General features: G+C 36.3%; 1 protein-coding gene across 1 annotated transcript; it reads right to left on the bottom strand.

Annotated features, from left to right (window-relative positions):
- Positions 1-54,002: 54,002 nt before the first annotated feature.
- Positions 54,003-114,008, bottom strand: LOC129873647 (mediator of RNA polymerase II transcription subunit 23). Its single transcript, XM_055948776.1, has 21 exons — positions 113,696-114,008; positions 113,574-113,617; positions 113,055-113,154; positions 111,980-112,960; positions 105,883-106,117; positions 105,073-105,290; positions 104,377-104,584; positions 96,915-97,195; positions 96,553-96,636; positions 91,305-91,399; positions 90,865-91,027; positions 90,533-90,778; positions 88,545-88,715; positions 88,288-88,401; positions 88,049-88,174; positions 84,934-85,082; positions 72,119-72,359; positions 71,250-72,024; positions 63,289-63,470; positions 54,583-54,686; positions 54,003-54,502 (listed from the first exon to the last, which is right to left on the bottom strand). The coding sequence occupies exons 1-21, from the start codon at positions 113,858-113,860 to the stop codon at positions 54,325-54,327; spliced, it is 4,860 nt and encodes a 1,619-aa protein (XP_055804751.1). The 5' UTR covers positions 113,861-114,008; the 3' UTR covers positions 54,003-54,324.
- Between the last annotated feature and the right edge of the window lie 30,171 nt (positions 114,009-144,179).

Genomic DNA, 144,179 nt, shown 5'->3' with positions numbered 1-144,179 from the left:
GGACTTTATCACAGGTTTGCTGAGGTCCCGAAAGCAACATGATTCCATTTGGGTGATTATGGATAAAATGACGAAATCAGCTCACTTCTTGGCAGTTAAGACTACTAACACCACAGAAGGCTATGCAAAGTTATACATCCAGGAGATTGTCAGGTTGCATGGGGTTCCCTTTTCTATCATTTCAGATAGAGGAGCTCAATTCACCTCCCAACTCTGGAGATCTTTTCATAAGGGACTGGGTTCAAATGTGAATCTTAGCACGACCTTTTATCCCTAGATGGATGGTCAAGCGGAGCGCACCATCCATACGTTGGAACATATGTTGAGAGATTGTATGCTTGACTTCAAAGGAAATTGGGATGATCACTTACCTCTCATAGAGTTTGCATACAATAATAGCGATCATGCAAGTATTCAAATGGCTCCTTATGAAGCTTTGTATGGGAGGAGGTGTAGATCACCCATTGGGTGGTTTGAAGTTGGTGAAGTTGAGTTTATTGGGCCTAATTTTGTTCACCAAGCCATGGAGAAGGTGAGAGTTATTCAAGACAGGCTAAAGATAGCCCAAAGCCGCCAAAAATCTTACACCGATGTGAGGAGGAGAGACTTAGAGTTTGAGGTGGATGATTGGGTGTATTTGAAAGTATCACCCATGAAGGGTGTCATGAGGTTTGGAAGGAAGGGGAAGCTTAGTCCTCGACATATTGGTCCTTACTAGATTACAAGGCGGATTAGGAGTGTCGCCTATGAGTTGGAGTTACCCTCGGAGCTAGCCTCTATTCACCTGGTATTTCACGTTTCGATGTTGAAGAAGTACTTAGGCGATCCCTCGTTGGTAATCCCCATTGATAGTATTGGACTTAAGGATAGCTTATCCTATGAAGAGGTTCCGGTAAAAAATCTTGATCGTCAAATTCGCAAATTGAGGAACAAAGAGATCGCCTCAGTCAAAGTCCTGTGTAGAAATTAGTTTGTTGAGGAAGCCACGTGGGAAGCGGAGGAATATATGAAATCTAAATATCCCCATCTATTCGTGCCTACCGATGAGAATATTGAAGGTAATGCCTACTTTCTTGACTTGAATTCATTTGTGCATTTAGAGTTTGGATAGTAAGTTAATTGAGAATTGATTGGTTGATTGACTGAATTCTGATTGTGATTTGTACCCTGATTTCCATTCTTGGTTTACTCGTCATTCGAGGACGAATGATCCCAAGGGAGAGATATTATAACACCCCCCAAAATTTTTTCCTAAGATTCGGACCTTTCTTGTATTCGGGTAGGATCAAACTCTATTATTGTGAAATATATGCTTGAGTTAAGATGAGTCCTTGAGTAATTGAAGAGTGTTGGAGGTGATGTGGGTTCACAAAGGACCCCTAGGACCAAGCTAAGTCCAAAAGGTTCGTCGTGGCTAAGTTTTAGGATGTGTTTGTTTAAGGAATTGACTTCTAACGACCCTTTATTGAAAAATACGACAATCTGGGTGGCCCACGACCTACCAAATTAACATTCATCGAGTCTTCTTTCCAACACCACCAAGAATGTAATTTTTGGAGTTCGGAGTCAAAAGATACGACGATCCTAAGATGAACTAGCATGGCAGGAATTTCAGGCCTGGGGTGCAACTGCTGGAAATCAGGGCTTGGCACTGCAGTAGCGCGACGCGCTACTATTACGCCAGGAACAAGCCTCAGTAGTTTGGCCCCTGGCGCGGTGCGCCACTACGAGGTGTGCAGGGTTTTCAAGCCTATTTTCCCAGAACCCAGAAAACTTGGGCTTGGCGCTGTAAGGGCGCGACGCGCCACTATCGCGTCAGGAACAAACCTCAGTAGTTTGGTCCTTGGCGCGACGCGTAACTAAAAGATATGCAGGTTTTTAGCCTATTCGACTTGGTGCCGCAGTGGCGCGATGCGCCACTATCGCGCCAAGGGTGTTTTTGGCCTATTTTCCAGATTTTTTAAGAAAGGGCAATTCAGGAATTTTCCCAAATTATATATGTATCAGCCTTAGCATATTTTGGGACCATTTTTCAGTCCCTCTCTCTCTCTCTAAAAGACCTAGAAAATTTCCCTCTCTTCTTCTTCTTCTCCAAATCCTTCTCCAACAAGAAGTGCCTCCAAGAGCTTCAAGATTCAAGCTTTCCATTGAAGACCCAACATCAAGGTTTTCTTCATGTCTTCTCTAAGGTATGTAAGGCTGCTCAAAACATGGGTTGAGTCCACCCATGTGCCCTACACTTTCTTTGAGGTTAAATGTTCATAAGAATGGAGTTTCTTGATAAGCGTATGTCAAAAGGAGTCTTGTCATCCATTAATGTGATTCTTGTTGTGTTGATGTTGTTGAGCTAAGAAATTTATAAAATCTTCTTGTTAGCATGAGTCGATGAAGATGAGTTGTTAAACATGCTTCATTGATTTTTCTTAACTATGTGAATTATGACAAAAATGCTAATTTTCTTAAATATGTTGTTTATCTTGAATTATTGATTTAAAACCTTGGAGTTGTGGTGAGTCCCAAAAGATTGGTTAAATGAATGGAGGAACGATTGGATAGATTTGTATGTTGTTATAAATGCATATTTAATCTACTCTTGAAAAATATGATTGGGATTGATCGGATTGTATGATTGGGAGAGGTTTGATTGTGATAGAGTTGATGAGTTGACAAGGTTGTAATGAGACTTGTCGATATGATTTGATTGAGTTGATTGGATAGAGTTTTATGAGCATTGAGTCTTGGGAGGAGTATGGAGCACCGAATTGGGAAAGAGTATAGTCCATACTCGAACCCAATAACTACATCACCAAATGTAGGAGGGGATTGAACCGTTAAAGTGGGATGCTTCACCAAAATTATTGTCCTGTCATTATAGGACTTGGTTGGATTGGATCCATGATTGGTTGATTCATTCATACCCTGACAAAGTATGAACGGACGCGGCAATAACGTCGGTTTGTTGTACTTTCACTGGCTCATAAGTGATGGTTTTTGGATAAGTGAAACTCCCACATAGGTCTTGGTAGTACTCTGAGTCGGATGGAGTTGAGTCGTATGTAATTTGGTCCCGTCTAAACTATATTTTGCTTAGACTTAGGACGCTTGTTGAGTTGTACTTCTTTCTGAGTTGAGCTTCCCGAGTTGATTTGGTTCTTTCTGATGTTGTTTTATTCGGCCATTTTATATACTCGTACATTCCATGTACTGACGCCATTTGGCCTGCATCATTTCATGATGCAAAGACAAGTACTAGAGATCATCAACTGGCGTACCGTTGAAGATCCACACACTCCTAGTTAGTTGGTGAGTCCTCCTAGTTTCCGGAGGATATTGAGTTTCTTGTATAGTTTTGTGTTGTTTCCTTTATTTTGATTGTTGGTAGCAATGGTCTTGTCATTTGCACCTCCCAGATTGTTGATAGAGGCTTCATAGATCAGAGTGTAGAAATGTTGGATTGTTCTTTTGAGTAGTTCTTCTATAACTATTTGTTGATTTGATAGTTATTTGGCCTTTGGCCCTAAATTATGAATCGTAGAAATGGGCATGGTTAACTGAATTGGCCGAGCTGTAATTTTCGACCTACCTATACCTCTGGAGTAGGAGCCATTAAAATTACCTGCATTCTTGGGCTTCTTAGCTAGAGCCTTAGTCTGCACATCCCATTGTATTGCTTCTACTTTCTTCATAAAGTCTTTTACTTCCCTGCAGAGGTCATATGGATAAGAAATAACTGTAACTCAAAACTCAACCCCTTGACGAACAAATGGATCCTCTCCTCCTCAATAATCACCAACTCTATATCATATCTGGACAATGCATGGAACTTGGCCTCATAAGAAACTACGGTCATGCCACCCTACTCAAGAGCCATAAACTCATCCTTTTTGCAATCTCTTAGATTTTGGGGTACATACTTCTCCAAAAATAAGGCATAGAGCTGAACCCTAGTGCATGGAGGAAAAACTGTGATCGACATTCTGTAAAGGCTCTCCATTACTGCTTAGCCTCACCTTAAAGCTAAAAAGTGACAAACTTAACTCCATGCTAGTATATAATGCCCAACTTGTGAAGTCTATCACAATAGTCCAGGATGATTCATAAGCATCCTCACTTTTAGAATGATGAAACACTTGAGGCTTCAACTTTAAAAACTTGGTCAGAATCTCATGCTCATTTCCAGATATCATAGGGTCCAAAAGTGGATGGAAGAACATATTAGTACCCAGTGCTCCATCCATCTTAGGGACTGTAGCTGCAACAAGGTAAGTAACTGGAACTTGAGCAATGGGAACCATGAGATGTCTCTAAAGCCGACCAATCCACTCAGAAAAGTCAAAATCTATTAAGCTATCATGGAATCCAAAGGGGGAAGTCTTGCAATCTCAAGTTCTGCATCCTCCTCTGGTTCAGCATCCTGATCAACCTCAATCTCTACATTCTCTTCCACCTTGTCCTGGGGAATGGTAGGGGTCTCTTCTCTAAGATCATACTTAGCTTGACCTTCATCCCTAGCGGGTGCTGCCCTTCCCCATCCTCTTCCTTAACCCTTGCCTCAACCAGTTTTCTCACTATTGGCTCCTCTGCTAGCTTATTGATTAGAGCTACTACATGACGCTGTTGTACTGCGTGTTAACCATCTGCTGATAAGAGAGTGAAATAGGTTAGATACTAATTTATATTGACTTATACCAATTGGAATCAAGTTATAACATGAAGGGAGAAGAAGATGGAGAGATTTTTTAAAGTCCTATAGCCTCTCGAAGAAATTACAAACGTCATTGCACCATTTTGTAAGACTCTACTAGACTCATTTTGGTACAACGAGATCAATGAAACTAGGGCACTAATACTACCTTTGTCACAACCTAAACTGGACCATGAGTGACACCTACACTAACCCTCTGGTGGGGGAACCTTTACTACAACCTAACTATATAATATTAATAAAAGATGGGAATTTAAATATATGGTGCCACGACCTAACCTAAGGCCTAGTCGTAACATGGTGATCGAAATCCCAAAGGGGTCCAACCAATCCTGTTAACATATCTAAGCATATAAAAGGTAAAGTAAATATGGAATTAACATAGGAAGAGTCTAAATCATTAATCATAGAAAAGATGTAAGGTTGACTACATAGACTCTACAACATAGGTCCAACAAAGCCTTTACTACTCAAGACGGACGGGGGCTAAGAAATGTTCCTAGATCACCCTCAATCATGAATGAAATAAAAGTTTTTGAAAGAATAAACAACTCATAACTAGTCCTTGATAGATGAGGATTCACCAAAACTCTACCGATATGGAAGCTCAACTAGTCACTTGTGGGAATGATCCTCAACCCTTAAATTATGAGACAATTTAGGCAATAGTATGCGTTAGTACATTTGAATGTACCAAGTATGAGGGCATGGCATGAAACATAAATCACAGAATACAATGATCAATTGACGTACATGATAAAAGAGAATGGGTAAAGTCATGAGAAAACTATAATGATCAAAGCATTTAAAAGACATATAGAGATTATAAGATAACATAAGAAAAGTTTACATATATGAGCGGGATAGAACCATAACCGACAATAAGACCATCCGAGCTATAACATAGAATCCTGATGCCTCCCCATACAATGGAAGAAAGGGGAATCTACTTGTCAAGGCAGACTCTATCCTGCTAGGCGGGTCATGTATATACGTTATCTATGGATCCACTAGCCTACCATAAGGCAAATCCTATGGTGGCGTATAGTTATGAGACAAGAGACTTTATATAAAGACCCAGTAAGTCGAGCCCACATATCAATTCATCTTTGGTGCTAAGTCCAATTCCATGGAATACATAATATAGTAATCATACTTAGCATATATCATAAACTTGTTCATAAACTTCATAATTCATAGATTAGCTCATTTTCATGTCATACTTGCAATGTGAGTATAAGCCTTTCAACATCACAATATCATACTTGCATAACTCATGCCAATAGGTTTCTAGGTCACTAATTACGGATCCTATGTCACCTTTCTTAATAACTTGCATGGAATTCATAACTTGCACATACTTGTAATCCATGATCATAATTCAAACTTGAATTTAAAGTAAAACTTGTATGCATAGTCAACAAAAACAACAACCCAGTGAAATCCCATAATGTGGGGTCTGGAAAGGGTAGAGTGTATGCAGACCTTACTCCTACCAAGGTAGGATGGCTGTTTCTGGGAGATCCTTGGCTTAATAAAAGCATAAAAATTGGTCAGATATGATTAAGAAATTCAAAGCTCTATGGAATAACAAATAACGAAGAGTCACAGATAAAATAGAGTAATTAAAGTATAGAAAATATTATATAATAACGAAATAACAGAAATCTGAGCACAAGAAATTATAATGCACTACTACGCCTACGAATAGGGAAGAATAACGAGACTATGTACTAGCCTTCTACCCTGATGTGGCTCCTCCACCCCCTCCTATCTAAGGTCACGTCCTCTGTAAGCTGTAACTGCGCCATGTCCTATCTAATCACCTCTTCCCAATACTTCTTGGGCCTACCTCTACCTCTTCTGTAACCATACATGGACAACCTCTCACACCTCCACACTGGGGCACCTGTGTATCTCTTCTGCACATACCTAAACCATCTCAGTTGCATTTCCCGCATCTTATCTTCTACCGAGGCCACTCCCACCTTATCCCAAATAGCCTTATTTCTAATACTGTCGCTCCTGGTGTGCCCACACATCCATCTCAATATTCTCATCTCGACAACTTTCATCTTTTGAACGTGAGAGGCCTTAACTGGCCAACACTCCGCCCCATACAACATAGCCGGTATAATCACCACTTTGTAGAACTTGCCTTTAAGTTGTGGTGGAACCCACTTTTTACATAGCACTCTGCAAGTAAGCCTCCATTTCATCCATCCTACCCTAATACGATGTGTGATATCATTGTTAATCTCCCCGTTGTATTGTATGATAGACCTAAGATACTTGAAACTATTTCTCTTTTGGATGGCCTGGGCATCAAGCCTATCTTCCACGCCAACCTCTTGGGGTATCCCACTGAACTTGCACTCTAAGTACTCTATCTTGGTCCTACTCAGCTTAAACCCTTTAGACTCCAAGGTATGTCTCCAATCCTCCAGCTTAGCATTAACACCACTACGAGTCTCATCGATCAGGACTATGTCATCTGTGAAAAAGCATACTATGGCACCTCACCTTGAATATCCCGTGTCAATCCATCCATCACTAAGGCAAATAAAAATAGACTAAGAGCTGATCCTTGATGCAACCCCATCATAATTAGAAAGTGCTTTGAGTCCCCTCCTACTGTCCTTACCCTAGTTTTGTCACCCTTATACATGTCTTTGATCACCTTAATATATGCCACAAGTACACCTTTAGCCTCCAAACATCTCCATAGTATCTCTCATGGAACTTTATTATAAGCTTTTTCTAGGTTGATGAATACCATATATAAGTCCCTCTTCCTCTCCCTATACTGCTCCACTAATCTCCTCATAAGATGGATGGCTTTTGTCATTGAGCATCCCAGCATAAATTCAAACTGGTTTTCTGAAAGAGACACGCCTCTCCTCACCCTCCTCTCCACCACTCTTTCCCATACTTTCATAGTATGGCTTAGAAGCTTGATACTTCTATAGTTGTTGCAACTCTGGATATCTCTCTTGTTTTTGTATATAGGGATCATTACGCTCAACCTCCATTCTTCAGGCATTACTACCTTCTAAAAGATGACACTAGATAACCTAGTCAGTCACTCCAAACCTACCGAGCTCGTGCTCTTCCAAAATTCCCCAAGGATCTCGTCAGGCCTTGTCGCTCTTCCATAGCGCATCCTATGCACCGCACCCTTAACCTCTTCGACCATAATACCCCTGCAATACCCAAAACCGTGATGCCTCTCTGTATGTTCCAAATCTCCCAACACAAACTCTCTGTCCCCTTCTTCATTCAAGAGTTTATGGAAGTATGACTGCCATCTCTGTTTAATGAGGGTCTCATCTACCAATACTTTTCCATGCTCATCCTTAATGCACTTCACTTGGTCCACATCACATTCCCTCCTCTCCCGCACCCTGGCTAGCCTGAACAATTTCCTGTCCCCACCTTTTTCTTCTAGTTAAGCGTAAAGGCATTCAAAAGCTGCCATTTTTGCCGTCGAAACCGCCGACTTCGCCTCCTTTCTTGCTATCTTATAAAGTTCATTATTCATCCAATTCTCCACCTCATCGGTGATTTCTATCAACTTTGCGTATGCTATTTTCTTTGCTTCCACCTTCTCTTGCACTTCTCTATTCCACCACCAGGCCCCTCTGTGCCGGCTACGACTACCTATTGAGACTCCCAACACTTCACTTGCTACGACCCTAATACAACTAGCCGTCCTATCCCACATACTGGTCGCATCCCCACTACTATCCCAGGCCCCATGTCCTTTAATTTCTCTCCCATTTCCAGGGCACTAGCCATGGTCAAACTCCCCCATCTGATCCTAGGTCGATCATCCCCGACCCTCTTCTTCCTCGTCATCCTGATCTCTAAATCCATCACCAAGAGCTTATGTCGGGCTGTAAGTTTGTCTATCGGAATGACCTTACAATCTTTGCATAGACTTTTATCATCCTTCTTAAGGAGTAAAAAATCTATCTGAGTCTTAGCCACCGACTACGGAAGGTTACCAAATGATCCTCCTTCTTTGGGAAACTCAACTTGGCTATCACCAACCCAAAAGCTCTTGCGAATTCTAAAAGTGAAACTCTTCCTCCATTTCTGTCCCCGTAGTCAAAGCCTCCATGCACATCATCATACCCTCCCGAAATTGACCTAATGTGCCTATTAAAATACCCTCCCACAAAACACTTCTCAGTAAGCGGTATACCACCCACTAACTCATCTAAATCCTCCCAAAAATGCCTCTTATCCTCCTCGCTTAAGCTCGCTTGTGGCGCATAAGCACTAATAATGTTCAACTTCTCCCTTCCACGACCACCTTAATCGACATCATCCTATCATTGACTCTCCTAACCTCCACTACCTGATCCCTTAAATCACTGTCTACTAAAATGCCTACCCCATTCCTATATTTTGATCTACCAGAGAACCAAAGCTTATACCCGTCTACCTCCTTAGCTTTAGAACCTACCCATTTGGTCTTTTGGACACAAGCTATACTAATCTTTCTCTTCTTTAGAATCTTAACTAGATCTATGGATTTTCCTGTTAATGTTCCAATGTTCCAAGAACCTACTCTCAGTCTAGACGCTTCTTTAACTCACTTACCCCTCCTTACCCTCATCCCCGATCCCGATCCTGAATGAGAACATGAACCTAGTCTATCATCACTATCCAAATCCACAAAAACACATATGAACTAATAAATTATTCAAAAATCTAAAGTTAGCAAAATGCAACGATAAGTGTATCAACAAAAATATATGGAAACCGGAGGTACCAACTCCAGTCGAAATAAATCTGGTTCAAGCCGAAAAACACTGTTCACGCCAGAAAACACTATTCATGTTGGAAAACACTGTTCATGCCAAAAAATAATAGATCTAGGCCAGATCTGAGAAAGATGCATAATTTGTATCTTTGATTTGTGATGGTAGAATTTTTGGAATAGATTTGGCAGCAAAGTTCTTCGGGGTTTCGGCGGAGTTGAGTTGTAGCAGCTGTGTGGATTTTTGGCTCCTTCTAGGTCACTAATTTTTAGAACCTCGCCGGAGTTGAGTTGCAGTAGCTGTTTGTCACCAGAAATGCAGATCTGTACACCTGTAAAACAAAGAAAAAATAAAAAAGGAGGGAAAATGGGAGGGGTGGAGGTTAGCCAAATCACTTGTTAGTAGCATCAGTACATGTTTTCTCACTAATTAGATATAATTAATAGTATGATTATCAACACTTTTTTGAAAAAAGTTTGAGGGTAGAGTGTACGCAGATCTTACTCCTACCAAGATAGGAGAACTATTTCTGGGAGATCCTCGACTCAATAAAAGCATAAAAATTGGTTAGATATGGTTAAGAAATTCAAAGCTCTATGGAATAACAAATAACGAAGCGTCACAGATAAACTAGAGTAATCAAAGTATAGAAAGTATTATATAATAACAGAAACAACAGAAATATGAGCACAAGAAATTGTAATGCACTACTACGCCTATGAATAGGGAAGAAGAACAAGACTATGTACTAGACTTTTACCCTGAATGAGAACATGACCCAACTCTACCATCACTATCCAAAGCCACGAAAACATGTATGAACTAATAAATTATTCAAAAAAAAATTATTCAAAAATCTAAAGTTAGCAAAATGCAACGATAAGTGTATGAACAAAAATATATGGAAATCGGAGGTACCAACTCCAGTCAAAATGAACCTAATTCAAGCCAAAAAACACTGTTCACGCCATAAAACACTATTCACATTGGAAAACACTATTTACCCTAGAAAACACTATTCACGCCGGAAAATAATAGATCTAGGCCAGATCTGAGAAAGATGCACGATTTGTATCTTTGATTTGCGATGGTAGAATTTTTGGAATAGATTTGGCAGCAGAGTTCGTCAAAGTTTGCGGGTTTCGACAAAGTTGAGTTGCAACAGCTGTGTGGATTTTTGGCTCCTTCTAGGTCACTGATTTTCAGAACCTCGCCGGAGTTGAGTTGCAATAGCTGTTTGTTGAGAGAAAACCATGAGAATACTTTGAAATCATTGAACTTCATAATCACACTTCTTGTATATCATCATTAAAAAGAGCTTCATGCATGGGAATTCATAATTCAACTTGAAATCATGCAATTAATTTATAAACATACTTATAATGATTAGAAATATAATTGAAACAACCCAATGCAATTTATCAAACTAGGGTTATAAACTCAATTGAAATTAATGATATTTTGAGTAAAAACCTTGGGACTCTATGGGTGAAAGGAACTCATGGATCAATTCTCATATACCTTGAATGAATTTGAACTTGGAATTGAGAAAGGAGACTTGTTCTTTAAGAAACCCTAGACAAAACTTGATGAAGAAGATGAACCCTCGAATGGTCCTTGGAGAAAGGTCTTACAGTTTTTTGGGAGTTAATAAGGGAAAAGAATAGACTTAGGACAATTACATAATGAATCTAGTCCCAAAATCATCCATATACATTAATGAAAGAGTAGGGAATGACTGAAATACCTTTTATTTAACTAAAAATTGGGACCTATCACGAGCCTTCACCACGGACCATCAAAAGCACCATGGTCTATAGTAAGTGATTAAGATATTTGAAGAGAATATTTTGGAGGCTGCCCACCACGAGAGCCACCATAGTCTGTGGAGGGAACCACGGTTCGTAGTGGTCTTCCATGAGGATAGACTTGGACTTGAAATCTCAGGGTTTGCAGGGGAAGTTTCAGTAGTTCCTCTATGGAGACCTTTACGGTTCATGGAGTTCATAACAGTAAGTGAAATTGAGGCATGGTGTAGGACCTGTATGAGGGTGTGAAGGAAAGATCACCATGGATCCACCACGGATCCACGGTGGTGGCCAAGCATGGTCCCTTCCTTTAGAAATATTTTGAGGGCCTTAGGGGAAGGGTCACCACAGAGGGCACTATGGTTCGTGGTGCTCACCACGACCTGTGGTCCTTTCCCTATAGGACTGAGATTCATAACCACCACCACGGTGGATCACCATGAGTTGTGGTGCTTACCATGACTCGTGATGGTCTTCGTGGTCATCACCTGGTGCCAAGATCTAAATTTTTCTGGGATTTCATCTTTTGATCCCCATTTTCCAACTTCCGTGGTCTTACATATGGAAACAGGTTTTAAATAATAGTTTTAAACTGAGTTTCCATAAACTCAGGAAATTAACTAACAAATATAAACATGCAGAAGTTAATCCTTAGAACCCGAAAGTTATTGTACCGAAACTCTTAACTAAAGGTCTAAGCTAAGAGGATGCAACCCCAAAATACTGAACATTAAACAGTTTGAAAGAAATAGTCTAAGTCTGAAACAAAATGACTAAAACTTAGAAGAATCCATAGTAGGCTGAAAGAACTGGCTTACCCTTGAACTCTGCAAATCAATGATCTCCTAACTAAGGTCTGTCAATAGCCGCCTAAAGATGCCCTATACTCAATAAAGAAAGAGCAAGTGTAGCATTAGTATACTCAACAATAGTGTACTGGTAAAATCACACGACCATTCTAATAAGTGAATATATACAAGTTACCACAACATCATAAAAACATGCATATACAGAAACACATTACCAAATCACCATTTCATGAGAAATAATTAGTTTTACAGTATCAATATAAAATACAACAGTCAAAATGGTCCTCTCATTGAACCTATGCCAAACTGTTAGTGTGCCGGTGTGACACCCATTCCAATATTTAGTGTGTTAGTGTGACACCCGATCTAATATTCACTGGCTTGGTACTCGATCCAATATAACCCAATATGGCACCAGATCTAATATGTACTTGCATGGTACCCGATTCAATATATATTAGCGTGGTGCCCGATCCAATATGTACCGATGTAGTACCCAATCAAAAACCCACAATCACAATCACAATCAATAATGAATAGTTCACACACTTGCACAATCAAGTATTAGGTTCATTGCATGTAATTGATCACGAATAGTCAGTTCATTAGGTTCATTCCCACTTTCCCTAGTCACATACATGCATGCAATATTAATAAGGTAGTTCATTCCCTCTTTCCCTATTCACATACATGCATACAATACTAATAATGTAGTTAACAGACATACATAACACATATGGGAAACTAAACCATCACATACCTCAAAACCAAGCCTGAATGCGCTTAAAGAACCTGAGCTTTCCCCTTCCAGAATTTCTTAGTTGTTCTTTGTCTAAATTAAATAATTAATACAAATAATCAATTAAAATAGCCCAATTTACTAGATTAAACACAAGTACTAACCCTTGGCCAGGCTCATGATCCTAACACCCAACTAGGGCTTTTTTCACTATTAATTTTGGGCTAAAACCTTTCCCCAAGTTAATTACCATGGATTCTAGGTTCTAAGAATAAAAATACAAGTTAATGGAGTATGTAACTTATCTTTAGCTCATGAATGGGTGGAAACTTGAAAGGAATATCCCTAGGTCATCCTTTTGTTCTCCAAAAATGATATTGCAACAAAAATAATGTTCTTGGGACGACTATTCCCTGATCTTGTTTGCGCCAGACATTCTATAGAGGGCCCAGCCCACCATAGTAGCTTGCCATAGAAGGAATAATCCCTCCGTGGAATTTTGCATGAAAACATAGACTCAAAATTTGAGTTCCATACCCCTATTTCATGACACACCCTCAAATCAAGACAATCTAAAACCACCGTTTCACGCCAAGATCAATTTTGGGAGTTTATCTTGCCCGAACTAGATTATGTAAAAATGTACAGGATCCCTAATGTCTTATCTATCAATCCAAATGATCAAACTCATAATTTAATCATCCATCCATTACCACATTACCCAGACTCACCTGACTTAGACTTCATCCAAGTCTGACCTAGGCTCAAAATTTTTAAGTTATTACTTTGAAATTTTCAAGCCCAAACTCCTCCCCCATTGACTTATCAATAATAATAGGGACATGTTGTTACAATAAGATATCATATAAATACTCAAAACTCAATTTAATGGGATTGAACTTAAACTCAAACTCATACATGAGTGAATGAAGATGTTCGATACGAGAAAAAGCTCAGTCCAATGTTGTGATTATCCTTACATACCTAAAATGACGATTATAGAAGAAAAACTTAAAGAACTTTGTTGAAACACTTGAACCCTAACTTTTCCTTCTCCAATCCTTGCTCTCAAAATATTTTAAGTGATAATAAGAGAAAATCATTGATGGGTACTGATATTTTAGTCCCAAAACATCAGGGTTTTGCTTTGGAAAAAGTGGAAAAAGACCAAACTACCGCTCACTTAAAACTAACTTTGGGTCGCTATGGGTCGTTCTACGGACCATAGACCTTTCTACGGGCCATAGAAGACTGGTTGTAGGGTTTGAGGTCCAAACTCTGGATTTTTTTGGTATCGGGAACATTGGATCTATGAACCCTTTCTACAGGTCTTAAACCCTTTGATGACTCATAGAGTTCCCTATAGAATTGATAGGGGTCTAAAGGGGGTTGGGGTCAATGGACCCCTCTATGGGTCATAGAAACCTTTATGGGTCGTAAAACCCTAAAGTGGAATTAGGTGCACATTCCAGTAGCTACTGGAATGTGACTTGAGTCTATGAGGGGACTCCACGGTCCGTAGACTTTTTGAAGGCTTGTAGGGTGGGATCGTATGAAAGGGTCTAACACATGGAATTTTACCAACTCCAATGGTGACCTATGAATGACCACCTACGACTCATAGGTATTCCTAAAAATCGTAGGTGCCACTCATGACCACTAGACAGTGGTCACTTCATCACCTTCTCATGTTTTTTCGGGTTTGATCCAAGTTAGAATGGTACATGGTGTCACAATATCTCCCCCTTTTGGGATCATTCTTCCTCGAATAATGACCAAGCTAAGAATTTACTCAATGCATGAATGAATTACAAGAATCTCAGAATTCAAACTCATGAATAACTATTCAATTACAAAAGAAAGTACTAACTTTGAGATGGGGAATAGGAATATTGCCTTCAACATCGACACTAGGAGGAACAAATAGATGCGGGTATTTAGCTTTCATATCTTTCTCAGCTTCTCATGCAGCCTCCTCAAAAAATTGAGTTCTCCATAAGACTTTGATTGAAACGACCTCTTTGGTCCTCCATTCGCGAATTTGACGATCAAAAATTTAGCCAGGAATATCCTCATAATACAGCTATCTTTAACATCAATGTTTTTGATAGGAACAATGAGTGAAGGATCTCCCAAGTAGGGTTGGGCGTTTGGTTTGCAAATTTTGGTTCGGTTTTTCAATTTTCTATTTTTTGAAAATGTTAATCCATAACAAATTAAAATAAATTCAATTCGGTTTGGGTTTCACAATTTTGGTTCAGTTTATTTCGATTTAATTTTTAGTTTGTGAGATTAGTAGAACAAATTCACCTCCTTCAGTCCTTCATATGATTTTTTTGAAAAATATACCGCTGCTAGTATGTTTTAATCAAAATATAAAAATGTAACATGCACACATGAACAACTAATATTCACACAAGGAAAAAGAGTAAAATAGACAAAAGCAAAAAAAATTGTTCAATATATATATAAAGAGATCTAGTGAATTGCAATGAGAATATATATATAAAGAGATCCAGTGCACACGCAACCCTCCTATAGGCTACAACCTGTGGAGTTAGGCAACCTGATTCAGGCCTCTACTGTGGAGAGTATATAAATAAATCTTGGTTTTTCGATTAACCAAATTAAAATAGCTAATAACCAAAAACCGAACCGAATAACTGAATTTGTAGAATTTAAAACCGAATCAAATCGAATAAACCAAAACCAAAATAATTTTTTTTTGATTTGGTCGGTTTTTTTGGTTTGAACTAAATTATGCCAAACCCTACTCCCAAGTACTTCATAAGTATGGAAATATGAAACACTGAGTGAACGACTGCTAACTCTGATGGAAGCTCTAACTCACAAGCGATATTACCAACTCTCTTAATAATCTGGTAAGGACCAATGTATCAGAGACTAAGCTTCCAATTATTCCCAAACCTCATAACACCCTTTATAGGTGAAACTTTCAAATAAACTCAATCATTTACCTCGAACTCTAAGTCCCTTCTCATAACATCAGTGTAGGACTTTTGAAAACTTTGTGTAGTTTTCAACCTCTCTTGAATGATCTTCACCTTTTACATAGATTGATGAACCAAGTCTGGTCCTATCAACTCAGCTTCACCAACTTCGAACCAACCAATTGACAATCTACATCTATTTCATAAAGATCCTCATAAGGAGTCATTTGGATACTTGAGTGAAAACTATTATTGTAAGAAAACTCAATAAGAGTTAAGTGATCATACCAATTACACTTAAAGTCAATGACGCAAGCTCTCAACATATCCTCAAGAGTCTAAATCGTACTCTCTACCTGATCATCTGTCTGAGGATTGAAAACGGTACTAAGATTTACCTTAGAACCCAAACCTCTCTAAAATAAATTCTAAAACTGAGTAGTGAATTGAGCACCTTTGTCTGAAATGATGGACAAGGGAACTCCATATAGTCTTACTATCACGCGAATGTATAATCTGGCATAATTCTCAACTAAACTAGAAGAGGGTCTAGATCTTGCTTTTCCTTCCCTTCCACAACTAGTGAAGACTCATGCAAGTCTATTACCCATTATGAACTATGACACAACCCTCATCTTAGTCCATAACGCGAACTCCCAAACATGCAAGTCTATGCACTTCCTTAGCCAATTCTTTCTTTTCCTCCCCAACATGAGCAGTACTCTGCACGGATAACCTACTAAGAGCATCAACAACAATATTAGCTTTACCTAAGTAGTAGAGAATGCTTATGTCATAGTCCTTCAGTAACTCAAGCCATTTTATCTGCCTCAGGTTCATCTCTTTCTGACTAAACACATATTGTTGGCTCTTGAAATTAATGAACATATCCACATGCATACCATAAAGATAGTGACGCCATATCTTCAAAGAAAATACTACTGCTTTGAACTCGAGATCATGAGTTGAATAGTTTCTCTTATGAATGTTAAGCTATTTAGATGCATCAGCTATGACCTTACCTCTCTAATTCAATACACAACCTAGTCCAACTCGAAATGCATCATAATAGATAAAAAAACCATCAGTTCCCTTTGCCAGGGACAAAATTAGAGCAGTAGTCAATCTAGTTTTTAACTCTTGAAAACTATTCTCACAAGCATCTGACCATTAGAACTTAGTCTTCTTCTAAGTCAAAAATTAGTCAATGGAGATGATATGGATGAGAATCCCTCTACAAACCTTCTATAATAACCAACCAAACCCAAGAAAGCTCTTATATCAGTCAGGAATATAGGTCTAGGCCAATTTTTTACTGCCTCTATTTTCTATGAATCCACTCGAATACTGTCACCAAAAATAATGTGGCCTAGGAATGCCATAGATGCAACCCAAAACTCACACTTAGAAAATTTAGCATACAACTCTCGATCCTTAAGAGTTTGAAGAACAATTTTGAGATAATTGACATAGTCCTCCTATTTATAGAGATGATCAGCATGTCATTGATAAACATGATAACAAACATGTCTAGATATTGCTTGAACAATCTGTTCATGAGGTCCATGAATACTGCATGAGAATTAGTCAAACCAAAAGATATAGCTAGGAACTCATAATGACTATATCTGTTTCTGAAGATTATCTTCGGAATTCAATATCTCTCACTCTTAATAGATGATAGCTTGATCTGAGTTTTATGTTAGAAAAACAACTGACACCCCAAAATTGGTCAAATAGGTCATTGTTTTGGGAGGATATTACTTATTCTTTATGTAACCGTATTCAACTAACATTAGTCATTGCACATTCTCAGGGAACCATTTCTTTTACATGAATAGGACATGAGGACCCCAAGGTGAGACACTTAGCCTAATAAATCCCTTATCTAGAAGTCCCTCAACTGCTCTTTTAACTCCGCAGGAGCCATTCTACATAGCAAAATAAAGATAGACTGAGTATCATGAAGAACATCTATTCCGAATTATATCTCTCTATCAAGAGAAACTCCAGGTAAATCCTCCAGAGACTTCAGAAAAATCATTTACGACTGGAACTGACCGAAAGGATGGTGTCTCTCAAACTCAAATAATATGGTAGATACACCCCTTAGAGACTAGCTTTCTTGCCTTCACTTATGAAATGAATCGACCCTTAGACACTACTGGACTACCCTTCCACTCTATAATTGTCTCATTTGGAAACTGGAATCTGATAACTCGAGTTCTAAATCAACTGAGGCATAATATGCATGAAGCCAATCCATGCCAAGGATAACATCGAAATCAACCATATCTAACTTAACTAAGTCTGTTGAAGTATCTTTATGATAAAAAGAAAGTGTACAATCTCGATAGACTCTCTTGGCTAGAATAGACTCACCAATAGGAGTAGAAACACTAAAGGTCTCTAACAAATATTATAAAAGGATCCCAAACTTAATGGCCACATAAGGAGTTACAAAAGACAAAGTTGTACTTGGATAGAGTAAAGTATAAACATCATGAGAAAGGACTCAATGCATACTAGTAACAACATCTGGTGAGTTCTCTTGGTTGTGAGTGACTAGACATAGCATACAAATGGTTTGAGCCTCCGCCTGCTGCTGAACTAGTACCTCTCTGGTTACCTCTACCTAGTTGTGACGCTAAACAAGATTGGTCCTTATTGCTAATATTACCTTACCTGTCAGATGGGCAATCTCTCATAAAGTGACCCTCATGGACACACTTGTAGCAACCACTTGTCCCATCATGACACTCTCCCAAGTGTAGTCTCCAATAATTACCATAAGGTGGTTTGTGTGAAGAACCTTGAGCCACATTACCTTGAGACTATGAAACTTGGGCTTTGAAATTCTTATTACTCTAAGATCTCTAGTTGTTTTTGTTGTTCACCACCATTGAACTTGTCGATAATGGTGCATACCCAGAAGACCTTCTCTGGCAGAAGGAACGGTTACCATTACCACTCTTCTGATGGTTAGTCTCATTATGTACAAATTTTGCTTTCTTAAGCTTATGGTCCTCCCTATCCTTCTTCTAGTTGTCCTCAACTTGTTAAACATACACCATAAGTCTGGAGGTGTCCATACTTATCTTTTTTCATCTTTTCTCTTACATCAAGAATCATATCTGGAGCATACCTAGACAATGGGATGATCTTAAGGACATATTCCTTAATAGTCAACCCCTCTTGCTTTATGTTCACAAACTCCTCAACTTTTTCTTTCCTCAACTCCTGGAGAAAGAAGTGGTCTAGGAATGCACTCTTGAACTTGTACAAAATAGTAGGCTCAACATCCTCTCCATAACTCTCCTCCTATTGATTGCACAAGATGTTTTCAACATTCTTGAGCTGAGAGGAAACAAGTTCAACTCCCTCGACCCTAGTTGCATGTATAGCTTTTAAAATATTACACATCTTATCTATGAAGTTCTGGGGTCCTCCTCAGCTCTAGATCCAGTAAAGAATGGTGGTTTCATCCTTAAAAATTCCCTAATTATTGTAGTAGTAGATGATTCTTGAGAACTAGAGCTAGGAATTGGAGTACTTTGACGGCTAGAATGGGCAACCATTAATTGGATGAGCCTAGAAATTTCTCCTCTAAACTCGACATCAAAAGTCATGGTAGGTTAAGCAGTCTGTGGAACCTCTTGAGTCTCATCCTCATCCTCTGACTCAGCTACTCGGGCTCAGTTTTGATTTTGCATTCCAAAAGTTTATAGAATCTCATTGCCGGTGATGTTCCTCTGGCTCAAAGTTTATTTTAAAGGCATGATCTGAAAATATGAAACACATGAATTAGAAGGATATTTTATAGAGTTAAACTCTATCATACGAATTGGAGTATGAAAGAAGTAAGACAATTCATAAAGTATTATAGCCTCCCCGTTATAGATATGACGCCCTTCACACCAATAAGGACTCTACTAGATAGACTTCATTGACATCCTAGGATTCTTGAATTATGTGCTCTGATACCAAGTTCTACACGCCCCAAATTTATACCTTAGGCATGCCGGCACTCAGAAACCATTGTTGGTTCCCAAGTAAACCCTTGGCCTAGGTAACCACTCAACGAAAGACTTAACTCACAGAAAACACAACTCAGACGGGCATATATAAGAATATAAGTAATTTCTTCTCAAATAATAGTCTTGAATTCTCAAGTATATTGATAATGAAGAGCTTAAAACATGATCTCAGAAACTAAAAATGACTCCAACTCTATTTATATCTAGTCTATAAAGCCTCTAAATCGAATCAGAATAGGTAAGGCATCATGATAGGCCCACAACTACCTCAAAAAACTAAAAATAAAGACTAATAATAATGATTGAAAGAGCTCATCTGAATGGAAAGAGGTCTCACCAAAAGATGGATGGAAACTGATCTTCAATGATGCGCTTATTGAGGATCTCTATTACCTGTATTTGCATCATAAAATGATGCAGCACCGAATGGAGTTGGTACATTGAATTACTCAAGAACACTCAATGAACTCATTACCAAAATAGCTCAACTCAATAAATCATGAAATATATGAGTAAGAAAATGCTTTAAAAGATATTAATAAGCAAATGCAACTCAGTATAAAAATAATATTTTACCCTTGGAGAACTTCTCTAACCGAAAACCATCATTATGAGCATCATGATGATACAATGAATATGTTTCTGTTTCCACAACCGTCCAATACCTCATCTGGGATTGAAGTGAGGAGTCTCTCAAAACAACGGTATGATCCTATCCTACGCATGCTACATAGTTTATGGGATTCGAGTTGTTCTAAATTCTTACCCAAATTGGTGCTCAATACTACTCCCAAAATATGGTTAATATACTCATGAAATCAAGTGAGTATAATTACTCAAAATGTTATCTCATTAGTCTCATTGGACTTTACTCAATTTAACTCAACCCTTCTCAATTCAGAACTTCTCATAAAAATAGTTTTACTCCTCAACTCAGTGAAAGCATAAAATATAGCTTTAACTTCTAAACTCAGTCTCAAAATAAATATTTAAATGCATTATTACTCAAACTCATTTAGACTCAATAATGATCATACACAAAATTAGTGAATGAAAGTCTCCTCAAACTCAAACTCTTTCTTAATTAAAAGATGAAATATATCATTCTTTTATCATAAATTAATACATAAAATATAAGAAATATGAATATACTCAACTAGGATCCATGTAAATATAGACATGAATGATAATTCAAGAATTCATATAATGGGAATCATCTCAATAGGAATAAATACATAGAGAATTCAATAAGAGATTATATAGATACTCAAAACTCAATTTAACGAGATTGAAACTCAAACTCAAACTCAATACTTGATTGAATAAAGAAATAGGACGTGAGGACGAACTCATTCCAACATTGTGATTAGCCTTACATACCTGGAATAACGATTATCTAAGCAAAACTTAAAGAATGTGGTTGAAATGCTTAAACCCTACCTTTTACTTTTCTCCAATCCTTGCTATCAAAATATTTAAGTGATAATGAGAGAAAATCAAAGTTGGGTTCTGATAAGGGATATAACGTCAGGGTTTTGGTTTGGAAAAGATAGGAAAATATCATACTACCCCTCACTTAAAACTAACTATGGGCCGCTACGGCTCGTTCTATGGACCGTAAAACTTTCTACGAGCTGTAAAAGACTGGTCGTAGAGTCAAGGGTCCAAACCATCAAAAACTGAAAAGAGTTTCTAATACCCTTAGCCACTGGTCTAGAAAGCAATATGGTGATATATTTGCTTCAGTTAAACAATTTGAGGAACAGGTTATACAAGCTGAAGAGAATATCATCAATGACAATTCTGAAGAAAATAGAGCCAAATTGAATCAGATAAATGCCCAGTATATTAGATATTTGAAGATAGAGCAGTCCATCTTGAAACAAAAAACTCAATTGCATTGGTTCAAAGATGGAGATGCCAATACCAATTACTTCCATGCCATCATCAGAGGGAGAAGAAGAAGGTTGTTCATCCATCAAATTAGTGATGAACAAGGAAACTCTATCCAGGGTGATGACAATATTGCAAGTGCAGCCTGTGCACACTTTGAGAAACTTTTTACTGCTGAGGAGAAACAAATCAATGAAGATGTGATTAAATGCATCCCAAGGATAGTTACTGATCAGCAGAATGAATTATTACATTCCATACCTACAAAGAAGGAGCTAAAGGAGGTAGTATTTTCTATGAGTCCTACTTCTGCTGCAGGGCCAGATGGCATGAGTGGTAAGTTCTTTCACTCATGCTGGGATATCATTTGTGATGATCTGCTGAAGCTGGTGCAGCACTTCTTCAATGGTCACTGTATTCCCAAGTACATATCACATGCTTGTTTGGTTCTACTTCCTAAAACTGAACACCCCAACAAACTGTCAGAGTACAGGCCCATCTCCCTCAGCAACTTCACTAGCAAGATCATATCCAAGCTCCTCTGTCTCAGACTTGCTCCCATTCTACCTCAGCTCATTTCTGACAATCAGTCAGGATTTGTTAAAGGTAGGAGCATCTCAGAAAATATAATGCTGGCTTAGGAAATTATTCACAACATTAAGAGGCCCACAGTTGGGGACAATGTAGTGATTAAGCTGGATATGGCTAAGGCATATGACAGGGTCTCTTGGTCCTTCACTTGTATGGTCATGAGAAGGATGGGATTTGGAGAAGTCTTTATTGATATGGTATGGAGGATCATGTCTGACAACTGGTATTCAGTCATCATCAATGGGGTGAGACATGGTTTTTTTCATTCAACAAGAGGTCTCAAGCAAGGAGATCCATTATCACCTGCCTTATTCATTATAGGAGCAGAAGTGTTATCCAGGATGCTGAATAATCTGAACCAACACTACCTATATACTGGATTCCATATGGAAAGAAAGGGTCCACAAGTGAACCACTTGAGCTTTGCAGATGATGTGATCATCTTCACTGCTACAAACAACTTTTCCATGACTCTTATTACCAAGACTTTGAAGGTTTATGAAACAACTTCAGGCCAGCTAATCAACAAGGACAAGAGCCAGTTCATCCTTCCTCTTAATACCAATCCTGATATTATTGATAGGATAGGCAGGATCACAGGCTTCAAGTGCACACATGGTCCCATTACTTACCTGGGCTGTCCACTTTACATTGGACGACAGAGAATCATATACTATACAGGTATGGTGTCCAAAGTTATAAGCAAAATTAAAGGCTGGCAGAATAAAATACTGAGCTTTGGAGGCAGAGCAACTTTGGTGAAATCAGTGCTGCAATCTTTACCAATCCACTTGTTATCTGCGATCAGACATACTGCTACAACTATCAATCAGATTAAAAGCCTCATAGCTAACTTTTTCTGGGGGTGGGACAAAGAGAAGAAGAAATATCATTGGGCATCATGGGAGACTCTCAGCTATCCTGTGGAGGAAGGGGGTATTGGCATGAAAAATATACAAGATGTGTGCTTAGCCTTACAGTACAAACAATGGTGGACTTTCAGATCCAAAAAGACACTATGGGGAGAGTTTCTGAAGGCTAAGTACTGCCAAAGAGCTAATCCTGTTATAAAAAAATGGAACAAAGGTCAGTCTATTATGTGGAAGCACATGATGGCTAATAAAAGTGATATTGAGCCGCATATACACTGGCACATCAACTCTGGTACATGCAGCTTCTGGTGGGATGATTGGCTGGGTATTGGCCCCCTAGCTTATCATAACAACCATCTACCTAGACTCAACAATAGTAGAGTATCTGATTACATGGAGAATGGGGAGTGGAATGTGCAGAAAATCAGAAAATACGCCCCTCCTCAACTGGTGCAGCAGATACTAAGTACTGAGGTAGACCATCATTCTAACACAGCTGATCAAGCTTGCTGGAAGTTGACTTCACATGGTAACTTCACTTCTAAATCAGCTTGGGAAATAGTTAGGAAGAAAAGAGCCAAGACCCTAATTGATAGATGCACTTGGCACGCTAACATTCCCTTCAAAGTATCTTTCTTACTATGGAGAGCTGTGAGACAGAAACTCCCTACTAATGATAAACTTGTCCAGTTTGGAGCAGTACCAGCAGCATGTTCTTGTTGTTACAGACCAGGATTGGACAATGTAGATCACATATTTGCTTCTGGAAATTTTGCCAAGCATATTTGGCAACAATTCTCTAGCTCATGGGGAATAATACAAGGGACCTGCTCACTGAGAAGCATACTGATGAAGTGGTGGACTGCCAAGTCCAGTAATGAGGCTCAGAAGCTCATGTTGCAGGCCACTCCTATCTTTGTATGTTGGCATTTATGGAAGAATAGATGTGCAAGTAAGTATGGAGGAAAGAATTCTAGTACTAAGAGAGTTAAATTCTCAATAGTCAAGGACCTTTACATGCTGATGCACACTGCTTTCCCCTACATTAAGTGGCCACAGAGCTGGAAGGAACTGGTTCCTATGTTAGAACAGTGTCAACAAGACATGAGAGTGACCAAAGTTATGTGGATCAGACCTCCAACTTCCATTGTGAAATTGAATACTGATGGGAGTGCATTAGACAACCCTGGGAAAATTGGAGCAGGGGGGAATATTAAGAGACCACAATGGTAACTTAATATATGCCTTTGCAACTCCACTGGGAATGGGTACTAATAACCAAGCAGAGGTGCAGGCAGCAACTATTGGTCTCACTTGGTGTCTTCAACATGGACATAATAGAGTGATATTGGAAGTTGACTCTGAATTATTAACTAAGTGGCTGAAACAAGACCTTAAGCCACCTTGGAGCATTCATAGATATGTTACAAAGTTACAATTCCAGGTCCAACAATTGGAATTTTTTCAGTGCAAACATATATTCAGAGAAGCAAACCATCCTGCAGATACCTTATCAAAATGCAGCCACATGTTCAATGATACACAACACTTCTACAACCTCCAGCAGCTACCACAGGAAACAAAAGGTTACATCAAGATGGACAAGCTAGGAATGGCAAGTTTCAGAAGGAAAACTCTGAAAAGAATCAAACTATCCTCTTGACTGATCTCATTCCCAATGTGTAATAGATTAATTAACTGTATTTTGTTTTACTTCTTCATATTCCACCTAGTTATTTCTTATTGTAAGGGGAGAGTCTCCCTTGTTTATTGCTTCAGTAGAAATAATACCACAATGCTAGAAGTAAAAGATAGAGTAGGAGTGCCCTCTACACATCTGCACCCTCCAAGAACAAGAACTTCCACCTATCACAACACTCAAGAGCATACAGCAACAACAACCCATACCAGCAACACAACATCACACACATGGATCCACACTCAACAGCCATCAAAAAGGAAGCTTAAGTTCCAATTATGTTTACTGTTGGGTGTCTCATTGTTCAGGTATCATGCAACTTTGAGCCATGTGGTGGTGTTGTAGCAGCTGAGCAACAACACATGGAGCAACTACAGTACATCAACAACAGGTGGAGGCTCATTCAACTCTAGGAGTTCCCTTCTTGTTGGTTTTAATTTTGCAGGAACAATGTTTAAGGACCAATAACCCACCATAGACCTGCATCAACTCAACAACATCAATTGCAAAAGCTCCATTACATCAGCAGAAGTGAATGCCACTAATCATCATCAGCAGCAACCTAACATCAATAACAGAAGTCAGAGGAAACCACCAACACTAAACAAATACATCATGCAACACCAAAAGAACTCTAAATTGGGCAAGATTACAGCAAATACACCTCCTGTAGAGCCCAAGAAGTTTCAACTCAAATGGATAAATAGAGACGTTAGTCGAGCAACCTTGAAAAAGTTGGCCGACTTAAGTCTCATGATGGAGCAAGTCTCAATTTGGAACTTCCAACTTGTGGAAAAGGCCTCCAAAAGTTGCAGGACAACAGAAAATACAGTAATTGCAAAGCCCAAGAAGTTTCAACTCCAACGAACAATCAAAGACATTAGTCGAGCGACCTTGAAAAAGTTAGCCGATTTAAGGTTTGTGCATGTTTGTTTTTGGTCTTGCAGGCTTGGTTCTATGCATTTGCAGATAGCTGGAGGTACACTAAAACATGGAACACTTGGAAACATGTTCACAAGCCACAACACACAACAACTCCAACAACATGCAGCATACAAGGAGAAACTACATGCCTACAATGGACATTCAGAACTACAGCACAGTTTTAGCTGTGCAGAAGTCCTGGAGGTACTTTTCCTCTGGTTGTTTTACTTGTGCAGGTACAATACACAATTGAAATCTCCAAGAACAAGGTCTACAGCAGGGCATGCTAGGACCTCTCTTCAGCCTCCCATTCAAGCCAACTTCTTCCCTGCAACATCTGTAACTAAGCTACAGCAGAGAATAAAGTGCAGGGTGAGTTGCACCATGTGGACCTGTCCAAAGGCCTCCAAACTTTGCAGGATGGCAGAAAATAATGTAGGGATAAGGCCCAAGAAGTTTCAGCACAAACGGACAATTGGAGACGTTAGGCGAGCGACTTTGAAAAAGTCAGCTGCCCTAGGCCTAAAGAGGGTGCCTTTTTTCCAACTTGTGCAAAAAATCACCAAATCTTGCAGAACTAAAGAAAGGACTGTTTGTGCATATCTCAAGAAGTTTCAACTCAATCGGATAATTGGAGACGTTAGTCGAGCGACGTTGAAAATCCTAACAGACTCCAAAGCACTCTTGGAGGTCCTTTCCTTGTTGCTAGCTGGTGCAAGTTCTTTCTTGCCTTTGGTTGTTTGTTGTATTGTTGTAGGTTGCTGGATTGATTCATCAACATGCACTAACAACAACTACATAGAAGACACCACAGATACAACCATCAACTCCAAGACCCCTGTCTGTCTGATGAAAAGCATCAACAGAGAGACAACATCCTTCAAAGATAGGACCTCACCAACACAGCATCCCTACACCCATACACATTCCATCCCTGCAACACCTGTAGCAGCTCCACTGCTTCCAAAAACTCTTGAACCTCCTGGCTCCTTTAATTGTTATGTGCAGGCACATAAGATACCCTCAAAGGAGCTGCTCAATCCTTCTTTGGAGACAACAAGAAGCTGCCTACAGGTTTGCAACAAACCCCAAAACTATCACACTTGGTTGTCTCTTTGTTTGCTTGTTTGTGCAGGTAAACAAAGTCACAGACAAAGGGACATAACAACCACAATTGCAAGGGCCTCACCTACTCCCACCAACTCTCCATGCATACATGTTGTATACCTTCAACACCTGCAGCAGCCTCCTTTCATCCAAGTATTTTGGAACTTCTTGACTACTTTCATTGTTGAGAAGACAAGAAGATGGAGCACCAACAGACACAATGCTGAATATACAACCTCCACTTGGAACTCTTGGCTTGCTTACTTGCTGATGTGCAAACATATCAAACAGCAACAATGGACCCTTCCAAAGTGCAAGGCACCTTCAGACATACATTTAAGCCAGGGATTCACCCTTGGAACTCTTTCTTCGTTTAATTGTAGATGTGCAGGTACATCCCTGATCAGTCGACAACACTGGAACCACACAACCAGCTGTTCAAGTCAGGGCTGCACCACATACAAAATGCATGTTACACATACTCTGTCCCTCAGCTTCCTTAACTACAACCCCAAGAAAGCTGGCTGCTATGGCTCCATTTATTTCCTATCATTTCACCCCCCTTAGCTGCTATTGTTGTTGCTACATAACTCCTTGGACCTACTTGGTACGATATGACTAAAAAGGGCAAAGATGAAAAGAATTTCCTCAACCCATGCGAGATAGAAGGTTCGTATACTTGTTCTTCTCAATGTAGCTATGCCTGAGTCGTAGCATAATTGAATAGGACTAGTGTAAGTTACTTTCTTGTATTCTCATGGAAGGGGAGAGTCTCCCTCATTTATGTTTTCTTAGTCGATTTGTATCAGGAGGAGTCCTCTCATAGGTTTACTACTTTCTAGTTATAGTTAGCCCTTTTTTGTATCGGGGATGAGTTAGCCGACCTTAGTAGGTTAGCCGACTTATGTACCAACATAGGATCGGAGGTAAGGCTTTATGTCCCCCTCCTTGTATTTTTCTGTTTTAATTTTATGTTAAGGCTTGGGGGTGATGCTCAACCCCTGACTGTGCACGAGAGGTGGGAGCCTCGTGTAGGGTCTGTTCCCAAAAAAAAAAAAAAAAAAAGGGTCCAAAATCTGGACTTTCTAGAATTGGGAACATTGGGTCTCCAGACCTTTTCTATGGATCATAGACCCTTTGATGACTTGTGGAGCTCCTCATAGAATTATTGGGGGTCTAAAGGAGGTTGGGGTCTACGGACCCCTCTACGGGTCGTAGGATCCTATTGTGAATTAGGTGCACATTCCAATACATACTAGGATGTGACATCGAGTCTATAAGGGGACCCTATAATCCGTAGACTTTTTGACGACTGGTAGGATTGGCTCGTAGGAATGGGTCTAACACTTACAATCTTACTAAGTCTCGTGTTGACCTACGAATGGCCACCTACAAATCGTAGGTATTCCTATGGATTGTAGGTGCCACTCGTGGACACTAGACTGTGTTCACTATATCACTTTCTTATGTTTTTTTAGGGTTTGACCCAAGTTAGAATGGTAGAGGGTGTTACACATATATTTAGTATATAGTAAAACCCCATGTACACCCATATATTTAGAAGTGAATGTTCACTGATTTGTTTTTTCATTTTAAAGAATAGCATATGATAAAGAAGAATACAGTTCATATAAGCTCAAAACATAAAAATATTTTTACATTCTCGATTTCATCAATTTCTACAATGAAATTGAATTTGATATACATATATATATTCAAAATTTAAAGAAGTCATCCTACTTTTGAATATTTAAGGCTAAGAGAAATATATATGTATTGTTCTTTCTTTGAAGATTTTGTGAAAATAGATTTATTCTTCTACGTGCCTTTGCTAATTTCATTAAAAAAATTTACTTGCATTTATTAATTTTTCAAGTAGAAATTCATCGAAATATTCATATCATTAGAGACTATATTATCTTAACTAGCTTCATATATTTGTTGTTTGATGAAAAATGCAATTGTTGTTGGGTGTTTGTCCTGATTTTCCTATCATAATTGGGTTTTTCTTTCCCTATAAGAAAAATCCAAAGTCTCCATATTTGAATAGTTCTTTTTTTTAGAAAAAGAGTTATGACTCTATAAATAGAGCTACATTCCTTCTAACTTGGTATCATTCACAATGTATTCCTAGGGAGCTATGAGAGTTTTGTGTATGGGGAGAATTTGTGAGACACAAGTGATACGTTATCACTTAAGTGAACCTCTTTTTATTCTGGGTGAATTGTGTGAGATTATTTCTCTCGATATTTTGTACTCTCATATTTATATAGTGAACTTCCCATCTCCTCTTATGGATGAAGGTTGATTGACTGAACCATGTTAAATATTTGTGTCTTTTTTTAATATATTTCTTATTTGTCATCTTACTCACGGTCTTTCGAGGTTTGCTTTGTTAGCTTCTGCATGACACCTGATTTTTTAGTCATAACAAGTAGTATCAGAGCAAGGTCAAAATTAGGTCTCATCTTGGTGGGTTCAGTTCTAGTCGCAACCTTTTATTGACAGTAATAAAGAATATTTTATTTGAGAAATTTTATCAGAGAGGCTCTCTGTATGAGACATAAACTTGATGGAGGATATTTTGAAGATGGAGATGCAACTTGTTGATGATTATGTGAAGAATGTGGAGCAAACTTATTTTGTCAGAAATCCAGACCAAGGGGGAGAATTGTTGAGTGTTTGCCCTGACTTTCCTATCATAATTGGGGTTTTCTTTTCCTATAAGGAAAACCCAAAGTCTCCATATTTGGGTAGTTCTTTTTATTGTAGAAATAAGTTTATGACTCTATAAATAGAGGTCCATTCTTTCTAACTTGGTAGCATTCACAATATAGTCCTAAGAGGCTTTGAGAATTTTGTGTAGGGGCAAATTTGTGAGACACAAATGATACATTCTTTTTTTCGTGAGCCTCTTTTTATTCTGAGTGAATTGTGTGAGGTTATTTCTCTAAAAACTTTGTACTCTCATATTTATATAGTGAATTGCTCATCTTGTATTGTGGATGTAGGTCGATTGATTGATCAAGTTAAATGTTTGTGTCTTTTTTCATATATTTCTTATTTTTCTTCTTACTTATCATCTTTTAAGATTTGCTTAACTAGCTTCTGCATAAACCTAATTATTTTGATCCTAACAATTCTAGATAATAAAATTCACATCGAGAAAACAATAATCAAGACCAAAAAATATTGCAATAGTTGTATCATTTCTTTTAACGACCCTTAAGGGGTCAGGGGCTGAGCAACACTCCAAGCCTTTAAATAAATAGAATAAATAAAAGTACAAGGAGAGGGATATAAACTTGACTTCCGATCCGATGGTGGTACATAAGTCGGCTAACATACTAATGTCGGTTAACTTATCTCCATTATTAGAAATGGAAACCTAGAGTTACTACGCACCTAAGAAGAGGACTCCTCTTCAATACAAAATAAAACTAGGAAAGCATAAATAAGGGAGACTCTCCCTTTACATTAAATTAAAAATAAAACCTACCAAAATGCATCTTTACCATGGCCATACAAGAAAGACATAGCCTAGATGAAGATGATAACCAACAGACAAATGGGTACAAAATAAACATAAATAAGAAGCATCAAACTAAGGTGGTTTCTTAATCCTCTTAAGATTCCTTCTTCTAAAATTTACAATGTTATTCTTGTGCATATTGTAGTGTTCTCTAGCCTCTTTTGGGAGTTGATATTCATAAAAATAGTGTTAAGGTTCTTCATGCTAGTGACTGGTTTTAGCTAACACATCAACTATATAATTTGCCTCTATAAGAGTATATTGATAGTTGAAAGCATTAAATTGATCACAAATGAATATGAGATTATGAATAACATGTTGTAGGTTCCAAGGAGGTACTTCCTGTGGCTTGATCCATTTAACCAACAGTTTAGAATCCACTTCCAAAACCACCTGATCATACCCATTGTTGAGACACCAGGAGATTCCCCAAGTTACTGCCTACACCTCAGCCTGGTTGTTAGTACCAAATCCAAAAGGAGTAGAAAAACCATAGATTATGGTACCCACATCATTCCTTATAATACCACCAACACCTATCCTTCCTGGATTGTTAAGTGTACTACCATCAGAATTGATCTTTACTATATTTGGAGGAGGTTTCGTCCAATAAATTTTGATAACCTTAATGTTATGAGTGCAGTTTTCGACAAAATATACCAAGTCTTTCCAATTGGAAGGTTGTGAACAACAATTGTAGCATTTTATTTCAAATATGAGCATTACAATCTTTATGAATCCTCTAATTCATCTTTCGAATATAAATTCAAGAATTTGTAAACTTGATCTTGAATCTTGTTGAAATTGATGGATTTTATCTTGACTTTTACTTGAATCCAAAGGTTTTTGAGCTTGATTTTGAATCTTGTAGCCTTGATCTTGATTTGGTGGATTTTGATGAACTTGATATGAATTTGACTTGATGAACTTGATCTTGACTTTTACTTGAATTCAAGGGCTTTTGAACTTGTTCTTGAATCTGATGGTCTTGATCTTGAGTTGTTCTTGAACTTGTAGCTTTTAGAGAAATTTGCCGCGTTTGATTCACGAGCTCTCTCTGGCTTCTTGTTAGAATTCTGGTGTGATTTCTAAATTATGAGGACCCCTATTTATAGTTTTAGAATAGAGGAGTTATGATGAGAAAATACTTTCTTTTGGCTAATAAGATTTAGGTGACATGGCAGAGGAGTAGTGATAAGAGTTTGTCCAATCAAATTTAAGAGACATAGCATGATCCTATTGGCTTCTTTGTTTCACTTGAAATGCCACATCCTTTGACACATGGCACCAAATTGGCCATCTAGAATGAGATGATATTGGGCTTAGCAAAGTTGGCTAATCATTTGTAGCCCAAATCAATAGACGTTAGACTCTAATTAAATCCATATTTATTGGACTAAATAATTGATCTAATTAATTAATTCAAAATATTTAATTGGACTAATATATCTTGAATTTAATATAATTTGAATCATTTTATGATATATCCAATAAATTTTAAATAATTATAAATGCCTCTACTTCAAGTCTTGTCGAGGTAATTGATTATCCATGACTAGGCTTGAAGTATCTTAGATACAATATTTCTTGATATGTGCATTTCTTTGAAGAAATTATTTTAAGAATGATATTATTGCAAAATATTTTTGTTTATGTGGAATCTTTACATTTGGCAGGATATACATGCACATAGGAGCTCTTAATGATCATGTAACCAAGAGAGAATTATTTTTCATTATAAATCTACTTGGCAGTAATTCTATTTTTTTCAATCATGAACCAAACTAAAAACATTACTTTAAAAGAAGCTTATACCCACATGGGCCCCATACGCTACCTTTCTGTTTTTGACTTCAATAAGAATTTCTTTTCCCATTATTACTCATATATGTCACTATGTAGCACTCTTTTTGGTTAGATCAGGGATTTATTTTATTTTTTTTATCCTTTTTGAGTTGTGACATTTAAACAATGTCAAATTAGATGTGAGCCATGCTTGTCTATAAATAAGACCTTTTCCCTCATTGTTTTTTACATCAATATGTGGCTCTTTTATGAAATGTCTGGATTCTCGATTCACAAGCATCAGTGACAAGGTATAATTTTCTCCCTTTTTTCTTTCATATCTTGTTTTGTGTATTTTTAATAGATCAATGGAAGCAATATTTGTATTTTGTGGAGGCTACACAATGGAAAGTTTTTATCATAGCATAAAAACTTTATTCTTGAGGTGTGAGGGGATGCATACGCATTCCCACCTTGCAAAGGAATGGATACACGTTTCCGTCCTAAGAAAGGTAGTTTGAAGGTATTCTTCCAGAGTAAAGAGAGGGATACTCATCTGTGATGACCTCCTGGCCATTTTTGTCCTACTTGGTAAATTCCAATATTTGGAGCTTTTCTGTAGCAACCCAAGGCCATTTATGACTTGGTGGCACTGATAGCTCGGTCGCCTGGTCGTTCGTTTGGATTCTATGTAGCTTTCTGTGTTTTGAGGCTCACATAACTTGAAGAGATGACTTCGGTCAAAAATACAGGGAAATGACCTTAGAATAGAATTCTGACAATTTCACCAGCTCCAAAATGGCCAAATTAGGCTAGAAGTATGGTCGGCATGAGCATCGAGACATTCAATGCGAGTTTGGGGCCATTTGGCGCTTTAGCCTTTGAAGTTTGACCTGAGGTAGACTTTGGTCAACATTCTTGCAAAACGTGCTTAAATTGAAATTCCATCAGCGCGGTTAGCTCTAGAATGTCAATTTTAATCTGTAGCGACCTTTCGTGCTTGTCTCAAGGCATCTGGTCTCATTCTGAGCCCTTTTGTGGATTTTGATTTAAATTGGTTCTTAGGTGTGGGACCCACCTTTTGTTGAAATGACTTCTATTAAAATTTTGACTGTGCCGTTGAGTCCAAAATGTTGAAATTTGTGGGTAGGACAGTACGCTTACATGCACGAGATTCTAAACTAATCTCGGGCGCCCCGTCAAAGTATTTTTGCAACTCTAAATTCAGCTGATGCAGCCCTCGCTGGTGCATCGCAAATAGTTCTTTGCATTGGTGAACCTAGTTCTTGCGATCGCAAGGAATAGTCCATCAAACCTTTGCATTCGCAAAGATGGTTCTCAGATCATGAAGAATGATCAGGCTGGCCTTCGCGATCGCGAACCTGGTTCTCGCTTTCACGATAGTCATTTGACTGGTCCTTCTAATTAAGGATCAACCCTTTTTTCCAACCTGACCCCTCCATCTGTTCTTGCAATTTTGGGAGCTAGGAAGCTCCAAATTAGGTGATTCTAAGTCCTGGAGCTTCCTTTTGATTGTGGCTACGCGGTGGAGTCTTCAAAAAGCATGAAAGGCAACAGTTTGAGGTAATTTCCAAACCAAAGGGGCTTCCCTAGCTTAGATTTAAATCTTTAATGGTAAATTTAGTATTGGGCTGATTTCTTCCATTTTGAGCATCAAATTGTACCTTATTTTGGGGTACAATCTCTATAACATGTTTAGAATCTTTTTAGGAAGGTGATTTTAGGATTCCCATCGCGAGTTCCACAATCCCATTTTTTACCCAATTTTGGATCCGTCTTCAAAAAATATAATTTTAGTGTCAAAACGTCTGTATTTATGAGGTGATCAATATTTTGATAGCATAGAGGCAATTGGAGGCAATTTTGGAGCAGCAAGCTACGGAAAAGTGGACTCAGAGCATGCATGTTGAAATTCGAGGTAGGATACAATCTTCATTCCTTTGATTGAGCCTCATGAGGTATTGTTTAGTATAAATTGCTTGTAATTTGGATTGTAAATAGTGGGTTAGGCTCAATTCAAAGTTTCTTTCTTTCTTTTCCCAGTATGAGCCTTAGGCTATGTCGTCTTTATGAACCCTCTATGTATTTGGTAGATTATTGTTTATGCCTTAAGTTTAGCCTTGTTAATACATTTTAGGAAATTTGTTTGATGTTTATGATAGTAGGCTGAATTGGTGCATTAGGTTTGAGTTTGAGTTGGCTTTTGTAGCCGTTTCAGGTGGAATCTCGAAGACTTAGTACCCTTCGCTAGTGTGGAGCCTGTGTTGTGGTTTTGGTGTGGTGGTTTTCACCCGGTTAGAATTATGAGTTAATATTGATCCTATTACAGGAATGAGTGCTAGAACTCTTCTTTGTTCCTTATAGCTATTTGGTGTGGCTAGCTCTGCCTAAATTCTTAAAATCATATTTTCAGTTGGATTTGGAGGTTGTTGATTTATTTACCGCGCAATTTATTTCTCATATCCTCCTCCTTATTATCCAGTTAGGATTGACCTCCCTCTTGGGCTTTGTTGTTGAGTTAGTAGAGTAGATTGGAGCCTTAGGCCTTGGTCAGAGACTGATTGTATGCCAGTTCAGTTTCTGAGCTCTAGAGGGTAATTATAGCGACATTATTGTATGTGATTGTGCGTGTTGCTTGGTTGCTAGTGATGGCATGTATTGCATTGGTTTCTTGATTTTGAATGGTTGTTGTTGACCCTGGTGCATGCATTGGTTTTTGGCATTGATTTGAGAAAGTTGGGTTGTAATCCAAACTGTTCTATACTGATTTTCTAAATAGGGGTCTTACCACCTTTACTACTACTACTTGAGATGGACTAGAGGCATCTGGGTTGCACTTGTTTTATATATATATATATATATATATATATATATAATACCTAAATCAGGACTAGTCAGGTATATAGAGGCATTCTCGAGCCACCCATGAAGATCCTAGAGAGATGTATGGGTCCTACTTCTTGGACGAGACTGAAAGTAGGGGTATATATCTTGGTATGAGGCACTTAGAACTGATGGTACTACTGTCTTTTATTGCATGAAGCTCATTCATATACATTGCCTATCACCAACATAATTGTTTGTTCCTATCGGTAGTATGGGTTGCCGTATGGGTTTGGTTGATTGTGGATGAACCTTCTGGGCATAGAGAGGATCGGTAAGGTATTTTCTAACTATTTTTAAACTTGTGGTAGTATAAAGGGTGGTCTCTTATTTGAAGGTAATCACTGCTCTTGTTCTTCTTTATTTGACTCTTTCTTGCAGTGTTTAGTTTTGCTTGGCCTTCTAGGCCTTTATGTGATATCTATATGTATGTTATTGGTATATCTTTATTCAGTTGTTCTCCTTCGTAGAGTGTCCTCGTGTCTAGGTTCTGGGATGGCGTCTTCAGGTATGGCCTTTGTTTCATCCGTTTATTCCTCTTTTACTCTCGTTATTTATATTAGCCTGTTACTTATTCTGAGCATCCTATTATTGTTTAGTTACTTGTGATATATGTTTTATGCTTAAATGTTCTTTATATTTATTGTATATTTGGAGCTCAATCGGCTAATGCTTGTTGAGTACCACTTGTTGGTACTCATACTACACTTCTGCCCCCTGCAGATCATAGTACAGGTTTTCTTTGCTGATTTGTATATCGTGTAGAGCAGCTCTTAGATTTTTGGAGACTTGTGTCATCTCTTGGCGTTCAGAGTTTCCTATCTCCCTCTGTTTAGGCTTAGACTAGTCTTTAATTTGTATTCGAAGACAGTTCTACTACTATTGTATCTGTATAAATCTTGTACTTCTGTATTTGGTTTCGTAGCTCAACTACCGGCTAATACCAAGTCTTGGGGGTTATCTTGTTGTACTGTTCTCTTGTTTCTTTTGTTATTATTAATATTATTATTATTCATTTCTTTCCTTTAACTTCTGATGGTCCGTTTCCTATGGTTCTAGACTGTGGGGTTAGGCTTATCTATTGGTGGGATGATAGTAGGTGTCATCATGACTTGAGAAATTGGGTTGTGACAAAGTGGTATCAGAGCTTAGGTTCGCTGGTATTATTAGTATAAGAGCAAGTGCCCAGTAGAGTCCTACAGATCGGTGCGGAGACACTCATATCCTATCTTTGGGAGGCTATAGGGCATTTTAGGGAAACTCCATTCTTGATTCCTTATCATGTGAAACTTCCTTGATCAACCTTAAATACTTTCTTAAAATTCATTCCTCCTTAGATGGATAGTATGAGCTTTTTGATGGGCGTGGCCAGAGCATCATCACATACTACCGAGGCTTCGACAGTATCTATGACCACCTCATCTCCTTGGATCCAGTGGTTGAGATTCTGCACCTCATTGAGAATACACCACAGGAAGGAATAGTTTTAGGTGCACCAAATAGTTTATAGTCTAGGGTTGGACTTGAGGGTCCTCAACAAGGTTCTTCGTCGATTTTTGAGTATGTGATTGAGTTTCTTGAGCAGGCTGGGAAGACTCTCACCTTTTTTCTTACAAAATGAGAGTTTATTCAGGGATTTATTGGTGGATTGAGCTTCCCTCTTATTTTAGCGCTGGAGCACTTGATAGTAGTTGGATCTACTTTTGCCTAGGTGGTGAGTTTTGGGAGGTCCATGGAGTATGTGTATATTGATAATTATGGAAGTAGTGGTAAGAGGACCCGTCATCAGTACAGTGGTGATAGCTTCTCTTTGAGGTAGGCATCATCTTAGTGAGGGTCAGCCTCACTCTCAACCTATTGGACCCATGGCAGGAGAACTTATGGTTCTAGGCGGTTCTTTGGCAAGTTATGGTACCCACCATCTACAAAGTTTATGATGCGCATCTCAGGGTTTGCAATCTGAGCATTCAAGTTTTAGGACTCATAATAATTCAGCTAGGTCATCTCAACAGGCTGCATTTGGTATGAAGTGTTATACGTGCAGTGTGTTTGGATATTCAGCTAGGAAGTGTCCTACAGTCATACATTGCAGGCGACAAGCTCGGCAAGATCAAGTTCATATAGCTCAGGGATAGTCAATTAGAGGTGGTACCCAGAGTGTTATAGTTAGTGGTATGGATATTCATCTTGGGGTTAGACACATTTCATCCTATGTTCATATAAGCTAGATGAAGGATGAGATTCCAGGTATCGATCGTATTTGTATGAATTTGTTTCTAGGGTCATCCCCACTTGTAGTGTATGGTTGTTGGGGTCTTCGTACCTATCGGTGATTACTTGACTTGTTAGATTCATCTTTTGATTCTGGTAATTTCTTTACTTGGACTTATGTGAGCATGCTTACTTAGCCTGATTACTTGTCTATTTTTTGCTATGACAACTTTACTTGAAACTATGTATATGCGTTTATGTGTCCTAGGTGATTTCCTTTAGTAGTGGATCATATTGGTTTTACTGTTATGTTGCAGTAGTGGATGCTGAGCTTAGATGATTCCTCTGGTGGGTTTTTGTTTATCTATTCGAGAGTTTTCTAGGTTTAGTCCTCCCCCCTTCCTAGTTTTCCCTCTGGTGTTCTTAGCTTGTGTAAGGTTGTTGCCGAGAGAAGGGTGTGTCAGTAGCTGTGGAACCTTGTGGTCTACTGTAGATCTCGTTCATCGATTCTTTCTTTGTTCAATTTCCTATTCTTAGTTCCTAGGGTGGTGAAGTTAAGGTCTGTCTCTTTTATTTGACTGGGTTATTTCTTCATGGTAATTTAATGGTTAAATTATCATTTGGCTGGGTGTGTGATGCAAATTCAGATGGCTATGTTTAAGTTGGGAAGACTGGGAATGAATTTTTTTCGATTATTCTAAGTATGGTGATGTGTTAGCTTGAAGTGTCATGTAAAAAGGGATCTATTGGGTTCATTGAAATGGTGACTTTCTTATGCTTGTAATTGACCAACAATTAGCGGGAAGGAGTGATTGTGGAGAGAGAGCATTCATAATGATGATTTACGGTTTATCAGATTAGCCTTGGTGTGCTCGTGTGACTTATGGACTTTTAGATAGTTAATCACTATTTTCTGGAAATTCAGTTATAGACTTATTTTGCCTTACAACCAGGACTACCATCATTCTTGGTGATTTCGTGTTATGCCTTAGTTCTACTGGTAAACTACAACGATTGTGTCGATGTTTCAAAAGGGTCAGGCTATTGAGATGGGTCATAAGTTGGGGTGTACATTGACGGGTTCAAACTTTAGCCTTCATGAAAGAAGGGAAATTTCTCTTAGAAGGTTCAGCCTCAGTATGGGACCAAAAGTATTAGTGGGATCCTCTCTTGGTTTCTATTTGAGGCTGCAAGGTTTGCGTGTGTCATTGTGGTTTGGTGGCAGTGTTCTTTGTGGTGTTCCTTGCGGTGGTTTAGCTTCTTTTGGGACACTTTTGATGGGTCGATCTATTTACTCGCTACCTGCCAGCTCAGTTTTTCTTGAGTTTGGGTGGTTAGCTTAGACTTATGCTGGCAGGTTGACTTGTGGTGTATGCTATGGAGGTTCGGTTCCATTGGGTCACTTTTGGCAGGTTTAATATGTTGTTAACTGCTTATTGGGTCATCTTTGCTCCAAGTTTGGAAGGGTTGGGTTAGATTTGCATTACAGGATAATTTGTGATTTCATGGCATAAGCTTCTATCACTTCGGGCCTAAGTCTTCTTATTGGTTCCATTTTTTTAGGGTATCTCTTTCATTTTAGGTAGTTCGCATTTTAGGCTTAGGTTGTTGACTCTAGGTGTTTTGGGATATAGGGCACACGTTGGATATTTCGAACTATGAGTCGAGTAGCAATTAGTGTTTCTGAATAGTTGCTTACTTCTATAATTTTTGTGTGGTGGTGGTTTGACTCAGATGCAGCGGGCATGTTAGTGGGTTGATTCAATTGTGTAGGGATGTTGGATTTGAGTTTAAGGTAAGCACTCCAGATATTAAGGTTGGTTTGCTTGCGCTTGGGGTTCAACATCGATCCAAATTCAGTAGTTTCTGTGGGATTTCAGGTTTCTCAAGTTCTTTTGATAATTTCAACTTCTTTTAATTCGTATGGCTGATAATTGGTGTCAAGGAAAGATTTGGGGAAGTTCCTGAAGTTTTGAGTTAATTTTGGGGTTTTCTCCTTGATCGGAGTCCTATTCTAGCGTTGCTCACTTCGTGAGGGTGACTTGTGTATGGCGAAGATTGTAGGCCCTGCATCCTCACCTTTTCATGTTCTGAGACTACGTCGTCCTTGAATTTCAAGGACAAAAGTCCTTTTAGTAGTGTAATGACCTCCTCATCATTTTTGTCCTACTCAATAAATTCCAGTGTTTAGTGCTTTCATGTAGCAACCCCAGGTCATTTATGACTTTCTAACACTAATAGCTTGGTCGCCTAGTCATTCGTTTGGATTCTGTGTAGCTTTTCGTGTTTTGAGGCTTATATGACTTGAAAAGTTAACTTTAGTCAAAAATACAGGTAAACGAGCTCAAAAAGGAATTTTGACAGTTCCATCAGCTCCAGAATGGACAAATTAGGCTAGTAACTGGACAACATGAATATCGAAGCATTCGGTGCGAATTTGGGGCCATTGGCACTTTAGCCTTCGAAGTTTGACCGAAGGTTGACTTTGGTCAACATTCTTCGAAAACACACTCTGATAGAAATTCCATCAGCGTTATTAGCTCCAGAATGTCGATTTTGGTCTAGAATGACCTTTTGTGCCTGTCCTGAGGCTTTTGATCTCATTCTGTTGGAAATTTGACTGTGCTATTGAGTTTGGAACATCAAATTTAGTGGGGTATCATAGTCCGCTTGTGCGCATAGGATTCCGAACGAATCTGGGTACCCCACTGGAGTATTATTTACAACTCCAAATTTAGTTGATGCAGCCCTTGCTGGTGAATCATAGATGGTTCTTTGCGTTCACGAACCTGGTTCTCGCGGTCATGAGGAATGGTCCAGCAGATCTTTGCATTCGCGAACCTGATTCTCATGATCACGAAGAATGGTCAGCTGGCCTTCATGATCGCAAACCTGATTCTCGCTTTCGCAATAGTCATTTGACTGGTCCTTTGAATTAATGATCAACCCTTTTTTCAGCTTGACCCCTCCATTTGTTCTTACAATTTTGGTAGCTAGGAAGCTCCAAATTGGGCGATTCCAAGTCTTGCAGCTTTTTTTTATTGTGGCTATGCAGTGAAGTGTTTGTGGAAGCGTGAAAGGTGATAGTTTGAGGTAATTTCCACCCCAAAGGGGCTTCCCTAGCTTAGCTTTAAATATTTAATGGTGAATTTATTATTAGGTTGATTTCTTCCTTTTTTGAGCATCAAATTATGCCCCATTTGGGGGTACAATCTCTATAACACATTTAAAACCTTTTTACAGAGTTGATTTTAATCGAGGGTCCCACAATCCCTTTTTTGATCCAATTTTGGGTCTGTCTCTGAAAAATACAATTTTGATGTCAAAACGCCAGTATTGAAGAGGTGATCGATATTTTGATAGTGTGGAAGCAATTGGAGGCAATTTTGGAGTGGTAACCTATCGAGAAGTGGACTTGGAGCATGCGTGTTCTGCTTCGAGGTAGGGTACGATATTCATTCCTTTAATTGAGCTTCATGAGGTATTATTTAGTATAAATTACTTGTGGTTTGGATTGTATGTGGAGGGTTAGGCTCGATTCCTAGTTTCTTACTTTCTTGTCCCGGTATGAGCCTTAGGCTATGTCATTTTTATGAACCCTCCATGTATTTGTAGATTATTGGTTATGCCTTAAGTTTATCCTTGTTAATCCATCTCAAGTGGTTTGTTCAATGTTTATGATAGTAGGGGGAATTAGTGCATTAGGTTTGAGTTTGACTTGGTTCTTAGCGTTTATAGCCATTTCTAGTGGAATCTCTAAGACTTAGTACCCTTCGCAAGTGTGGAGCTTGTGTTGTGGCTTTGGTGTTGGATTTCACCCGGTTGGACTTGTGAGTTAATGTTGATCCTATTCCAAGACTAAGTGATAGAACCCTCTATGTTCCTTATAGCCATTGGATTGGGCTAGTCGTGCCTAAATTATCGAAATCATATCAGTTGGATCTGGAGGTTGTTGATTTATTTATCGATCACTTAATTTCTCATATCATCCTCCTTTTTATCCAGTTAGGATTGACCTCCCGCTTGGGCCTTGTTATTGAGTTAATGGAGTAGATTTGAGCCTAGCTCTTGGTTAGTGACCGATTGTGTGCCAGTTCTGTTTCTGTGTTCTAGAGGGTAGGGTGATTATAGCAACATTATTGTATGAGATTGTTTGTTTTTCTTGGGTGCTGGTGATGGCATGCATTACATTTGATTCTTAATTTTGCATGGTTATGGTTGACCCTGGTGCATGCATTGGTCTTTGGCATTGATTTGAGAAAGTTGGGTTGTAAACCAAACTGTTTTATATTGATTTTCTAAATGAGACTCGTACAACCTTTACTACCACTACTTGAGATGGACTGGAAGCATCTGGGATACGCTCGTTTTATATATATTAGCTCGGCCGTAGAGATTTTTGGCCCTTTCTATATTGTTTTGGAGCGGAGCAAATCCTAGATGATCAAACGTGTGTGTATATATATAAGACCAGGATCAGGACCAGAAAGGTATATAGGGGCATTTTCGATCCACCCATGGCGATCCCCGAAAGGCGCATGGGTCCTACTTCCTGGACGGGACTAAAAGTAGGGGTATATATCTTGGTATGAGGCATTTGACACTGATGGTACAACTGGATTTTATTGCATAACTCTCATTCATATGCATTGCTTATCGCCAGCATAATTGTTTGTTCATGTTAGTAGTATGGGTTGTCATATGGGTTTGGTTGATTGCAGATGAACATTCTGGGCACAGAGGGGCTCGGTAAGGTATTTTATAACTATTTGCGAACTTGTGGAAGTATAAAGGGTGGTTTATTAATTGAAGGTAGTTACTGCCTTGTTCTTCTTTATTTGACTCTTCCTTACAAGGTTTAGTTTTGCTTGGCCTTCTGGGCCTTTATGTGATATCTCTGTGTATGTTATTGGTATATCTCTATTCAGTTATTCTCCTTCATAGAGTGTCCCCGTGTCTAGGTTCTGGGTTGACGCCTCCAAGTATGTCTTTTGTTTCATCTGCTTATTCCTCTTTTACTCTCGTTATTTATATCAGCCTATTACTTATTGTGAGCTTCCTATTATTGTTTAGTTACTTGTGACATATGTTCCATGCTTACATGTTCTTTATACTTACTATATCTTTGGATCTCAATCGGCCGATGCCTACTAAGTACCACTTGTTGGTACTCATACTATACTTCTGCACCCTGCAAATCATTATATCGGTTTTCTTTGCTTATTTGGATATCATGCGAAGCCACTCTTGGATTTTGGACTCTGCTTTGTCTTGGACTAGTATTTATTTTGTATTCAGAGATAGTTGTACTACTTTGGCATCTGCATAAATCTTGTACTTCCTTATTTGGTTTAGTAACTCAACTACCAATTGATACCAAGTATTGGGCGTTATCTTTTTGTATTGTTCACTTTTTTCTTTTCTTATTATTAATATTATTATTATTCATTTCTATCCTTCCGCTTGTGATGGTCCGTTGCCTATGGTTTCGAACTATGGGGTTAGGCTTATCTACTGGTGGGTTGATAGTAGGTGTCATCATGATTTGAGAAATCAGGTTATGACATCATCCCTGCCCTAAAAAGGTAATTCTATGGTATTTTTATGGAGCAAATGGATAGATACTTATTTCCATCCTAAGAAAGGTAATTTGAAGGTATTGTTATGGTGCAAATGGATGTATACCCATCTCTATGCTTAAAAAGGTAATTTGAAGGTATTCTTACCACGCAAAGGAATGGATACTCATTCCCACTCTAACAAAGGTAATTTGAAGGTCAAGGCTTGAAAACTTCAACTTTCAAACTCAACGACTTTAACGAATTTGACTTACAAACATGGTGGATCTAAAACTTCAACTTAAAGAATTTAACTTGCAAACTTTGAGGATTTTAAGATTTCAACTTAAGATTTAGTCGATTTGAGACTTCATCCTACAAACTTGAAGAATTTAGAGACTTTAATTTGCCTACTCGGAGAATTTGAAGACTTTAACATATATACATGGTTAATTTGAGTCTTTGACCCACAAACTTGAAGGATTTTGAAGACTTCAACTTGCATACTTGGTTGGTTTGAGACTCAACATGCAAACTTTGAAGAATTCAAGACTTCAGCTTTCAAATTTGGTTGATTTGAGACTCCCTGTAGACTTGAAGACCTTATCTTAGATAATTGGCTGAATTTAGAGACTTCAACCTCTATACTTGAAGCATTTGCAGACTTTAACTTGCAAACTTAGTTTATTTGAGACTCAAATTTGCATACTTGAAGAATTTGAAGACTTTAACTTGCAAACTTGATTAATTTGAGACTCAATCTTGAAGACTTGAAGACTTTGAAAACTTCAACTTGCATAGTTGATTGATTTGAGACCCCAATTTGCAGGCCTGAAGAATTTGTGGACTTTAACTTATGTTGGAGAAGTTTATATTTCTTATGGGTTTGCCCTCATTGAGTCACCACCATTTCGTGCAAGTCTGAAGTTTGATGAAAGAGTACTCATAGCCTTAACTTTCATGTGACAGATCAAGTGGGAACATGTATTTTTGACACTCATTCAACTAAACTTAAAATATAACTGTAAGTGCCTACGTGCCTCGGTGAAGAGTACCAAGTCACAATGTAGTTTAGGGGGAGTGATTTATTTTGTGTGTCCTAATTTTTGCCTAGGCCGTCTCTTTCCAGATTTTCAACCTAGCGAACATTTTTTAAGGGGGTCGTGTATAGTTTATAATCTTGTGGGCCAGGATAAACATGTAGTTTATCCTCGTGCCTTAAGGAGCATTTAATCTTAAAGATTATGCCCAAATTTGAAGGCTTCACGATTTAAAAATTTAGCTCGTTATTTGGAAATCTTTGTGACATTAAGATTGTTTTAGCTCAAATTTGAAGATCTTCTTATTTTGAAGATTTCACTAAGATTTGAAGATCTTTACAACTTGGATATTTAGCTCAAATTTGAAGAGTTTTGTGACATGCAGTTTAGACTCGTGCATCGAGGAGTATTTTAACTTGAAGATTTAGCTCAAATTTGAAGAGCGTTATGATTTACAATTTAGGCTCGTGTTTTAAGGAGTATTATAACTTGCAGTGTTTTCTCGTGCGGTGAAGAGCCATGTAATTTTTAGTTTAGGTTGATGCGTTAAGTGTAAGACCTCGGAAGTTGAAAACTCAAAACAAAGAAAAATTTCAAGAAAATGGGACTGTCCCATAGTCTACGACTTGACCTACGACTCGTAGACAATCCTATGACCTATAGGAATGAGTCGAAGGATCAGTCTCTAAATTTGCACATTGAAAAATCTCATAAGTGTTTAGAAGAGTCAATAGGATGAATCATATACAAAATGATGAGTCGTAAAGTGGACTCGTAAGAAAGGTCCTAAGACCTGATTTTTGGACCAAATATCAAGGGTGTTTGATGAGTTGGGTCTACGACCAGTAGAAGAGATGACGAATTATAGAAGAGAATCATAGGAGAAGATTAGAGGCACAGGTTTTTAGGATTCTATAGGGTTGCGAGGATGAGTCACTTTTATGACTCATAGAGATAGCTATGACTCGTAAGGTCAAATCATAGGATCCTCAGGCTATAATTAATGAGGGGTAATCCCATTCTTTTTTTCTACATTCAATGAATCTAGACACTTCGGGGGGAAATTTCAGAACCTATAACTACCCCTACCCTTCACATTTCCCCCCTATTCCTATTCATTCTTTAAATTTCTCTAAGGCAAGAAACAAAAGACTCCTAAGAACTTCATCTTCTCCAAACTAGGGTTCAAGGGTTTCATCACTCAAGCTTCATTGCTAGGGATTTGATAGCTAAGATATGCGGAATTTTATTCATGGGTTCCGTTCACCTATGGAGTCCCAAGGTTTTCCTCAAAAATCTTCTCAATTTCAATTGCTTTCTAACCCTAGATTGATTATATTGTATTGGGTGTTTCAATTACGTTTTTACTTGGCTTCAATGATTATTATAAGTATGATTCTATCTTAGTTTCATGATTTCAAGTTGTTTTTGCAAATTTCCATGCATAAAGGTATTTTCAATGATGATTTCCATGAATTATGATCATGATTTTCAATGGTTTTCAAAGAAGGCTTTTATGAAAGATGTTTGAGATTTATGAATGAATAATGAAGATTATAAATGATGTTCAAGAGATTCTTATGGTGTGATAAGGATAATTCTCACACAATCATGATTAAAGGGTGATATGGATAGTTCTCACTAAGTTTATGGATTCTTATGGATCAACTAAGTTAATGAGCTACTCTTATGACTATTTTGATGATTATACTATTGATAATGTATTAATGTTTTAATGAATTCCATTGGGATATTGACTACGCATCGAGAGGACGTTTAGGTGGGGTTCATTCCGGTAACCAAAGGTTTGTTACCCAAGGGAATCCTAGTAGCAACCTAAAGTCCCAAACTATGTTGCCCCTATAGGTTGCCTTTATGGCCTAGCTAGTGGATCCACGTATAGCTTATGATGTTTAAGATGTTCTCACGGAGTCTACCTTGGTAAGTAGACTCTCTCTTCTTGATATGGGAGTTACATCAGATTCCATGTCATAGTTCACATGGTCTTAGATGTCGGTTAAATGTCTTATCCCACAAAAGTTATATGAAATGGAGTTAGTTTTACTATGAAGTTTTATGATGCATTGACCACATGCTTTCACCATGATTTCAAATGCTTTAAGTCTTTTCATTACATTGGCCATGCATCCTATGTCCATATTTCTTATGCGTTATTTCATTGTTCATGCATATCTCACATACTTAGTACCTTCTATGTACTAAAGTATACTTTTGCCTACTTTGTCTTATAATGTAAGGACGGACGATCACGCTAGGCATCTTATTCGTGACTAGAGCTTGCAATTTCTAGAGTTCTTTGGTGAGTCCTCATTCATCGAGGATGAGACTTTATTTCTCATTGTTACTTTTGACTTTTTTATTTTAGGGTGAGCTAGGAGTTGTCCTAAGCCCCCGTCTAGTTACATAGAAGCATGCTTAGACATAGAGTTGATGTAGGCCACTCATGGGCGTATGACTTGAGTTTCCTTCTATTCCTAGACTTCTATGATTGAGATTGTCTTTCCACTTGATTTCATTATATGTTACCTTACCTTATGAATGCAATGTATACTAAGTCTTGATTGGAAGCCTTCGAGTTTCCGATCACCATGTCACTCCTAGGGGCTATCTTGGGGTGTGACACTAAAAAGCTTTTTATTTTGAATGTTTAGCTCAAATTTGAGGGCTTCACAATAAAGATTTAACTCGAATTTGATGAGAATTTACAACATGAAAAGTTGGCTCGTAATTTGAGGAGCTTTGTGACTTTAATATTTAGCTTGAATTGAGGAGCTTCTTGATTGCAAGATTTATCTCGAATTTGAAGAGCTTTGCGATTTAAAATTTTAACTCATACTTTTGGTGAACTTTGTGACTTTAAGATTTAGCTCAAATTTAAAGAGCTTCGTGACATACAATTTAGATTCATGTGTCAAAAAGTATTTTAACATGTAGTTTAGGCTCGTGTGATAAGGAGTATTTTAACTTGCAGTTTAGGCTCATACAACGAGGAGCATTATAACTTGAACTTTCGGCTCATGCGATGAGGAGAATTGTAACATACATGGACTTGTCAATTTCATCTTTAGATGCAAACTTTCCCCCACTTTGGAGTTCTTCTATATCTTTATCTTTGTGAGGCCCACATATAGAAGATCGTTGGTCTCCTCTTATAGTCATGCTTAATTCTATGTCATACACACAAGTGGCCAACTCTTCGAATGTATTGGATTCTAATCCTTGTAAGATGTAGTGAAGAACGTAATTCATGCCTTGGATGCACATTTCAATACTTGAAGTTTCACTAAGGTGATATTTGCAGTTGAGGCTCAAATTTCTCCAGCGATTGATAAAATCAACAACTAGCTCATCTTCATGTTGTCAATCCTTTGTAAGTTCAATCATACTAATGACACGTCTTCTGTTATAGAAATGATTGATGAAATCTTGCTCTAACTGCTCCCAACAATCTATAGAACTAGCTTTGAGTGTCTACCAATCAAAGGCATTTTTTTGAGAGATCGAACGAACTGTTTGACAAGATAATCCCCATACATTCCAGCATCATTACAAGTCTTGATAAAGTGCACTATATGTTATTTGGAATTTCCTTTTCCATCAAATTATTGGAGCTATCACATTTATGTAGTCTGATTCTTGAACTTGTAGCTTGTAGAAAAATCTGCGATATTTGATCCACGAGCTCTCTCTAACTTTTTGTTAGAATTCTTGTGTGATTTCTAAATTATTAGGACCCTATTTATAGTTATAGAATAGAGGAGTGATGATGAGAACATGCTTTCTTTTAGCAATTAGATTTAAGTGACATGGTGGATGAGTAGTGATAAGAATATGTGTCCTTCAGCCAATTAGCTTTAAGTGACATGACATGATCCTATTAACTTCTTTGTTTGACTTGGCATGCCACGTCATTTGAAATGTGGCACCAAACCGAACCTCTAGGATGAGATGATATTGGGCTTAGCAAAGTAGGCTCATTATTTGTAGCCCAAGTCAATGGACATTAGACTTTAATTATATCCATATTTATTGAACTTAAATAATTGATCCAATTATATTAATCCATAATATTTATTTGGACTAATATATCTTGAATTTGATATAATTCGAATCGTTTTATGAATTTTTATCCAATAAATTTTAGATGATTACAACAATGTCCCACTTTTATATTTTTGTTTATTGAATAAAATGTAAATGGTAAAACTAATAATTTTTAATTTCAGAATTTCCTCTTTTATAATTTATTTTTTAAATATAATTTTATTTCTTATAAAAATGATAAGGGACAAACGTGCAACGACCATTCCAAGAAACTAGTCTATATTATTATAAAAATATGAATATAAATATTGATTGACCAAAATATCCATAAAAGTTGATTTACTTATTTATCCTTTTAAGTTAAAATTTCCTCCATCTAAAAAATTACTAATGGGTATAAATGTAATTTTGTATTAGGACCAAACAAAATATATTTATATTAGGACTAAGTTTACAAGATACATATTATCATTTTAATAATGGGAGTTTAATATTAAATCTATTTCAAGTATACTATGAATAGGGACTTTCTACATATTTTATAATATTGGTTGACCAAAATATCCATTAAATATTGAACGACTTTTGTGTCCTTAATGAGTATATATTTAATAGTCATAACTTTAACTAATTGCAAAGTCGTACATATTTGCATAATAATTAAATAACAATCATTCAAAGAAAATAATAAATGACAGTTTTATCTATTATCGAAAAATAATAAATGATAATTTCATCTATTATAGAGTCCTTCAATAAAGAGAAAATGTTCAATCAACAATTTAATGAGATACAACCTCCCTTCATTAACCCTTTTTTCCCCTAAATTTAAGATGATTCAAGACCCTACTTCTGGATCCCAAATCAGATTGGGGTCGGATCTCAATTTGACTGTCGAATCACGAGTCAGAAATCGAGGTAGGATCTCGGGTGGGGTGTTAGGGTTAGGTCCAAAGTTTGGTGTCAGGGTGGGTTTTTGTGTAGGGTGTCAGAGTCGGGGTTTAGATCGAGAGTCGAGATTGGATCCCTGGTCAAGTATCAGAGTGGGTCCTTAATAGATTGTCGGACTCGAGTGTCGGGATTAGATTTTCAAAGAGATTCCGCATCTACTTTCGAGATGAAGACATATCGTCGAATCTCATATTCAGGTCCTGATTCGAAAGTTGGCTCCCAAATTGAGAGTTGGAGTCAAGTCCTAGGTCGAAACTCGAGATAGGGTCCTATATCGGAAGTTGGGATCAGATATCGGGGTCAGATATCGGTTCGCAAGTCAAGTCCAGGGTCTGATGTCAAAATTGGGTTAGAATATGGGTCGGGTCAGGAGTCGAAAGTCAGGGTCAAGTCTCGTGTCATATGTCAGGGTCGGGTGGGGTCGGGTCCAGTTCGAATGTCGGGTGTAGGATCGAATCTTAGGTCAAAAGTTGGGTCCCGATCCGATATTTGGATTAGGTCCTAGGTTGGGAGTTGGTGTCAAGAGTCAATTCCTGAATCAACGTTAGGTGTCAGGCGTTGAGGTCGAAAGTCGAGGTCGAGTTTCGAGTCGGGTACAAAGTCGAATGTCGGGATTGGATCTCGGGTCAAGTCTTGAGATAAGTATTGGATCGAGTCCTGGATCGGGAGTCGAGATCGAGTTTTGATTCAAAAGTTGAGTCTCGATTCAGGTGTCGAGTGTCGAGATCAAATGTCGAGGTCGAGTCTCAAGTCGAGTGTCTGGATGAGATTTTGGATTAGTCATCGGGGTTGTTTTTTGTATGATAATTGATAGGCAGTAACATGCAAAGCACGTTCATAGACACTAGTATTACTTTAAAAGCATTAACTCCTAAAATTAAAAGTCAAATTACTAAAGTGTCCTTCTAAATAATATAAATAATAATTTTTTAAAAGGAAGAAGAAAACTAATGTATTTAATCTTTTTAAGGGATGTGACCCTTCGCATATGCTGCTAATGTTTACTTACGTTACTTGTTGAATTTTATTTAAAATTTATTTAACATTAAATAGTTTAAATGAAAAGGTGTCTTTTACCTAAAAAAATGTGTCTTTTTATTTGGTTATCACATTCTATTTATATTCAAATTATGCCGACTCTAATGTAACTTTATAGAGTAAATAAATAACAATTTTTCAAAGGATGCCAATGTTTCAAATTGTTCAAGTAACCTTATTTCTAATGTCACCGCAACAAATAGAAGGTTGCTCCATCAAAGGGTTGTCATTGTTTAATTTCATCCTCCTTAAAGTCAAAATCCCCATGACATTTTTTCTCAATATTCCATCTTTCTTGTTTCGTTTATCAAATTGCCATCTCTTATCTCAGTAATATTTTTTGCATACATTGGTGTTATTACTATTCTCCTTATCTATTTCTCTTGAATCCCCACGGTATATATCTCGAGCGAAATCCTATTAATTATAATGAAAGGATTCTATAAATCCTAGCATAATTATGGTTGTATGTTAAAACATATTGACTATAGTTGATTTAATGATTGATCATGTTTCATTTATATTTATTATATCATTATAGTTCTGTTCTCCGGATTATTTGAAGCACGAGACTAAAGATAGTACACGTGATTTTTTTTCTTTCGTTCTTTATTGGCTATGAATTATTTCATATGGTTTTTCATTTTATTTTTATATTGAGTATGGAATTATCTAAGTAAATGTATTATAAGTTAATATGTTCATGTGGAAAGAGTTTTATGTGCCATATCACTATTCATCCTTGTTCATTGTGGAAACAATTTTATTTGAAATTTGATTGCATTTTATTTTAGTTGAAAAGTAGAATTTAATGAGGTGGAGTATAACATGACAAATCATGACATACATGTTCACAAAAAGTAGATAAATATAACAAAGTTATTTGTTATCCGTAATATTATATTTTTATCATACTTACTAACATCGTCACCTAATAATTTGATAGGAAAAGAATAAAAATGAATTGCAATATTAAATGTTCTTGATAAGATGTCAATAGTGCTACTAATCCATAGGTATTTGGATGGGTTTTATATTCAATAGGACAATTAACAAAATATATGAAATCTCACATAACGTTAAACCAACACATGATTTTCGAAGGATTTTGACTTTTTTGAGGGGTGGTGACTTTTTTGAAGGGTTGGGAATTTTTTGATAAGGTATAATAAACAACTTTTTTTATTATACTTTGTTGGCTATAAATAAAGGGGTTTTCTCACATTTTTAAACAACAAATTTTCTAAGTTTTCTATTCCTCTTCTTCTGCTTAGAACGCCCAATTTAGTATAGCCGACACATTTTCACATTAAAAGGTTGTGACTTTTCTGAATGGATGGAGGTGTTTTCTCACATTTTAAAAATTAGTTTCATATTTTTTTCTACTTAAAAAAGTGTGATTTGAAGTCATTGAGTGGATTCGAAGTTTAATGAAATTTGAACACCCCTAACTTCAATATTAAATTATTATAATACCCCAACTAAAAACACTCATATAATTGAAGGTGATAAAGAGATGTCACATCAACTTATCTATATCTAACTTTATATTACAATTAGAAACAAATATTTTCGGATATTGATTTCATAACTTTCACTATGCAAACAGTTAGTAATCATAAGAAAGTTTACATCATTTATTCATAGAAACTTATACTTTATTATTTCATTTATAATTGTTTACTTAAATTTTTAATTTTATAATATTGACATTATTTTAAAAAATAGTGTACTGCATAGTTTGGCATTCATGTGCACGCGCTTACATCAAAACTAGTTATATTAAAAGCATGAATTTCCTAACTTAAAAATTAAATTACCAAAATATCCTTCTAAAAAGATAAAAACTTGATAAGAAAAATTAAATAAAAACACTGAAAAGATGTAACTATTCAAATTAATATAACTTTGATGCCCATGTAGTTTCTAACAAACAATTTATATTTTCATTTTTGTTTTCAGCTGTTAGTGTCGTTTCAATTGAACTGAACTTGATAAACACATTTTGTCTCATCTTCCTCTTACCAGATTTCAAGCAATAAAATATTTTTGCCTAACCAAATTAATTTTCTAGTGTGTCCAAGCATTATTTTGCTCCATTAAAGGATGTGTCAATGTCAATCAATGAAAATGCGTATATATTAAAGTATAAAATTCGTTTTGACTATTTTTTCAATGGACTTTTGTTGAACAGTACTTTTGAATAAATATTAAAAGTTTAAAAGGAGAATGTTCCCAGGTCATTTCATTTGTATGGTCCTTTGCAGCATGATCAATTTATATTGTGAAATCTTCCAACTTCACGCCTTTATTGGAGGCCAAAATGGTACAAACAAATTATATCCCTTGACCCTTGTCCTTAAAGAAGAAACTGTCCCATAGTAATGGTTCAAATTAATTTTGCAGTTTGCGGTGATTAAATTTAAGGGGATGAAATATATATGATAATACATTATATTAGAGGTCATGGCCTAACAAGTTCATGAGATTTTCAAAAAATTACTATTTTCATACATATATTTAGAGTTATTACACATTTTTGTATGACTTTTTTTGTAGCTTAATTGTATTTGGAGGGGATGGTGGGGTCTGGAAGGGGGAGTCATGGGGTCGGTTGTGTAAAAATCCAAAAAAAAAATTACTTTTAAAATTTTTTTTAAGAATTTTTTTTGGGTGTGAGGGTGGATAATTACACATACTTCACTATCATCTACTTTTAAAATATTATGTACACATACTTCACTATCATATTTACTATTATTACATATACTTTCAAAATATTATCTATCATACCACTAATTAAGTGTTTCCTACCAAATACAGCGAAATTCGTATGTATCCCAGATACATGTGAATCCGCTTGGATACAATGTACCTAGAATGTATCTGGATGCACAAACATATGGTAAAATCATAATGTTGCAAACTAGAGTGTATCTAAGTAATTAACTCCTAAACTAGTGTGATTTATGTAAATTCCCCTTTATTTTTCCTGTGAAAGGTAACATATTGCTCTTCCAATAACACAATCAAGATTCAAGAGCTTCCAGGTATATAGCCTGAAGGGTAAAGAAAAGTTGAGTAGAAGCATATATGAACAAGAAGGAATGAAACATTATGGGACAATAAACCTCAGACTCTATGACGCCAAATACAGATGGAATGTTGTACATAGCCTACACAGAAAGAAGACGTATAAATATAGAGACAGGAGAAGAGGGGAGCTCTTATTTTTTACTTGTTTTCTGTTAAAAGAATGGCAAGTCCTACATTGATGGTTAATGAGATTGTGAACCCTTTATAAGACTTGGATAATCCTCCTTCCTTTGATCTACCTTTTAGGGTGTGAATTAGGCCTAAAACCTAATTTTACACTTTCTAAAGCTCCATTAGCTCAGTAAATCATCACTTCTAATGTAATAGTATTATAATGTACATCATTGAAACTTTTGGTGCAAAACTTATGATTTTTGTCAACCACTGCCACTTGTCTCAAAAATTATAAATACGGAGATTATTAATACAAATTTGATTGAAATCATATTCGTGACCATTTTGTAAAACATTCATTTCACAACAAATGTGAAAGTAAAAGATGATCCAAAATTAAGTTATTTGTTTCCTTCACCCCAATAATCAAGAAGAGAAAATAGTAAAAGAAAATTATTTACCTCTTCCTGAACAAACGATTGTCAAATATAGGGAAATATGATAATAATTGAATAGAATGCTTAACAAGAGAGATACTACTATCATTACATAAAAATGCGTCACTTTTGAAATATTCATAGCATAAAAAAAAATTTAGACAGCAGAAATGAATTTGTAAACCATCAAAAGGAAATGTTGATATCCAAGTTTAAATGAATATGTAGATACCTTGAATAAAATGTTTAATAGTCAAGTTTAAGTGCATCTAGACATCACCTAAATGAAATGTTGATAATCAAGTTTTTTGGTAAAATCTAAACTATTTTTAATTTCAATTTTGCAGATCGAAGATGATACCAACAATTACAATCAAACACCTGAATCGTCTCAACACTCAATAATCCAATGTCATGAAGGTACAATTTCAAATACACTGTTCAATTTATGATTCTCCTATTCTGTTGTTAATTTAATAATATTAATGTTGTTACAAGTTAATATACCGCATAACTCAACATACACTTGCAACAGAGAAACTAGTTCACCAACAAATATGGGAATAAATGCATTCTGATATGGTATTTTTTATTTGTGAAGCAAATTATAACTATTGTATCTGGATGTAATTTGCATGTCATACTAGATTCAAAATCTAAAGCAACCACTGAACAGTAGCAGCGGATTCTTAAGCATTGTGGACGCTTTTTGCATAAATAGAAGTGTTTGCATCAGTGTTGAGGTGGGAAAGAAGATGTTGAACATCTGGACGCAAATTTTCAGCTGCTCTTCCAAAAAGAGCCAAAATTTCTGGTCGGGGTTTACTAGATGCCCCTCCCTGCCCCTCGTAATGAATAACATGATGCCTGATTGAGGAATTGGAAAATTGTAAACATAAATAAATACATCAAATCAAACAAAGAAGAAGAAGAAAAAGTTTCCTTACAGGAAGTCGATAAGATCAGTGATTTCGGTTGCTTCAATAGGTGCTGACGGCTGTGAGTTCCTCCCAAACACATCCACCAAAATATTCAAAAGCAGCGACACTGTCTGTTTTGCAACATATGAAACAATTGATGAACATCCATACATACACATATTCATACTTCCACTCCATGATAATGTAGAAAATGTATCTTTGATGGAATCAATAATCAAAATCTGTATTAACTGAAATGTTTATAGACGAAAATAATAAAGTTGACAAACTTTTATTTACGTTTAAAGCTACAGTAACTTTAATAGGAAAACAAATCAAATTTGTCCCAAAAAAGAGAATTTCTCAACAATAATCAGATATGGACTTCAATGAAAAACCAACTCATGTGAGCAAACTACAATATCCGCGGAGAAATTCCAACCTCGTGAACTACATGTGTCCTCTGTATATACAAAAAAACCTCACTAAATTAATATAGGTGGACCATGAAATATTATTATTTTGTAGAGGTATTATTTAATCGATAAATTAATATTTATTAATTTTAAAAGTGTTTGAGATTTAAAGGAGGTTAATTTTGATATACAAGACATGGAGACGAAATTGCAATCCATAAGAAAAAACATCATTTTTTTAATGAACTCAATTGTGAAAACATCATTCATGAACTCGAGGTTATGATTAATGATCTCGATTACCGCAATAAACTGGACATTCATAACCTGTTGGATTACCCAGATGAAAATGATACATGTTCAGAGGTCCAGAGCTTTGAAGAAATTGTGGATACCATCGAAAAAAAATAATGTTGATGATAAAGTTGAAGATGATATAATACCTTTGCAACCAGTTACGCGTAAGGAAGCACGTATCGCATCTAGAACTCTTCACAATTTTATGATGTAGTTCGAACAGACAACACCAAAACTTTTGGATGCGAGAAGAAAAGTTAGAGATGAGCTTCAACTAGATTTAAATTTTAACAAAATACAATAGAATCATATTTCACTAAATTGTCTTACATATATTTGTACCTATATGAAATTATTAATTTATAATATTAATGGGACCATATATTTATAAAGGCGTCTTCTGAAAATATATTATCTTATTATCTTATTGAAATGAGTGATTTTTTTCATTGGCCCAAGTCGGAATCGGAGGAAAATATTATCTTAGAGAATTTATTAATTTACCGAGTATTAATTTAGTGAGGTTTTACTATATTTACTTCCAACCAAAAATTCTATGAAAACGAGACAAACTGTACACTGTTTAATCCCATCCATGTGAACTTACTAACATTGTCGGTCTCAAGTGAAGAGTTTTATGGCAGCCAACTTAAAACTAGTCAATTCATGATGAATCCTCACAAAGCAGATATTGTTTGAATGTGCACACCTAAGCACGCATCGCATTGATGCTCTCTCATAACCGTGGGTTTACGCTAGAGATCAACATTGAGTCATTAATTGTTTACTCTAATTATGGATGAGCTAACCAACACAATAGAAAGTACCCAAAGTTTATTATAAGAATAGGAATAGGTATATACAAACCTACTTACAGTAGGAATAGAAATAGTAAATAGTATCCTACTTGGTAAAAGATTATATTGTAGTGTCTATAGATAGGGTCTCTGTGTAATAATGTAGACACACAATTCAATAATATTCTTCTCCTATATTTCTCACATGGTATCAGAGCTTCTACAATTTTGGTAGAAAATCAAAAAAGCTTCCGCTGTCGGCGGGCAACTATGACTCGTATATGCCGCCCGTCTGGCCATTGGTTATGTTTTTATGTTAACAAAAGTAGGGCCAATGATATGTACATGAACCCCATATTCAGGGAAAGAAAACTTAGTCAGACAGGTCACCGTGCGTCAATTTCCGGTGAACTTTTAGGGTTGTTTTGTGTCAATTCCATATCTGTCAATATTTGTGTAGCACTGTGCCATCTTTTCGATGACTATTTTCTTATATCTAATTTTTGTAGCACCCATGGGCGGAGCTACCCTTGCCAGAGGGGTATCAAGCGACACCCCTTCGTCGGAAAATTATATTGTATGTATAGATCAAAATTTGATTTAATAAATATATATATATATATAAGAGTATTGACACCTTTTAACACAAGTTGAAGGTTTAGTGTAGTGATTAAAATATTGCAAAAGTTTCTTGAGGTTGTGTGTTCTATCACTGCTAGAAACATTTATTTTTTTACTTTATATTTTGACACCCTTTAATGAATTTCCTGGCTCTGCCACTAGTAGTACCGTGCATCTTTTCGGTGACTACTTTTTCATATTTAGTTTGTGTAGCACTGTACCATCTTTTTGGTGTCTACTTTCTTATATATAATTTGTTCAACACCATGCATCTTTTCGGTGACAACTTTTTCATATCCAATTTACGTAGCACCGTGCCATCTTTCTGGTGACTACTTTTTTAGCTGTGTGGAGTAGTGCCATCATTCCGACCCTACCCATATAATTTCTCTTTTTCAGTAGGGTCATTCCATCAATCCTACTCATAATTTCTATTTTTCAGTAGGGTCGTACCATCATTCCGACCCTACCCATATAATTCTCTTTATTAGTAGGGTCCTGCCATCAATTTGACCCGACCCATATAATTTTATTTCTTAGATTGTGACCACTTTCAGCCATCAAATCTAATACTCCGACGCATGAGTATGTTCTGACCAATTTTTCTGTGACTTTCTTGTTTAATGTCAACTCGTCTATTGATTTCAAGACAATCCATATATTTTATACCAAATGTTGAGCACTTTTCGACAACTGCTGCACTGTGAAGAAGTCTACATGGAGAAACCACCTAGTTTTGTTGCTCGGGGAGAGTTTGGTAGCCTTGTATGTTTATGGTTTGAAATAGTCTTCTCGAGCTTGGTTTGAGAAGTTCAACACTGCAATTTAGGAATTTATCACTCTGAGTTTTTATCAATATTATGCCCCAAATTCAGTATTTCATGAGAAGACCGCTACATTGAGATTGACTAGCATTAGGGGTGTTCACCGTTTGGGTAACAACTGATCCAAACCGAAAAATCAAACCAAACCGATCAAATTAACTGATTTTTTATTTGGTTTTGTTTTACATTTTTAAAAATCGATACTATTTGATTTGGTTTTGATTTTGTTCAAAACAACTAAAGAAATAACCGAACCGAACCGATAAATTATATACATATTTTTTTATAATTATATATACATAATATGTTATTTTTTATGAACACTTTTTTTATGCAAAAAATACAGCACACTAATTTAAAATAGTAATGTAAGATACATTCTTTATTTGTACAACCATATCATTCGCTTATGCAATATTCAATAAGTTTATGTTGTTTAGTACATTAGATTAGCTAACAATATAAGCAGAAAGTTACGCATAATTAAAATTCTGGTATAAGAATTATAAGATCCAAAATTACACGAAGACAATTTATTTATTTTTGAATGAATTATTGTCTTTTCTTCTCTTTCAAATGAATTATTTCTTTTATTTTTGTGTATGGGTAATAACCGAATAACCGAACCAAACCAAACCGAAATCAAAAATAACCAAACCGATGGATGTATGTTTTAATTCGATTGGTTTGGTTTTAATAATTTTAAAACCAATTAAATTGGTTAGATTTTGATTTTGATTAATAAACGACCCAAACCGACCCGTGAACACCACTAACTGGCATTATGCATCAAATACAACATTTCATGAGAAGACTAAGCACATTCAGATTGACAGTCAATTTTCTGAAGTGGAGTAATCAACTTACAGATATCTCACCAAGCCCCTCATCAATCCTTGCATTAATTATATTTGTAACAAGCTAGGGACATATGACTTGTATGCATTAACTTGAGGGGGAGTGTTAGAATAAGAATAGGTATATACAATCCTACTTAGAGTAGGAATAGAAATAGTAAATAGTATCCTACTTGGCAAAGGATTATATTGTAGTGTCTACAAATAGGATATCTGTATAATAATGTAGACACACAATTCAATAATATTCTTCTCCTATATTTCTCACATTTATATTATTTGTTGAATATTTGATGCTAATAGATGAAACCAATGAGGATGTAAACCAAAAGCTTAAAGTATGGAGAAACACTCTAGAGAATAAGTCCTCTAGATAAAATGCTACAATCGACATATGTTTTTCCTGATGCAGATACAAGCGCTAGCCGACAACGTTAATTCTGTGCAGCAGCAGGGGTTTCCAGAGATAGAGGGTGAGCAGATGCCATCCTAGTTTGACTCATCTTCATAGTATTTTGTATTCGAGACAAGTCTGTACTTATTTTGCTTATTTTGGAACTTGTACTCATTTTTAGTAGCTTTGTACCATCATCCACCGGTTCGTGGAATTTGATCTCGTTCTATTGTTTGTTTATGTCTTTTCTCCTTTCCGTTGTTATTTCTATGTTCTGTTGATTGCTTTTCCGCTATTTTAAGCTTTCTACCCAAAATGCTCGTTACTTGTCGTTTCGAAATATGGATTGGCTTACCTACCGATGGGTTTTGATAGGTGTCATCATGACTCAAGTTTTGCAGGTCGTCACTCTAGAGCAGTAGGAGCCTATTTTGTCTTTTTTTCTGATTCACTCCGCTTCAAAGGAAGCTAACTCCAAAAGATGGATTGCAAGCTGCAAGAAAATTGTTGCCAAGAGGGAGGCACACATTGGTAGGCAATGTCTGCCGATAGCTGAAGCTATTTGTGTCTCTATCAAGATCCTAGAGGGTTTAATTACATGTTAAAACAATGAGAAAAGAAGAGATGTTGAATGAATTTCTTTATTATTCCCACAAGCATGTTGGGGTTTAATAAGTTTATTAAAGTACTATTGAAAAGTAACACGTAATTCTTATCTCTAAGGTTGAACCCATAGGTGACCCTTAAAGTCACCAACTTTCACTTAAACACCTCAACTAGGCTTTGTTTATTTTAGACACCTCATGTCATGCCCCATTGTGTCATTTTAACATTTTTTGTTGAGTTGGCAGATTGCATATGTTGCAGGAATTTTGAGCGCGTGAAAAATATTTTTTTGTGTGAAAAATAAGGTTTTTTCCTTTCTTCTTCTTCCCTATTCCTCCTTCCACCTTCCACCACCACATTAATTTGGAAAACTCTTATAAATATACATGGCAATGCACTGATTTTGAAAACAAAAAAATCATTACACTACACTGCTTTTGAAAAACTTTACAAGAATGTAAAAGAATAAAACACGAGTAAACTTCACCGAAAGATTACTACCAATAAATACCCCTCCAAATCAAATCTACAACTACTATTTAGTTCTTCCTCACTTGAGCTTCTCTAAATTTAAATTTCATTATGACTTAAATGTTTATTCTCAATTCTAAGAAGTCACAACACCCAACTGAAGAAGAAAGATAAAAGTTTTCCGATTTGATGGTAATGCAAGAAAAATTGCCAATCCTTCTTCTATCAAATGCAACTTCACAAACTAATTTTTTTCAAATTTGAGTTAAATATTTCTTTTCAATTACTTATTTTGAAAATCTTTTTCAGATCTCAAAAATACCATCACCACCTTGCCGGAAAAGATGGAGATCCACCACTGTCGTCACTCTCTCTCTCTCTCCCTTCCTCTCTTCAACCAAAACACAGTTCATCTATGATTAAAATTATTAGCACTAAAATAGAAATATGAAAAGTCATTGAAAAAAAATCAGATCTGAGTCTCATATTTTTTTTTCTGGTGAAACTCCACATATTTCGGTAAGGAGGAGTTCCTGTTGATTGAAATGAATTTTCTAGAAAATCATTTTTTTTCTTTTATTATTGAAATTTTTTTTAAAAACAAATTTAAATAGTTTTTCGCGAAATGTTTACCTGTGGCATACATTAGAGCGATTAAAGACATGTATGATGGAGCTAAGACCAGGGTAAGGACGGTAGGGGGGGACCCGGAGCACTTTCCTGTTACGATGGGGTTGCACCAGGGATCGACTCTTAGCCCGTTTCTATTCGCCCTGGTGATGGATCAATTGACTAGACAAATACAAGGTGAGGTGCCTTGGTGTATGTTGTTCGCGGATGACATAGTCCTGATTGACGAGACTCACAACGGAGTTAACGACAAGCTGGAGGGCTGGAGACAGACGTTGGAGTCTAAAGGATTTAAATTGAGTAGGACCAAGACAGAATACTTGGAGTGCAGTTTCAGTGGCCTGCCGCGTGAGGCTGACGGGGAAGTGAGGCTTGGTACCCAGGCCATTCAAAAGAAAAGAAGCTGCAAATACCTTGGGTCTATTATACAGGAAGATGGGGATATCGACGACGATGTTTCACACCGCATCAGTGCAGGGTGGATGAAATGGAGGCTCGCCTCCGGAGTGTTGTGTGACAAGAAAGTGCCACCAAAACTCAAAGGCAAGTTCTACAAAGTGGTGGTTAGACCGACCCTATTGTACGGGGTGGAGTGTTGGCCAATCAAGAAACTCCATGTCCAGAAAATGAGAGTCGCGGAAATGCGAATGCTGCGGTGGATGTGTGGGCACACTAGGATGGATAGAATTAGGAATGAAGATATCCGAGACAAGGTGGGAGTGGCATCGGTGGAGGACAAGATGCGGGAAGCGAGACTGAGATGGTTTGGGCATGTGAAGAGGAGAGACACAGATGCTCCAGTGCGGAGGTGCGAGAGGTTGGCTATGGACGGTTTCAGGAGGGGCAAAGGGAGGCCGAAGAAATATTGGGAAGAGGTCATTAGACATGATATGGCACAGTTGAAGCTCTCCGAGGACATGACCTTAGATAGGAGGCTATGGAGGACTCAGACTAAGGTAGTGGGCTAGGTGGCCGATCGGTTCTCCATAGTAGTCGTAGTCACGCTCATTTGTCTTAACATATGATTTTGCATAGGATTACTGCTTATATTAGTTGGCCCAGTATACTTTGGGTATCCTATTTTATCTATAGTAGTTAATGCTCCTTTATCCCCGATCTTTCCTACCCTGACTTTATCGCTTTATCGCTTTATCGCTCTCATTATTCATATCTTTATATTGTCTGTTATATGCCTGGCTTTACTGACCTATGTCTTGTTTTTCCTTGTTTCTCCTCCCTTGTTCTTCTCTCTTAAGCCGAGGGTCTTTCGGAAACAGCCGCCCTACCTTTTAAGGTGGGGGTTAGGTCTGCGTACACTCTACCCTCCCCAGACCCCACATGGTGGGACCACACTGGGTTCGTTGTTGTTGTTGTTGTTTCTTCTTCTTATAATTAATTTCGTTTTTTGTGAATGAAACTGATGTCCTTTTATTAGTCATCATGCCACGTCACCCGCGAGTGGATTACACATTTTCTAATTTTAACTGACTGTCAAAAATGTGTCATAATGACACGGCGAGGCATGACATGAGGTGTCTAAAATGAACAAAGCCTAGTTAAGGTGTCTAATTGAAAGTTGGTGTCAACTTTAAGGGACCACCGATGGGTTCAACTTATCTTTAATGACACAATGTTAGGACCCATTTGGCCTTAGAATTTTTAATTTTTTTTTGAAAAATTATTTCACTTTATTCCAAAATCAACGTTTGTCCATGAAAATTCCAAATACAATTTCATGTCTTTTTTTGGGAAAGCACATTCAAACAACGAAATATTATTTACAAAAATTATAATCAAACACAGAGCCATTTTCAACTTGAAAACTTTAAAATTCCAAATGAAGTGAAAAATATTTATAATAGTATGTAGTAGCTGATAGCTCGCATATGGATTTAATCTATGACATTATGTAACTATCTATTTTAAGATATTACTCTTTTAGAACAGATTTGAATGTATGTTTTGGGTAAATTAGTCAAGTTGGGTGATTTTGCTAAGTTTTAGAAATTGGGGTTATAAACCACATTTAGAAAAAGTACATGAATTCTAAATATTCTAAGTAAAAAGTATGACCAAACACAACTCCAACTTCAAAATTTCCAAATAAAGTAAAAAAAACTTATTTTCATGGCCAAACGCCCACTTAAGGACTCTAAACCTTTTCCTATATATACAATGTATGGGGTCTTTCCACATTAATAATTTCCGAAGTTTTAACAATTCTCAAAATGCTAACACTATCCATCACTTTCTTTCTTATACCCTAGTGCCTTCTAGAGCCATTTTGGTCGCACCACTCAACAACTTCTTTGCACCCTATTTGAGACTAAAGCAGGCGGGGTGGCAGCTTCATCTTAAGATGAAATATTGGCATGATGCTTAAAATGGGCATATCTCAGTTAGTTTGAGACGTCGGAATGTAAGCTAAGGCTTGTATAACCTTACATATGAGGTGAAAGGGAAGACAAAACACCAGCACCTGCCATCTCTTTTTGTTCGCTTCCAGAGGTGCTTAAGTGGTCATTATCCGGGTGAAGGGATGGACGGGGGTAGGCAAGGGATTGTGGAATTTTATACTGCATACTTGGTAATTAAGTTAGCTCTTTCATGTCTTCTTTTAACATGGAAAAACAAGGACTATTATGTAGGAGAATGGTCAAACGTGAGCATATAATCTCTCAGCCTATAAAATTTAGAAAAGAGAAGAAAATAAGCAAGGTTTCTCTGAATATTGTCAATCAAAATTCAAATCCCCTAGGTTAACCCCTTACTGATCCCACAGTAAGATAAAAATGAACAAAAACCCGAAAGAATTTGTACCTTACTGAAAAGAGTGTGAGCATTGACCAACCTCGGAAGCAAGGGACCCATAATACGAAATGATATTCTTAATACCGCAACCGATGTCACAGGCCTAAGATGCTTAATGATAACATGTGTTCCCTCGAGCCATTCTTGTGGGATGTTACAGAAGAAAGCATGTAGCAGTGCGACAATATTACCTAAAAGACCAATGATCACGTCAGTGGACTAAAATTTCATGAACCAAAAGACAATGTTGAGAAAGGCAAATAGCAGCTAAATATACCTAGAAGAAGAAAAAGAACACTGTTTGAAAGAAAAACACGATACAATAATATAACTACCTCAAATACAGTGTTATCAAACACGATCACTTTTCGCTTAAAGTGAGTGAAGTAAGGTGAGGGTTAATGCTTCAGTATGTCGACATAAGGTAGGTCCAATGATGGGCTCACATTTTGCGCTCAAATGCAGGTCACTTGAGGCGAGAAGCGGAAGTTTTCTTCGAGCATTTCTTCTTTTTCATTGAGAAGATTGTTCAAGGAACAACAAATTGAACAGCCTTTAGGGGTAATATATAATGAAAGATTAGGAAGAGACTAAATTAAAGTCCCCCCTAGAAGGATGCTTAGTACTGGATTGAAGGAGTATCAGTTACTCCACGATTTGGGTGCAAAACAATTAAAACCCATGCTTCTTAGATCTATCAAAATCCTTGCCGTGCCCGTGTCGAAACTACACGATTTGGGTGTGGGTATGGGATCCACACTCGATATGGTTAACCTAACTTGGGTGCTTTGACTACACCTAAGACCTTAGAAATATAGTTTGACTCAGCATTTGGTTTGATTTTGGATTTATATCATATATGTATTCACATAAAATAATAGAGAACCTTGCTATTATACGGATAACTTATGAAAAAATATGAAGTGTTTACAAAGAATTTAATTATACTAGTTTTAATTTAATAAGTTCAATAGCTTGTCAATATATACTCGTATATGTCGTAATATACAATAATTAATTTGTATCTTAACACCCATAACAATAGTTCTATTCGTATCCAGGAATCCTAAGATCTAGGTGATGATGAATCCGACTTCAAGAGATGCACACAGTTAGGTGCCCACACCCATTTCTGAGAAACATAGAATAGAACTCATTTAATAACAAGATAGAGCATTTCAGCAGTATGAAGACATGACCACTACTGCAGTGTTGCTGGCTTTAGTCAGACCTGTCTACTGGAATTCTTCAAGACCATGCTCTTAAGCTAAGATTTGACAACCCTCGTATAATAAAAGGGTTTATTAGGGGGCAACAGATCTTCCTTTCCCTAGCAGTCTATCTGGATCCCAAGAGTGCCTAGAAAATGTGTTTCTTTCATGGATGGCAACAAGAGGAATGATTTTGACTACAGAAAATTTGAGGAAACAGAGGATCAACTATGTGAGTTGGTCCATCATGTGTAGGTGCTTTGGTGAAGACGTGAATCATCTCCTATTGCATTGCAAAGTGGCTATTAAAATGTTGCCGATGGTCCTTAGTTGGTTTGGGGTACAATGGGTGATGTCGGGCACAGTGATGGAAGCTTTGCAAAGTTGGGCTTCCAGGCTGTGAAAAAGGAAGTCAAGGGCTTGGAATGTCACACCACTTGTCATTATGTGGGTTGTATGGAAAGAGAGAAATAAGAGGTCTGTAACACCTCAGAAGTCCCTCAATACATATTATGTTTAGAAAGTTGAGAAAAATAAAGTTTTCAGGTTTTACAGACACAATCTACAAGCCGTAGAAGGAACCATGAGCCGTAGATGGGTCCCATAGTTGATACTTCTGAAATCAGGAAAATTGGGTCAGGAATGCACAAGCAAGGTTTACGGGTCGTAGATGGTTTTATGAGTCATGGAAAGTCTCGACCAAAGTCCTGAAATTTCAAAACTCAGGCAGGCCTCAGACATCTACGAAGCTTGTCTACGAGTCGTAGTCTAGACTACGGTCTGTAGAAGGTGGTCTCGTAGATCAGACCTTAGAGATTGTTCATTTCAGTATATTGAATCCACGACTTATCAGTACGGATCGTATAAAGGACTACGGGTAGTGGTTTGGGCCTCGTAGATCATTTCTTAGAGATTAAGTATTTCAGTTTATACTTTCTACGAATGACCAGGACGGGTCATAGAACATTCTATGGACCGTAGAAGGGTCTCGTGGAATCGGAGTTCAGAAACACAAGATTCTTCTCTGAGTTCTACGAACATGTTTCCTCAGTCCGTAGATGGAACCACAGACCAAAGATGGCCTTCGTAGAGTCCTTTCAGTAGTTTTTAAGTAGGGTTATTTGGGTCTTTTCCCACTCTTTTAATTCTCATACTATGTCGTTTTGACCTTTTCTAAGTGGATTTAAGTGGTTCCTAATGACCCTAACCTCTTATTCACTCCTAACTCTCCCAAAATAAATTTATTCTCTCTCAAGTTTCGTCTCAAGCAAGCTAGGGTTCCAAAGCTTCAAATCTCCATTGAAGGATTCAAGTTAGGGTTCTTCATTCGAGGTATGTGGGAACTTCATCAATGGGTAACCCTTCAGCCATTGAGTCCCAAAGAACCCCCAATTTCTTCAAGTTATGATTTTTCTCAAATCTAGGGTTTCTATGATTTTCATGGATTTTTATTGAAATTCAGTTTCCTCTTCATGATTGATCTTCAATTGCATGATTTTGATTATAATTACATGTTTTCAATGATATTTTCATGAACCCATAGCATGCAACTAGTTTCATGACTGAAATTATGCTATTTCAGATGCGTGTCTCAGATTATCAGATTTTCATGAATTATGATGGTTTCAAATAAAGTATCTCTCAATATATTTTTAGATATAATGATATAGATTCTTCTAGATAAAGCATCTTCAGAATATGTTCAGTTATCATGATTATTGAACTGCTCTCAGTATCTAACAATTATCAGTATGATTCAATATTATTAGATTATTACTGTTTCCATATTATGCATGTGAGTATACTTAGCACCGAGCGAATTTAGGGATGAAGGATTCCGATCAACGTCCGTAGACCTAAAGTAGCAATCTTTAAGTTCCAGAACTACGTGCCACCGTAGGATTTGTCTTTATAGACTTTAGCTAGTGGATCCACCTTAGCTCAGATATCATGTCCCTTACCTTGAAAAGTATTGGACACTCTCTTTTTGGTGTGGGAGCAATACACTGAACTCCATGTAGTAGCTCACATGGTTTAGGTCGGCTTTAGTATCTCCCACAATCAGACTTTCAGATATTGCATGACCTTGAATATATGTATTTCAGATCAATATATCTCAGTTTCATGTTGTTCTACTTGGTCATTGCATCAGCATGTTTTACAGATTCAGTATGTTCAGATATCATGTATATTATGCATATTCCTCATACTCAGTACATTCTAAGTATTGACCGCATACTTTCTACCTATATTTTTTGATAATATAGGTTCTGATGCTCATCATCAGACCCACGGTTAGTACGGATCTACCCAGCTTCGCAGTGTTTTGGTGAGTCCTCATTACCCGAGGACAACACTTCTGCTCTTTCGGTATTTTACTTTCAGTTTCAGACAGTTAGAGTTAGCTCGGGGTTTGTCCTAGCAACTCATATTAGTAGAAGCTTTCAGATAGTAAGTTTAGATTACGCATATGTAAACTCTCAGATATTGTCTATTTCAGTTTCGTTTAAATCAACCTAGTTCAGTATCTTCCGCTTTTCAGTCGTTGAATTATGCAATCTTAGTGGCATGACATGCCATGAAGTTAGCTTAGGATCACTTGTGGCTCTAAGTACTGTGTCGCGTCTAGGGGGTAGTCCGGGGCATGACAAGGTCTTTTGAAGGGGTCGAGTAAGATATTGTAAAACTGCAAAAGTCTTTTGTACTTAGTTTCATTTTGGTGTTACCTAGACGTTCCTGTTTGTCTAGGAGAATGGGCATATTTTGTAGAGAACCATATATTGGAGTGCCTTTCTCTACTTTTCAGTTACCTTCCTTAGTGTGGTGGCTAAAACTCATATAGATTACTTACTCTGATTTCTGTTATTTCTGTTATTATTTATTACTTTCTATGCTTTGATTACTCAATTTTACCTGTGACGCTTTCATTATTTATTTAATCGTTATTTGTTATTAGTCTTTATTTATTTGTATTTATTTGTCATCTATTCGTTATTTGTTTGTTGTTTTTTTTCTCATAAAGCTTTTAATTTTCTATTCTTATCTAACATTTTTTTATGCATTTATGCTTTTACTGAGCCGAGGGTCTCCAGGAAACAGCCGTCCTACCTTGGTAGGAGTAAGGTCTGCGTACATTCTACCCTCCCCAGACCCCATGTTGTGGGATTTCACTGGGTTGTTGTTGTTGTTGTTGTTGTACTCTTGAGGAAAGGCGACAGAGGCCTTTGTAAGGACTGCAAGGTTATTTCGAGTGAGAATCTTACTACCAATATAAGCTTTTGGTAATGGACTTGCAAATTAAGCGAGGGAGGAGGAAGAAGAATCTATATGACCGATCAACGATTAAATGGGGTAGCTTGACCCCTATCCTCTCCTAGAATATGGGGGAGACGTTGATGGCAATAGGGGCTTGGAGGAGTAGTGTAGATGTGGAAAGTATGTGGGATAAGATAGCTAATTGCATTGGGGAAGCAGCTTGAGTACTAAGGGTATCGAGGGGCAACAATGGTAGTCACCAAGGGGATAGGTGGTGGAACCGAGAAGTGCAAGGTAAAGTGGAAGCAAAGAACGCAGCCTGCAAAGTTGGTGGAATGCAAGGATGAGAAGTGGACAAATAGCGTAGATGTGGAAAGCATGTAGGATAAGATAGCTAATTGCATTGAGGAAGCAGCTTGAGTACTAAGGGTATCGAGGGGCAACAATGGTAGTCACCAAGGGGATAGGTGGTGGAACCGAGAAGTGCAAGGTAAAGTGGAAGAAAAGAACGCAGCCTGCAAAGTTGGTGGAATGCAAGGATGAGGAGAAGCAGACGAATAGCGAAATATATAAGGCGGCGAAGACGGAGGCTAAGTTAGCGGTTACAACATCAAAGATGACAACCTTTGAACGGTTGTACACTAAGCTAAGAGACAAAGATAGAGATAAGAAACTATACAAGCCAGCGAAGTTCAGAGAGAGGAAGGCCGGAGACCTGGATCAAGTAAAGTGTATCAAGGACGAGGAAGGCAAGGTTTTGGTGAAAGAGACTCTCATAAAGAAAAGATGGTAAACTTACTTCCATAAACTTTTGAACGAAGAAGGGGACAAAAACATTGTGCTGGGGGATTTGGAGCACTCTAAGACATTTGGAATTTAGGTATTGTAGGAGGATTAAGGTTGAAGACGTTAAGCATGCTATTATCAGGATGAGCAGGGAAAAGTGATCGACCAGATGAGATTCCGATGGAGTTTTGAAAGAGCACAGACAGGGCAAGTATGGAGTGGTTAACAAGTTTGTTTAATGTCATTTTCAAGATGGGTATAATGCCAAAAGCATGGAAGTGGAGTACAATGATTCTGTTGTAAAAGAACAAGAGTGATATCCAAAATTGTACTCCATTTGTCCCAATTTATATGACTTATTTTCTTAGCCCCAAAAAGAATGACACATTTTTATATTTAGTAACAATTTAACTTTTAAATGGTCATTTTATCCTTAATGAAATGATTTATAACCACACAAACATCTCTGACTTAGGTTAGACCACAAGTTTTAGAAGTCTTTCTTTATTTCTTGCTTAAACTTTGTGTCAAGTCAAATTAACTCATAAATTGGGAGAGGTAGTAACAATTACAGGGGCATCAAGTATCTAAGCCATACTATAAAAATTTGGGAGAGAGTAGTGTAGTTGAGAGTGAGGAGGGCACGTCCATTTTCGAGAATCAGATTGGATTCATGCCGAGTCGATCGACTACAGAAGTCATTCATCTTGTGAGGAGATCGGTGGAGAAATATCGGAAAAGGAAGAGGAACCTACATATGGTGTTCATTAACCTTGAAAAGTCCTACGACAAAGTCCTAAGCGAATTCCTCTAGAGAAGCCTGGAGGCTAGAAGGGTACTAGTCCCTTATATTAGGGCGATACATGATATGTATGATGGAGTTAAAACGCAAGTGAGAATAGTACTCGGAGCACTTTCCAGTGGAGATGGGATTGCACCAGGGGTCAGCTCTTAGACCGTTCCTATTTTCCTAGGTGATGAATGAATTGACATAGTCTATTTAGGATGAGGTGCCTTAGTGTATGATATTTGCTAATGACATAATACTGGCAGATGAAACACACAATAGAGTTAATGTTAGGTTGGAGGTGTGGAGACAAACTTTAAAGTATAAAGGGTTCGGTTAAGTAGGACTAAAATAGAGTATCTAGAGTGCAAATTCGGTGATGCAATGCAAGAGCCAAGTGTGGAGCTGAGGCTTGGCACTCGGGCTATCCCCAAGAAAAATAGTTTTAAGTACCTTGAGTCTATATTCCAGAAAAGTAGGACATTGATGATATATCACACATCGTATTGGTGCGGTGTAGATGAAGTGGAGGCTTCATCCAAAGTCTTCTATGATAAAAGGATCCCACCGAAACTTAAAGGTAAGTCTTATAAAGTGGAGGTTAGACCGACTTTGTTGCATGTTGCGGAAATGAGGATGTTGAGGTAGATGTGTGGGCATACAAGGAGCGATAATATTAGAAATTAGGATATTCAGGATAAGGTGGGAGTGGCCTCCGTGGTGGACAAGATGAGGAAGGCGAGATTGAGATGATTCGGACTTGTGAAGGAAGATGTCCAAATGCCCTAGAGAGGAGGTGCGGAGGTTGGTCGTCTCATAAGACTGACCTCTTTCCCTAACTGGAAAATTTACCATGTTCAAGAATCATGGATAATATGCATTTCTGTTATTTGATCACAATATGGTATCTTTACACACTTTAAAAAATATTTATTGTTAAAAAAAATGATATCTTTACACAATATTCATATCATGCAAATATAATAATTCTAACCAAATTATTGTTCTTTTGGGAAAATAACAATCTTTGTGCATGAAATATTTTGTTATTCCAATTTTAGTCCCCATATTATTCAACTAGAACACATTTGACCTTCAATTCAATCAAACATACACTCTTAATCTTTTAGTGGACCAGAAAATGGGAAGGCAGGGTGTCGTGGTCATGTGCTGATTTTTGTACTCCTTATATCCCCATTTCTCTGCCTAAACTCAAATCCTCAGAATGTTTCTACACCCAAGATGACAAGGTTATCTCGAACTTCCTGATATAGTGTTGACACAAGCTTTTTAGAAGTACAGCAACCTAATCTTTTTGCCTCTAAATTTTTCCAACTACACAACAATTCTATTCACTCAACTCTTACAGTGTCATGGGCAATCTTGATAGATAAAACTACTGAAAAATCAGTAACTGGATTAATTTACAAATGGACAAAGGATATGATTATCTTTGATTCCCAGTATTCTACCAGTAAGCGGATGGTTTAGTTTGAATAACTTGAACATGTTTTCTCTGGTGAAAGCAGTAGGAGGATGAAAGGAGATCAGAGAGGATCCGCAAGGGGAAGGTTTGAGGAGGAAGTGGCGTCTCATCAAGTTTTGCTACTCCTTTTCTTTACTTTTTTATTTTTATAATCAAAATTCTGCAAAAAGAAATATTTTGCACTGGTTTCCGATAACTTCAAGTATTAAAAATGTCTGTACTGTTCTATTAAAGGCTACATAGGTGTAATTAGATAATATGGAATTAAAACCGGTATAACACATTACTTCAGAGACCAAAATCATTATTTTTACTTACTTTTTTTCACTTAGAATTTTTGGATTCTCATGATCATCATACCAGTCGATAGAGGTCAATCGATAGAGACAAAGGGAATGAGCAAACAAACAAGTAAAGCTATTCCAGATTGGTTAAGAAAGCATACCAACAGCTGTTGAGGTATTATCCTGTGCAGCCCAGGTCGGGTCTAGTAGAGCATAGCTAACAGCAGATTCTAATTCACCCACTGACCTTTTAGCATCAGTAAGCCACCAACTTTCTTTTATTATGCGTGCAGCTTCAACATATAGCTGCACATGAAATTCTGGAGGAAGTTGTGCCAAAAGAAGACCACATGCTTGGATCAACAAGCAAGACAGCTGCTGGCAAGTATAACCACTACGTGAAACAAAATTAGAAGTATTCATTCCTGAAACTGATGGAGTCGTTCTAGTTGCACCCAAAGAATCAGTACTCCCCCCTGAAGGAGAAGTAGGCAAAACAGAGCCTTGCCCAGAACTACCAGGAGCTCCATGCAGCCCATTGCTGGATTGGACAAGGGTTGGTTGTATGTGAACAACAATTTGAACAAGAGATGAGACAATCTGCGACGGCGAAACAGGAAGAGAAAGTAATTCTATGACAGCTGTTTCAAGAGTAAGCTGGGTGGATGTCCCAGGGTCTTGCATCTGATAATATGGTTTCTGCCCATCAACATAATTAGTTGGCCCAGGTTGTGATGGTGCTTGGTTTTTCCCATGGGGAGCACGGGTAGAATTATTTGCAAAATCTCCCATTGCTGCACATTTGGAGCTATTATTTAAAGCAGGAATAACATGATTCACCAGGCTTAACAAAAGAGTAGCAAAGTAGTCCAATGGTGGGCACATGACTGCATTTGATGAGTTGACATATTGTGGGAATGACTCTGAAAATGGTATCTGCAAAGGAAAAAAGAAAAAGAGAATGATTCAATAATTACAAAATGAGAAGGGAAAACAAACTAGCAAGTTATGGAGCATCAACCATCATCACCTTTTTAATATCTAAGATATTCAGTATACGGAGTATTAGCTTTCCATGAAGATGACCATAGAAATAAGCAAGTATATCACGAACAAACGTAAAGTTCAGAGGATAGCAATGAAGGAAGGTTGAATAAACTTGAAGAACTCTATCAGCCGCATCCATAGCATCATTTTCAATGAGTCTATATATGATAAGGGGGATGATTGGAAGCAGGCGTGCAGCAATATCATCAAAAAATGTTGGATACCTGAAACCACAAGCAAATCAAGTATAAGTTGGAGTTATAACAGGTTTCTTTTACAGTTTGAGCACCAATAAGAATTGTTATTTCTATGTTCCTAGAATAGAAACAGTAACCACTACTGTTGCTGCTTTATTTCACTCATCTCATAATATTGATGGGAAAGATAACCTTCATACTATGCTTACTAGAAAAGGGGGAGTCCATGCTATGCACGGGCCCAATCATCATTAGCTGAATTTTGTAGTGTCCGTTGCAGTATTTTTAATTTTTTAAATGCAGTGATATTTACATTTTTCTTCTCTACTAACTATATTAACGGTCTAACATTAGAAATCAAATGTCATTTATATTAAAAAGAACAAGAAATACTATAATCAAATGAATTAGTACTTAGTTAAAATATGGGAGAATTTTGAACAATAAAACAAAAGGTTTTAATTTAAAGCATCATAGATATCTTCTACTCCCTTTGATTCATCACCACATAAGAAAATCACTTATTCCTAAAAAGGTAAATATGTTTTCACTAAATTACCCTTGATAAATCGTACCTATTTAATATGATTTTTTGATTATGTCAAAAATTACTTATCTAAATAAGGGTATTTTAAAAAAATAAAAATTAATCTCTTCTTGAGACAAATATTTATTTTGAAGTAAATATAAAAGTTAAAAATACCATATAATATGGATCATAGAAAATATATAAATTTAAGTTAAAAACAATAAAATGAATTAAAGTTGATCAGTTAAACCTGAAGAGGAGTTAAACACAATAAAATGAATTAAAGTTAATCAGTTAAACCTGAAGAGGAGCTAAACAAGTTGCTATGTGTAATTAATATAGGTTCATTTGGTAGCTGATTTGGAAGTGAGTTATGCAGGTATCAAGTCTTGCATAACTAATACCATGTTTGGTAACTGGTTATGAGGTAAGTTATTCATGTATAAAATTAAAATGGTGTTTGATTTGCAATTTAGAAACATGCATAAATAATATTCGCATAAGTTATAAGAGAATTTATGTGTTATTTTATGCTAGACAAAAGATAGAATAACAAATACATGAATAAATAATATCTACACAAAATAATACATAAATTACCTTATAACTAATTCATGCATTGCTAATATAGGTATAATTCTAACCAGCCAACAAACGACCTCTAATTATTTTGATGATTTAATTTTGAAAATTTTTGACGATTTTGAATCAGCTCAAAAGTTATGAAGCCAATCATGTGATTTTAGTTTATTTAAAATGACCAGACTGTCCTTAGATGCCAATGCAGGCATGTTCACCTGCTGCCTGCTTTGGAAACAAACTCCTCTTAAAAGATAGAAATAATTTTGAAAATCAGATAGTTCCTTGAGAATATACGTTTAAACCCTTTTATCCTTTTGCCTCCTTCAAAAGTGGACTATAAATACAAAAGACCCAATAAGAGAGAATAAATCACATAACTATTAATGACAAAGAAACTCATGAATCTTCAATCAACCAAGGTTCCTTGAGGACCCACTTTAATCCTGTTTATCCTTCACACTCTTCTAAGATTAGCCTACTAAATACAGAAGACCTTGTAAGTGCATGAAGTTTGAATTCAGAACTATGGTCACTCATAAGACAGTATCATACCAAAACTGTTATTCTATGGATGATTTCAAACTGAGGTATCTTTGAGATAAACTCTTTCCAGTAAGAGATGTGTCCAGTTTTCCCTTGTAAGCAACTAAGCATATCTGAAAAAGTAAGATTCCTAAAGTATGTGATTTTGGTGTGTACAGAAGCTCTAGAGACCAACCTAATTTGCAAAAATCCCAAGGGAGGATAGCTGAAAGTCCTGTACTACAAAAACTAGAAGCTTTATCAGTTGTTCTTCTAATTGAATTAGAATCAGTGGAAGAATGTGTATCCTGAGAAGTAGATTTTCTGAAGAAGTCTTTCAGCATCTTATCAAATGCTCAAAGGGAGACGAATACATAAGATATGGACAGTCGGAGTCCTCATTTGTCCCATATGTGTCCAGTGTATGTGAAATGACATGAATCTATGCACTACTAAAATTTACAATGTTTAATGAATCGAAAAACGGACGGAGAACGTGTAATACCCTGAATCACGAATAAGTTTCAAATGCTATAAAGATCAAGTTCAAGGTTACAAACATGTGTTACAGGATGTTTGGCGGAACCAGGATCTAAGCAAAAGGGGAAGCCGAATGTGCCAAGCTCGAGTTCGGGGAAGACCAAACCACATTAAGTCCATTGTAAACACCCTTACCAAGCATTACTGTGAGAGGAAGTTTCCATGGCTTGAACCCATGACCCTTTGATCACACAACGACAACTTCTACAAAACCAGGATGTCAATGAAAGTAAAACCAAGAAACCAATTTGCTAGTACTAGTGTGGGCCTCCTACGACATGGACATATTAAGCTTCGTTCTTCAGGAAGATAGCGGCAGAAAGTTCATAAAAATATAGTAGTAGAAGGGGCATTTTTCCATGCCGTAGAAGATGCAGAAAAAAGCTGTCAGTGAGCCAAGTGCAGGTAGGTTCTTCTGTATCGCGTACCATGGCAGAGAGGGTTTTGCATACTTCTAATGATGTTCTCATTTAGTTGTAAAAATTGCATTTTCATATTGTCCCATATTTTTGGAAAACAAGCCACACAGTATACAGCTACTTGAGAAGATGAAATTAGGATTCAATGATCTACCAAGAAGATTTTAGCAACATAAAGAAAGAAACAGACATTTTCATGAGTAAACTAGAATTTAGTCTTGAATATAGAAGCTGTAACCTAGGATTTGCAGTTAACTGTGTAAATGATAATGGGCAGCAAAGGGTTTGGGAACCATAGTGTTGAATTCACGTTGTTTATTCTGTTCCTTGCTAGAATATCGATGGAACTATTATTGATGATTAGGAATTGCACTTTGGTGGTAGAAATCAAAGGAAAAGGTGAGCAGGCACCTAACCTTAGACTTGTTCTCCAAGGCATGATATTGTAGAGAAAAACAAAAGAAAATATAGCTGGAAAGACCTTCTACTAGCCCAAGATCGTTAATTATGGTTGGAAGATTCAACTACAGAAGAGGAAGCTATGAAAGGAGAAGGAAGAATTTAGATAAAAGAACTTTGTTATGGAAGAAGACCGTTTGCATTGGCATGAATTGCTTTGAATTGGATTTTTTTGGGTTGATTACAAATGACTAATGCCACCCCTATTTATACTTGTGTAGGGATGCTTCTAGATACATCTACAAGAACAATCTTGATAACTTTATCTTCTAACTATTTAACAAGAATCTACATATTGTTAAGATACGTATCCAAGATACAACAATAGTTCATTCTAGAAGCTTTCTTAAGAATATGATCAAGATGCAAGAAAGTTGTCGGATAGGTCAGAAGCTGCTGGAACTTCTCCGGAAAAAGAAAAGTGATTGGAACTCGGCAGCAAACTGATAGGAAGTGTTTGGAAGAGTAGGGCGACCTTAACGAAATAGGAACAGATCAGAACAATGATGTAACGCCGGGAAAAAAGTATTGTGCAGCCATAAAACACTTTTCCGTCGACTATTTTCCAGAAAACTTTTGTGGGTTGTGGTCGGGAACAATAGGCGACCTCAGCAGAAAAAGAACTGACTTGAAAAATGCCAGAAAATCACCTCAAGTGTGACTTTACTTGCTCGTCGGAATGCTAGCTTCTGGCAGCATGTGAAGGGTCGGCTACCAAAAAGCTAACTGGGCTTTGTTCGCCAACATTGCCACGACCCTGCAGGGTGTGCAGGGTCGTAATATTGTTGGTTTTCCACAGCACTGAAGGAAGATGAAAAAGTCACAAACAGCTTGTACAGTCATCGGGAATTGATGCACGTGACTGTATTTTCTTTTTCTGGATGTTTCTCACCAATGCTTTGATACTATGTGAGAAATGAAGAAGAAAAATATAATTGAATTGTATCATACATTATTACACTGACACTATTTATAGTCACTACGATACAATCTTTTTCCACGTACGATTTAAGATCCTATTCCTATTTCTATTTTGATAGGTGCTGAATCAACTTTATCTTAAAGATTATAATCTAATCAGATTTAAGATAACTTAAGCATAAAGGCTAGTGTCATAATTTAGCAATGGGGAATCCAAATCGGTCCAAAATAGTCCTTGTGAGAAATATTGGAGAAAAACATTATTGAACTGTGTATCTACATTACTACACAAACCCTATTTATAGACACTATAATACAACCAAGTAGGATTCTATATATACTATTCCTTTTCCTATCACTATTTTAAGTAGGATTGTATTTACTATTCTTGTTCTTATTCCTATTCTAACACCCCCTTAAGCTAGAACATACAAGTCATATGTACCTAACTTGTTACAGATGTAATTAATACGAGGATCAGTGAAGGACTTGGCGAAGATATTTGCAAGTTGATCACTTGACTACACAAATTTTGTAACAATATCTCCTTAAATTATCTTTTCTCTGACAAAGTGACAATCAATCTCAATGTGCTTACTCCTCCCATGAAACATTGGCTTTGATGCAATATGAAGGGCCGCTTGATTTTCACACACGTGTTTCATCTAACCGATTTCTCCAAATTTTAGTTCTATAAGCAATTGTTTGATCAAAACTAGCTCATAAGTTGCTAGCGTCATTGCTCGATATTCAGCTTCTGTACTAAATCGAGCAACCACACTTAGTTTCTTACTCTTCCACGATACCAAATTACCTCTTACTAAAACACAATATTCAGATGTAGAACGACCATTCAGAGGGTGATCCTGTCGAATCAGCGTCTCTATATCCAGTGATATACTCAGGGCCTTGATCCTCGAAGAGTAATCCTCTCCCTCGAGCTGATTTTATCTATCGCGGAATACAAACAACTGCATCCCAATGACTATCAAAGGGGGAAGTCATAAACTGATTAACAACATTTACCGGAAAAGAGATGCCAGGTCTAGTCAATGTGAAATAATTCTACTTTTCAATCTGTCGTTTACCTTAAGGATCACTGAATGGCTCCCCCTGTTTTGGAAGGAGTTTGACATTTGGATCTGTTAGAATAGGAATAAGAAAATACAATCCTACTTAGAATAGGAATAGGAATAGGAATAGAAATAGAAATAGTATCCTACTTGGTAAAAGATTATATTGTATTGTCTATAAATAGAGTCTCTGTATAATAATGTAGACACACAATTCAATAATATTTCTCACATGGTATTAGAGCCTCTACGATGTTGGTAGAGAATCAAAGAGCTTTTGCTGCCGGCAGACGATTATTATCCATATATGTCGCATGTCTGGCCAATGATTATGTTAGCAAAAGTCGGGGTCATCGTGTATCTTTACAGTGACTATTTTCTCATATCTAATTTGCGTAGCACTGTGCATCTTTCTGGTGACTATTTTTTCATATTTAATTTGCATAGTACTGTGCGTTTTTTCGGACTAGTTTCTTATAACTGATTTGTGTAGAAGAATCGTGCATCATTTCGGCGACTACTTTTTCATCTTATTTGTGTAGCACCGTGCCATCCTTCCGGTAACTAGTTTCTCATATCCAATTTGTATAGAACCGTGCCATCTTTTCGGTGACTACTTTCTCATATCCGATTAGTGTAGAACTGTGCCATCTTTTCGGTGACTACATTTTCATAACCGATTTGCGTAGCACCGTGCCATTTTTCGGTGACTACTTTCTTATTTGTGTAGGGTTGTGCCATCATTCCGACCCTACCTATATAATTTCTATTCTCCAGTAGGGTTGTGCCATCATTCCAACCCTACCCACATCATTCTCTTTTTCAGTAGGGTCATGCCATCATTCCAAACATACCATATAATTTTTTATTTCTCAGATTATGAACACTTTCAGCCTCATCCGACGCATGAGCATGTTACATTCAGTTTTATGGTGACTTTCTTGTTTAAGATCTCTTGAGTTCGAGAAGATATTTTTCATACCAGATTACAAGCACTTTCCAACGACCACTGCATTGTTTTCGACAAATCTGAGTTTTTCTACAGTGTTTTCTTTCTTTTTCACTACTTTTGCCCAAAAAAGAGAGGATATACTCAGATATTTGGGCTGGATTAGAGTAATGTTTTCTCTCGCATGGCTAAAATAGCAGATGGCCCTTTTTCTAACTATGGTTGTCGTTCTCCATTGGCCTTTTAATCAGTTAGACATTAAGAATGTTTTTCTCCGCGATGATCTCGAAAAAGAAACTCTAGAATTGCTAATGCAAATTGATTTGATGGAAGCACACAAGCTAGAGGAACATAAGGGGGCCAAAATGACATGGGGAAGAAAAGGCTAGTCAAGAACCAACAACTAGACTAGAAAGCAGACATTGTCTGCCTGCAAGAAACAAATTTAGAAGGGGATTGTCAAGACCATATCAATCAGATTAGGGGAGGAAGATGGACAAGATTTGCAACTCTAGAAGCCAATGGCACTAGAGGAGGGATAATTATGATGTGGGACAGCAGAGTGTGGGAGGGTGAAGTACTGCAGATTGGTGCTATTTCTTAAACATGCAAACTAGAAGGAATTCTCATACCATATAACAGGTGTCTATGCACCAAATGGCAAAGTAGAACGGAGACTAGTTTGGGATGAATTAAGGGCTATGAGAGGTTTATTGGAGGGTCCCTGGGCATTTTGTGGTGACTTTAATGTTTATAGATTCCAACCTGAGAAAAGGAATTGCAACAGGAGATCCTCCACAATGCAGGAATTTTCACATTTCATAGAAGATATGGAGTTGATTGACATAACTTGAAGGCGGCTGGTACACATGGTTTAGAGGTGAAAACCAAGAGGCTGCTTCAAGAATAGATAGGATCCTCTTTTCTTCTGAATGGGATGAGAGTTTCAGAGATATCAAACAAATACCCTAGCAGAGGATGATATCTGACCATGTGCCTACTGCACCTCAATGTGGTAGCTGGGAAATAGCAAAATCCTACTTCAAATTCCAAAATTGGTGGTTGACATCTGAAGGTTTTGTGGAGAAGGCTAGAGAATGGTGGAGTTCATTTGAGTACATTGAAAGGCCTGATTTCATCTTAGCCTCTAAACTCAAAACCCTCAAAGGTAAGCTTAAAGAGTGGAGTAGGAGTGAACAATGGAATATGAAACTACAAAAGTCTGGACTGCTTAATGAAATGGCAGTGCCAGACTCCATTCTAGAGACCAGGCCTCTAATGGAAGAGAAGTCATCTAAGAAGGCTGATATTTTTTTGGAGCTTGAAGAAGTTCTGAAAAATGAGAGTGCATGGGAAACAAAAATCAAGGGCCCTGTGGTTAAAGAAGGGTGACAAAAACACCAAGTTTTTTCACCAGGTTGCTAATGCCTACAAGAAATACAATCACATCGACCAATTTGAAGTGCAAGGGGAAACTATAGTTGAGCCAACAAGAATTAAATAGGAGATAATTAAGTTTTACAGAAAACTATACAATGAGGAGGAAGACGGGAGACCAACAGGAACTATCAACAACTGCCCCACTATTACAGAAAGAGAGAAAGCAGCTCTGCAGGAGAAGTTTGATGAGCAGGAAGTTTATAATTGTCTCAAGCTGCGTGCAGCTGACAAAGCCCCAGGCGCCAATGGATACATACTGTGTTTTTACATTAAGTGCTGGAAGGTTTTGAAGCATGACATAATGGAAGCCTTCCACAATCTGCATACTCGGGAAATATTTGAAAAAAGCTTCAATGCCACTTACATAGCCTTGATCCCAAAGAAGAAAGGGGCTAAGGAGCTGAAAGATTTCAGACCAATAACCCTTGTTTGGGAGCTTCTACAAACTGAGTTCAAAGGTACTAACAGAGAGATTGGAAAGAGTGGTGGATTCCGTAGTAGATTCTCAACAAATGGCTTTCGTTAGAGGAAGACAAATAATGGATGCAGTATTGATATCTAATGAGGTTGTAGATACAAGAACCACACAAGGAAAGCCTAAGATACTTTGTAAACTGGACATTGAGAAAGCCTATGATCATGTCAATTAACATATATCAATCTTAAGGAAAATGGGTTGTGGTGAAAAATGGATCAACTGGGTAAAGTTCTGCATATCTACTGTGAAATTCTCCATTCTCCATTCTCATTAATAGAGGGCCTGAAAGTTTCTTCGATGCTCACAGGGGGATCAGACAAGGAGACCCCATGTCCCCATCCCTTTTCATTTTGGCCATGGAAGGACTCAATAGTATGATTAAGGTAGCTAACACCAGTGGGTGGGTAAAGATTTGAAGTGGCCAGAAAAAACAACCTAAGTATGAAAATAACCCACCTTCAATATGCAGATAACACCTTAATTTTTTGTGATGCAGAAGAAGAGCAGCTGAAGTATTTAAGAGTGATTCTAATCCTGTTTGAAGCCATTTCAGGTCTTCACATTAATTGGAGAAATAGTTACATATACCCCATAAACCATGTGCCTAACATGGAGCAGCTAGCCATAATACTGGGAGGTGATCCCACTTATCTACTTGAGTATGCCCCTAGGAGCAAAGTCAAAGTCCAAATGGATATGGACTCAGTACCGAAAAGTGAGAAAAAGTTGACCAGGTGGAGATCTCAGTATTTATCTCTTTGGGAAAGACTCAGTGAATACTCAGTTAATGCAGTTTTGGATGCACCACCAACTTACACGCTATCACTCTTCCCAATTCCTTCCGGTGTTGTTGACTAGACAAGGTCAGGAGGTCCTTCCTATGGCAAGGGAACAAGGAAAAAGAACTTTCCACCTAGTCAAATGGAAGGACATTATTAGGAGTAAAAACAAGGTGGGCTTGGCATTAGGAATCTGAAACACCAGTGCAAAGCCGTGAAGATCAAATGGCTATGGAGATATGCACAAGAGCCTCAGACCCTATGGGGCAGTGTCATAAAAAGTAAGTATGAGGAAGAAGATTGTTGGGTATCAAAGGAGGTCAACACTCCATCTGGGGTCAGTTTGTGGAGATCCATTAGGGCTTTCTGGACTTTTCTTAAAAAACACTCAATGATTACAATGGAGTCAGGACCAGGTTCTGGAAAGACAAATGGATAGGGACAAGGTCACTGCAAGAATTGTTCCCGGATCTTTTTTACCTTGCCCAAGATCAACACAATACAGTAGCTAAGATGTGGACTCAACAAAGATGGGATATGAGATTCAGAAGAGGGATGAATGATTTGGAGATCCCAAGAGTGGTTGAACTACTCAAACAACTAGAGAGCTTTCAAGGGAAGCAGGAAGGTGTAGATTGTTTGTGGTGGAATGGACACCCTAAAGGACTTTACAAAGTAAGCTCAGGGTGTAAGTTGTTGAATCAGATAGAACCAATGAATACTTTTTGGCCTTGGAAACATATCTGGAAGACTAAGCTTCCTTATAAGGTTGCATGTTTTACTTGGCTTCTAGCTAAAGAGTTTGTCCTGACTCATGAGAATTTGATTAAGAGGAAGATATCACTGTGCTCAAGATGTTTCTTATGTGAAAAGGAAGCTGAGGCAGTAAATCACTTGTTCCTATACTGTAGTATCACAGATCAGCTACGGAAGATTTTCATCATCTTAGGGGCATAGCATGGGCAATGCCAAGCAAGATTGCTGATACTCAATTTAGCTGGGTGGAAGCTGGAGCTAGGAACAGAGAGAGATGGAGGATCATCCCTTCACGTATATGGTGGACAATTTGGAAAGGAAGAAATGATGGATGTTTTGAGGAAAGGTGCAATTCAGTACAAAAGACTACGCTAAATTGTATTTTGTTATTTTGCTTTTGGTGTACTAAATTGTACTCTGGGGATACAGAATCAATCCTAGATGTTTTAGATACCATTTAGGTTTGGTTAATTTTTGGCATACCCTGTATCTAATCGCACTCTTGTAAATATGGTTTTTCAGAACTACCTAAGTACTGGCTTGGGTACAAAATGCTACCTGATTCAAAAAAGAAAAAAAAACTCAGAACGATCTTTCATTAAGAAAACTCAAGTGCATCTTGAATAATCATGAATGGAACTAACTAAATAACGAAATCCTAAGGTTGAACTGACTCTACTAGGACCTCAAATATCATAATAAACTAAAGAAAAAATAGACTCAAAACGACCCTCAGTACTACGTGAAAATATAGCATGGGTGTATTTCCCAAGTTGATACGACTCACAATCTAATGTGGATAAACTAGGCAAACTATGCACCATCTTTTGTAGCTTGGATAGACTCGGAGATCCCAAACGTTAGTGAATTTGGTCCGGAGGATCTATAACGGATCTATACAGGGACCAAGCCCATTAATTTTGGGACAAAAGTCCTTTGAACCCAAGTCAAACTATCAAACAAAATTATACCTTTCTTTACTATTTTCATATACATTGTTCATTCAAACTCAACTACAAAAGTTAGCTCAAGAGGTAGAATTGTCCAAGACCATATAAGGAGATCAAGAAATCCAAATCCAATTAATGTGGGAATCAACACACCCACACGCCAAGAACTGGATATCTAAAGCATGGACAATATAAGATAGGGGTCCAACATCGAGTAACCAATGAACTGGAAAGGATCTGTCTCTGATACCATGTTGAAGTGTGTGACCATCTCTCTAAAAGCTTAAGTTGTTAGAAAGACGCTTTATTTACTTATTTATATCTTCAACATGGTTGTTGAAGTGTGTGACCATCTCATCTAAAAGTTTAAGTTGTGCGAGAAGCTACATGGTCAAACGATAGTGAAACTAATATATTTGCCCCAACGTGTATGCCAAACCTCTGAAACTAAGGAGTTTTGAAAGAATTTAGAGGAGTGTGCTACACCCCTCTGCATGTAAAAATGTGTGTGATAAAGTTTTCCAAGGATTCGATAGAAAAGTGATCACATATTTAAGGAAAGTGGTGCCAAATAAGTATGCGAGCATTTTGTGGCATAGATAACAATTCATAGCATGTTAGACAAATTGATAACAAGTTGTGATGCAAATATGCAAGTTGTAAAACAGATTATAATAAAACTAAATAAACAAACACCCCTCAAATGTCAATCTTAAATTAAATCCACTATGATTATTTCCTAGAACCTAATATTCCCAATGGAGTTGCCATGTTGTCGTATCCATCTTAACCCGTGTAAAATAGGGTGCAATAAAGTATATCAGTTTTCTCTTGTCATGAGTTGTACATGTTGACTATCTTGTATGTATACATAGACAGATACGATATGAGTTAAGAAGCTTGATTTATTTTCTACATTTAGCATTTTCCTAAAAGATTAGTTTGTTCTAGTATGATCTAGGATTGGATTACCATTCACTGAATCTGTAGGCTCACCCCTCTCTTATTTTGATTTCAGATACAGGTGTAGATCTTGAGCCAAAGACTAGATACAAGTAAAACACTCGAGACTGCATTTTGAGAGAGCCTTAACATTGTTCTCATTTTATAAACTGCTTTATATGTTTGGTCTTCTAGAATTGTTCTCAACATACTATATATAGATTCTGGTAGCATGCACTGCAACTGTGAATTTAGCAAATTTCTTAAGTATTCCTCTATAGATCTGAATTGAGTTAAAGTATTAAAGAAGCCGTTCACTTAATGGGAGTAAGCTCATCGAGTACTGGTTATGGTTCTATAAATTGAATCAAGACAGAACACTATCGTAAGTTCTGTAACCACCTAAAAATATTAACTCAAGTAAACATAACTAGAGTAAATTTCATGCATTTTCCAATGATCAGAGCTCAAAAGATGTATTTTGCAGCAAATAATGTTTAATTGGATTGATTCTCCAAGATAAATGCCAAATGGGTTTAGTTGTACTAGTCAACCAAGTTAGCCAGAGCCTTGACGCTCAAAATGTCACTATAAATTTTTCAGCACCTTTTACACACAGAAGTAAGAAAGCACCATCTTCATGTCAAATCAGACACGAAAGTAGGTTATTCTCTTGGTTATCTAAATGCAGCTCTATACATCAAACAGATGAAGTCGAATCTCAACACATTTTTAATCCGATCAGGAGAATCATATAAATCTGTCTGATCTAGTATCAGAAATATATTTGAACAAGTAAATGTAAAACTATTATACTGATGATAAAACATTGGATAACTGAATATGAGCTAAAAAGTTCATTTCGATTCAATTGAAGTTATATCAAGTCAAACATGGATGTATTTATTTACTCATTTTTAGATAAAATAAATGTTAGTATAACAATGGTATTAGAAGATATGAATAAACATTGGACATAACCAAAGACATACTTGGTCTGACAGTTAAAATCTAAACATTCAAAAAATTATAAGGAACTTTTTTATTGCACATGATAATGTCCAAGATATTACACAACAACAAACAACATACCCAGAGTAATGCCACAAATGGGGTCTGGGGAGGCTAGAGTTGACACAGACCTTACCCCTACCTTGGGAGGTAGAGAGGTTGTTTCCAATAGACCCTCGGCTGAAGTAAAAGCATTTCAAAAAACAAAACAAAAGAAAACGCTAAAGAACAAAAACTATTCATTTTGTTACCTCTCCTTCCATGACAGATAATTTCCAAGAGCTTTCTGCAATTCTACACGCTTAAAAGGTCCAGACGAAAGCCAATGCTCAGGCGGGCCACGATTTATGAGATAAAGTTTCACTCTTTGTTGGAGCTCCTTACTGTCAAGTAAGTTAATCTGTTTGTATTTTAACAAAATAAGTCACTATTCCAATAAATTGCAAAATAACTACAACACTTACTGGAAAGTGATCACTGTGAGAAGGAAAGAGAAATTGACAGAGAGCAAAGCTTGATTATTCAATCCAAGCCATTGGAGTTCAAATAGGTAAGTGTATGTGTTCTAAGAAGGGAAATAGAATCAAAAACATAATGACAGGAGTAAATCAAGCTATACTACATTTACATGATCTTAGAAAATTCTAGAATCTATGGGATTCTAAGAGCATTCTTAATGTGAATGATAAGCTCTTACTGTTAAAATAGGAATAGGTATATACAATCCTAATTAGAGTAGGAATAGAAATAGTAAATAGTATCTTACTTGGTAAAGGATTGTATTGTAGTGTTTATTTAGGTCTCTGTGTAATAATGTAGATACACAATTCAATAATATTTTTCCCCAAAAATTTCTCATACGGTATCAGAGCTTCTACGATCTTGGTAGAAAATCAAAAAAGCTTCCGCTGCCAGCGGCGGCTATGACCCATATCCATCGGTGTTTGTGTAGCATCGTGTCATCTTTTCGATGACTACTTTCTTATATCCAATTTGTGTAGCAACATGCCATCTTTCCAGTGACTACTTTTTCATGTTTAGTTTGTGTAGCACCATGTCATCTTTCCGGTGACTACTTTCTTATATCTAATTTGTGTAGCACCGTGTCATCTTTCCGGTGACTACTTTCTTATATCTAATTTGTGTAGCACTGTGCCATCTTTCGGGTGACTACTTTTTCATATTCGATTTCCATAGCACAGTGCATCTCTCCGGACTACTTCTCATATTTAATTTGTGTAGTACCGTGAATTTTTCTGAACTACTTTTTCATATCTAAGTTGCATAGCACCGTGTGTCTTTTCGGTGACTCCTCAGATTTTTTTGCATAGTTCCGTGCGTCTTTCCGGTGACTCCTCAAATTTGATTTGCATAGGATTCTGCCATCATTCTGACTCTATCCATATAATTCTCTTTTTCAGTAGGGTTGTGCCATCAGTCCAAACCTATCCATATAATTCTCTTTTTCATTAGGATCGTGTCATCATTCTGACCGTACCCATATATTTTATTTCTCATATTGTGACCACTTTCGGCCATCAAATTTAATAATTCGGCGCATGAGCATGTTTTGGCCAGTTTTATAGTGACTTTCTTCTTTACGATCTACTCATCTCTTGAATTCGAGACGTTTCATACATTTTATACCAGATTTCGAGCACTTTCCATCGAACATTGCATTGTTACCGAGAGATCTAAGTTTTCCTACAGTGTTCTCTTTCAGATTCGAGACGTTTCATACATTTTATACCAGATTTCGAGCACTTTCCATCGAGCATTGCATTGTTGGCGAGAGATCTAAGTTTTCCTACAGTCTTCTCTTTCAGATTTACTTTTGTCAAAAAAAAAAGGTATACTCAAATATTTGGGCTAGATTACAGTGATATTTTCTCTCAAGTGGCTGAAATAGCATATATCTGCCTTTTTCTATCTATAGTTGTCATTCTCAATTGGCCTTTTAATTAGTTGGACAGTAAGAATGTTTTTATCCACGGTGATCTCTAGGAAGAAGTCTATATGGAGCAACCACCTGATTTTGTTGCTCAGGGGGAGTCCGGTAGCCTTATATGTCGATTGTGTAAGTCACTCTATGGTCTGAAACAGTCTTCTCAAACTTGGTTTAGGAAGCTCAACACTGCAATTCAGGAATTTATCACTTTATGTTTTATCGACATTATGCCTCAAATCCAATATTTCATAAGAAGACCAAGCACATTGAGATTGACTGGCATTATGCATCAAATACAGTATTTCATGAGAAGGCTAAGCACATTGAGATTGACTGTCAATTTTGTGAAGTCGAGTGATCAACTTGCAGATATCTCACTAGGCCCATCATCAGTCCTCGTATTAATTACATTTGTAACAAGCTAGGGACATATAACTTATATTCACTAGCTTGAGGGGGAGTGTTAGAATAAGAATAGGTATATACAATCCTACTTAGAGTAGGAATAGAAATAGGAATAGAAATAGTAAATAGTATCCTACTTGGTAAAGGATTGTATTGTAGTGTCTATAAATAGGATCTCTGTTTAATAACGTAGATACTCAATGCAATAATATTTTCCCCTATATTTCTCACACTTACTATCATGGTGAGGTTCATAACTAGAACAATCCGCATGTGCAGGAAGCAAACGAGCACCCTATGGGAAACTGCAAAGAGAAATTTTATGCCAACTGAACATTAATAAACTACTGTTTCTGTTCTTACTATGAGTGCAATCAATGTTCTACATGCTAGCAAAGATAATATCTTCACTCTATAACACTTGTGATTTTTTCCCTTTTCTTTTTTTCATTTTTTTGGGTCACAACTCAAGTGATTTTCTCTCTTTCCTATAATTTATCAGCTCCATAGATCTATGTTGATAGTTGTGATAGCTTTTGTTGCCTTCCTGGGAGCTAATAATCTCTTTGTAATGCTTGCATCTTCTTGATGCTTTTTGTTAATGATATCCTTCTTATTTCATCAAAAAAAGAAAGACATGTTACAGTTTTATCAGCTGGCCTAGATAGTAAGAAATCATAGCCAAAGAGAAGATGATATCTTCTTCAAGCAAGCTAGTATTACCAGTTTGTCTTCATAAATGACAGCTTAAGAATGACAGTATAAATTCTTATTGAAAAGGAATGAAAGCCAACCGAAATCTAGAATGGAAGGCAAAAACATGACATAAAATACCATTTCCCCTGAAGACAAACTTAGAATTGAAGCAGAGAAAAAGTCAAAAGAATAGTATAAACAAATAATGTCAAAACATCAACACAAGAATTGAGGATGATATGCTTAAACCACTGTTCACAAATGACTAAGATGAATAAAGACAAGAAACTAATTGAGGAAGATCATAGAGAACATACTACAATGCGCAAAGCATGTGGATCATCATCACGGTCAATAAGTGCCAGCAGTAGGATATCTGGAGGCAGAAGCTCATGGTTCCAGATGAAAACTGAAAGGTTTCCACAGGCTTTTAGCATAAGATCCTGAGGAATAAAAAGTGTGGGACGATATAAGTCAAAAGCAAGGCAAGGAGAGTCGATTCTCCATGAAAATTTGACAGGTCCAGAGAATGAATAACAAAGGAGTATGACTAAACCTGCAAGGGATGTCCACGCTGTAGTTCCAAGTGAATATGATGAAGCAGGACATCTACCATTGTATAAATATTTGCAGTCACCTCTTCAGGAGAAAACTCTCTCAAGACACGTCCCTGTATCCAATTATTAGCAGGAATGCCATCACGAGAAAGATGTAGTTTTAGTTGGGGATATCTCCATATGAGAAAGAAGTTGATGAGTTGATCAGCACACATAAGCTTCTGATAACTTAAGGGAAAACAAAGTCAAGCCTTACAAGGTTTGTGCAGTTAATATTCTCTGGATGCCCATGCATTAGTATCCACGCACCAGCACAAAGATACTGGCGGTGCTGAGGAAAACTGTGGTTAATATAAGTCACAACGTATGAGGGATCAGCTGAGGGCGAAAGAAGCTGTGTGCATTGATTGATAACAGTTGTTTCTGCCTGCAAATAGAACATCTAGAAGTCAATAGTGAGCTTTCAAAATAATAGCATGAGCAAACATGAACTGGAAACGTCATGTCAAGTATTTGCAAAGCATCTATTCGGGAATATTTTATCTCTCTTTTTTTTGGCTAAATCCAAACTGTTTAATGATGCAAGCCTACATTTAAAATCACTCTTTCCTTTCTTTGTTCTTTTTTACTTCGGAGATCACTCATCAAATTAGATCATACTCGTTTCCTTTTTTTAATCTTTTTTACTTCCGGAGATCACTCATCAAAGATAGCAATTCCACTCCTCACAACGCAGCTGGGAACAGATTCAATCATTAAGATTACAGCTTCGGAGCTGTTTGATAACTGATACTAACATTTCAAGTCCACAGTCTGAAACAAGTGTGACTAAACAATTTAAAGCTTTGAACGTTGAGTGCAGAAAATAGAAGTCATGATTTCTAAAATGTATCACTAAATGCAAATTTGAGCTATTCTCTATGATTAATAAGCAACCAACAACAATAAAAATTTAATAAGTACTTCAAATTCTATAATAAACGATTAAATGGTTGCTCAGAATTTTGCTTTTTAACTCTCTAGTCATGGACAGTTTTGAGACTGGAAAGATTTTAAATGGCACTTAATGTGGTAAGTGATTTCCATTTTACATTGCCACACATCCAAAATCTAATTGCTTAATTTTTTCAGCTTTAAGTCCAGATAAAAATTATCAAACACTCTTCAGGGTATCAAATAAAAATATGTAGCGTTAAAGCAAACAGTTGACATTTAAATTTGGCTCCTGCATGAGATGCACAGGTAATTTCTGATGGAAATAAATTTTGATAAACTTGAGCAAAATAAGTAACAAGCAACTAGCTAATACAAAGAATGAGCTTTATCATTCTATACAACAACAATAACAACATACCCAGTGAAACCCCACAAAGTGGGGTCTGAGGAGGGTAGAGTATACGCAGACCTTACCACTACCTCGTAGAGGTAGAGAGACTGTTTCTGAAAGACCCTCGGCTCAAGTGTATCAAACCCAGGAAAGAGAATAAAACAATGACGGAAGCATAAGAGAGAAAACAACAACAATAAATAATATGATAAACGAAATGCAATAAACAACATATGGCAAGATCTATAAGGTTCACGGCCAGTCCTATGACCTGCACTATACCCCTACTAGCCTTCTATCCTAGTAAGTGACCTCCACTTCTTCCTATCTAGAGTCATGTCCTCGGTAATATGAAGCTACACCAAGTCATGACGAATCATCTCGCCCCAATACTTTTCCAGCCTACCCCTATATCAACTATATCATTCTATATCAACTTTAAAAGACTGAGATTATGTAGCTATGATGAGATATTTCATCTTTTTGGGCCATATTTTCTACTAGTGTTTTTAAGACTATCGAAATGCAGTTTTGCACCCTTCACTTCTTTTTTCTACTTTAATGCAAACTTTCTTGTCTCTGGTCTCAGTGACATGAGGAAACCTTTGAAGATAAAGAAAACTCTTAGGGGCCATTTGGTTCGCGGACAAAATTATCCTAGGACTAATTTATCCCACCTGGGAGGTGGGACAAAATAATACCAAGTTGGATGGGATAAGGTGGGATATCCCAGGAATAAGTTTGGGAGTAGATTTATACTGTGTTTGGTTGATGTGATATCCCACCTTATCCCGCGTACCAAACTTAATCATAGGATATCCTACCTTGAAGCACAGAAAAACATGGACCTAAGAGATAACTTATAAGAAAGTTTACATCTTCAGATAATTTGTATGAAAAGGAGCTATTTCATGTACCTGCTGCCATGCTTGGATTGCCAAGCCCCTTTTATCCATTCGCCCACTCAAGGCATCGCGTAAAATTGAAGGAAAATAGCGCAAAGTTTTCTCAGACCAGGTATGCTGGCTAGTTGCTAAGATTTGTTCCAGCATTGTTTGAAGATACAGTAACTGTTCAAACTCTCCAATTCCACGGGTTTTAATTATGATTGCAAGAGTAACAATTGTTATCCTATTTAAAGTCTCAGTAAACTCAGTTGGACCCTGCATATGGATTTAATAATTAAGAAAAAGTTATAATTTGAGGTACAGTGCATCCACAAAAGTTCAGCTGGAGGAAATATTCCCACCTTCCCTTCCCTCTTCACAAAGAAAAAGTCTCTCAATGACAAAATCAGATTCATACATAAGTTCTCAGCCAATCTGAAAATGCGATGATCTCCACGTTTCCCCTTCAGTGTAGAAATCATTTTGGTGACATCATACATCAATGTCTTGCTCTTGCCTTGGTACCTAGAAAAGAGCAGAAGTTTATAGACCACTTTACTTATTATCAGTTATTTAGACAATCAAGTTACATAATCCGAATAATAAACGAGATTCAGAAAGATGGTAATGATATGAGAACTAAAGACATCAAACAGACCACAGATGTTCTAGCATATAAAAGTAGAAATGTGAATGTACTTTTCTTTAGTAGAGCCAAATTGAACATCATTCAAACGCAAGTAGAGAAGACAGATAATAGAGAAGAAGCTGATAAATTCCCAAGATCAATAACTTCACTTACCTGTAGAGTGAAAGGAAGCGATAGTTAAGAATTTCAAACACCAAGATTGTGTTTCCTGGCTTGCTCAATGTGGTGGGATTCCTCGATGTCAGATGCTGAAATAGAAGTTTGCATCAAAAGCAAAACAAAATGAACTCCGGTAGAAAAGTGTACAAACAAAAACACGAGTTAGACTAGCCAATTTTTCTACCAAGAAAATAGAACTGCATAGACAGAAATTTAGCAGCACTACGTACTGGGAAGCCACAATACATCTGAAATAGCAAGAGACAAGAGGAAATGATCCCTAATATGTTGCACCGACTTACCATAAAAAGTCAACAACCTTCCAATCGACAGAATAAAAAACTTAAGTGCCTGTGCTTCTACAGACACATACAAAACAGAGCAATTGAAGGCCAAACATATCGTAGCCATTCTGCTACGAAAATTGACTAATACACAGTTTGTAGAGCGATAGTGAAGGGAATTCACTGCAGGTAAGTTGCTGCCTGTAGGTAAGTGACAAAGCCCAAGGAAGGTCTATACTACAGTCTGATTCAGAACATCCATTCCTATTTGATGTAAGACTGCATTACGAAGCTACTTAACTATTATACAAAGGAAAAGCACCTCCATTGAGTAAGCTGGTATTGCATGCAAGCTAGGCAATAACACTAGTCACCCATATGTCTATATTTGTGAATCTCCTTTTTCTTCCCATACTTCAAAATTGCCCTCCCTCATCCAGTCCCCAACTTCCTCATACCTCTATCAGTTGATTCCATCCATACAGTCTTTTTGGTTTCTTCTCGTACCTCCCAAAGCCTCGTCCTCTTCTTGATTGGATCAAGCAGTGTTATGACATTATTGTTGCCCTTCAATATGTAAAAGGTTGCCTCCTTCGCCAATGGCATGTTAGTCCGTTCTGTTGAACTGTGAAAAGGTTGAGCAACTACTTCCCTGAACCACCCCCTCATGCTGACCATTGTAGCCATTCTTTATCATCTTCTGTAATACTACAACAATATTGTTTCCCTCTTGATTACTTCCTGATCTTCCTTCAACTCCCCATTCACTTTTAACTTATCAATCATGCCGTACCTTCTATTTGCATTCACGATCTTGTGAAAGAATTTTGTATTTATCACCCATTTTGATCCATTAAAACTTAAACTTTTTCCTCCAAAAGGTTTCTTCAACTTTTGCCACATCCAATTCTCCTAGTTCCTCAATGCATTTACTGCAAACTTTGTTCTTTGTAGGTTAATAAATGAATTACTGCTCCTCTTCTTCAAACTAATTTTTAGCTCTTCAATGTTGGCTAGAAGAAAGATAGGATTACCCCTAACAGAAAATGAACCCCACCATCCCTTTACCCATTCCAAGAGATCATCATCTCCATGCCACGTAACTTCAAACTTGAAATAGGGTTTATTTTCGTTGCCCAAATGCTGCACTTTATTCAACTAGGATTATGGTCTGAACAGGCTTTAGGTAGCACATATTTCTAGTGGTACCTTGATTTTATGAAACTTCGTGTACCGTCAGAAAAACAGCTAGCAGATGTGCTTATAAAAGGCCTCAGCAAAGGGATTTTTTATACTTCAATTTGCATGTTGGACATATGCCACATCTTTGCTCCACCCTGAGGGGAAGTGTTGATTGAGTCATTTAATTAGCATGATTTTGGAGACTTTATTTTTTCAATTCCTAGCGTAATTATAAGAATAGAATATTTCCCTAATTATAATTGATCGTCTTTCCTTAATTAGTTATAGGATTCATACAATGAATCCTATGGCTCATGGGATGTCCACATACAGAAATACAAACGAAGCTTTTTCTTCTTCTCAAATTGTACAGACTTATGCTGGTTCATTAGAGGATCGAAGGTCAAGTTTTGGATATATATATGGTGTAGCCAGATCAAGTGCAGAACTTGAGTTTATATCTATGCAACAAGAGTATGTGAGTTGTTATGATTAAAGTAATCTTCCACGATTTGAAGATAAGATGGAATCGACCTATGAGACTATGTTGTGACAATAAATTAGTAATAAGTATAGCTTATAATCCTAACTTATGGTTTTTGGCTTATTTTTGTTAGAATAGGAATAGGAACAAGAATAGTCCTACTTTGAAAAGGATTAGTATATAGAATCCTACTTGGAAAAGGATTGTAATGTATTGTCCTAGTTGGAAAAGGAGTCTAATGTAGTAACTATATATAGAGTCTCAATGTAATAATGTAGAGATACAATTCAATAATATTATTCTCCAATATTCTCACATGGTATCAGAGCTTCTACGATCCCAGTAGTGAATCAAAGAGTTTCCGCTGCTGGCAGGAGGCCCTGACCCATAGGTCACCCATCTGGCAATGGTTTTATTAACAAAATTAAGGCCAATAATATATGCATGAAACACATATTGAGGGGTCGAAAACTCAGTTAGACAGGTCACCGTGCATTAATTTCCGGCAACTTTCTAGGACTATTTTGTGTCAACACTATATCCGCCAGTGTTTGTGTAGCGTGGTTCATTATCCAGTGACTACTTTCTCATACTCGATTTACGTAGCACCGTGCATCTTGCTAGTGACTACTTTCTCACATCTGACTTGTGTAGCACCGTGCATCATTCCGATGACTCCTTTCTCATATCTGATTTGCATAGCACCGTGCACCTTTTCGGTGACTACTTTCTCATATTTGATTAGTGTACCATCATGCATCATTCTGGTGACTACTTTCTCATATTTGATTTGTGTAGCAACATGCATCTTTTTGGTGACTACTTTCTCATATTTAATTTGTGTAGCACCGAGAATCTTTCTAGTGACTACTTTCTCATATTTTGATTTGTGTTGCACCGTGCATCTTTTTGGACTATTTTATCATAACTGAGTTGTATAGCACTGTGCATCATTTTGATAACTCCTCAGATTTGATTTGCATAGTTCCATGCGTCTTTTCGGTGCATCATTCCTGCAAAATCAGCAGTCACTGGGCAAATTTCGATGATTACTCACAGCTATCTCTATTTCCGTTGGTGTTGTGCACAATCCAACACCACCTTAAGGTCCAGTGACCACATTAGTACCACGCCCCAGTGCGGGGCCCTGTTGTGGCCAATTTTCTAGTGACTTTCCTGTTCAATATCGACACGTCTCTTGATTGTGAGATGAACCATATATTTTATACCAAATTTCGAGCACTATCGGGCCATCACTGCAATCTGAGTCTTCCAGCAGTGTTCTCTCTGTTTCAGATTCACTTTTGCCAAAAAGGGTATACACATATATTTGGACTGAATTATAGTGATACTCTCTCTTATGGCTAAAATAGCATTTGTTTGCTTTTTTCTATCTAAGGTTGTCATTCTCCATTAGCCTTTAAATCTGTTGGATATTAAAAATGTTTCTCTACTGTGATCTCGAGAAAGAAGTCTAAATGGAGCAACCACTTAGTTTTGTTGCTCGGGGGAGTCTAGTCGCCTTGTGAGTTCATTGTGCAAGTCACTCTATGATCTGAAACAGTTTTCTCGAGCTTGATTTGGGAAGTTTAGCACAATCATTCAGGAGTTTGACATGAGTCATAGTGGAGCTGATTATTCTGTGTTTTATCGACATTCTGCATTTCATGGAAGGACTAAGCACATTGAGATTGACTGTCACTTTGTCAAAGAAAAGATACTCTCAGGAGATACAGTTACAAAATTTGTGAAGTCAAGTGATGAACTTGCAAATATCTTCACCAAGCCCCACAACAATCCTCGTATTAATTACATCTATAACAAGCTCGGTACCTATGAATTGTATGCACCAGCTTGTGGAAGAGTGTTAGAATAGGAATAGGAACAAGAATAGTCCTACTTTGAAAAGGATGAGTATATAGAATTCTACTTGGAAAAGGATTGTAATGTCGTATCCTAGCTGGAAAAGGAGTCTTCTGTAGTAGCAGCTATAAATAGGCTGTCAATGTACTAATGTAGAGACACAATTTAATAATATTCTTCCCCAATATTTCTCACAATTTTTACCATTTTAGCTTAAAATCAAGTTCTTATAAGCACTTTTTTAATATACCCAAACACTCCAAAAGTGCTTAATAGTTATTTTGGCTTAAAAGCACTTTAAATAAGTCAATCTAAACGGGCTCTAAGATTATTAAGGTAGATAGACACTTCATAAAGGAGAAATTAAATAGCGGAATCATTTGTATGCAATTTGTATCTACAAAAGATCAGGTGACTGATGTTTTTACAAACGGACAACCAAATAATGTGTTTCAAGATCTAATAAGAGCTAGGAATAGAAGATATCCACTCAGTAGCTTGAGGGGAAGTGTTGGATTATAGAGCATCTAGGAAGATACTCTCCATATGGATCTGATCCTCTTAAGATTTTAGGATAATTGTACTCTAGTATATCATATTTCTGAGTTTTTTTTCTCCTTGTGTACAATTAATATGATTCTGTATAAGCCCAGATGTTATGGGATTTAGGTGGTTCTATTATTCAATTTCTGTATATAAAGCCAAGTACATGAAACTGAAACATATGAAAGAATATGTTTAAAACCTGCTTATAACCTTTCTAGAATATCTTTCAATTTTCATTCTCAATTTCCCGTGAAATAGAGGTCAATCAGTTGGTTTTAGTTTCTCATTATCATGCTAACAGCTTCCAGATCAGAGTTCCACATAAAAGACTTCCAAAACTATTAAAAACACGTTAGGTTTCGGGATTGATCCCTCGACCTCACACAGAGGTTAGGCGACCTTTACCATTGAACCAACCGATACTTGTTGTCAAGCAATGTGTATGACATTGACTTTATCCCTTTATTTTGTTATTTGTAAATTACTAATACATATAATATTTTTTCCCAACGAAGCAGTGTCGGGTGATACCCCTTAACACAAGGTGTGTCCACCCCTGCACACATGCAACGCATACATTGCAATAAATACAAACTGGAACCATTCACAGCATTACAGCCTAATAAGATATTCTTATATTTACAAGATAGCGAATGGTTGTTAATGTCAGAAGATTCAAAGACAATCAAGAGCTTTGATAAACTATCATCACAGAATTAGTCTTGTCTTTATTTTCTGCAAGTCTTGTACTAGTGACATTCTCAGGAGGTTTCTTTGCTTACTGAAGCTTAATACAATGAATGTAATTCCACAGAAAATGCGGTGACATGCCAGAGAATTAAATATCAAAAAAAGAATATTAGGAGGGGAAAAGAAAAGTTACAGTTAAGAGCGAACGGAACAACGAATGGGGAGAAATAAGCATCAACCTACAGTAGGTTTCAACCACAGCAATGCTGGGAACAGCCTGCAATGAAATGATAGAATGATATTACACATTTTTAACTGGTGCAATGAAGCATCAAAAGAAAATAAGGTGGAAAATACTGGCTAGCTCCAGTAAGAATGGAGTTGGTATGATAATAAAGCTGTATAACAATCCAATGAAACAACATGATCCAAGCAAATAAAACCATAAGAAAGCGTGGGACAAGATTGACCTCCAAACTTTCACAAAATCTCAGAGTACCGCTTACCGAACTTATTTTTACATACAGAAGAAATGTCATAAGAGTTGATCAGTACCTGTCCCGAAAACATTGATTCTTCCATCTGAAAGGCCACTTTCAAGCATAAATTTATGGACAATCCCGATAACAATGACATCGGCAGGGGGCTAACTTCACGCATCACCATTAATCTCTCATTCGACTGCAAATTTGGTCCAGGTAAATGCTCAGTAACCCCCGCGGAGGTTAACCAGTTCATCACAGTTTCACAAGCAGGCTGGGCCATTGTGTAGGACACAACCCAAAACATCCCAATTGATCTATCATCCAAATTCATATAATCCATCATGCGTTCCCCTGATTTTATGCAAAAGAAAAAACCAATAATGCTAATCAAAAGAAATCTAAACAGAGAAGGGCTTGGGGAGGCAAAGTAATACTCAGCAGATAGAAACTGAGAATGCCCTGGTCCAGCCAAACCTAGTTTAAACATAACGACCTATCTGTGTTCAATAGAATTGGCTGCAATAAAGCGAAACAGAGAAGAGACTTGGACAGGAAAAGGTTGAGAAACATTAAATTTAACTCACAGAGACAGAAAAAGGTTGAGCAACATTTAATTTAAGAACATGTCCTCAACATCCACTCCACAGAAACTTGAACGGCTGCATTACCAATTGAACCCAGGTGATTCTGCTCAATTCCTCATTTGCTACCAAGCTAAAGTTACCTGAGCTCCTAAAAGTATCTTCAGTTTAGGTTCAGCAGTTTCATTGCTGCTTGCCCTAGAAAAGAAGGTACTCCAACATCACACGAGAAACAAATTACCCTCGGTCTCCTCTACATGAGGTGACTTGACTAGACAATGAATTAGTTGGCCTTAGTTTGTTTTTTTTAATTAAGTAATAAATTTCATTAAAGAAAGGGCAAAAGCTTGCGCGTATAGAAGTATAGCAAAAAATTAGAAAACCTTACAAGCAGGCATGTTTTTACATGTAGGGATCTTATGGTTGCACCAAAAAGAAATAAGGGAAAATAGGGTATTCCTCAAGTGTACAAAGTGTTTCTCTACTCCCTCAAAAGCTCTCATATTCCTCTCTCCATATGATCCACATAAGTGCTAGAGCCTAGAGGGGCGACATCCTATGCCCCACGTCTTCTTTTCCTTCTTCTAAATGTCCAACTAAACTTGTTTCTTTCGAAGTTTCTGGCATCACCCGCTCAAGTCCAAACCATCTTAAAATTTCCCACCATAAACAAGAAATCGCCTGACAGTATAAAAAAGTGACGCACATCTTCTCCTGATTCATTGCACATGAATACCAATTGATACAAGTAATTAACCTCTTCCTAAGATTTTCCGCCAATAAGATCACTCTCCTCGAAGCTTGCGAAGTGAAAAACAAAACACCTTTTTTGGTACCCAATGGATCCATACCGATATATGTGGAATATCACACTCCTCCCTAGTTCAAAGCTTCTCACAATACTAGTTTCAGAAAAAGCTACTTATAATATGACTTCACTAAAAAAAATGCAATTTCCGCCTCCCCCCCCCCCATCTCCATACATCATGGTTATCCGTAGTAATATTTTGTTGGTGAAGCAATTCTTCAAACTCCAATCTTGCAAATTTCTCCTAAACCTCAAATCCCAATGCACTTCTCCCCCTTGACTACTCCATAATCGTTGAACTGACCTTTTTTTTGGGTAAGAAATTCTATACATGTCAAAAAATATGATTATCAAGATGTTGTTCCCTCACCATCTAGGTTCCCATAAACTCACCCTACTCCAATCACCTACTCTGAAATATATATTCACATTGAACTCTTCAAAACCCTTTGAGATATTTCTCCATAAACCACGCCCATATAGAACTGAAACATTTTTAGTCCTCCGCCCTCCTTTGAAAACCCCATACTTCTCTGCAATCACCCCTTTCAAAAAAGCATTCACCTCTTTCCCAAATCTCCATAGCCACTTTCGAAGCAGCGCCTTGTTAAAGACCCTAAGATCTTTATCCCCAAGCCCACCCCAACACTTTGGTTTAGTGACAATCTCCCAATTTACCAAGTGAAACTTTTTTATCCCATCAAAAATCCCTCTAATGTTTTTCCATCTCCCCTATAACACTTACTGGGGCGTGCAACAATAAAATGAAATATGTGGGAATGCTCAACAGTGTATTCATTTACCCTCCCTCCCCCCTTAATAAATATGTCTTGCCAACTTGCAAGTCTCTTTTCTACCCTTTTTATCACCGGATTCCAAACTGACAGATCCTTATTAGCGGCTCCTAAAGGTTAACGAAGATTAGTCGATTCTTTTTTTAAGATGAAGGACCTCAATATTCTTCCTCACCATTTAGGATGATCGCACATTTTCTAAGATATAAACAGAATCGAAGAAACATCAAAAGACAGCTGGAAAGGCAGTTTGATTACATAATGGGCAGCCGATGCACTAAGTTCCCGCTATCTACATGGGTTAGGGAAGGCCAAACCACATTAGGGAAGAACTCATTGTATTACAATCAGGTAAAAGGACACACTAAAAATTCCCTATGATGAATGTCTTAAACTTCAATTATTCGACTATGTTTGCTTTTAACATTCAATAACTTTCTTTAAAAATAAAATATTTTTATAAAGGGTTCAATAGTTCTACATATAACAAAAGAAGCACCCAAAAAGTGCAACATATGAACAATCAGGATGGCATTACTAGCTTAAAGTAACATCTCTTTTAGCATTTCCAAACCAAAGACCTTGACAGATTGAAGTATTTTCTAAGTATTGTGGTTGCTTCGTTCAGATCAGGTATTGTTATTTCACAGCGAAAGTATGACTTGAGGAGACAGGAATGATGGGACATAGACCCATTGACACTCCTATGGATACAAATGTTAAACTTCTGCCAGGACAAGGATATCCACTCGGTGATCCTGGAAGATATAGGTGTAAGTTGAATTATTTCACAGTCACGAGACCTGACATTTCCTTTCTTGTGCGTATGACACTCCTATGGAGACAAATGTTAAACTTCTGCCAGGACAAGGATATCCACTCGGTGATCCTGGAAGATATAGGTGTAAGTTGAATTATTTCACAGTCACGAGACCTGACATTTCCTTTCTTGTGCGTATGGTAAGTCGGTTTATACTTCTCCTTGTGATAGACATTGTGATGCAGTTGTCTACATTCTGTGTTATATAAAATTAGCAACCATGAATAAATTGTTGAAAATATAGGTGTTGATTAGTCAGGATCACCTTCTGATAGGCGTTCTACATTTGGATTTTGTGTTGTAGGAGGTACTTTGGAGTCATGAAGGATTAAGAAACAAAGTGTAGTGGCTCAATCTAGTACAGAAGCATAATATCGAGCAATGGTTGTAGCGACTAGTGAGCTAGATTGGATTAAATAGTTGATCCTTGAACTAAAATTTTGCAGTCATCTGAAACTTGTGTGTGATAACCAAATAGCCCGTCATATAGCATCAAATCACGTATTTCATGAGAGCACTAAGAACTTTGAGATTCACTATCACTTTGTCATCAAAAAGATACCCTCAGGAGATATTGTTACAAAATTTGTGAAGTCGAGTGATCAGAATGTAGATGTTTTCATCAAATCCCTCACTAGTCCTCGTATTTGTTACATCTGTAACAAGATTGCTGCATATGACTTGTATGCACCATCTTGAGGGGGAACGTTAGAATAGGAATAAAAATAGAATGGCATAATACATAAATGTGCCCTTGAACTTGGTCTCAATTTCTTCTATGCCCTCCAACTTTTGGTATGCACAAGTAGGCACGTAACTTATATAAAGTTGAACAAGTAGGCACACGCGTCCTACATGACATAATACAAATCAGTTCAAGTGTATCTCATGACAATTGACATATAGAACGAAAATGTCTACCTTGCTCAACTATACATAAGTTTAAATATCTACTTGTGCACCCACTCAAAGTTGGAGGCATAGATGTCAACTAAATCCAAGTTAAAGAGCACGGTTATGTATTATGCCAACTAGAATAGTATACAGTATCTTGTGTCTATGTAGAGAAGGATTGTAATGTAGTGCTATAAATACGACTCAATGTAAGTGTAATAATGCAGAATACTCAATTCAATAACATTTTTATTCTTTATTTCTCACAACTGTGTTAAGATAACAATACAATTAAACCTTAATTCCAAGCTAATTGGGATCGGCTACGTGAATCATCACTCATTTGAACCCATTTCATTCTAATATTCAATAACTAGGTCCTTTAAGACTAGAATTTCTCTATATATTCTACTTTCCACTAACATAAATTCTACAAGACTAAGGACACTCCTACCAAATATTGGACCTAATGTAATCTTACAAGTTACAAACATGCCTAAGCCTTAATTCCGACTAGTTGATATCACCTTATACATCTTTTTCTTCCATTATGGATTCAAAGAAACTGGATAGCTTCCTTCAATGGTTTACTTAAATTGAGTCATTGAGATATCACCACTAGTTGCTGATACTACCAGTTTTCAGTCCCCCTATATGCAGCAACACCTTTATCAATATTTGTGAAGACATAACCCTGATAACAACATGATTTCCACCAAACTAACTCCAAAAGGCTGCCACTTTAATTGGTCAAAATGATACCTTGGAAACAACATAAGTGGCATTAATTTATTTTATTTTTGTAAATTATTGTGCACAACATTTCTTTTCATTGTTTTAGTGGAATCGGTGGAGTTAGTTACAAACCATGAAAATTCTAATGATCGATAGAAAGGAAATGAAAACCTTAACAAAAAACAGAAGCAAGCAATAAAGAGGGGAGGCAATATATACGCTGATGGCCAACACCTTATTTGTGAAATCATAAAAAATATCACAAAATGAAGGAATTTGTTTAAATTTGTACACTGTTTAAAGTATCGGTTGAAGGGTGAAGACCGGGGGGCCAAATTTTCCTAATATTGTATATATATTAAATTCAACTTTTATCATCAGCATGAATAATTGTTTTACACAATTACATTATCTAATGGATATCTATATGTAAGCCTCCTCAAATGTGATATTTGAAATCGTTAAAAAAAGATATGTTACCCGCTACAACATATAAATATAATGTAATGGTGTAAAAATTGTTTACATTGACAGTTAAACACTCATATATATTAATTTGTTTTTAAATCATTGAGCATAAATTGTGAAACAAAATAGTCTTGTCTGGAAAAATGAAATCATTGAGCATAAACTGTGAAACAAAACAGTCTTGTCTGGAATCCTAAATCAGACGTGAAAAATAATATTGCCTTGCCTTGTTTACTAATGCAACCAACATCATCAATGGGTCGACATTATTTTCATTTTCTTTTACCTTTCTCTTTGAATAACATGTAATTTCTCTTTTAATCTTTGATATTTCCTGGCCTTTTTCTAAATCACAGAAACAACTCTATAAATAAGAGATCCCAAAGTAAATTGCCAACTAACTTCTAAAAGAAAAAATCGAGCATTGTATCATGCATATTGAAGCAGCAAAAAGTGATTTCAAGTTATTAATTTGTTGAATCAAGTTCCATTATTATCTTTCTACTATATTGATGTTTTTACTTCATAGGTATATATTGTCTTTTTAGTTATTTATTAGAATTTATATATGTCAACTAGAAAATATAAAATAAATTCAAACTAAGATTGAATATAACTTGTTTTCCGCAAAATCTATTTCAGTAAAGCATATGATGTCAATGGCCCGAGGATTATTACAACAACATGCCCAGTGAAATTCGAAAAAGTGAAGTTTGGGGAAGGCAGAGTGTACGCAGGTCTTACCACTACTTCTCCGAGGTAAAGAGGTTTTTGAAAGACCCTCATCTCAAGCAAATCAAAGCAATAATTAAATGAGAAAATGGTAGTGGGGAGAAAAATGATAACTAATAGCAAATCAGTGTGGAGCATATATGCAAGGAACTGTAACAACAACAACAATGTGTGATCACCTAAACACAATAAACTACAGATTATACCAAATATCAAAAGCCAAAGACTACATAAATAAGCTAATACTACAACTGACACGGTACTTTATACTACCACCATACCAAAGACATGAAGAGGCTAGTAATAGGACAACTCTTAACTACCGACTAACCTCCATACCCTCCTATCTAAGGTTGTCCTCGTTAAGTTGAAGATGTGTCATATCCAGTCTAATCACCTCCCCCAATAATTCTTCGGCCTAACTCTGCCTCTCATCGACCCCACTAACTCTCACACCTCCTCACTAGGCAATCTACACATCTTCTCTTCACATGCCCAAACCATCTCAGTCTTCTTTCCCTCGTCTTGTCCACCGCGAAGGGTACTCCCACTTTCTCTTGAATATCCTCATTCCTAATCCTATCGCTCCTAGTATACCCATACATCCATCTCAACATCCTCATTTTCGCCACTTGCATTTTTTGCACCTAGGAGTTCTTAACTGATCAGCACTCTGTCTCATACAATAAAGAGAGTCTAACCACCACTCAATAGAGCTTATTCAAAACTTGAAAAAAATAGAAAGAGAAGGATTGAAACTTTAATACAATCCCAAAAAGAAGCCCTTGATAACTTCTCAACAAATAAGAAAAATCCAAAATTAGAAAATTTGGAGTGTTTCACAAGAGATTAAGGGGTCGTTTGGTTTGAATACAAATTATGCTGGAATTAGTTATGATAGAATAAGTTATGCTGGGATAAGTTATGTTGAAATTATTTCTTATTGATTGTTTGGTTTGTTGTATTCAAAATAATATGCATTGCATAAATTCTAAGAATGAGATGTTTGTTTACAAAAATACCCTTTACTTTATTTAATTTTTTATATTTTCTTTGCAAGCTTTAGTTACTCATTCTTAAAATAAAACTTTCATCTTATTTAGCTTAAATTTTTGTGTGTGCGCATTCCCATGATTATACCATATGTGTTTAAAATAACACTCTCATCTTATTTTGCTTAAAAATAAAACTTCTATCTTAAGTTTTTAAAGTAAAAGGAGGTTTTATTATTTATGTCACTTTATTTTCACTCTTAAATTGTAAAATGTTAAAGTTATCTTTATTTTAATTGTTACATAAAATACAAACTTTCAAGTGACTAAAAGAATATGTAATTCAGGGGTAGAGAAATCAAAATATAAATAAACATAAGAATTAGTCAAATAAATTAATAAATAAAATTATATTTATATAGTGTAATTTTGTAATGGAAAAATATGAAGAATTATCATAAAAATAAGGAATTGTGAATGTTATTATACATGGTATTAAAATAATGTGAATATACATGAATGTGAAAAGTGAAGTATAAAAAGAATTTAAAGGGATACTTTTGTCATTTATCCCATTTTATCCCAGGATAAGTTGTTCCGGCATTACTACTCTACCTAAGAGGAGGGATAACTTATCTCGGTACTAATTGTTAATCTCGGGATAAGTTATTCCAGACTTGTCACCTTGCAGTTTAATGAAATGATTACCTTTGTTAACTTGTCTCCACCATTCATCAATTTGTTTTCCCTTTTGTAGCTGCTCATTATTCAGATATTCTCTTGTTGCTGTAGTTAGTGTCCAAATGCGCAAGTTCTGACAACTGCTAATGAAATCAAGTAGGATACTTTGAGCATTATGGGGATCAGAGCTTTTCTCCTCTTTATGGAATGAAAGAATTTTTCTGGTGGTCTCCACCTAACAGCAAATTGTGAAAATCACAAAAAACATACCGTAGGCTAAAACACCAAAAACATAATTTAATTACAACTTATATCTTCATGAAAAGCAGAAAAAGAAAATAAGAAACAAAAATTCTACAAGAAGATTGAGATACCAAAGCTTTAAACATGAAAAAGAAACTGCAATGGCATATTTCTGGTTCAGCACCTGGATCGGGAATTTTCTTCTAATATTATGGGAAACCTCAACCCCCACCCCCACCCCTTCCAAGGAGCCAATAGTGGCACTTTCCCACTTTCCCCTTGGTAAATTGAACCTTCCAACGGCGGAGGCCCCTTTTCCCAGTAATTCTTGAAAATCAGAGACAGATAAATATGAAAGCAATGCAATCAACTAGCACCTAAAACATGAAGGTCATTACCAAAACAATTGTATTAAAGTTCAATCAGTTTATATCTTCCTTATATGTAAAAAAGCAGTCAGCTTATCCAAAGAAAGAAAACCTTTCTTGAGTCTGTATTTAGAGCATTCATCACTAGTTCAACCCGAATAATTTGTGCAAGTAACCACGTAACATGGTTCGTCCTAAGTATTTGTTGATCACCCTCTTGAAGTCTCAATACTAATTTGTCCACGAACTCCACAAAATCAACGCATCCACTTTTCATGAGAAAAAAGAATATATCTGAGAATATAAGCCACTCCTGCCAGCAATTGATTTCTGCAGAAAGTAAGGAGGGTATATTAAAGCTACCAAACTAAGCCAATCACAAAGGGGGAGCAACTTACTAGGAAACAGAGCAAATCATTAATATCAACAATATACTAATTAAACAGGTAGAATATATGATAATGATATATTATGTGAACCAAGAATGCACGCGATCTTTCTCAATGAAGCATTCATCCAGGCGTACGGTTCTCACCCACAGCAAACACCCTGTATTGCATTTTATTGTCAAGCTAGAAAAGTTAAGGCCATATAGCACAACAATTCAGAAAAAGACTCTCGTGTCTTCATTTACTTTTCTTTCAAAATATTCCTTTATGCCATGCCCTTGGATGGAGCTTTCTGAATCAACTGAGAAAACATTATTATTTTTATTTTCTATCAGATTAACATAAGTTTATTTTTACGTGACAATGAAGGTTGAATTTCAATCTCATAGCCAAAGCACTGTGCTAGAGATACAGTACCCGACTAGTATTATTAATAATAACATTAAAAGAAAGAAAAGGGGAAAACTGATAAATGTACAAATTGGCAACTCATAACACAATCTCAAGCAGAGTTTGAAGTCTGAGAATATTGCCTGAATTAGTCAACTTCAATAATTCAACAACTCTTTCAATAACTGCCTCGCAAACCATTTCCGATGTAAATACAGCACCCGGAGTTGGAGCCTGGGCATGAACTCTGTGACAGGGAGCCACGAGGAGCACACGTCTCCACCAGTCTGGTGATGGAGTGTTCCGAAGTGCATGCTTTAGACAACGCAAAGCTCTCTCCCAATCCAGACTTCCTTTTTGAATGGATGCTGCAAGATCCTATTTCCAAATAAATGCAATCACATTTAAACAACAAAAATATTCTTTAACTATAAAACAAAGGTATTATATATCAGCTTTTGGACGAGGATGAGAATGTCTACGAGATATAACAACTGGTCCATGTAAGATAAATAAAGTTCTGGCCTGTATGCTGTCTGTCCCACATACATATATACATTAGCACAAGGAAATAGAGAAGACTGATATAGGCATCATATGCTATAGCATTTTCTATATAAGAACATCATAGCTATAGCCTATAATTATTTCATGCAGATTGAACCTGCCTTTGAGCCCAAGTTACATACTTCATCTCTTGGTCAAACACCACTAGTGCAGCACTTCTGAACTGCATCCATAAATGTGCCTCAAATATGAACAATAAGGTTCTTCTCAGTAAATAACGAGTATAACTGGATTTCCGGGGATACAACCCCCATCGTAAAGATAATGAAGAATACATGTTACTTGCAAGGACTTGAATGGATGACAATAACTATAGCATACAGGCTACTTGGCGGCAGCCTATACTCTTCTTATTACCTTAAGTCACAAATAATCTAACTCCAAAAGGGCACCCAATGAGGTGGTTTAGTGGTTAATGAAAGGGAATGAAAACTATGGGAGCTCATAATTCAAGTCCCTATAGAGACTAACACACTAGGATATTTATTCCAATATGCCTAAGCATTTAGGAAAAGTTGACCGGTACATGTGCTTCTAGGAAAAGTAGCAGGTTCTTTATGGACTAGTAAAAATGTGTGCAACCTGACCTAGACACCACTGGCAGCCAGGGCGGAGTTATAGTTCTTCTTACTTGTTCGTCACAATCCAGTAGATATGGCCTAAACCCTATATTTGTATTAAAAGTATACTTATGCATAAATAATTTAACCAGAACCCAATAAGTGCGTGTTTGCGTGATTATGGTGCAAAGTCTTCTTCAATGTTGATTATGTTGCAAAGTTGATTATTGTGGAACTGCGTTAATTTCTCAAATTTTTTGTGCACTACAGAACTCTCAAATTAAGAAAAGTTGTTTACTACACAAGCTTTTGCTTTAGTTTTTTCACATTTATTTGTTTGCTTATTATTTTTTAAAACATAATTATTTGTCTCCTTTCCTTACAAGCTTATTCAGTCCCTATTTGTTTTTATTAATATTATTAAAACGCCTAAATATAAATACACATCGAATATTAAGATGTGTATTAAGATTAAGACATCTGAATATCAATACACATCTGATTAACTAGATGTAGTATTAAGTTCTGAATACTTAATAATAAAGATTTCTTTTCAATGTTATCTTATTCATAAAAAATTTATTAAAAAAAACAGGTATGTTGTTGTTACCATATTCAAAAAAAGTTGTGTTGGCTCATGGTTGTGGTTGTGGTTGTGGTTGTGGCTGTGGTTGTGGGTAATAGCCGGAGCTAATGGTGGCTGGCAGTAGTGGTTAACGATGGTGGTAGCTGGTGGTAGCGACTAATAATTATGGTGGATGATATTAACAACTAATGGTGTTGGTGACTGATAGTCGTGGTTGTTGATATATAGTGATAGTTGATGTTGATTATTGTTGGTAGTGATTGACTGTTGTGGTAATTGTGGTTGGTGGTGATGATTATAAACAATGGCCAATGGTGGTGGCGCTGTGCTGATTGATCTCTGTGATGGTTGTGGATGATGATGATGGTTGTGCTTGGTGGATAACGGGTGGTGGTAGTTGATAATTGTGGGCATCGATGGTTGTTGATTATGGTGAACGGCAGCGGTGGATGTTGTTAGGTGAGAGAGGATGGAGTAGTGAAATGTCAACTTTGCAGAACTCCTTGAATGAATAGCATCTTAATGATACGAAGACTTTGTTATAGGCTTTAATAATTCATATCTACTCGGACCATAAATAGTTGTAAAATAGAAACAAAATTACTTAATGATCTAGATCCGAAAAATTCAAACCTACAAAAGAAACACCCCTAAAGACAAATCTGAATGATTCAGATTCAGACATGCATTAAGCGAAAACAAATGAGAGCTTAGACTATCTTCTGATATGGCAAATTGTGCTAAGAAGGAGAAGGAAAAGGAGAAGAAGCGCTGGTTTGGCCTGAAGTTTGTCCTCTTCGGGCTAAAATTTAATATTTTGAAAACACTGGCTAGTTTTTAAAAATAGTACCTATAAAAGTGGATACCGGCTGTAATTTCTACATTAAAAAGCACCCAAATTGACATGTGGAGATGCTCAACATTGATTTATGTGTATGCAAATTAACTGGTAGAGGTCGACATTGGTTCCTAAATATTGTTCCACCGCCATTACACTTTCATGCATTGTCATAAAAACTAAAAAGTTTATCTACAATTTGGAGGCTGTCCCTATTTTTCCATGTTGTACCTAGTAATCAATCAGAATAGACAACATAACACGAAAGGAAACATAAAATAAAATAATAATAATAATAATAATAATACTTCTTATTCTTATAAGACAAGAAGAAGCAAATTCTTCAATTACCTTCATATGTCATGATTGAAAATGATGAACATCCTTTAAATTAATGTTTCTATTTAAAATGAAAGACCATTGCATGTGTTAACGATTCTGACCAGAACTTATTGTTAACTACTAATAGCAAGAAAGTGACCTAATATTTGATCCAATAAAATTAAGACTAAAGATTGTTCAACAAATAATGTAAAACTAGAATATAGATTTTAATAAGGAACCTTCTAGTTAATATCAAGATAGACAAATTAAACCAAGTCAAACAATAGAGAAATCCAATCAGAGACAAATAGTACAGTTTAACTTAAATTTGTATTGTCAATTCAATCTACTATAATGATTGAGAATGTCTATTGGGTCAAGTTGAGCAGATTGGGTACCCATTGTTTAGCTTTAGTCCATCTTTACCTGTCCATCATAGACCAAGTAAACTTTGGGTGGGGAGTGGGGGGTGGGGGGCCACATACCCAGTGGCGGATCCAAGATTTTCACTAAGGAGGTTCAAAAAGTAAATGTAGTGCCTGAAATTTGAACTTGGAACCTCAAGGTGAACTTTGAACCCTCTAAACCACTAATTCAACCTCTAATCTTGTGTTTAGAAGAAATTCAAAATCTATATATCTACACTAAAAAATTTAAAAAGACCTTATATATACAGTGTAACTTTCTGCCAAGGGGGCGAGGGTGTTCACCTAGATCCCCCCTGCATGCCAACCCATTTTAGCCCGTCTAAGTTCAACCCAAGTCGCCCATTGCCTCCCTCCCCCACCCCCCACCCAAAACCCAATCTCACTCATACCTTGCAAAAGAAAAACAATCCCTCCTCATGTGATGCCAGCAACTCTTCTGAACTCTAACAAGGATAAATAACAGATAACTTGAGATCGACAAACAAAAGCAACTAACAAAATAAGGCCCCTCAATTTAAAAAATCTTATCATCTAAACACTTCCAGATACGTGCAACAACAATAAGCCCAAAGGTACCCAAAACAAGGATTATCCATAGAATTATTAATTTCCCAGGAAAGTATACCACTAGGTATGTGAAACAAGGTTACAAAGTAGATAACAGTAACAGAGTAAAAAAGACTGAATCAATGGAGAAGATACTTTGTAATCAACTAAAAGCTTCTCAAGCTTTCAACAAGTATCAACAGCTACCGAAAAAGGAATCTCCTTAAGAGCTATTGAGGTGGCAATTGGGAGGCCATGAATACTACAACCAACTAGACAATCTATCTAGAATAGCTCCGTCTACATAAATATAACAAATACCCATCCCAAGGCTTGAATCCTTTGGCATTGGAAAACAATCTGGAAGAGCTATGCCCCTTACAAGGTTAAATGCAGCTTCTGGCTCGTAGTTTACGACAAGTGCCTCACACTGCATAATCTACAAAAGAGGGGTTTTTCATTATGCAACTGATGCTCTCTTTGCAAGAATGAGGAAGAAGATGTAAATCATTTATTCCTCCATTGCAGGTTCTCTTCCAACATATGGAGCTTCTTTAATATCTTGAACATCCAGTGGTGCATGCCAGGAGATTTTCTCCTGGCTTGGCAAAAAAAAGGTTTAACCAAGTCCTCTTCGAAGACATGCAATTCAACCTCATCAGCTTTTTGGCGGGATCTCTCGAAGGAAAGAAATGTGATAGTTCTCAAAGACAAGAAAGATGGGGTAGTTAAGCTAAAACTCAATTGTATATCCTTGCATAGTTTTTCGTGCAATATGAGATCAGCATGTGGTAGAGACGGATACTATGTTAGTTCACTACACTTTTTGTAAAGTCCTTACTCTTTTTTTGGGGATGTAACCTGTAACAGCATTCTCTTTATGCTGCTTTTTTTACACCAACAATACTTCTTATTTTACCGATCAAAAGAAAAAAATTGGTCATGTTAAGATTCATCCCAAAAAACACTTTAAAAACTTGAGTGGGTGTCAAAGTTCATGAAAAAAATTATCAAAAACATGGGAACATAACTTAAGGCATCCATAAGCTGAAGATAGGACGATTAGATCTTCTCTGTTTGCTTGGTCAGGGCCACCAATTATCAGGTTTAATAGAAGTATGACCTACATGGTAAGGTACAGATTTAATAAATTCAAGGAAATAATCACAGGAAGTTCTAAAGAGAACCACTGGACTAGGTAACAAAAGACTCCACCCAATCAACTAAAGAGAACTAGATAAAGACTCTACCAATCAACTAAAGAATCAGAAATGGCCAGAGTATGAGGAAGCAATTATCTCACCCACAGCCAACCACATAAAAAAAAGGCATTAGACATAGGCTTTAATCACCATACAACAGATCAGATACTCCAGTCTAACCTCCACAAACTACCATCAAAGCCATTTCTATTCCAAAACCTCACAGTCAAAACCAAGACTATCTCTTTACCCACCGTACATTCAATTTTAGGACATCAGAGCACTTTGAACTCAAGATTTAAAAATTGTAAGCAAATCGTCTAAACATCACAAGCGAAAAATCAAACTTAAAGTAATAGCTGCCCCAATCCATTGGTTTAGGCAAAACCACCGGAATACCATAATTGTCCGTGTGTTATGAGCAACAACACAAATCCATTTAGAATCAGAATCCCACAACATTTTCTAGATTTAGTAACACTAGCAAAAAATCCCTAACATACTACTAGTCACTAGAATTCATATCATAATCTTCCAAACTGCCCAACTCTTACTAGAAAAAAAGGGCAGCCCGGTGCACTAAAGCTCCCGCTATGCGCGGGGTCCGGGGAAGGGCCTGACCACAAGGGTCTATTATACGCAGCCTTGCCTTGCATTTCTGCCAGCTCTTACTAGAAATAGCCATTAAAATCAATAGTAATTGATTGAAAAGCTATTAAATTTTCCACTCTTCTGCATTCCTCCACAACAGTTTTCTTTATTTTTTTATCTTTTTATTTTCGATAAGTAACAGGTCCATGACTAATTTAACCAAACTTTGGCATTGGGAGATGTATTAAGTCAGTGTTTTTAATAAGCTTCAGCAATAAAGCACGACAATGATGTTCAAGATCTTTCTTTTTTGGATAAGTATCATACAAGACCAAAACAGGCATTACTCTTCCTAGACTTAAGTGGGGCATAAAGCAAAGTTGTACTTGAATTTGTATCATAGATCAAACATATATCATTGTTGATGTCTAGGAGACCAAGAGGACTGCCAAAATTGGATGCTAAAATGTTCTTTCAGTCTGGAAGATGTCTCACCTGCTCCTTTGTTCACAAGCAAACAGATTGCGATTTACACATTTTATCAGTATGCTTCTACATGATATTTTAACATGTTTCTAATAATATCACATATACATACCTCACCATGCAATGGTTCCCCAAGCACACTAGAATATGTGATTGGTGAATATCTCATGTTAGCAACTGCTTCACCGGACGAATTCGCAGTGGCTTGAGGCAGAAGTCGAGGGGTCCCAAATGTAGGGCAGTGAAGGTGTTGATCCAACATTTGCATATGCATAGCCATCATATCTCGCCTCCGATGGATCTCCAAAATAAGAGTGAACAGAGCTTCATCATCTGGTATATTTTCTAAAAACTGCAACCCACTCCGGAGAAGTTCATAAAACGGTATGCGGCATTTATCATTCTCAACCAGCAACCAAATAACATCTAAACAACTGTGTAGCCACTTAATCAGGGCCTTATCTGGTTTCCAATATTTCGTACTGTCTAATTCATCAACACCATGTAACTTTTGGTCCCAATTAATCAACCAATTCAACATATGGTGGAAAACTTCGGCATGTGTTACTGGCTTAAGATTAGAATCTAGACCAGTTAAAATAATTTTGCAACATAACTGACGCAGACTGCTTGTAGCATTATCCCTTGACAACAAATTCACTTTTGCAATAGACTGTTGGCTAGTACCATTAACATCAGAAGACTTCACGGGAGACAAAGCAGCAGAAGATGAGGGTTCAGCTGCTGATTGAAGAGGGGACCCAATACCATGGACAGTGGGCAAAGGAGATGCAGGATTTGATGAGTGAAAAATGGAGGTACTCACTACTGTGCTGGAAGATGGGAGCAATCCAGATGTTAAATTAGCAGAAGAGACAGCACCAGATGGTAGATTAGCCTGACTAGCGGATATCTCAGTGGATGAAATGGAGGAAAGAAGAGAAGGCAAGAAAGAATCCCAGTTTATGAATCCTATACTAGACAAACTGCATATGGCGAATAGAATAAATTCTGCACGAGGTGCGTGACTACTGCAATGAACAACCAGAGAAATAAGAACAGATTCTGCCACTGCACTTAGCTGTTCCTTGTCCTGGAATAACATGTCAGACAAAAGAACAAGCATGTGTCATTACACAGAAGATAAAAGAAAGCAAAGATCTAACATTTCCAAGTGAAAAACTTACAGTAAACTGGCTCTGCAGCTGTCCAAAATCTAAGAGGAATTGCTCATTTCGTGGAGGAAGCTCTCTGTTAAGAGCAGTTACTCGCTTCTGTGTCTTGTTCCTGTATTATCTCTAACCAATCATAAGACATTATTTTTTTCTTTGTTTTAAGTCAGTGCAATGAATCATAAGACTTTTGGCATCATAAAGCACAAGTTTGAAATGAAAGGTGAAGTGAAGCATTTTAGTAAAGATCCCATTAAGCTTGTTACCAAGTGGAATAAAACATAACTTCATAAGGCTATAGAGCCGTTAGGTTTAGCTGATAGCTGATAATCATTATGTGCTGAAATCAATTGCAGTTACATGTTTAAATAAGAGTGTTGAAAAATGATAATAAGTATAACAGGTATTTTTGAGAAGAGAAAAGATAACAGTAAAAATGATGATTCAGTAAGTTAACATTTTGCATTTGAAGAGTGAGATAATAGTAGTGAATAAAAGGAAAGAGGTTATTTCAAACGAAAAGAGTAGACTTACGGAGGTTCTCTGATAGAATCATCTGATTTTTGTCCAGAATTTTTCTGCGAAATAGAAAAACAAAAATTTGAAGAAAAGAAAACATTTATAAAGGAAGGGCTTTGAAATTAAAGGTTGTTTACCAGTCCCAAGTATAAATTGAAGAGATCAAGGATGGCAGGTCGAGAGGGATGAAACTGGTGGTGGGATCGAGACCTCAACTGAGATTGAGCCTGTTGTGTGTTGTTGTGCTCCATTTCTCCTTGGTTTGATACACTGCTTGGAGTGGAAACGGGAACTCGCAGCATGCTTTTCTTCTCTTCCTCTTCCGACTAGACTAGACGAGACTAGATACTCCAAACTGCAAAACTAAACTAAAGAGAAAAATCGTCATAAAGTAGAGGTACAACTGAACATAAAAAAGACCACCACCAAAACGAATGACAAAGACCAAAGTAAAGCAACCGAAAACCAAGAAATATTTCTCTTCTTCTATGCGGGCCAATATATGTTTTTAATTACGTTTAATAGCTATAATTTGTTAATTATAATTTATAATTTATAATTATAGTTATAGCAGTATTTGTATGATTCACACAGCATTTGTATATATTTGTATAATTCTCTATACAATTTTCAGTTTTTGTATAATGTTTATATATTTCACTATACAATTCATACACAATGTTTATATAAATCGATATATAATTTGTAGTGTTTGTATAAATAGCGTGAATTATACAAACTCAACTGTACAATCGCGCGAATTATACAAAAGTTAAACTGTAATTACAGCTAAATGTTTGTCGCGAACCATAATTAATTCAAACTATAGGTATGTTAGCTAATTAACTAATATTTTTTTTATCCGCATAATTTTCCCTTTATTTTATATAAATGTAATTTTTAGAGTCAATTAAGTTTTTTTATGATTTGTAAATACTTTAACTTATTAATTATTGTGATTTATGATATTCTTTATATAAGTTTCAGATAATATATGCTATTATTTTTGTCCCAATTTAAGTGGCACCGATAGATTTTTGAGAGTCAACCAATTTTTTATTATCTTTTAAATATTTTTAAATTGCCAATTATTGTAATTTATAATATATTTTTAAGTTATTATCAAATAAGATATGTTACTTCATATATCTCAATTTATGTGACGTTGGTAGAATTTCGAGAGTCAGCTGAATTTTTTGTCATTTAAATTTTTAGGTTGTTAATTATTGTGATTTGAAATACTTTTTAGTCATTTTAAATAATATATGTTGTTTTTTCAATTTATGTGGTATCGATAGAATTTTAATAGTCAATTGAATTGTTTTATATATATTTTAAATATTTCAAGTTGTTGATTATTATGATTTATAATATTTTTTAATATAATTTTCAAATATATAATAGACCAAAAAAATAAAGCAAACAAATTAAAACGAAAAATAGTACAGAACGATCGAATTGCCCCTGTCTAGGAAGTAGGTATGTTGACAACCACCTGTCTGCTTCCTAGACTCGTATCTTCAAAATTAAAATAACACCATAAACTTCAAATTAATAATTAAGTATAATTATTTTTTTTATAAATTTATGGCCAAACCATCTACTTATATTTCAAAAACACCACAAACATTTTGGTGCAGGGAAAAAAGAAAGTAAATATTGTTATAAACTAACTAACTTGACAACTTTATAAAGAAAGAAGAGCAAGAGAATATATATATATATATAGAAAGTATTAATATAGAGAGAGTAGAAATATGGAGAGAGTAATAGTAATTCTCTTCTTTTATGTGTTTTGTGTGTTTTTACATTGAAGTGTAAGGCTATATTTATAGCCATATTTACAAGTGGAGGAAAATATTAGTGGGCAATTTACCCACTTAAAAAGTAAATGGAATATCCACCATTGTAAAGTGGACAACCATTTTACTTGGTTGATAATACTCCCCCTTGGATGTCCACGAGAAATGTGTCTCATTAAAACTTTACAAAAAAAAATAATATACATTGTTATTCTGAACATCCATAGATGTTGTGTCTCGTTAAAACCTTATTAGGAAAAACTCAGTGGGAAAAAGCCTAATGAAGGAAAAAGAATACACACATCTTGATAATACGCCTTGAGTGCTGCCTCATTAAAAACCTTATCAAGAAAATCCAGTGAGACAAAACCTTGACTAAGGAAAAAAGAGTACAACGCGTATTTTGCTCCCCCTGATGAAAATATCATTTAATATCTCGAAGACGACGCATTCCAATTTTGTATCTCATTTTCTCAAAGGTTGAAGTTGGCAATGCTTTGGTGAACATATCTGCCAAATTGTCACTTGAACGAATTTGTTGGACATCTATTTCACCCTTCTTTTGAAGATCATGAGTGAAAAAGAATTTTGGTGAAATATGTTTTGTTCTGTCTCCTTTGATGTATCCTCCCTTCAGTTGAGCTATACATGCAGCATTGTCTTCATACAATATTGTTGGAGCGTCTTTTGTCAAATAAAGGCCACATGTTTCTTGAATGTGTTGAGTTATTGATCTTAACTAAACACATTCTCGACTTGCTTCATGAATGACTATTATCTCTGCATGATTTGAGGAAGTGGCAACCATAGTTTGCTTTGTTGAATGCCATGATATAGCTGTACCACCACATGCAAATAAATAGCTTGTCTGTGATCGACCTTTATGGGGATCAGATAAATATCCCGCATCTGCGTAACCGATCAATTGTGGTGTGGAATCATTTGAGTAAAACAATCACATATCAATGGTACCTCGAAGGTATCTGAATATATGTTTAATTCCATTCTAGTGTCTGCGTGTTGGTGAAGAACTAAATCTTGCTAACAAGTTTACTGAGAAAGCTATATCTGGTCTAGAATTGTTGGCAAGATACATTAATGCACCAATTGCACTAAGGTATGGTATTTCAGCACCAATAAGTTCTTCATCATTTTCATGAGGTCAAAATGGATCTTTATTAATATCAAGAGATCTCACAACCATTGGGGTACTCAATGAATGTGCTTTATCCATATAAAACCTCTTTAAAATATTTTCAGTATATATTGACTGATGGACAAATATCCCATTTGTAAAATGTTCAATTTGTAGATCAAGACAAAATTTTGTCTTTCCAAGGTCTTTCATTTCAAACTCCTTTTTCAGACATTTTACTGCCTTTGAAAGTTCTTCCGGAGTTCCAATAATATTCAAATCATCAACATATACTGCTATTATGACAAATTCAGATCCAGACCTTCTCATAAAGACACAAGGGCAAATTGGATCATTTTTATATCTTTCTTTTAGCAAATATTTGCTAAGATGATTGTACCACATTCGCCCTGATTGTTTCAACCCGTACAAGGATTTTTGAAGCTTTATTGAGCAATTTTCTCGAGAATCCTTGTATGTTTCAGGCACTTTGAACCCTTCGGGAATTTTCATAAAGATATCGTGGTCCAATGAGCCATATAAATAAGCAGTGACCACGTCCATTAAGTGCATTTCATGCTTTTCATGAACTGCCAAATTCATTAGATACCTAAAAGTAATTGCATCCACACAGGGGAATATGTTTCCATATAGCAATGCCAGGTCTTTGCGAAAAATCTTGGGCTACAAGTCGTGCTTTATATCTTACGACTTCACCCTTTTCATTTCGTTTACGCACAAAAACCCATTTGTGCCCTACTGGCGTGACACCTTCAGGTGTTCGGACTATTGATCCGAAAACTTCACGTTTTTCAAGTGAAGTTAACTCTGCTTGAATTGCATCCTTCCATCTTAGCCAATCATTTCTCTGTCTGCATTCATCGACAGATTTTGGTTCAAGATCCTTATCTTGTTGCATTATTTCAGTGGCAACATTATAAGCAAAAATATTATCGATCACAATATCATTTCGGTTCCACCGTTTTCCTATCGAGACATAACTTATTGAGATTTCTTCATTCTCATTATTTTTAGGTACTTGGATCTCCTTGGTGGTATCACCATTTGTTGTGTCTCTGGGCTCTTCTTGAGCACTCGTCTCCAAATTATGATCATCTTGATCATTTATTCCTTTTCTTTTTCGAGGATTTTTATCTTTGGAACCAAATGGTCTTTCACGTTTTAAGCGTGGCCTAGACTCATTTGCCTAAATAAGTTGTCCCACCGGGACATCAACTCGAACTTGAGCATTAGCAGCTGGTATATGCGATTTAGTAACCCGTGAAAGGTTAGTAAATGCATCCGACAATTGATTTGCAATATTCTGCAAATAAATCATCTTTTGAACTTCTTGTTCACATTGATTTGTTCAAGGATCTAAATGAGATAGTGACATTGAATTCCAATCTATCTCATTTTTCAACTGCTTATGTTCTCCCCCTAATGTTGGGTATACTGATTCATCAAAATGATAATCAGCAAATCTTGCCGTAAATAAATCTCTAGTCATAGGTTCCAGATATTTTATAATAGAAGGAGATTCATACCCAACATATATTCCCAACCTTCTTTGGGGACCCATCTTTGTGCGGTGCGGTGGAGCAATTGGGACATATACCACACAGCCAAATATTCTAAGATGAGATATATTTGGCTCCCTTCCAAACGCCAACTGTAATGGAGAAAATTCACGATAATTTGTTGGTCTTATGCGCACAAGTGCTACTGCATGCAAAATAGCATGCCCCCATACTGAAATAGGAAGTTTAGTCCTCATTAGCAATGGTCTAGCTATCAATTGGAGGCGTTTAATCAATGATTCTGCTAGACCATTTTGGGTATGGACATGAGCAACCGGATGCTCAACTTTTATTCCAACCGACATACAATAATCATTAAATGATTGAGATGTAAATTCACCAGCATTATCAAGACGAATTGTCTTTATTGCATAATCTGGAAATTGTGCTCTTAACCTTATAATTTGAGCTAACAATCTCGCAAAAGCCATGTTGCGAGTTGATAATAAGCACGCATGTGACCATTTTTATAGATGCATCTATCAAGACCATATAATATTTAAATGGTCCACATGAAGGGTGAATTGACCCACATATATCACCCTGTATACGTTTCAGAAATGCAGGGGATTCAATCCCAACCTTAGTTGCTAATGGTTTGATAATCAGTTTTCCTTGAGAACAAGCAACACAAGAGAATTCCTTAGATTGAAGAATTTTTTGATTCTTCAAAGTGTGTCCATGTGAATTCTCAATAATTATGCGCATCATATTATAACCGGGATGGCCCAACCGGTCATGCCAAATGATAAAATCATTAGAATTAGTAAACTTTTTGTTTACTATGGCATGTGATTCAATAGTACCAATATTTGTATGGTATAATCTAGAAGAAAGTGTAGGTAATTTTTCGTGCACAATTTTCTTCTCCATATTTATTGTAGTAATATAAAGGTATTCAACATTTCCTTCATTTACAGTCTCAATATGATAGCCATTTTGGCGAATAACCTTGAAACTTAACAAGTTTCTTTGAGACTTACTACAATACAATGCATTATCAATTACCAATATCGTTCCTCCAGGTAGTAATAAGACCGCTTTTCCAGAACCTTCAATCAATTTTGTACTACCAGATATTGTATTGACAAAGGCCTTTTTTTCATAATTAAATGACAGAAATATTACTTTTCTTTCAATATCGTCTGAGTTGTGGCACTATCCAAAAGGCACATATCTCCATTATTCATCTTGAATCAAATTGAAGATTGAGAAATTTATTTATCTTCATAAAATAAAAATATATTGTAAGAAATAAAATAAGTAGCAATTTTGCTAGAAAAACATAAGTTCCTTTTTTTTAAAAGTTAAATTATGGTAATTTAGAAATTAATTTTTTTTATAGGATTCATAAGTCCCTAACGTACCAAATTATAAGAATTGACAAACTGAGGTGTAACACGTTAATAATAAACATAATTTTATATAAATTAATAATTACTAGTGAATTAGTTTAATGAACTTAGAATTCAAAAAGTTTATGGCAAAATATACCTATTAACCTTCAATAAATATTATACATAAGTATTAAAGACAAATATAAAATAAATAAAATTATAAAACATTAATATAATATTATTCATCATGTATAGATAATTTATTTATTGGCAAAAATATTACAATCATTATATAATATTAATGTCTAAAACATTAACAAGAATATATAATTAGTATAATGACATTAAATAAAGCAAATATTATTTTTAGTAACAATATGATATTAAGATTAAATAATAGCACATCAATAGTAATTAATTATAATATTGTAGTAAATAACAATATACAATTATCATAAAAATGTGGCCCTGATTTTATTTATTTATTTATTTCAAATATATAAACGTAAAAACACGATGATTCAAAGTACATAAAAATGACAATATATTGAAAAACATGAAATTAAGCATCAATTAAGATCCTTAAAAAAAATCTTCAACCTCCAAATGAGTAATATCATTGAGGTTATTAAAATCATCATTCCTCAAGGCCAGATTTGCTTCAATATTATCATTATGCAAATGCCTTGCCTCAACATTATTTTCGAACGCCAAGTGTGACTCTATCTGAGCATTAGAAGAAGAGGCACCACCTCTATTTGCCTTTCTTTTGAAAGAATTTTGATAAAGCCTTACAAAATGCTCAGGCGTCTGACATTTATTTTTCCAGTGACCTTTCATGCCACAACGATGACAGTTACTTTTTGAAGGGCTATTTTGAGAACTGATATTGTTCTCCCTTTTATGTTGACTACCACCACGACGATTATTAAATCGTCTTCTGTCATTGCCACGTCCACGCACATTATTGTGGCCATAATTTTTATTTTGTCTTCTTTCAGACTGGCCATGTGCTTTTACCATATTTACCTCCAGTAATGGAGCAGTTCCAGTGGGACGGGCTTCATGATTTTTCATTAAAAAGGCATTATGTTGCTCAACCACTAGAAGGCATGAGATCAATTCAGAATATTTTTTAAAACCCTTTTCACGATATTGCTGCTGTAATATTACATTAGAGGCATGAAAAGTAGTTAGTGTCTTTTCTAACATGTCCTCATCATTTATAGTTTTCCCACATAATTTTAATTGAGAAGTTATTCTAAATACAGCAGAATTATACTCAATTACGGTTTTAAAATCTTGAAACCGTAAGTGCATCCACTCATAACGAGCCCTTGGCAATACCGTTGCCCTGAGGTGGTCATACCTCCCTTTTAAGTCTTTCCACAATTCAAGTGGATCTTTCACTGTCAAGTATTCCATTTTTAGGCTTTCATCTAGATGATGACGAAGAAAAATCATAGCATTTGCTTTATCCTGACTTGATGCTGTATTTCCTTCAATTATAGCATCACCAAGCCCCTTAGCGGTAAGGTGAATTTCAGCATCAAGTACCCATGACAAATAATTTTTGCCAGAAATATCAAGTGCCACAAATTCCAATTTTGACAAATATGACATGATGAAAATTAATTTGAAAGTAATAAAGACAACTTAAAAATTAAATTTCTTTAGTAGATATACCTGATATAGAAGTTAGTTTTCTGAAAAATTAGAGCTTCGTGCTGATAACGTGTTATAAACTAACTAACTTGACAATTTTATAAAGGAAGAAGAGCAAAAGAATATATATATATATATATATATATATATATATAGAAAGTATTAATATAGAGAGAGTAGTAATATGGAGAGAGTAATAGTAATTCTCTTCTTTTATGTGTTTTGTGTGTTTTTACATTGAAGTGTAAGACTATATTTATAGCCATATTTACAAGTGGAGAAAAATATTAGTGGGCAATTTACCCACTTAAAAAGTAAATGGAATATCCACCATTGTAAAGTGGACAATCATTTTACTTGGTTGATAATAAATATGATCAAGTCATTATGACCTTTTTTCGGTCATTAAATAGTTTTCAAACTTGAGATATTTATCAAAATATACCTCATATCTATAGTAATAATATATTTTAAAAAAAGGAATAATACATAAATACGACTTCAGCTGACATCTATACCCTCCTACTTGGGGTGTTCACAAGTAGACACTTAAACTTGTATAAAATTGAGCAAGTAGACACATCTGTCCTGTGTGGCATAATACACATAGGACGGCATTATGACACAAAATTGTCATGTAGGACGGATGTGTCTATTTGTTTAAGTTTTGGATAGTTAAAGTATCTACTTATGCACTAATAAAGTTAGAGGTCAAGTTGTCAGTTGAAGTCAAGTTAAGAAAATAAGAGTCATATTTATGTATTATGCCTATAAAAAGGAAAGGGCAAAAGTTAATCCATAAAAGTAGTACTGCTCATAGGACATGAGTAATTCATTAAAATTTATTTGGTTTTCTAGTAAATAGAGAAAAAAACACAACTGTGAAATGCATCAATATACACAATTCCTAAACAACAGTTTTATTTAAAATACCAAAAGTAGCCTTGTGAGGAAGCAGGCATGTTGATCGTGTTGCCTACTTCTAGGCACTTATATATAGTAGTAATTTAAAGGAAAATAGAACAATCTCAATTTTCTTGTTAAATGTAATGCTTCCTTTGTCACAACTCTCCACCAAACCTTAATATTCAATCACGAAATTATATAAATTGTGTTGTCTTGATTTTTTGTCTTCCATAAGAAAAGCCTTTAAAGACTAACATTTCTTTCTCTTTAGGTATAAAATAAATACATGTTTGCCCCTCTACATCTCAAATATTTTTAAACAACTTTCCAGATTTTTATTTTTTTAAAATCAAATGTGTACTAAAGTCCATTTATTCAATCAAAATAACAGTAAGTCCAAAATTGGCTTGGGCGAAAAAGATCCAAGCCCAAAAATAATTTAACAGAATAAAACATAACTAAAATATCCTAAATTAGCAAAATGTAGGTAAGAAATGAAATCTTCATAAGAGACTAGAACCTCCAGCAGCTCTCCTCTTCTCCATCGTTGTGATGGCTCTAGCCAAACATTACCTCAATAGATGACGGTAAGGCTGAAATCAGAATACTTGAATGATATTCACTTTGACATTTACAGGCCTCACCAATGTCATGAATTCAACTCCATTGAAGACTTCTTCCACTCCCAAATTAGCTTCGACCACTGCACCTCCAGATAAGGCCCTTATCTATCAATCAAACCTTGAATTGATCATTTTTTAGACTTATGCTAACCTTTTTCATGATTGTGCAGGTTGAGCTCTGAAGAATTGATAACACTGCCTCAAGTCATGATTTTGGTCAACACAAACCTCCACAATCAAAATTCGGACCGTAAAAATCCTTTTTGCTTGTTCATGTAGGCTCTGTGTGTTTTGCTTGCTTTGATATATGTAGAACCTTTGACTTGTACATGTAACTAAAAAGCCTTCTTCTTGTTCTCATCCTTGTTGTATGTTAAAATGTTTGTTTTGTCTCTTCTTGATTATGATGTTTGGTGTTCATTGCTTGTCCAACTGCAGAATAGTTTTTGCTTGTAGTAGTAATTCATGTACATGATTGAACTGTATAGAATTTGTATCTGCAAAATTAGCAACTAATCTGCAAGCTTATTCCCCTCTCTGAATGTATGCACCACTGTTATTTATTTATTGGCCACTACCTCCTTAATTATTCTAATATCTACTGAGATAGCCTAAGAAACGTCCTAAATGCATCTAATATCTTCTTGATAATTAAGGAGTCAGTTTTTATTATCAGAGGTAAAGATTATGGCATAGACAATACAATAAACCACATTTAAAATCTTTTATTTCAGCCTCTAATGCAAAACAAAACTCAATCTCACTTGCTCTAGCATAAATCAAATCTCATTAACCATCTCTTATACAAAATACCTTGGAACTAAGGCCACAATTGATTTGACTACAATAATCAGAGTTACATTTATAACTTACTCCATCAGAACACCTCCACCTTACCACTATGTTGCTAAGTAAAGGTGTGCAACTTTCCAGAAATTGTACTATGAATGGCCAGTTGTTAGGTATTTCTGCTAACCAAGAATATCTAAACCTTGGCATAAAGTAAATATTTCTATTAATATCTAATACCATAGCATGTGTAGATATTCTTCCCCCGTGTTTGATCACATTTCTCCTTTTCCACGAGTGCCAAAGAATGAAACTGGCATTGCCTTGCACAAAGGTTTCTGTCACGACCCAAGCCTAGGGCCTAGATGTGGCACGGCGAATGAGACACCCGAAGGTACCTCACCCAAGCCTACTAGCATTCATTAAGCATTTAATTGGTAATGGTAAACAATAATAAGCGGAAATAAAAGCATTTTTCCATTAATGTCCAAACATACCTCTACTAATAGACTTGGCGGAGGCTAAGACATGTCCCTAGCTCACCCTTAATATAAGTGTCACGAAATGCTTTAATAAAAGTCTTACTATTCTACATAACAAAAGCTTAGAATAAAAAGGATGTTGTTCCCGAAATATGGGAACTCACCACAAACAACTTCCAACCTATACGAGTTAGCCACGTGGAGGAGATCGAGGAGCGACGTCGGTTCCTACATGGTGATATCATGTAGGCAAAAGTATGCGTTAGTACTTTTAATGTACTAAGTATGCGAGTATGCTTTGAAATGAAGAACATAAGAAAGTCATGAGTAAGCAATATGTATAAGTGAATGCGTGCATTAGGAATCATCATATAAAACTTTAAAATATTCATTTTTGTGGGGAAGTGACCTTAACCGACATTTAAGACCATGAGAGCTATTACATGGAATCCAACATAACCCCCTACGTTGGCACAGGGAGTCTACTTGCCGGGTAGGACTCCGTCAATTTTAACGTTCTATGACTTTAACTTTATTGGCTAATTGTGGATTCACTAGCCTAAATAGCCTACAAGGGCTCCTATGTTGGCGCATAGTTAATGCATCATGAGACTTTACTTAAGGACTCCTTAGGTCGAGTCCCTATCTACATGCTACATTCGGTGCTAGGTCAATCCCACGGAATAAGATTTAAATATCATAATAACATAAGCATTGTATAACTTTAGACATCAAATCATTTTCGGTGGAATAGCTCATTAAATATTTTATTTGATTCAACTATGTGAGAATTATCCCTTCACGTTGAATCCCTTCTTTGGCTAAAAGCCCTTTCATCATCATTCAATCATTTCTCAATACTCCCTTAATAATGGGCATTTGCTTCATAAACTTTCAATTCAACTTCATTTCACTTTACTTTAATCATGAGGAAAACTAGGTGGAATTTCTTCATAAAATCTTTAAATGTATTTTGAAGAATTATTGCAAGCAAGAGAGTGATGAAATGCATCAATTTAAAACATCTCAAAATAATCCACCATTCATAGTTAAAACCCTCCTTCAAGCCTTCATAGAGGTACATTAGCAAATTATTCAATTCATGCAATTGAGAGTCAAAATACATTAATATAGGTAAATAAACTCAAAATACACCATAATCTATGCATTTAAAGTCATCATATAAAAGCCCATGAAGATTCACCCTTAAAATTTCAATATAAATTTTGAAAAGAACTTTTGGACTCCATGGGTAGAAGGACCCATGGATGGAAGCTCACATACCTTGAGGAGTCAACTCTTGAGTGAAAAACTTGAAAGGAAATGGAGACTTGATTTTCTTGGAGATGGAGGAAGGAGGAGACTTTGAGAGCACTTGGGAGGTTAGGGCTTTTTTTTTTGTTCTTAGAGTGTGAGTGAGAGTGAAAAGAGTGAAGGAGACTTAAAAGCCTCCTTAATAGGTGAAATACACCAACAAAACGACCTCACTTTTGGTTGTAACACAAGAGAAGACTAAACTGCCCTTAAAATCAGGAAAATGGGCTAAAATTCTGCTGGCGCTATAGTGGCGCGTCGCGCCACTCCAGTGCCAAGCAAAAATGGGCTTAAAAACCCTGCAACCTAATAGTGGCGCGTCGCGCCAGAGACCAAACTACTGAGGCTGTTTTCTGGCGCTATAGTGGCGCGTCGCGCCAGGCCTAAAATCCTGCAGTGGTCGCCCAAGGCTGAAATCCCTGCAGTACTAGTATGTAGTAAAATGGTCATAACTTTTGACTCCGAACTCCAAAAATTGCAATCTTGGTGGAGTTGGAAAGAAGACTCAAAGACCTTTAATTTGGTAGGTTATGGGGACCCCCAATTCGTCATATTCTAGGAGATATAGTTGTTTGAAGTTGACCCTTATACGAACTCATTGGGAAACTTAGTCGATGGGAATTCTTTGGACTTGGCTTGGTGTTAGAGATCCCTTATGACCCCTAAACACATCAAGCACACTTAAAATACTTAGGAATTGATACTAACTCATATATGAATTTATAAGTCATCGGTTTCAAGCCTATACGCCTATGAAGAATGGTTCAGGTCTTGACATGAAAATTTTCAAGGCGCTACAGTTTCATCTTAGCTACACAATCCTCTTCCCACCACTTATTATAAATAGATTGTCTCAATTGAACAAATAGACCTTGCATGCCAATAGCTCATGCGAACATCATTCAATGATAACTAGCATCAATACATGATACAAACAGATGATTAATGGATTCTTGAATGTTATTGTTACAACAACAAAAATCCATAATAATTAGTTATCATGCTTCTAACTAGGACTTTCCCTATTGGAATCCTTTTAAATCAATTCCTCCACATCAGAAAAAATACTTTAAAAGGTAAAACCTTCTCCCATATATAAATTATATCTTTTTGAGGGTCTTTTCCGCTTCTGACAATATCCCATGCACTCTCTATAAAAAAACTTTCCTTTACTGCTAGGCATTTACTAATGTGTGTCCCTTTCTTCTAAATTCTTAATAGAATCCATGACATAGTGCAGATGATCACAAATATCTTTATCAAATAACTCTGTCATCACATTGTCATTCCACCTACCATCTAGTCTGAGCTGATTAACCTCTTTTATATTGTGAGTAATAGCATGATCAACAACCATAATATATTGTAGAGCTCCAAATTGTGTCCAATTATCATACCAGACGCTAGCATGATCATATATAGGTTCACCAAATTTCTTGATCAAAACTTTCTCTGGTCATTAACGTAATCTTCTAAACTTTAGATACAACCCTCCAGTCCACCACCTGAGGCCTATAACTTTTGCAGTACTTATTCCACAGGAAGTTAGATCATAAAGTATTTTTTATTCTAAAATTCTACCAAAACTTTGCAATACAACTTGTTATTAAACTGTATTTAAAATATTAAACAGTAACAAAAAACTTCTGAAAGTAATAAAGACAGAATCTGAAATAAAAGATATGAACAAGAAACCGAGCCCACTGAATGCACAGTGTGTCCTTAAGGAAATTATTCCCCTCAATGTACCAAAGGTTTTTGAAATCTTTCCTCCTAGGATAGAACGATTTACTCACCAGAATAGCGGTACAGCAAATTATGGGGACTGCGAACTACTTGATGGTTGTATATCATACGAGTTTTAGGAAGTGCAGAAAGAAGAAGAAGAAGATGTTGTTTTAGGAAAAAATCGTATCTTACATTCTGAGGATTAAGAGACATATATAGACTGTTTGCACCTTTTAAGAAAAGGCATCTGTTGGGAAAAGATTTGTCTGTTGAGAAAAGATTTGTAACTTTTCGGACAAGGTTGCAACCTTTCAAAAATCTGTTGGAAAAACGGAGGGAAATATTTTAAATTAATCCGGGAAAGAAATGGGTCGCGGGTGGCGGATCAGGATTTTTTCACTTAATTAATTAAATAAATAAATAATATTAATTAATTAAAATTTAAAGAAAATTTGGTCCAAAAAGATTATCAATCAATCATATCAATTGACCAAATCCAAATCCAAATCCAAATCCAAATTCGAAGCCGAGCCGAGCCGAGCGAGCGACGACGTCGACGACACGAGGGAATACCCTCTTCTTGACCCTTTAGCAATATGAATGAGTGCTTGTTCTTTTAAGAAAGAGACTTTTCATTTCCACCACCTATGTGGCATCAAAACTTATTTAATAAAGCAAGAGAGAACAAATCATTTTTTTCTCTCCATTTCTTTTTCCCTTAATTTCCCATTCAAACTATCAGTTAAACCCAACAATCCCCCACATGAATGGGGAATGTCTACAAGATAAAGGAATGCACGAATAAGTGTGTGATATACAAGCGAAGATTAATTGCATCTGGATAATTAGGTTTCCCTTTGAACTTTCCATAGTGAACTTATATAGGAAATACTCGATCAATCGGTAGATGCGATATCTTTGAACTGTCGAACTTTGTTGTATAACTAGACAACATAAGTCACACAATTAATCATCAATCATCTATGGTTCTCACGGTTGTGTTCGTTTCAGCCATGAACACCGCCTGGTTTCGTGAATGCATAGAGAATGGGCCTTTACCGTCATTCCCCTTGAAGCGTCTTATACTTCACATTCACATAGGTGATTTCTAAACGTGTAGTCCTATAGACACACTATCTAGTCATTTTCCGTCAGACTTAGATAATCATTAAAAAACCTTTAAAGCTTTATTAACTTATTAAAAAGCCTTAAGGTTTTATCCTTTGTTTCTGAACATTGTCATCATCACGAAAATGGGTTGAGTTATTTGACAATGTTGAACCGCCAATCATAACTTTGTTTGATCTCTTTGAACCTAGTTCTTGGGATCTCTAGTCTACTAGGTAGAGTTACCGCCATGTTGACTTTTCCTAGGCCTTAACTCCATTCCCCTCGATGATCTTTCAACAGCCTCTCTAGATAGGCCTTTTGTTAGTGGATCCGATACGTTATCTCTTGACTTTACGTAGTCAATAGTGATAACACCACTAGAGAGTAGTTGTCTAACAGTATTGTGTCGCCGTCGAATGTGACGTGATTTTCCGTTATACATAACATTTACTGCCCTCCCTATTGCCGCTTGGCTATCACAATGTATACATATGGGTGCAAAAGGTTTGGGCCAGAATGGAATATCTTCCAAAAAATTTCGAAGCCATTCAGCTTCTTCACCAACCTTGTCTAAAGCTATAAATTCAGACTCCATTGTAGAGCGGGCGATGCATGTCTGTTTTGATGATTTCCAAGACACTGCTCCTCCACCAACGGTGAAAACATATCCACTTGTGGATTTAACTTCAGATGATCCGGTGATCCAGTTTGCATCATTATATCCCTCAATTACTGCGGGATATTTATTATAATGCAAAACATAGTTTTGTGTGTGTTTCAAATACCCCAATACTCGTTTCATTGCCATCCAATGAGTTTGATTAGGATTATTCGTGAATCGACTCAACTTGCTAATAGCACATGCTATATCTGGTCGTGTACAATTTATAATATACATCAAACTTCCCAAAACTCATGCATAGTTCAATTGTGAGTCACTTTTACCTTTATTCTTTTGAAGTGCAAAACTTACATCAATTGGAGTTTTTGCAACATTGAAATTTAAATATTTAAACTTATCAAGTATATTTTCAATATAATGTGACTGTGATAGTGCTAGACCTTGTGGAGTTCTATGGATCCTAATTCCTAAGATCAAGGCAGCAACCCCTAAGTCTTTCATGTCAAATTTGCTAGCAAGCATATGCTTCGTAGCATTTACATCGACAATGTCTTTACTCATTATCAACATGTCATCAACATATAAACAAACAATGACTTCATGATTTGGAGTATTTTTAATGAAAACACATTTGTCACACTCATTAATCTTAAATCCATTTGTCAACATTGTTTGGTCAAATTTTGCATGCCATTGTTTAGGTGCTTGTTTAAGTCCATACAGTGACTTAACAAGTTTGCACACTTTCCTTTCTTTACCTGGAACTACGAAACCCTCAGGTTGTTCCATGTAAATTTCTTCCTCCAATTCTCCATTTAAGAAAGCCGTCTTAACATCTATTTGATGGATTTCAAGACCATATACAACTGCAAGTGCCACTAATACCCGAATAGATGTTATCCTTGTTACCGGCGAGTATGTGTCAAAGTAATCAAGACCTTCTTTTTGTCTATAACCTTTGACCACAAGTCTTGCCCTATATTTATCAATAGTGCCATCAACTTTCATTTTTCTTTTAAATATCCATTTTGATCCTAAAGGTTTATTTCCAGGAGGAAGATCAACCAATTCTCATGTATGGTTATTCAAAATTGATTGAATCTCACTATTGATTGCCTCTTTCCAAAATGCTGAATCAGAAGAAGATATTGCAGCTTTAAATGTTTGAGGCTCATTTTCAAGCAAGAATGTCACAAAATCTGGTCCAAAGGAAGTAGATATCTTTTGACATTTGCTACGCCTTGGATCCTCTTCGGTTGGTTTACTTTCCTTTTGAACTTCTCTTGGTCGTTTAGATCTTTCACTTGAGGATTCATATTTAGTTTTATACGGATAAATATTTTCAAAAAATTTAGCATTATCTGATTCAATTACCGTATTAACATTAATTTCAGGATTGTCCGATTTGTAAACCAAAAATCGACAAGCTTTGTTGTTTGTAGAATAGCCAATAAAAATACAATCCACGGTCTTTGGTCCAATTTTTACCCTTTTGGGCAAAGGAACTTGGACCTTTGCTAAACACCCCCACACTTTGAAATATTTCAAGTTGGGTTTTCTTTTTTCCATAGTTCATATGGAATAGTTTGTGTTTTGCTGTGGGGTACTCTGTTGAGTATTCGATTAGCTGTAAGGATAGCTTCCCCCCACAAGTTCTGGGGTAAACCAGAACTTATTAATAAAGAATTCATCATTTCTTTTAATGTTCGGTTTTTCCTTTCCGCAATTCCATTTGATTGAGGTGTGTAGAGGGCAGTGGTTTGATGAATAATTCCATATTCTAAACATATCTTTTCAAAAGGAGATTCGTATTCTCCACCCCTATCACTTCTAATCATTTTTATCTTTTATTCAATTGATTTTCTACTTCGTTCTTGTATTGCTTAAATGCATCAATTGCTTCATCCTTACTATTAAGTAAATATACATAACAATATCGAGTGCAATCGTCAATAAAAGTTATAAAATACTTCTTTCCACCACGAGTTGGTGTAGACTTCATATCACAAATGTCTGTGTGAATCAATTCTAAGGGACTAGAATTCCTTTCAATAGATTTATAAGGATGCTTAGCATACTTAGATTCAACACATACTTGACATTTTGATTTATTGCAATCAAAGTTAGGCAATATATTTAAATTAATCAGTTTTCGCAAGGTTTTATGATTGACATGTCCTAAACGTGAATGCCATAAATTATTTGACTCAAGTAAGTAAGAAGAAGCTTGAACTTTATTATCATCAACAACCATTACATTTAGTTTGAAAAGACCCTCAGTGAGGTAGCCTTTTCCTAGATACATTTCATTCTTACTGACAACTATTTTGTCTGAAACTAGAACACACTTGAATCCATTTTTTTATAAGAAGGTCGGCAGACACCAAATTCTTTCGCATTTCTGGAACATGATACACTTTGTTTAACGTCACCACCTTGCCGGATGTCATTTTCAGAAATACTCTCCCATATCCTTCAATCTTAGCAGTTTGCAGAATTTCTCATATAGATCATCACATCAGGTGCTGCAGGGGAATAAGTAGAGAAGGCTTCTCGGACTGCACACACATGCGAAGTAGCTCCCGAATCAAGCCACCATTCTTTGGGATTACCTACTAGGTTGCATTCTGATATCATTGCACACAAATCATCGATACCTTCTTTATTTTCCACCATATTGGCTTGTCCCTTTCTCTTGTCCTTTTTCGGAAGACGACAATCTGGAGCTTTATGGCCAACTTTCCCACAATTATAATAATTGCCCTTGAACTTTTTCTTGTTCTGCTCCTGATTCTTTCCAAAAGGTTGCTTCCTTTTCTTATTCTTTGGAGCAGCATCTTCAACTATGTTCGCTCCCATAATTGTTGAATTTCCACGCGACTTTTTTTCTGCTGTTTTATTATCTTCCTCAATCTTGAGACGAATCACAAGATCTTCCAACTTCATTTCCTTACGCTTGTGTTTTAGATAATTTTTGAAATCTCTCCACGAAGGAGGCAACTTTTCTATCATCATTGCCACTTGAAATGCTTCATTAACTATCAAAGCTTCAGCAATAAGATCATGAAAAATAAGTTATAGTTCTTGAACTTGGGTTCCAACAGTTCTGCTATCTATCATTTTATAGTCTAAGAACTTAGCAACCACAAATTTTTTCAAGCATGCGTCTTCAGTCTTGTACTTCTTCTCAAGTGCATCCCACAATTCTTTAGAAGTTTTCACAGCACTATAGACATTGTACAAATCATCATCCAAAGCACTTAGGATGTAGCCCTTGCATAGAAAATCTGCCTGTGTCCATGCCTCAGTAATCATAAATTTTTCATTGGCCGGCATATCAGCAGCGGACACAGGAGGGTCTTCGTTGGTGAACTTCTGCATACCAAGAGTGGTAAGCCAAAAGAACACCCTTTGCTGCCATCCTTTGAAGTTGGCTCCAGAAAATTTTCCTGGTTTTTCTACCGGTGGCACAAAAGCACGGCTTGTTGCAGCAACAGTCGCAGAAGTAGTAACATTATCACTTGTCATTTCTTTTCACTGTCAAAATAGACAAACTGTCTTAATATTTCAGAATATCAGACCTTTTACAAAAAAACAACGATGAAGTTTTTATACTTTTCAAATCGTTGTACAAGTATGAACTTTAATATTCCAACGAAGTTTTTATACTCTTCAAGTCAGAATATTTATTTCATACGGAGTAGAAAACCACACAGGTTTTAGTCTCCAAAAACAGAATACAGTTTAATCAGAAAAATAAAATAACGTTAATTTCCTTAAGATTGTTATTAAACTGTATTTAAAATATTAAACAGTAACAAAAAACTTCTGAAAGTAATAAAGACAGAATCTGAAATAAAAGATATGAACAAGAAACCGAGCCCACTGAATGCACAGTGTGTCCTTAAGGAAATTATTCCCCTCAATGTACCAAAGGTTTTTGAAATCTTTCCTCCTAGGATAGAACGATTTACTCACCAGAATAGCGGTACAGCAAATTATGGGGACTGCGAACTACTTGATGGTTGTATATCATACGAGTTTTAGGAAGTGCAGAAAGAAGAAGAAGAAGATGTTGTTTTAGGATAAAATTGTATCTTACATTCTGAGGATTAAGAGACATATATAGACTGTTTGCACCTTTTAAGAAAAGGCATCTGTTGGGAAAAGATTTGTCTGTTGAGAAAAGATTTGTAACTTTTCGGACAAGGTTGCAACCTTTCAAAAATCTGTTGGAAAAACGGAGGGAAATATTTTAAATTAATCCGGGAAAGAAATGGGTCGCGGGTGGCGGGTCAGGATTTTTTCACTTAATTAATTAAATAAATAAATAATATTAATTAATTAAAATTTAAAGAAAATTTGGTCCAAAAAGATTATCAATCAATCATATCAATTGACCAAATCCAAATCCAAATCCAAATCCAAATCCAAAGCCGAGCCGAGCCGAGCGAGCGACGACGTCGACGACACGAGGGAATACCCTCTTCTTGACCCTTTAGCAATATGAATGAGTGCTTGTTCTTTTAAGAAAGAGACTTTTCATTTCCACCACCTATGTGGGATCAAAACTTATTTAATAAAGCAAGAGAGAACAAATCATTTTTTTCTCTCAATTTCTTTTTCCCTCAATTTTCCATTCAAACTATCAATTAAACCCAACACAACTTTGGACAAATCAAATAGAGATCTAAAAACAAGACCCCTTCCTCTTTAGTAAGACAACTTTCATCCCAAGCTATCTAGTGCTTGTCTTCTTTGAAATTCCATAGGAACTTTGCAAATATTCTATGAATATCCTTCATTACACATTTTAGTGAACTAAGACTAATAACAAGTATACAGGTATCTTTCGAGTGTTATTAGAGGTGTAGGGTGGTCGACCTCAGGCCCAGGTGATAACGTACAAATATACTTCTCAAAAAGAAATATAAAGGATCGTTTACAATATATTTAACCAACTAATGAGTCGGGGTCGATCCCATGAAAAATGCGAAAGAAATACACCTACTTATATTCAGATGTAGTCAATATTTTTCAAAAGTAAAAATGAATAAAGTAAATGAGGTTTTGTATTAATTCAATAATTAGTAAAAGTGTTCGCAATAGCAAAGTAAAACAGACTTAAGAGTTTTGAGTAATATATGGAAGAAGCTAAGATTGTGTTCCCCATGACGTCGTAACTCAGTAGGCATACCGTATTAGTAATATTTTCTCAATGCGTAGCATGCAAAATCTAATAAGTTAAGGATACCTAAACGCCTTCTGGCCCTATTAGATGAACTTCACTCATCACCTTACGATCTCAAAGCGTATTACCAACTAACCCTTGTTTTTGACCTCGAAAAACTATCCCCTCCCAGGCTCAAGTTCTTAGACGAAGATTTGTAGCTTCGAATCTCCGTTGTAGTTATCTTTTCCTAATCACTACCCCTCTCCCGAGCAAATAATGAATACATGCAAGTTTTAACCCGTGCACTCGTTAAAAGGAAAACAAGACGAAGGTAACAACAATGCATGTATATACATTTGTTGTTATTACTTGTACTTAACCTACTTTGTTACGCAGTCATGGTTCTCATAACCATAATTGTGAGTTTAGCTACTCATAATTTGAAAATTATAATTTAGAAATTATAGACAAAATCTTAATTATAAACTTACAAATTGAATAAAACAAACTTGAAATTTTGAAGAAAATTTATAAAGATGGAGAAGAAAAGAACAAACTAAGTTTCTTCGACCTTCACAATGGCTCTTCCAAAATTTTCAAGCTATAAAAGTCTAAGTCCTAGATTAAAAATTACGTAAAAACAAATTTTATGAAATATTTACAAGTGTTGAAAAAATCATAAATAAAATAACTGAATCCAAAACTAATCGAGAAACTCAAAACCCAAAATAATTTGGACTCCGCGTGCGCACAGTGTTGGTTTTAATGTTTTTTCATTGTTTCTTCGGCTTTTGACATGTGGTAACACCTTTGAATTGCAATTTCTCGTTCAGTGCACACATATATATAAATATTAATATAATATTCTATTTAATCCATTAAGTTGTCTGCCTGATTTTCTTCTTTAATTCTTTATCTTTAATTTGTTTTGGCTTTAAATTTCTTCATCTTCGTGTCAGATTAATTCTACAAATAAAATATACAATTTAGCACAATCCATAAAAATTATGCTTAAAAAACACATAAAAATACTAAATGTAAAGCAGATAATGGCTAAAAGTATATATTTTTGGCCTCACATTACTACCCACACTTAAAATTTGTTCGTCCTTAAGCAAACATTAAAGCTCATAAAAAGAAAAAATCAAACTAGGAATGTCACCACTTTGGTTGATACAAACAATTAGATCATACACAAATTTCAAAAACATCAAATACAATTCTAGATCATGCGAGATATACAATAAAAAAAAAAACTTTTAACCCTCTGTCTCTAACTCATCAAATATAACCTTGCTCACCTACTCCATCAAAGAAAGCTAATAAAATCACTTATCTATCATGAAACAAGTGCCATCACAAGTAGAAATAGTCCACATATAAATTAAGGACTTAGCATCAAAGAACAACCCTCACACTTACAAAAGAATTCACATGTATGCACAAAGAACCATATGTTTCTCCATTATGTACATCTCCACTAATTAAGCATGCTTTAATAGAATCCAATAACACTTTTAACAGATTGTAATATAGGCTAAGGAATGGGTAGAAAAACTATATAATAGTGACTTACACTTCCCTAAGCACTTTGCACGTAGATTTCATCACCCATTATTTTCCTCTCTTTATTTTCATCCATCTCTTCAATAATTATTTCACGAGTAATTTCATCTCATCAAGAATGCTTCAATCATTACTTTTTTTTCAAGTAATATTTTTTTCTCTCCTTTTTTTCATGTCACATTCTTTCAAAGAGGGTTTTTTCATCACTTTGTAGCTATCATCGATTATCTTTTGCACTCAACCATTTCTTTTCTTCAAATTCAACAATTGTAATAAGTCTATGATACAGTGCGAAAGGAAGAAAGGTACAAAAAGCTAGAATTCAACAAAAGAGTCAAGAAAAACAATATGGCTACTAATAAAAGGCTACAGGTTCAAAACGGCTAACTAGTGATATAATATCTGAAAAAGCCTAAAATTTACAAGACAAATCAAAGAAAGCCTATTATCATCTTCTAAATAGAGCAATACTTTTTATTTTGCTTCAATAATATGCAGGGCAAGTTCTTGATTAAGATGAAACACATGGAATATATGCAAATTCTCACCACTCATAGCACAAGTTATAATCAAGATGGATCAATTCTACTTTTAAGATAGCCAGGACACAACAAACTACAAAATAATATAAGTTATATGCAGGTCACAACTATAAGCTTAGGTGTCAAATAGTCTATAATTTAATGAGCACTCAAGAATTCACAAGAAGGTACACTCAAAATTAGACTTAAATAACATGTATCAAATTAAAAAGGTCTTTTCTTTTCTCTTCCAAAAAAAATAATTAAAAAAACTAAAATAAAATCTACTCTAAAACAAAGTACTAAGAAAATAATAACTGGTTCGATAGATTCATGGCCCAAAACCCGAGGTCATGATGACACACATCCAAAATCCCATCCTGATGGGTAAGCCGAAAAGTAAAACCATATAAGACTCCCAAAGGGAAGTCAGGCCAGAAATAAATGCAATAAAAGGACAATGATGAAATTAACCTAAAATCTGGTGTCATAAGTGTAAAGAGCTTCTAATAAAATGATCGAATCTGATATACATCATAAGTCTTCGAATAGTAATAAAGACTGAAAATAAAAGCTAGAAATAGTGGTGGTCTAAATCCCAAGACCTCACTACTAATCTTAATAATAAAATATCTGCGAGCGAAGAAGATCAACTGCCACTCGGGATACTTTGACTAGGATTTGCATCAAAAAGGGACACATAAGTATGGATGAGTACAATCGACATGTACTCAGTAGGTTTAACTGATTGAGTATAAGAAATTAATGAAAATCTATGAAATAAACTAAGGAATGCTTCTATCTGCACGCAGAAAAGTCCCACTCTGGCTACGCTGCCACTAATTTTTATAGAACGGCGCGAATAAAATAAATACATAAATATAGTTTAATATCACAATTAATAGATAAAGCAAATATCACAGGTATCAAAGCAATACAATGCATTATGATGATGCAATGATATGATGGTACGGTGGGATCAAGGCTGTTGCGAAACTTGTCGTATGCACGTGTTGAGCTAAACTACCAATCAGGACCCATGAAGGTCCCACAGAACATATAACTCATCACAATCTCAATGTATCAACTACCTCACCACCCTGCTCATGACCAAGGACTTATGATACTAATGTCTCATTCGCTTGCCACCCATCTCGTGGTCAAGGATACAAAAGATGTCACATTTTCTTTCTCAGAAGAATTTCCACGATTCTCAACTTCCCAATGATCAATGATAGTATGAAGAGGATGAATGCAATCACAATATATAAGGCATGGAGATAATATTCAACTCAACATGTAGTACAAGGTTCAAAGGTCTCAAAACTTAACCTAAGCATGATATTCACCCTCAATAGACAGTAATGGGAAGGAATACATCGAATTAAGTGTTCACCCCTTTCTCAACATTATATCAATGCTCAGGCTGGCTCAAAACTCTTAACTCAACCCCTAAGGCGGGCATTCCAAGTCGAATAACTGCTTCACATATCTACTCAGTTAAGTCATAAATTATACAGTCTCAACATAGATAAAATATCACATAAGGTCCACATACGGGATACACAACACATATAAGCCCCCACACGAGCATCACAATATCAATTATCAGTCCCAAACTACACTACGACCTCATCCCAAAGTCTAAAACATAGAATTTGACTAATTACCCCAACTCAGCTCTAAGAAGGATAGCCAAACCAACCTTAATTGTCGAAACCACACTCGAACGCTCTATCGGACGAACGAACTTTGAATTCAATGCTCGAAATGATAACCCACTATCAAGAATGAAACATACGCATCATAAGGAGTTCAATGACACCTACATTGGTAGGTTTCAGAATTGGGGGGTAAAACAGTCCAAAAATTGATAAATTTCAAGAAGGTTCATTTGGAATTTTATTGCAAAATCACGTTCTACTCATTGAGGGGAGTTTATGGGTGAAAAACCAATAAAATTAGGCCAAGAAATAAGGTAAAAATCAATGAAACCAACTTGAAATTTAAGCATTAAATCCCCCAACAATACTCACTTAAAACTAAACTTATTCAAGGATTAAAGGAAGGAAATTCATAAATAGATGATGGGGAATTGCAAAAGAGACTTACCGACAAGATATTCCTCATGAAATCTACCCAAAATCGCCTTCTCCAAGCTTAAAATCGACCACAATGGTGGTTTTTCGAAAATGAGACTTTTTAAATTATTTTACACTATTCACGCATAACTTGTGCATCGCGATCGCGAACTACTTCTTCTCGCGATTGCGGAGCACTGGAAAAGACACTTCACGATCGCTTCCCCACCTCTCGCGATCTCGATACACAGAGAAATAAACCTTTGCGATTGCGTAGAGTAATTATTAGGCAAGTCGCGAACAAGAGGAATACTTCGCAAACACGAAGAACAAAATCACTTGCACCAGAAATCAAATCACAACTGAATGCTAAGTCCAAAAATTCTCTCGGTTAGACCCTTGAAAATCATTTGGGGTTCGATAAAAATAATCTGGATATGCTACTATACTGAAATCAATATTTTAGACTCAATAAAATTGTCAAATTTTCGAAAGGAAGTCATTTTGACCAAAATACCCTCCCGGACCTCCTTACTGGCCTAAAACTCAACTTTTGGCCTAAAAAATTTAAAACGACGATTAAGATCCCGGGGCTCTAAATTAATGTTCAACTAGACCAATTTCAACATTTTGAATGCAACGAAACTATCAGAATTCTCATCCGACGCTCAGATCTCAAAACGTTGGCTGAAGTCAAACCAACTCATTTAAAACTTCACTTTCCAACTTGGGACCTTAAATTCACATATCAACCCTAAATCTGATTCCGACGACTCCCCTAGACCAATTTTCATATTTTGGAGTTGATGGAACTGATATCCATTTCCGAGATTCGTAGCCTCGATCTGTATCGAAAACTATTTTTTCACATTTTAACTCTATAAAACTCAAGAATTTTCCCAATTCACTATCTATTAAGACTTTAACACATTCAACTACACAAACTGAACAAATAACACTCAGGGGCACTAATGATAGGGGTAAAATGGTATTTTTGCGTAAATTTTCTAAAAATGATCCTCAAGGTCATTACAATGGGTCCCCACTCAAAAAAATCCAAAAACACCAAGGGGTGGGAGAAATAAGCTCTTAAAAAATCTAAGAACCATCAAATATTATTTTAATCTAAAGAATAAAAAATCTTTTTTGTATTTTTCAATTTTTTTTCAAACTAAAAATAAATAAATAAATAAATGGAATTATATAGCATACTTTACTCTTAAAATATCGGAAGATATTCCACCCCAACTTAAAATCATGCTTTGTCCCCAAAACAAATTATAGATAAGAGATGAAACAAAAGGATAAAAAATACTTCCTAAGACCATTTAGGGCATAACTAGCAACATATTTCTTCAATTTTCGTCAAGGGTCGCACGCACCCACACTTAAGCTCAAAGTGTGTTCCTTAGATTCAACTTTGCATACTCAGACTTCCCATAAATCTGCAAAAATAAAACAACACAAAAAAGTGACACTATAAATTATTTTTTAAAAAAAGTAAAAAGTTACACTACAAATTGGGTTGTCTCCCAATAAGCGCTTGATTTAACGTCGCTACATGACACCATCAATTTTACTATTTTTCTTCTACTTTGAGGATATGAATTGCACTCCAATTTTGCATTAATATTTCTATTCCATTCAAGAGGTAGTAGTAGAAAAATAAAGGAACCAAGCAATATAAATTGTATGTTGCAATTTTTGGCCGTTAAATGAGAAATGTAATTTTTTATTTTTGAAATAATAAATTCAAGAATATAGAGACATTGTTCCTCTTCCATAAACTCTTCCACATGCCCATATGTTCAATTAATATCTCATCATCTAAACATAATGTAGAAGAATGATTGGAATGAGGTCTAATGTATCCTAACTCATGAATGATATTATTATCTACACCCTCATATTTACACACACTAGAGTTTTTAAAAATAATATTATCTACTTCCTTACATAACTTTAGCATATAAATCTCAACAATGACAATATCAATTGAAGTATGATCAAATAGTTGGCCCTCCAATTTTAGCTCCTCAAGTTGGCTTATAAGCATTTTTTCATCCTCACACAATTTATAACTAAATTGTTGGACGTCAAACGCGTCAACCTTTGCACTCAACTCAATACTTAAATTGTGAATATCTAAGCCAAACATCTCAACCTCATGAATTAAATCAACTCTTCTTTCTATAAAGTTTATCAGCACATGTTTCATGCTCTGATGTAGACCTTCGAATAGATCTAATAATTTTTTACAAGGATCCAAACTATCAAAAATACCAGATTTACAAAAACACCTATCACTCCAAACTTTTGCATATGTCATCTCAAGAAGAGTATAAAAAAATAAAGAAAAATAATTTTTTAAAAAGAAAAAAAAGAAATATGGACTACAAGTAGAGCTAAATACCTAACACAATTTCTAAAAATACATTCCCCGCCAACGGCGCCATTTTTTATAACGTCAAAATATATTTCTCAAAAAGAAATATAAACGATCATTTGCAATATATTTACCCAACTAATGAGTTGTGGTCGATCCCATAGAAAATGCAGAAGAAATAAGTCTACTAGCGCTTATATTCAGTTGTAGTCAATATTTTTCGAAAGTAAAATGAATAAAGTAAATAGGGCTTTGCATTAATTGAGTAATTAGTAATAGTGTATCAAAGTAAAACAAACTTAGAGTTTTGAGTAATATATGGAAGAAACTAGGATTGTGTTCCCCATGACATCGTAACTCGGTAGGCATATCGTATTAGTAATCTTTTCTTAATGCATAGCTGTAGTGACCTCCAAGGTCATTTTCATGCTTTTGCGTGATTTTACTATTTTGACCCTTCTCATAGCTTCTTGATAGCTCTTATGTGATATCGGGATGGATGGCACACTTCCAAGGGTGTTCATTTGAGTTTTGGAGGTGGTTTGACCATTTTGGAGGCTTAAGGTTTGATAGAGTTGACTTTGGTCAACATTCGGAGATTCGGGTGTCGTGTGAGAATTTTGATGGTTTTATCAATTCCGAAAAGTCCATTTTGGTCTATAAGGAAGGTTGTTTTTTATTTTGGAGTCTTCGTTTTGAGTTTGGGTGGTTTTGCCATTTTAACTTTAAAGTTTTGCCTAGTTTAACTTCGGTCAACATTTTTAGTAAATGCGCTCGGATGAAAGTTTTGTCAGCACGGTTAGCTCTAGAATCCTTTTTAGTTGGTGTAATCCCTTGGGAGAATTCGGGATGTTCCTATTCAAAATGGAAACAAGGAATGAAAGTGCGGAAAGATGAGAAAAATGGTACCAGGAACCGACCATGGAAGGCTATTCGGGCCGAAAAATGCACCATGCCCCGTGGTGAGCCCCCGTGATGGTGATTCAGAGGCTCCATCCTGCAGGAATGGACCATGAAGGAGGACCACAAACCATGGTGATTACCACGGGACGTAAAGACCTCTATGGTGAGCCATCCTCAAAGACCTCAGAAAAACATTCCAAGGCACAGACCACAGACAACCACCACAGGTCGTGGAGCATTTCACGGACAATGTAGTGATACGTGGAGGGCACCTTTGTAGGCTTTCTGCAGGACCTGCACCACGGCCACTATTCATGGGCCATGATGCTTTTCACGAACCATTAAAGTCTCTATAAAGAAACTTTAGAGGCTACTCTGTAGGCCTTTTTCTGAGATTTTCCAAGTCCCTTACCACGGGACACCACCACGGGCAGTGGTGAGCACCGCAGACCGTGACGGGGTCCCATGAAGCCAGTTATGGCCAAAATTTTTAAAAGGTATTTTGGTCTTTTCCTATGTTTTAACACAAATAAGGTTGTTTTGCAAGCAAAATTTCACCTATATACAAGACCCAAAGTCCTCGTACTCTCATTTACTCTCCCTCACCTTCTACGACCCAAACCCTAACTCCTCAAGTTCTCTCAAGTCTCTCTCTCATCTTCAAGAAAGGGATCTAGGGTTTCACTCTAAGAAGATCAAGTTTCCTCATCCCTCTCATGTTTACCATTATTTATTCATACACTCCTCAAATATCTTTTGGGTTGAGATTGTTGATGTTTTCTTCGATATTTTGATAGAGTGGCATCATTTGGAGGCTGCCCGGAATGAAAAGACTAAAATTTAGTAGTTCGGGTGCAGTTTCGGCTTTGAGGTAGGGTATTGTTTACTTTTGTTATGCTTTACTTGGCTAGAATTGATATATTTTGAGTAGTAGTGTATGCTTAGGTTGGTGATTTAGGTGTTTTGATCCCATTGAGAAATTTAGAATCGATGATCATCGATAGTGACTAGTTTGGGTTTTAGTCGTTGGATCCTTAGTCTAAGTGATATCTTGCCTTGGTTACATCATTTAGAATCCTTAGATATTGCTCCTAGGTGATTTGAACTTAGGATGCCGATTATTGACTTGTTTAGTTTCAGTTGGCCCCTTATTATGATTTTTGGACATGCGACTTGCCTTATTTACCTCACCGGTGGTAAAAACCTTTTCAAAATAAAAGAGAAAAAGGAGAATATAAGACTTTTTTTTGATGCCTAAATATGAAAAATTTAAATGGAATACGGTGATACCTTATTTCTGGTATTATTTTGATGATAAGATTGATTTGTGAATTTTGGGGGGCCCGGTTATATATATCTTAGGTTATTATTATTAATCCTATTATTGAGAAGCTCGAGGTATAAATTTTGGGCGGCCTATGATACCTATTCGGGTTACTATTATTATTACTATTATTGAGAAGCTCGAGGCATGAATTCCGGGCGCTTCATGATATTTTTGAGGACATTGAGCCTTAGCTTTGAGTTTACATTTGAGTATTATTTCGGTATTTTTATCAGATGGGATTATTGACATGCTTACTGATTGGTCGGACTTGATTGGCTACCTTATGATTATTCCCGTGCCCCTTTCCCCGTATTTGTAGTTTGTATTCTTCTCTCTTATGTTATTAGTATCATCGTGAGACTTATTATATATTTTTATTCTTTTGAGCTCGGTCGGCCTATAATGCCTATTGGGTATCTTGTGTTTTGGTACTCATACTACACTTCTGCATCTTTTTGAGGCAATTTCTAGTTTGAGCCACCTCAGCGCGCTTGATCATTCGTAGCGGTGCCAGTTCCAGATTGTGGTGATATCCCGGCATTTAGAGACTTACTATATTCCCTCCGTTGTTCTGACATGTATTTTGTATTTTGGAGAGTTAGATCTGTGTTGTATAGTTATACATATTGTCAGCTTTTGTACTTAGTAGGTCTTGTATAGGTGACACCAGGTACGGGGTTTGGTCTAGTGTCAGTTCATCATTTCTTTTGTCACTATTGGGCCTTTTGTATATTTTGTATCGTATTTACATATCTATACCTTGGCCTGACTTTTTCTTGGGTTATATTCCTTTGCTTCCGCCTTCTTATGTTATTAAATATTTAGTTAGATTGAGATTTTCCTTCCGCTTGTCTTGGATTTGGCTTACCTACTCGGGGGTTATGGTAGGTGCCATCATGACCCGGATTCGGGTCGTGATAGTAGCATGCAAAATCTAACAAGCAAAGGACACCTAAACGCCTTCTGGCTTTATTAGATGAATTTCACTAATCACCTCTTGGTATTAGAGCATATTTTGAACTAACCCTTGTTTATGACCTCAGAAAAACTATTCCCTCCCTGGCTCAAATTCTTAGACGAAGGTTTGTAGCTTTGAATTTCCGTTGTAATTATCTTTTTCTAATCACTACCCCTCTCCCGAGCAAGTAATGAATACACTCAAGTTTTAATGCGTGTACTTGCTAAAAGGAAAACAAGGTGAAGTTAACAATAATACATGCATGTACATTGGTGAATAATTGCTTGTACTTAACCTACTTTGTTAACCAGTCATGGTTCCCACAACCTTAATTGTGAGTTTAGTTATTCATAATTTGAAAATTAAAATTTAGAAATTATAGATAAAATCTTGATTATAAACTTACAAATTGAATAGAATAAACTTTAAGCGTTGAAGAAAATTTATAAAGATAGAGAAGAAAAGAATAAACCAATTTTCTCCGGCCTTCATGATGACTCTTCCAAAGTTTTCAAACTATAAAAGTCTAAGTACTAGGTTAAAAGTTATGTAATATTTTTTATGGAATATTTATAAGTGTTGAAAAAATCATAAATAAAATAATTGAGTCCAA

Source organism: Solanum dulcamara, chromosome 11 (assembly GCF_947179165.1).
Source record: "Solanum dulcamara chromosome 11, daSolDulc1.2, whole genome shotgun sequence".
Lineage (NCBI taxonomy): Eukaryota > Viridiplantae > Streptophyta > Magnoliopsida > Solanales > Solanaceae > Solanum > Solanum dulcamara.
Note: the sequence above shows the minus strand (reverse complement) of the source record. Positions and strands in the feature narration are given on the sequence as shown.

What these genes read in the sequence shown, in the direction of transcription:
- LOC129873647 (XM_055948776.1), bottom strand. Translation starts at nt 113,860, where the DNA reads ATGCTGCGAGTTCCCGTTTCCACTCCAAGCAGTGTATCAAACCAAGGA. An exon ending in ATTGAAGTTGACTAATTCAG is followed by an intron (nt 105,291 to 105,882) that starts GCAATATTCTCA and finishes TACTTTCTGCAG; the next exon opens with AAATCAATTGCTGGCAGGAG. An exon ending in TATCTGTCATGGAAGGAGAG is followed by an intron (nt 72,360 to 84,933) that starts GTAACAAAATGA and finishes TTGTGGTTTCAG; the next exon opens with GTATCCAACATTTTTTGATG.